Source organism: Pomacea canaliculata, linkage group LG11, assembly GCF_003073045.1.
Source record: "Pomacea canaliculata isolate SZHN2017 linkage group LG11, ASM307304v1, whole genome shotgun sequence".
NCBI classification, from domain to species: Eukaryota; Metazoa; Mollusca; class Gastropoda; order Architaenioglossa; family Ampullariidae; genus Pomacea; species Pomacea canaliculata.
The window spans coordinates 11298397-11415357 of NC_037600.1; the positions used below are offsets into that span (position 1 = coordinate 11298397).

The 116961-nt window shown below is 38.0% G+C and overlaps 11 protein-coding genes across 30 annotated transcripts; 9 read left to right on the plus strand and 2 right to left on the minus strand.

Moving 5' to 3' along the window:
• Window positions 1-3350: 3350 nt before the first annotated feature.
• On the plus strand, window positions 3351-6015 carry LOC112576302 (neuralized-like protein 4). Of its 2 annotated transcripts, none has more exons than XR_003101795.1 (4): window positions 3351-3477; window positions 3745-3922; window positions 4627-4806; window positions 5164-6015. XR_003101795.1 is itself a non-coding variant. In XM_025258658.1 (4 exons), exons 1-4 carry the CDS (start codon window positions 3454-3456, stop codon window positions 5194-5196), a joined length of 390 nt encoding a protein of 129 aa, XP_025114443.1. In that variant the 5' UTR covers window positions 3357-3453; the 3' UTR covers window positions 5197-6015. The 2 variants fall into 2 exon arrangements, 1 of the variants encoding a protein (XP_025114443.1); XM_025258658.1 differs by having other exon boundaries at window positions 3357-3477; window positions 3745-3897.
• Window positions 6016-7085: 1070 nt separating this feature from the next.
• On the plus strand, window positions 7086-21090 carry LOC112576291 (protein PML-like). 3 transcript variants are annotated; one of them, XM_025258642.1, is made up of 6 exons: window positions 7086-7134; window positions 17715-18803; window positions 19149-19301; window positions 19737-19823; window positions 20348-20524; window positions 20867-21090. In XM_025258642.1, the coding sequence occupies exons 2-6, from the start codon at window positions 17715-17717 to the stop codon at window positions 20897-20899; spliced, it is 1539 nt and encodes a 512-aa protein (XP_025114427.1). In that variant the 5' UTR covers window positions 7086-7134; the 3' UTR covers window positions 20900-21090. The 3 variants fall into 3 exon arrangements, with proteins under 3 accessions (XP_025114427.1, XP_025114426.1, XP_025114428.1); XM_025258641.1 differs by lacking the exon at window positions 7086-7134 and having other exon boundaries at window positions 17700-18803; XM_025258643.1 differs by lacking the exons at window positions 7086-7134; window positions 19737-19823 and having other exon boundaries at window positions 17700-18803.
• On the minus strand, window positions 9214-15289 carry LOC112576263. Its single transcript, XM_025258583.1, has 2 exons — window positions 14650-15289; window positions 9214-11343 (listed from the first exon to the last, which is right to left on the minus strand). Exons 1-2 carry the CDS (start codon window positions 15244-15246, stop codon window positions 9538-9540), a joined length of 2403 nt encoding a protein of 800 aa, XP_025114368.1. The 5' UTR covers window positions 15247-15289; the 3' UTR covers window positions 9214-9537.
• A 134-nt stretch (window positions 21091-21224) lies between the features above and the next one.
• On the plus strand, window positions 21225-26846 carry LOC112576284 (E3 ubiquitin-protein ligase TRIM33-like). Of its 2 annotated transcripts, none has more exons than XM_025258634.1 (6): window positions 21225-21948; window positions 23126-24212; window positions 25008-25166; window positions 25484-25636; window positions 26323-26502; window positions 26760-26846. In XM_025258634.1, exons 2-6 carry the CDS (start codon window positions 23145-23147, stop codon window positions 26790-26792), a joined length of 1593 nt encoding a protein of 530 aa, XP_025114419.1. In that variant the 5' UTR covers window positions 21225-21948; window positions 23126-23144; the 3' UTR covers window positions 26793-26846. The 2 variants fall into 2 exon arrangements, with proteins under 2 accessions (XP_025114419.1, XP_025114418.1); XM_025258633.1 differs by having other exon boundaries at window positions 23129-24212.
• Window positions 26847-28196: 1350 nt separating this feature from the next.
• On the plus strand, window positions 28197-36367 carry LOC112576274 (E3 ubiquitin-protein ligase TRIM33-like). The gene is made up of 7 exons (XM_025258615.1): window positions 28197-28666; window positions 29280-30369; window positions 31365-31418; window positions 33355-33513; window positions 33868-34020; window positions 34671-34850; window positions 36094-36367. The coding sequence occupies exons 2-7, from the start codon at window positions 29296-29298 to the stop codon at window positions 36124-36126; spliced, it is 1653 nt and encodes a 550-aa protein (XP_025114400.1). The 5' UTR covers window positions 28197-28666; window positions 29280-29295; the 3' UTR covers window positions 36127-36367.
• A 2907-nt stretch (window positions 36368-39274) lies between these two features.
• On the plus strand, window positions 39275-47631 carry LOC112576277 (E3 ubiquitin-protein ligase TRIM33-like). Of its 6 annotated transcripts, none has more exons than XM_025258621.1 (7): window positions 39275-39457; window positions 40234-40302; window positions 41451-42528; window positions 43133-43291; window positions 43645-43797; window positions 44805-44984; window positions 46163-47631. In XM_025258621.1, the coding sequence occupies exons 3-7, from the start codon at window positions 41461-41463 to the stop codon at window positions 46193-46195; spliced, it is 1593 nt and encodes a 530-aa protein (XP_025114406.1). In that variant the 5' UTR covers window positions 39275-39457; window positions 40234-40302; window positions 41451-41460; the 3' UTR covers window positions 46196-47631. The 6 variants fall into 6 exon arrangements, with proteins under 6 accessions (XP_025114406.1, XP_025114407.1, XP_025114405.1 ...); XM_025258620.1 differs by having other exon boundaries at window positions 39276-39457; window positions 40234-40661; XM_025258623.1 differs by having other exon boundaries at window positions 39320-39391.
• Window positions 47632-48789: 1158 nt separating this feature from the next.
• On the plus strand, window positions 48790-58540 carry LOC112576270 (E3 ubiquitin-protein ligase TRIM33-like). Of its 2 annotated transcripts, XM_025258610.1 has the most exons (8): window positions 48790-49389; window positions 51076-51284; window positions 53262-54385; window positions 54903-54968; window positions 55883-56041; window positions 56363-56515; window positions 57447-57623; window positions 57877-58540. In XM_025258610.1, the coding sequence occupies exons 3-8, from the start codon at window positions 53276-53278 to the stop codon at window positions 57910-57912; spliced, it is 1701 nt and encodes a 566-aa protein (XP_025114395.1). In that variant the 5' UTR covers window positions 48790-49389; window positions 51076-51284; window positions 53262-53275; the 3' UTR covers window positions 57913-58540. The 2 variants fall into 2 exon arrangements, with proteins under 2 accessions (XP_025114395.1, XP_025114394.1); XM_025258609.1 differs by lacking the exons at window positions 48790-49389; window positions 51076-51284 and adding an exon at window positions 51919-52360.
• Window positions 58541-60018: 1478 nt separating this feature from the next.
• LOC112576267 (E3 ubiquitin-protein ligase TRIM33-like) lies at window positions 60019-78567 on the plus strand. Of its 10 annotated transcripts, none has more exons than XM_025258590.1 (8): window positions 60019-60152; window positions 62725-63878; window positions 64412-64480; window positions 65598-65756; window positions 66162-66320; window positions 67064-67243; window positions 67507-67585; window positions 72377-72507. In XM_025258590.1, exons 2-7 carry the CDS (start codon window positions 62739-62741, stop codon window positions 67537-67539), a joined length of 1740 nt encoding a protein of 579 aa, XP_025114375.1. In that variant the 5' UTR covers window positions 60019-60152; window positions 62725-62738; the 3' UTR covers window positions 67540-67585; window positions 72377-72507. The 10 variants fall into 10 exon arrangements, with proteins under 10 accessions (XP_025114375.1, XP_025114376.1, XP_025114378.1 ...); XM_025258592.1 differs by lacking the exon at window positions 60019-60152 and adding an exon at window positions 60196-61839; XM_025258591.1 differs by lacking the exons at window positions 67507-67585; window positions 72377-72507 and adding an exon at window positions 77207-78567.
• A 3337-nt stretch (window positions 78568-81904) lies between these two features.
• On the plus strand, window positions 81905-87135 carry LOC112576293 (tripartite motif-containing protein 45-like). The gene is made up of 7 exons (XM_025258645.1): window positions 81905-82039; window positions 82699-83783; window positions 84440-84493; window positions 85413-85571; window positions 85878-86030; window positions 86497-86676; window positions 86930-87135. Exons 2-7 carry the CDS (start codon window positions 82884-82886, stop codon window positions 86960-86962), a joined length of 1479 nt encoding a protein of 492 aa, XP_025114430.1. The 5' UTR covers window positions 81905-82039; window positions 82699-82883; the 3' UTR covers window positions 86963-87135.
• Window positions 87136-87283: 148 nt separating this feature from the next.
• On the plus strand, window positions 87284-102356 carry LOC112576266. Its single transcript, XM_025258589.1, has 10 exons — window positions 87284-88454; window positions 90122-91205; window positions 91749-91823; window positions 92270-92323; window positions 92869-92910; window positions 93682-93852; window positions 99434-99442; window positions 99785-99934; window positions 100274-100453; window positions 100714-102356. The coding sequence occupies exons 2-10, from the start codon at window positions 90138-90140 to the stop codon at window positions 100744-100746; spliced, it is 1782 nt and encodes a 593-aa protein (XP_025114374.1). The 5' UTR covers window positions 87284-88454; window positions 90122-90137; the 3' UTR covers window positions 100747-102356.
• A 3503-nt stretch (window positions 102357-105859) lies between these two features.
• Window positions 105860-110819, minus strand: LOC112575741. Its single transcript, XM_025257748.1, has 6 exons — window positions 110744-110819; window positions 108942-109644; window positions 108543-108807; window positions 108264-108411; window positions 106893-107046; window positions 105860-106184 (listed from the first exon to the last, which is right to left on the minus strand). The coding sequence occupies exons 1-6, from the start codon at window positions 110817-110819 to the stop codon at window positions 105860-105862; spliced, it is 1671 nt and encodes a 556-aa protein (XP_025113533.1).
• Window positions 110820-116961: the final 6142 nt, after the last annotated feature.

The window sequence follows — 116961 nt, forward strand, 5'->3', positions numbered from 1 at the left end:
ATACTAGTTGAGATACTAATAATTTTTGAACCCTAAATTCATGATGATATTATTTGCAAAGCTAATATTAATGAATTCAAACAGTTTCTTTCATTCCATGCTTTTTGGTGGTGAAGAAAACCATTAAAGTTAACTGCATTGGTTTTAAATAAAATTGAAGAATTAATCGTTATCCTCTCTTCTTGAAGTATTACCATACCAGAGTGTAGAATTCCACGAATAGCTCTCTGGAATAAATAGTGTGTTATCTAAACTTAATTTAGAAGATTATTATTTGATATGATTTGAACTTAAAATATGTTATAAAGTCCTTGTAAGGTCATAAAGTAATGTATTTTTCACAGAAGAAAAAAGATTAATGCATTCTATAATTCCATTGTAAATCCTTCACATAATTGAGAGAAACATTATTGTATATGTCTATCATATAGACATCCTTAAACCATTATTTAAGCAGCTAGGGAAGATTTTAACATTCTCTTACTGCTCCCAAACCATTGAAAGACTGAAGCTATTCAATAAATCTTTAACTGCAATTATAAATCTCAATGGATTCTATTAGCTTCATGAATTTTGTAGATAAATCAATAAGCAACTCTGGAATACTTATGCGCAGTACACAATTTTACCAAAAACATTTCTCAGAAATGGTTAAGTTTGTTTGAAGAAAAACCCAACCCAAGTCCAGGTCTACATCCCTTGTCAATTAAAAGCTGTAAGTTTTTCATAACACGGCCTGTCGTAGCGATCTAACAATAACTCTTGACACGTAAGTACAGTGATACCTCGACATACGAGTGCCCTGACATACGAGTGATTTGAGATACGAGCCGCTGAGCGAGCAATATTTTGCTTCGAGATAAGAGCAAGATTTGAGATACGAGGAATCGCACACTACACCGCTGCACACGACACAAACATGCGGGGCGGATGTTGGGGTCGTGTGCAGCGTCTAACAGTTTCTCCCACCTCAGACTAGACCTCAGTCTGTGTGCTTGTTTCCCTCGTTTTCGAAACATTTTTGATAAGTTGGGTTCGCGTTTTTTGCTTTTTGTACATTTACAAAACATTATTCCATTTATTTTTGTAACCATGGGTCCGAAGAAGAAGATGATGTCTATTGCATTAAAGCGCGAAATCGTAGAAAAACATGAGCAAGGTGTGCGAGTAATTGACTTGGCGAGGATGTACGGGTGTAGCACATCAATGATATGTTCTGAGCTTAAACAGGAGTTGATAAAGGGTACAACGCCAGCTAGGGGTGTTACAATAATTTCTAAGCTCCGGACTTCTCTCCATGAAAAGATGGAGAAACTATTGACTGTGTGGGTGACAGAGAAGCAGCTTCAAGGAGGAACCTTAACACAAAGCATCATGTGTGAGAAGGCACGAGCGATTTACGGTGATTTGCTGAAGCAGATCCCACACACTTCCACAAACAAAGAATTTAATGTTTTTATAGAATATGTATTTGTTATTCATAAATAAATGTTTCTTCTTGTAAATACACTTTTTCTTATTCAAAAACACTTAACAAAAACAACTGAGGTGGTGTTTTGGGAGCTGGAACGGATTAATGGCATTTCAATTAATTTCAATGGGGAAAATTGCTTTGAGATACGAGCAATTTGACATACGAGCAAGGTTACGGAACGAATTAAACTCGTATGTCGAGGTACCACTGTAATAAGATATACTGTCAGGTCAGATTGAAGCCTCACTTAACTTGTTCACGTGAACACGTAACCCTGTGTAATAAAATGTCACTTGTAACCAAAGCAAACCGTCTTATCTTTGTAAGCTAAAGCATTACTCGGTAGGTCAGTAGATATACAATAACATTCATTGCTGTAGGTAGTCAGTTAAGTTCACAGTTTCTTTCAACGGTTGGAAACTTCTGCGACTTATTGGTAGTTTGTATTCCAAGATGGCTGAGCCACACGAAAGAGAGTGTGCCGTGTGCACCAATGACTTCACGACACCAAAAATTTTACCCTGTGGTCATCTCCTGTGTCGAGAATGTCTCATTACCTGGATGGACTCCAAACCTGATGCCGGGTGTCCGCTGTGTAGATGTCCTATAGTAGAGCAGTCAGATGGAAGTTCGTCTGACACTGTTGACGCCCTGCCGACAGACTTTGTGATGGAAGCGCTGGTGGAGAGCGCTCGTGTGCTGAGTAAAGATCACCTTTGTTGTGTGTGTGAGGACGTCAGGGCGGACTTCATCTGTATGCAGTGTCAGGACATGTTGTGTTCAGCGTGTACAAAGGCTCATAAAAAACTCTCGGTAAGCAGCAGTCACGATGTGGAGAGTGTCAGCACTGTGACACCTGAACGTCTGGCTGCCAGCCGCCCTGCACTGTGTGCTGACCACGGCGACAAACACGCGGAGTTCTTCTGCTTCAAGCACCAACTCGCTGTCTGCTCAGCCTGTAAGTCTGAGAAGCACAGAGAATGTCTAAATGTAAGTGACCTTCAGGATGAAATTGACAACAACTCAAAATTCACTTACCGATCTAACGAAGATTCTGGTAGAAGCGGAGCAGAAGCTAGAGCAGGCTATAGGTCAGCTGACGTCACGTCTACAGGACGTTGATGTCAGCGAACAAGAAGACATGGCGCAGGTGGACAAGACATGTGACCGTCTTCACAAGCTGTTGGAAGATGTTCGTAACAAGTGGAAGGAAAAAACACGTACGTCACATCTCCAAATCAGGAATTCATTACATGACGTCAAGACGGACCTTAGCAACCGTCTAGGTAAGGTGACGTCACACAAACACATTGTGACGCGAGCGGTGGCAGTGTCACCACGTCCTGCACTGATACAATTGACACAGGCTCTGACAGACAGGGTCAACAGCCTTGACCTCAGCGCCGACGTGAACGTAGAGCTGTTAATGAAGCCCTTGTCAAGTGAAAATAATATTGAAGAAGTTGTGGGACGTGTAGAAAGAGAGCTACTTATGTTGGAGCAGCAGAAAACAGAGTCAAAGGTAAACTATTTTCAAGCGAGAATGTAAGTGTGAGTAAAAATTACCTTCTCTATTGTTATGTGTAGATTCTCACAAATTGTTGTGTGAGTGAGTGTGTTTCTGTAACCCTAAGTCCGTGTTTATCGCTCTTTCTCTCTCAATGGGTGTGTGAATGAGATAGAGAAATAGCGACAGAAAAAGGTGTGTGCGTGTGTGAGAGAATGCTAAAGGAGTTTTGCCATCCAAAGGAATTCAGTATGTCATGCAATGAATTGTTGTTATTGTTACAATGAAACACTTGTTCATATATTTTATCCTCAAGACAATTGACATTTTTTCACAGTTGACGACACCGCCATCTGTCCTTGTGTTCCATGAAAATTGCGGGACTAACATTCGACTAACAAACTATAACACGACCGCGAAGAAGATAGAGCCAGAGCACATCGGTGATGGAGTGGTTGTGTCACGTGACGTTATGGTGGCAAACGTCTTGTATGAAGTAATGATGACACTTTATTTTTATTATTATTTACAATAAAATAAATATTTCAAAGGAAATGTTATGTTGCTGCTATGTACTTTTATTTTATGGCCTAGAGACGAAGAGATAACAAATCTAACATCTGTTTCATATTTTTATTTTAAATCAGTAACAAAAGATTTAGTATTAACCCATCTTAGCATACATTGTGTCTTATCGCGCTTTTCGCGGTGTAGGTCCCGTAGTCGCTGTTTGTCATGTCATGACACTGTAATGTTGATGCAGGTGGCAGTTGACGAAGTGTTAGCAGAAGACGGCTCGTTAAGCCTGGGTGTGATAACAAACCCTCATCCAGGCCTCGTTGTGACGATGTTTATCACAGGCCTTAAAGACTCCGTCATCATCGAGCCCGACTGCGTCTTTCACCAAAAATCACGTGTAGGTTTCCATGGCAACACGTAGGGTAAAATAGGAAAAGGGCTTGTTTGGTCTATGTGTGACAGATAAAGTTAAATGTTTTAATATTTTTTCTTCATCAGCATTCTTAACTGTTTCATTTTATGTCACTGTTTTAGTGAGTAGGTAAAACTCAGCGCCATTACCCAAATTTAATATTTCATTATCTTTTGAAAATTATTGCAGAAAGAGGTCAATAGTACTAACATTAGAGTTGTATGTGAATGTGAAGCTAATAAGTGAGCTGGGATATCTTAATAGGTCAAGATTGTGACAGTTTCCTAGTAACGCTTATAGAGGTGTGCCTCAGGAATAGAGTGGGATACTACCCCAGATGTGTGGAAATAATATCTTAAGCTGAGGAATATCCAATAAGTAAACCGAAATGCATCACATTAAAGCTTTAATTTTGCTGAGAAAATCAGATTTCAACTAAGTTCACTTTCCTTTGTGAATCACGAAAAAAAAAAACCCACCAAATCACCCTTGCCCTAAACCAAGATTTTGCCAATATTTGCCCAATAGATGATTTGCCTCATAGCTCGCAGAGGGGATCATATTTGTCTGTCATTGTTCACAGTAACAAAAACACTAACAGGTCACAATAGAATTCGAATTGGGAGTCAACTTGGGGGACTGATGGAATCAAATAATTTCACTTCTAAACCTATAATTTATTAAAAGCATTAGTCATCAGTCATTTGTCTTCAGGTGATGAGCACAATTGGCGAAGGTCTCAAGAGACTTCAAGTCGGGAGTCGAGTTGGGGTCCTGGTGGACACATCCAACGATCTTCACCTCTTCGTCGACGGACAGGACCGGGGTGTTGCAGCAAAAGATGTTAAACAACCCTGTTTTGCTGTCTTTGATATTTACGGTACAGTTAATAAGGTAATATCATAGGTAAAAGTAACATTATAGAGATGTTTGTGGTTGCCTAGGGAAACTTTAAGGGTCTTTTACATGTTAACATCGAAAATGAACCTTGACATCTGTAAGTCATGAATGATGAAAACAAAGCCACTTTTATTTCATTTTTGATTATAGCAACTTACAAGTGTACTTTTTTTAATACTTCTTTTTAAATTCTGTTTAGACATTTTGTTGTGGTTCGTAGTAGAAGAAATAGTAGCAGAAGTAGTAGTAATAGATCCCAGAGCTTTTCTTTAACTTTTTTTTTTTTTGTATGTATGTATCGTATTAAACCATGTTTACCTGATCCATGCTACTTTTGTCTTCGTTGAGTAGGTCACAGCACTTCCTCCATCTAGAAGGATATGAAAAAATGTGAAGAACAAAAAGGCTGTGATAGGAACAAGTGAATATGTTCTTGATTTACGACATCAGCCTGGGTATTGATATTGCCATTGTCAGCCCTAATGTATTTATTTAATTCACCTGTTTACTATCCAAAACAAAAAATGTTGAACTGTTTCGCGTTTTATTTTTTTTTTTGTTGAAGCCCATGAAAAAACTATTAACATGAGACTTTTATTGCAGTTATATCAGCTGCCCTTTACCCCCTCCAGACACACAGTTATGTACAGACAAAGATTTTCAAACTGCAACATCGCTCCTGCCCAGTTCCCCTTACAGATTCTTTTCCTACATATATACTTTCTCCCAGGGCAAAATTAAAGTTGGCTCTCACTTGGCCTTCATCCGTTTTGCTTTGTTTTTGCTACTCATTATCTGAAATTATTTTTCGGCAACCGTAAAAGTGACTAGGTGGTACTGTGAGCTTCTCTTTGATTCTACTCACTCTTTATCTTTATCAATGAAGGTGAAGGTGTGTAGCTCGATCTGCTTAAACTACCAAGAATGTACTGCCCATGCGCTGAATGATTCTTTTTGTATTGTTCCTGGCTTCTCTATTGCGCTTTTATTGGTATTTCAATATGTTTCGACTGAAAGATTAAGATTTTTGAGTTTTCATTGACAAATTGTCCTTCATTTACTCAGTACGAGATTTACTTTTAGCATTATTGATAGATAAAAGGTTTCTTGTATCAGTTAACATACTTAAAAATTTGATGTGTATTGTTGAAGCAATAAAGACTTTAAATCTTTCAGCAATCTACAGGGTTTACAATAAGTTGCCTTCTATTACCTGACGTTCAATTTTTGTAAAACTAATTGTTTTTACTGTATTGCTCATTCTTTACTTTTAAAAACTTTTCACCTCTTGTATTAAATTGTTCTTTATAGTTGTCACTTAATTTTATATCGTTCATAGGTTATATAAAAGTTGATAATTTTTTTCAAGAAAAAGTACTAATTTTGAATCACTGCATACAGTCTTCAGAGAGTAATACTTAAAAGTATAAGTCTTCACATACAAGCATATATCTGTACCTATATACAAAATATTTTTAGTCACCAGGTTATTTATATAAATTTTTAGACATAACTTTTACTGCTCCTACACACAGTCTACCTGCTACCCTTTTACTACTCATGTTGCTAATTCTACTACTCTTCCACTGCTGAATGAAATGTATTAATTCAAAATTAAAGTGTTTGTTTTTCTATTTAACTAAAGTAAACATTTGGTTTAATCGCAGAAGCAGAGCCTTACTTTAACACAATAAAAGGCTAGATGCCATCTCTAACAAACAGCAAGCAGTCAGTGACAGCAGGGATAGAAGGTGGTCTGTTCTATGTACATTGTACACTGTATAAGTAATTTATATATAATGTTTGCACAAGAATATATTCAATTTATGGATTATAATAATACTATCTGTTTCATTTTACCACCAAAAATATATCTATGCAGGGAACTATATACATGTATCTGTTTATATATTTTTATACAAATGTCTGGTTTGTGGTATTAAAAGATTGAGAAGTAATTACTAATAAGGACATGTAGCCACTGTCCTTAAAGCAGCAAAAGATGTCATATAACAAATTCTTTTCTTCTTTATCTTTATGGTAAATTAGTAGAAGTAGTCAGAGATCTGGCCTTTGGGAATATTTCAACTGCCGCTATCAACTGAAAAAAAAAAATTCCTTCAATGTATACATTTATTTACACCTGATACACTCACTGCACACACATCCTGTGGCTTGTGATACTCTACAGTGCGAACAGAGAGTTAGTTATTCACAGTGTAGAGTGTCTTCTATTTAAAGTTATCAACACAGAACATACACCTGTCTACTCACACGGAAATTCCCTGTTGAGAAGAACGGTTTGCTTCCGGGAAGAGTCAGGTAAGTAACCTTGCTTAAACTGATCAAAGGCGGATAAACTGTTATTTTTAAGAGTTGTTAAGAATCTTATCGATCAATTTGTACTATTAAACCTGTAACTATGCATTTTTGTAAAACCTAGATATAATTTCTGTTAATAATGATATTCGTACACCTCTTTAATGTATCGACGTTTCTTTCCGACAATATGATGAGAAATATGCAACAAGTATTAATCGTAGCCTCACAGCATGCTCAAAATAAGAGAATTATTTTTATGAATACTAAAAAAATTAAAAGAATTTCCGTTACATAAGCTATAATAAATTAACATTTGTTTACTTTTTAGTCATTTTACGACACTCAGACATATTAATGATAGACACGTCAGATTTACGGTAGCACTGACAAGGGAAGCTACTGTAGCAGGGTAAGAATTGGTCTCTTCCCACAATCCTTCCACACCAACACAAAAGACAACGCTCTCGTGGGTTCTTAGTTTGTATTACTGATGCCAGTCGATGCTGCTGGCGCTGTCGAGCTTTGATCTCACATACTTTCTCCCTCACACTAACTGCCCTGTCTCCTTATATACCCCTCGGGTGGGTCACTTTTCGCGGTCTTCTGCATCAGCACTTTTTCCGCAAGCATCAGCAAAACTTTTTTCGCCCTCTTATGCATCAGCACTTTTTCCCGCAAGCATCAGCACTTTTTCCGCAAGCATCAGCACTTTTCCTGCATGCATCAGCAAAACTATTTTCGCCCTCTTCTGCATCAGCACTTTTTCCGCAAGCATCAGCAAAACTTGCACTAAATGATTACAGGCCCGTGGCATTGACCTCTATTGTTATGAAATGCTTCGAACGCATCATCCTTCGCACACTTCTCTCACAGACACAACAACACCTCGATCCCTTTCAATTTGCATACAAACAGCACAGATCCACTGACGATGCCACACTCACTCTTCTGCACAATGCATACTCTCACTTAGACAGGTCTGGCTCCTATGTACACATTCTTTTTATTGATTTTTCTTCTGCATTTTAATACTATAACAGCCTCATCTGTTAGCTCTGAAACTTCTTCAACTTGATGTCAGCCCCAAACTCATCCTATGGATTGTTAACTTTCTGGTAAACGTTCCCAGACAGTCTGTTTCCAGCATGCACTCTCCTCTTCCAGAAATACATCTGTTGGGAGCCCTCAGGTACATGTCTCTCGCCTGTCATCTTCACCCTCTATACCAATGACTGTCGTGGCACTGATTCATCTCTCTTGATTAAATACTCTGATGATACTGCTCTCCTAGACCTTCTCCAACTCACACTCTGCCTATGTTGATGCAGTAGATAAATTTCATAACTGGTGCAAAGAAAACTATCTTGATCTAAATGTAAAGAAAACAAAAGAGCTGGTGATTGATTTCAGACGCAAGAGCACTGTTATCCCTGACCTCTATATTGATGGTGCCAAGGTTGAACGTGTTGAAGTACAAATATTTAGGAACTGTGATTGACGACAAACTCACTTTTAACACCAATACTGAGGTTATTCATAAGAAATGTCAATCTCGATTGTACTGTTTTACAAAAAACTCCGTTCCTGGATGTCAACAAAAAAGGTTTTAAGTGCTTTTTTATAGATGTTTTCTTTGAGTCTGTGTTGACATTTGGATTTTTATGTTGGTATGGAGGATTGAGAGCTAGTAATAGGAATGTGTTAGATAGAGTTGTGCGTGTGAGTGGGAAGGTGATTGGGGAGAAGCAGGAGTGTCTGAGTGAGTTGTATGCGAGGCGAGTAGTACGGAAAGCGAGAGTGATTGTGAAAGATAGTACACATGTTTTAGCTCAATACTATAACCTTCTTCCGTCCAAGAGACGTTTTATTGTACCCAGAGCTTCCACTGCCCCGTTCTCGAATAGTTTTATACACCAGTCTGTTGTATTACTGAATAAGTGTTGGAAGGATTTGTGAGTGTGAGGGTGTGGGTGTGTGGTTTTGGGAATATAGTTTTAGTGTTGTTTCTTATTTAGTCGGGTATTTACATGGACTGTAGGTGTTTGTGTGAGATGATAGTTTGAGTGGAATTAAGTTGTTATTAAGTTTTTATTATAAGTTTTATTATCAGCCAGTTGTTTTACCACGTCTTTTAATTTCTCCTAGTGAGATAATAAAGTTAAATTGAATTGAATTGAATTGAATTGAATTGAACTATTTTCGGCCTCTTCCGGCGACCACCCACCATCGCCGCCCCCTTGTCTACACACTACCATATACACCCCCTCGAGGAGAAATGTTGTCCTCGACATTTAAAACTAGAACCCATATTTTTTTCCAAATGTAACGTGCTATAAAAATATATACATCTTAGGCAAACTTATAAACATAAATGTACAAATTGTTGCTGTAGCCATGTTGCGTTTATAACAGTGGCCAGACAGCCTTAATGAGCGTGGTCACCACAGTCTCAGGCAGTTTTTCTAAAGATAGCTTGCTCAGCAGCATTTTCAGTTTGTCACATTTAAAGCTATAATTACCTAGTGTTTGCTGCTGGCGAAGTATGTAGTCTTCGCTCCTCATCCACGTCGGTTGCTGACGTGGCCTTGTGGACGCTCGCGGGGCGTGGCGTGGTGACAGAGGCGGGGTAACCACTGCACGTGGCTTAGCCCCCTCCTCATCTCTCCCTCCTTCCTGAACATCCGGCACTTGACTGTCGTTGTCATTGGGCAGTGGAGGAAGGGTGGTGCTCTCTGAATCAGGATCAGGGAGTGGCCTGGGTGGTTCTGCCTCATTGTCCGCTCTTGCTTGCTGTTCTTGGTCACTGTCATCACTCGCCGGCGGCTGTCCTCTTGATCTGGTAGTTGGCGGCCGGGTATGTACGACCACAGAGCTAGACGTGTCACTGTCTCTCTCATTTTCACCGGCGGATGACTCTGCACTAGATGTGTCGTCCTTTCTGAACTGGCGGCGTGGCTTTCGTTTCCTCCGATAAAGCGAGTAATCCCTCGCATCTTCTGGTTGATGCGCATCCTGTATTAATCCGCTCACTGGTAGCAACATGTTGCGGCGAAGAGTCCGTTTTTTCTTTGATCCATTTGTATGCTCAGTTGCGTCCTTTACACGTGTGAGTTTGCCACTATTATTAGTTCCACTGGTTCCAGAATTGTCGGTCTGGACGCTAATCGTGTCTCTGCCCGCCTGCTGTTTCACTGTCAAATCAGGCGAGATAACCACTGAGTTTACAGAGTCTGGTGCCGCTTCCGTCATACCCATGGCACTTTCACACGAAACATTGTTGACTGATCTGATGGTCGTTGTCTGTAAACCGCGCGCGTACGGCTTGTTGCGATTCATGCGCGGCGCTCTGTTCCGCATCGCTAGGCAGCGAAAGGAACGATGCAGTACTGGTTGTAGCTGTGCGTCCTGCAGGAATTGGGATCCTTGCTTGTCTTGTGCCTGGTGCATAAGCTGTTCCAGGACATTGGTACCTAGCTGCACTGGAACACTGTCACTATATCTGGTTGCTGGAATGACCAGCAGTAGGCAGGGGAGACTATCAGTCCCGCCCCCTGCCCCCTCCACTCGTATATCCGCTTGGATGTATCCTACGTACGGGAGCATTCGGCCATCCGCACACTCAATACGTAACACTTCTTGAAGCGGACAGACGGCCAGGTGTGCCAGCTTCTGGCGATGGAATGTCTCCGTCACCGTTGATACAGTGGCACCTGTATCCAGCAGCGCTGCCGTGGCCACACCTTCGATGCAGACATCTACACATGTGCTGGGTCCTATCAATGTTTTCTCGCCAGCGGGGCCGTGTGCCGGTGAACGTTGGTCAACCCGTTGCTCCTTTCTGCAGGTCAGCCTGTAGTTTAGGGGCTTGCGCAGATGGTCAATGCGCATGCGACACCCCACTTTGATGTGGCCCTTGCCGCCACACCTGAAGCATGTAGGCCCGTCGTCCTCGTAGCTGGAGCGTGGTGGCCGCTGGTTTAACGCCTTGCCAGCCGCAGGCTCGTTGCGTGGTCCTTGTTGCAGTTGGTGCCGCAACGACTGCACCTCAGCCGACAGCTTCCTGACCTCTGCATTCCAGTCTTCGGCCGGGATGGTTTGTGCAGCGTTGACCGCCGCTTGCTTTCCAGCACCTGTCTTTGGTGCTGGTCCCTCGGCCTCCTGCTCGGCCTGCCTTAAGCTGCGAAATAGAGCGTCCACGTCTGTCTCCATTTCGAACTTGTCATCATCATCATCATCATTCCTTGCTACTCCTCAAGGAGCATAGGGCCGCAACAACACCTCGCCAGCGAACCCGGTTTTGGGCAGCCCCCCTCAGTTGGGCCCATGTGGTTCCGGCAGCCTTTGCCTCGCTCTCTACTGATCTTCTCCAAGTCTGTTTTGGTCTCCCAACTTTCCTCTTCCCCTGCGGGTTCCAGTCAAGTGCCTGCCTGGCAATGGTGTCAGCTGGTTTGCGCAGGGTGTGTCCTATCCAGCCCCACTTGCGCTTTTTGATGTCTTGACTAGTGGCATTCTTGTTAGTTCTTTCCCACAGGCTGCTGTTGGAGATCCTCTCAGGCCATCTTATTCTCAAAATATGGCGAAGGCATCGGTTGGTAAAGGTCTGGAGCTTGTTGTTGATGGTGTTTGTCACTCTCCAAGTTTCAGAGCCATACAGTAGGACTGCCTTCACATTGGTGTTAAATATGCGGGTCTTGCTGCGAAGGGATAGTGCTCGGGAGTTCTAGATGGGGCGCAGACTGTTGAAAGCATGCCTGGCCTTGTTTATGCGGCTTCTGATGTCGTCGTCCGCTCCACCATCCTTGCTGACGATGCTCCCCAGATATGTGAAGCGGTCTGTTTCTAGGATGTTCTCTCCTTGAAGTTGAATTGGGAGTTCCTGCTTGTTGTTGAATTTCATCACTTCGGTCTTCTTTTTGTTGATCTTTAAGCCGGTCTTTTCTGCTTCCTCTGCCAGCTTGCTCAGTTTGGTTTGTGCATGCTGCTGCCGATGAGATAGGAGACTAATGTCATCTGCAAAGTCCAGGTCTTCTAGCTGTTTAGTGAAGGTCCACTCGATACCGGTGTTGTTGTCTTGGGTCGTCTTACGCATAACCCAGTCTATGACCATCAGGAAGATTGTCGGTGATAATATGCAACCCTGTCTTACACCAGTCTTCATTAAAAAAGGTTTAGTGAGTTTGCCATTATGGATAACTTGGCAGGATGAGTCTTCGTACAATCCCTGGACGATGTTTATGAATTTAGGTGGAATACCATAGTCGTTCATCAGTCTCCAGATGACGTCCCTGTCTACACTGTCGAAGGCCTTCTCATAGTCCACAAAGGTTATATAAAGGGAGGATTGCCATTCGATGGACTGTTCTATGATGATACGAAGGGTTGCAATGTGGTCAGTGCATGATTTGTCCTGGCGAAACCCTGCTTGTTCTGGTCTCATTCTCATGTCTAGTGCCTTCTTCAGTCTCTCTAGTATTATCCTTGTCAGGACTTTGCTGGGGATGGACAGCAGCATGATTCCCCGCCAGTTGTTGCACTGGGACAGGTCTCCTTTCTTTGGTAGTTTGACCAGGTGGCCTAATTTCCAGACTGCTGGGACTAGCTCTTGTTCCCAGATCTTGTGTAGGAGGGGCTGTAAAATTGTTGCTGTTGTTTCTGGGTCTGCCTTTAATGCTTCTGGAGGTATGCCGTCCGGGCCTGCTGCTTTGCCATTTTTCATGCTTTTGATAGCTTTGATGATTTCTGTCTTAGTGGGAGGGCTGGTGTTGACGTGAAGTTGTTCAGTTGCTGGTGGTATGTCAGGTAAGGATGGTGGATGAGGTCTATTCAGCATCTCTTCGATGTACTCCATCCAGCGGTCTCTTTGCTCTGCATCATTTGTTATGGTCTTGCCGTTTTTGTCTTTCACCGGCTTGTTTGAGTTTACGCTCTTGCCTGACAGAGTTCGTGTTATTTCATATAATCTCTTCATGTTTCCCTGTGTGGCTGCTGTCTCTGCTTCCTCTGTTAGTTCATGGGTGAAGCGTCTCTTGTCCTCCCTTGCCGACCTCTTCACTTGGCGGTTGGCTTCCCAGTATTTCGCTCTGAGACCTTCTTTCTCTTGCTGGTCTTGGCACTGGTTGAGCTTCTGTTTCAGTCCCTTTCTTGATTCAATCTTTGCCCAGGTCTCTTGGGTCATCCATTCCTTATGTTTTCTTTCCCTCTTTCCTAGAACATCTGTACAGGTTGACTTCCAAATTCTTTTGAGTGTTGACCAGTGTTCTTCCACAGATTCTTCCGCCAATCCTGAAAGGGCCTCATACTTATTCTTAATTTCACAGTTATAAATTTCCCGTGTCTCCTTGTTCTTGAAGTACTGGGTATTGAACTTGTGATGTGGTCTGCCTGCTGTATCAATGAAGGACTTCAGCTTGATCTTGAAGACTGCTATTAGAAGCTGGTGGTCTGAAGCAGCATCTGCTCCTCTTCTCACTCTGACATCTTGGAGACTCCTTCTCCACCTTCGACCAACTGTTATATGGTCGATCTGGTTTTCCGTCTGGCCATATATGGGGAAGTCCACGTTGTTTTGTGTATATTCTTGTGTGGGAATACAGTGCCACCAATGACATGGTCGTTGAAAGCGCAGAAGTCTATGAAGAGCTCCCCGTTTTCATTGCAGGTGCCGACGCCATGTCTTCCCATGATGAGCTCTCTGTTGGTGTTGTCATCTCCACTTTGGCATTTAGGTCTCCCATAATAATCTTCAGATCTCTTCTTGGTGTACGGTCAAGAAGAGACTGCAGGGAGTTATAGAATTCTTCTTTTTCCTCTTCATCTGCGGCATTTGTTGGTGCATAGCACTGGATGATGGTAGTCTTCCTTCCTTTAGCATTGAATCTTGCAGACATGAGCCGTGGTGAGACTGGTTCCCAGGCCCTCAGCGCCTTTGTTGCCTCTGTTGACATCAGCAATGCTACTCCCTGGGAATGGTTGTGGTCCAGGTCTTTGTGGCCAGAGTAAATGATGGTTTCCCCTGATGTTAGTCTGGCCTGCCCACTTCCATTCCATCTGGTTTCACATAACCCGAGGACCGTGATATTGTATCTTCTCATTTCCCTCGCCACTTGAGCTGATTTTCCACTTTCATAGAGGGTTCTGATATTCCAGGTCCCTATCCTAGTTCTTGCCTTGGTCGTCAGAAGATGAGTCGGCGAGCTGGCTTCCCTAGGGCTTTCACCAGCCTGCGTCATGAGCTCTTCTGGAGAGGAATCTTCCTGACCAGGCCCTTGTTGTGATATTGTTGCAGTTTCTGTAACAGTTTACGTTTTACTTGAATGGGTTGTTAACCCATAGCAAAACCCCCAACCTGGAGGGCCAGGGTGCAACATTTTAGTCTGGCCTCTACCCTGACAGACCTGTTCGGCTTGGTTGGACCTGCCAGGAGCACAAGGCTCCCGCCGACATAGCTCTGTGGGTCGTCGAGGCACACAAGCCACCACACCACTACAAGGTAAGTTGCACCAGTTGGTGGTGGATTTCGAACTTGTAGGCAGTTCGATCCTTTAGGGGTTGCCGTAGGCCTCCCCACAGTCTGCAGTGCAGCGTCTCGCTGTATGCGCGTCTTTCTATCAGGCGCGCACTCAGGGCTTGTGTCAGGATGTCTTCTATGCGACACCGCCACTGCGTGACATTCTCCCCAGCCTCCTGGCGCGGAGTGTAGAAGGACCCGAGTAGATCTTGGTCACACACCACGAGACCAAAAATACTGTCAAATTTCTGCAGCACCTCGCTCAATGTCGCGTGCGGGCACAGACGCATGGCCACTCTGGCCGCCTCTCCTTTCAAAGAACGGCGGACAGCTTCCAACACAACAGCGTCTGTATACCTCCCCCGCAAACACATCAGTTCATACTTCCACAGGTCCAGCGCTGTGTCGTTCTTGCCCCCGGAAAATGGCGACAGTCGCGGTGTCTGTGGTCCGCTGGCATTCAGCGGCGCAGTCTCCACTCCATCCCTTGTCGCAGCGTACCCTGCCACCCATTGGCGCAGGTCGGCAGCGGTGTCTGCTGTTGGCTTCACTTCCAAATTCCTGAAGGCCTCCAACACTCGCTTCTCCTCTTCTGTTAGTTCCATTGTCTCTGGCGGCACTAAGCTGACTTGAGATGTTCAGTTTCGCCCAGTGCCCCACATTGGGCGCCAAAAATGTAGCAGGGTAAGAATTGGGCTCTTCCCACAGTCCTTCCACACCAACACAAAAGACAACGCTCTCGTGGGTTCTTAGTTTGTATTACTGTTGCCAGTCGATGCTGCTGGCTCTGGCGAACCTCGCTCTCACATACTTTTTTCCCCCATACTAACTGCCCTGTCTCCTTATACACCCCTCGGGTGGGTCACTTTTCGCGGTCTTCTGCATCAGCACTATTTCCCGCAAGCATCAGCAAAACTATTTTCGGCCTCTTCCGGCGACCACCCACCATCGCCGGCCCCTCGTCTACACACTACCATATATTGTCTGCTGAGAATAATCTTCAGTCTTACCTCTGAGCAAGGGGTCATCAATGGAAGAAAAACTGCTATCGTTTCTTAAATTTACGCCCAAAAAGCTTTTCTCTGAGAATGTTTTCAACTGACTTGTGCTCAGATAGACAGACGGACAACAATTATTCTGCTTACATTCTACATATGTTCCCCACTAACAATAAAAATCGCTACAATTTTTTACCCTTGATGTCTATGTCGTACAAAATGAGCCAGAGCTCCCCTATCTGCTTATCTATAACCGGTGCAGCTCAATTCCAGCGACACTCGTCCTTCCAAAAGGGTCAAGCAACACAGGAAAGTTGGACTTTAACCCACCAACGCCGAAAAGTAGCCGCTGCCGCATTTTATCCACAAAACAGGCAGCACGCGAGTGCACCGAAAGAGTTAATACCCGAGCTGGTTGTTGGCAAACAGTGAAGCCAAGCGACCCCTTTATCGCAACAAGAAGTGACAAAAAAACAAACTATGAAACCTTGGTATGACGCCGAACTGAGAGAGAGAGAAGCGGTTAATGAAAATTACAACTCTTTATTAACCAGGATGAAAGGATAAATAAAGTGTTTCTATCTAACACTATATACTCTGTCCGTCTGTGTGTGTGAGTGAGAGAGGGAGAGAGAATACGGAATACGAATATGAATGGTTTATGGCTATTTCCTTTGCCTGTCAAGTCTCGAACCTGCTTGCAAGCATTTGCGGGACCTTCGTTAATTAAAACTTGACCTTACCCAATATATAGGAATTATGTCCAAGAGACATGTGTTGTGGACAATAAAAGGTAGGACTGTTATACAGTTATCTCCCCTTGGCCTACGTTAATTGCGGCCCCTTATGTAGATGTTGCTAGTCCCGACTGGGCCACCGGTTGCTGAATGGGACAGCCAGACGGTTGTGCTGCCAGCTTGCCCACTTCACGATTGTCTTTATTCTAATTGCTCTAATCAAAACTTTGCCCTCACAAGTAACTAAACACACTAAAAGTAGAAAATAGATTTTCTACAATAATTTTCTTCAAACATCATTGACGTTATCAAATAATACAAGTTTTTTGTTATCTTATTCGAAAGGTCAGGGGTCGTGCAAGTACACATGCACCGGGTGGCTATTCGATCAGGTTACTCACCTTTGTTCACTCATGACACATGAAATGGAAGAAAGGGATGAGTACATTACAGGATAGGGGTGAGATAGTTGGGAGGGCAGCGTGGGGAAATGGGCCACCTTGTTGTGTTGCCAGGCGACCATGTAATATGAAGATGACGCTAAGACACTCCTTGTAACAAACCAAACAAATGCATCATCACGTGACAAAGACCCTGAAATAGATGATTAATAGATCATTTTTACAAAAACATTTTTGCTTTGAATTTATTAACAGTATAAAAAGTAAATAAAAGCAAGTTGATAAAGGCACTTGGGTTCGCTGGTTGTAATTATTTTCTCTTTTTAATATTTTTGTTTTTTCTTTCTTTCCTTTTCTTTTATTCTTTTATAACTTCTGATGTAAGAAAAGGTTGGGTTGTACTAGAAATGTGCTCGGATCTGATCCATTTTTCTTTATCTTCCACTGCTAACCCGGAATCTTGTGTAAGGTTTAGTTGACAGCTTGGATTAGGTCATGGTGATACTAAGGTCATATGATAAGAGGTGGTATGTGACAATCTCGATCTCTCCAATGAAGGGTCGTTTATTTGCACCGGTTGTAGTAGAGCTCACCTTCGATTTCTTTAAAGAAAAAGTATTCGAAAGGTTTCAGAAACTCCTTGAACAAAATTTGTGTTAGTCTCTGGCCGTTTTCGAAAGGATATTCCTGGATGTGTCGAAGCTTTTACACACAGAGGAGGCTTTCATGATGGACGACACGATTTCTATTGCTTTCAGGTTAACGTTGTGCCATCAAGAATTTCAAGCAACAAGTATTAAAACCATAGCTTGTGATACATGCTACAAGTCACTTTAAGTCCTTTGACAGTGCAAAAGGTCCAATCTAAAGTTATTGAAGTGTAGTTTCTATTCGATTTTCTAATTTGGATACTGCTGTTGACTATATCTTTTCCAAGATGGCGTCATCATCCGATCAGAGGACGGAGTTAGAATGTGCAATCTGCATGAATGGCTTCACCACACCAAAGATTTTACAATGTGGACATCTTCTCTGCCTTGGATGTGTAATTTCCTGGATGGATTCAAAACCTAACGCCGAGTGTCCTCTGTGCAGATCTCCTATAGTCGAGAAACATGGTCGACCAGGTCAAAGTTCATCTGACATTGCCGATGCCCTGCCAACAGATTTCGTGATGGAAGCGCTGGTGGATAGCGCTCGTGTGCTGAATAAAGATCCTGTTTGTTGTGTATGTGATGGTGTCAGTGCGGAGTTTATCTGTATACAGTGTCAGGACATGTTGTGTTCAGGGTGTGCTAGGGCTCATAAAAAGTTTTCTTCGACTCGCAGTCACGATGTGGAAGGTCTCAGCACTGTGACACCTGAACGTCTGGCTGCCAGCCGCCCTGCACTGTGTGCTGACCACGGCGACAAACACGCGAAATACTTTTGTGGCGACCACCGCCTCGCTGTCTGTTTACCTTGCAGCTTCATGAAACACAAAAACTGTTCCTTAATGAGGGAAATTGACGAAGAAATGAAGTCAGCTGAGACTTCAACGACTGATTTGACGAACAGACTCTCTCGGGCGGAGGAGCTTGTGGAACAGGCGATGGCTGAGGTGGACAATTGTTTGGAGGATGTGGATATCAGTGAAGCAAACGACGTGTCACAGGTAGACGCTGTATGTGACCGTCTTCGCAATCTGGTGGAAGGTTTTCGAAACAAATTAAAGGAAATCAGCCGTTTATCCCATTCGCAAGTCAGGACATCACTCAAAGAGTTTAAATCCTCATTTGGAGGGCGACTAGGTACCGTGATGTCACACAAAAATATTGTGGCTCGAGTCCGATCGGTGGCACCGTGTCCTGCACTCATACACGCGACCAAAACACTAACAGACAGGGTCAACAGCCTTGACATCGACGCTGACCTAGAAGCTGATGTCTGGGCCAATCCTTCCCTAGATACAAGTTGCTATAAAGACATTGTCAGACACATTGAGAAAGACCTACAAATGCTGGGAAGGATGAAAAGCGATCTTCAGGTAAAATAAAAATGACTTTTTTTTAATTATTTCTCCTCAAAGAAAACTGTAGAAACGGTCTGTGCCTCTGTTGTGTATGTAACTAGGTTTTTTCTTGTTAATTAAAGCAAAATCTGTTACCTTATCATATTATCTTTTAACTTTTCTTAAAGTCAGATTAAAAGAAGGGTTTCCTTAAAGTCTTTTCTTAAAACTACAACTCAGATACAATGTCTTATCGGTCTAATGAGACCCGATTAAGCAAATATATATATATTTTTTTATTTTCATACTTATTACATATATTACTACGGGTAAGTTCAAGATCCTATCCTAAATGAGGAAAATTGTTTTCATTGTGTGCAGAGGCAACACCTGGCTTTTCATGCAAATTCTGGCATCTTCAGTACACTGATCTTAGACAAGAAAATTGCAGGACAGAAAAATGATGGACTTTATTTTGCAAGACCTGGAGTAGTGGCATCTTGTCGGCCGGTAGAGCCAAACGTTTTATATCAGGTAATTATGATGATGATGATGATGATGATGATGATGATGATGATGATGATGATGATGATGATGATGCAATAGCAAGAAAATTAATCACCATAATGTTCTAAAATAAAAATATAACAATATTATATAATTTTGCAACTTTAACGAATAATAGACGTGTAGTAAAATAATTAATCACTGAAATAAAACACGTTAGTAGACATTCACATTATCAAAGATGTAACAGGTTCTTGGGTCAACGTCCAAAAGGGATCAATGGTTCACAAATTTCATTGCAGTTCTCATAACTGAAAAATAGAAATAGCCATCGTTTCTAGAACTATTTCCAGCTCTAAAAACAAACATTTAAGAAAAGAAGTACCTGTATCTGATTAATTAATTTAAAGGTAATTCCAAGTCAGTAGTAAAACAGAGAACTATTTGCCTTTGTGTGTGCAGGTCAGAGTAGACAAAACTATGTCCAAAGGTTTCGTGTACTATGGAATAACAGAAACTAAACCCTCCAAACTTGACTCACTTCAAAAAGTAATTCAAACCTTGTATTTTAAGAATGTAAAATTACATTGAGCTTGATTTTTGACCTTGTCTTTTGTTTACAAACTTCTTACCTCATTTATTCAATGACCTATAATAAAAGACATCATTAGGTCAAAAGTCAAAAACATTTTAAATACTATTAAGTTCATGAAGTGGTATAGAGTATTATATAAACCAAAATATGCTAAAAACATTGACAGTCCCAGCTCGTTATCTCACTACCATCTGTCCAACATATCTGTTTCGTGAGGGGCGAGTGTGGCGACATAAAGAAGGAGCACGATACACCCTGTCACAAAATGTAGCGAGATACGGGGATGACGAGACGACGAGCGGAGAGATAACTAATTTAGACGACGATTCTAAATGAAATCCTGTATTTTCTCATTTCCTGAAACCTTTCTTTTTATGTTGAAAATTGTCTCCTCCGTCCTCGCTTTTGAAAAGTTTTGAATATTTCTACAAAACAAATTAGTTCGAAGTTTATTATTGCTACCTTTCTGTTTTGACAGAACTACGGTCTTTCAAGATGGAGACACTTGACAATGGAAAAAGGGCTGATAGGAGTGATGAAAGATTCATCTAATCATCTTCACTTTTACTTGGACGATCAAAAAATAGACACCGACACAGGTGATATTCCTCGACACTGCTATGCCGTGTTCGTACTCTTACCTGGCGTCCTGAAGGTAAACATGTTTCTAATTGTTTAAATTGCAAACTTCAAACTATTTTATTCTAAGCAATTCACGAATAAATAACGTATACTGTCTATAATTTTTTCTAGTTTTAAACTGATTATGTTTGCTGTACAACGCAGCTCACACCATCTAGAAGTGACATGAAAGTTGAGTTTATAAATTTAAAGAAGCAGCAAACTGCATTGAAAGAGAAATACAGCAGTGACTTTGGTAGTTTTACATCAAATGTAAGTCTTTACACACACCCCAAATCATATTATTTTTACTGATTATTTGACTTAGACTATGTCATTTACGAACACAGGGGATGTTTTTATTTTTATTGTGCAGGTGACGCTACTTCCTGTTGTCAAGATTGTCTAAACGAGGCCTTCATCGAAGGAAAGCGGTTAAAACAGTGTTACTAGAGGCGTTAAAGCTCATTGTTTCCAGATTTCAGTTCCTGTCCCGAGTACATTACACTGAAGCTGTTAATGATGATGTATAGAGATCTGTTTATATGGATATTTGTTTATACTGATCTTTGACCTGTGATATTACAATCATGTGACACATCTCTCGCTTTTGCTGTGGCTTGTGATAGACTGCACTGCCACTAGAGAGTTAGTCATTCAAGCAGCATTTTAACTTCTTATTAAAGCGAGCAGCAAAGAGCAATCAACAATCTACTCAGGCACATGAAACGAAAATTCCCTGTTGAAAAAACGGTTGACAATATTGAGACCTGGGAACAGTTAAGTGATCTTGCTCAATTAATAGAAGGCTAATAAATGATTGGTAAGTGTTATTAGAATCATATCATAAAAATAAAACAATAAAACAATAAAATAGAAATATACTTCGGCTCTAAACTTTTCTACAGAGTACATATAAAATCAATACTGATCAATCATGAAGTTTAAAACACAGACGTACACAAACAATCTCTTATGAAGATAAGATTCTAATGGAGGGAAAATGTGTGTTTACTCCCGTCAGAAATGTTGACTTAAGTGACACAAGTGGTGGATGGAAGATGACAACATTAGGATGCTGAGATAAGATCGTTTGTAACAAACTGCATTGCTTTACTAAGAGCTTTCTAAAATCACACAATCGCTACAAATAATCAAAACTCGAGCTTGTAAAGTGAGTATAGTCATGTCACACAGAAATACAGAAAGTATTGAAAGTACATTCATTGCAAGTACACGTAGATATCAAAGGACAGCAAACAGCCAAACATCCTAGTTGTTGCCCCAGTGTTGACAGCTACTTTTATCATCACTATCTCTGTAGTATTTATCGCAGTCTGCTGTATCACAAACAAAGGTGAAGCAATCTTTCTAGGGGATGGACCTCTTCAGTTTGTGTCTCTATCTTCATTTCCAACGCAGAACACTTTGAGACTTTCTTTTGGGAGTAACCTAAAGGTAAACATTGTAATGTGTTATTTTGTTACGTGTTACATGAATTTAAGATCATAGCAATAATTATTAATATATTTTGCTGGTCAAAGCAAGATGGTATTTAGACAAGTTATTGGTCTCTGACCACTCTGACAATTTTCTGAATTAGTGGAGATAATTAGTGTTACACTTCACAAACACGCGCGTACACGTTGTGCCTGGACATTTGCGCGGTCTTTCCTTCACAAAACAACTCTGTCTAGTTTACAGGTGTGTTTACCTGAGAGTCTAAAAGGGGCCTTCACTGAGATGTACTTCTATTTCTTAAGCGGAGACATTTAGTAATATTACTAATTAACTTATCAACTGATAAAGGTTTTGTTCATTACAACTATTCCATGATGTCTGTTGTGGGGTCGTCACATGATGTTTACACTCCCTTTATCTACGTGACATGCATCAACTTACCTGTGACTAGTCTCGTCGCGCTAACATTGTATGAGAATTACGACTTTATCATCTGTAGACGATTTTATCAGTAGAAGTACGGATCCATTTATCAATACACTTTCTTGTGTGGATTATTAAAGGAGCTTTCTAATTCTTTATAATCAGGAGTGTAGAAACTTAAGTATTATAGAACACAATCATGGCTCACAGATTTCCAGTCCGAAAGACAAACATACAAACCTCAACGAACCTTTGCTGCGAAGTAATAACTAGCGAACACAGTAGTCAATGGGAGAGAACTAGGAAAATGAATCACTATATCTCCTGCTGACTTCCCTCCCTTATCAGCGGTCTTGACAAAGGAAGCTCCCGCTCAGACGACTGTTTAAAAGTAGCTGCTTCACTTAATTAACAATACTGTTTAAATGTTTATAGAGAGAAGGAAAAGTAATATTACATCATTAATAAGAAATAATAAAGAAGCCGTTTTGTTCTTTTTTTAAATTAATTTTCTTTTCTCTTTTCTTTTACCTCTATTGTATTTTCCTTTTACTTATCAAAAAATAAGAAAATAATTCTGAGAAAAGCGATTTTCACTAATCAGATTGTCTTTTAGGAAATGTGTTTTCCTTTTCGCCCTTCCTCACTTTTCAATGCAATAAATCTTACTTTTTTGAAATCTGCATATAAATACACTTTTTTCAACAGATGAGAACCACATAAAATTTTGTTATCTTTGTGTTTGTATAAGCAGAAGCTTTGATTCCAAAATGGATGAACCACAAGAACGAAAATGTGTTGTGTGCACGAATTACTACACCACTCCAAAGATTCTACCCTGTGGTCATCTCATGTGTCAACAATGTGTCATTTCTTGGATGTACTCAAAACCTAGAGCCGGGTGTCCGCTGTGTAGATGTCCTATAGTAGAGCAGTCAGATGGAAGTTCGTCTGACACTGTTGACGCCCTGCCGACAGACTTTGTGATGGAAGCGCTGGTGGAGAGCGCTCGTGTGCTGAGTAAAGATCACCTTTGTTGTGTGTGTGATACCAAAAAGGCTGAAAATATCTGTATTCAGTGTCAAGACAAAATGTGTTCATCATGTGCACAACTACACAAGAAGATGTCGGCGACTCGCAGTCACGATGTGGAGAGTGTCAGCACTGTGACACCTGAACGTCTGGCTGCCAGCCGCCCTGCACTGTGTGCTGACCACGGCGACAAACAGGCGGAGTACTTCTGCCGCGAGCACCGCCTCGCTGTCTGCAGAGCCTGTAGGTCACACGAACACAAAGTATGCCTGAAAGTAAGCTTTCTTGACGATGAAACAGAATCAGTACAAAAATCGCTGAACGACTTGACAAAGATTCTGGTAGAAGCGGAGCAGAAGCTAGAGCAGGCTATAGGTCAGCTGACGTCACGTCTACAGGAAGTTGATGTCAGCGAACAAGAAGACATGGCGCAGGTGGACAAGACATGTGACAGACTTCACAAGCTGGTAGAAGATTTTCGAAACAAGTTGAAGGACAAGACTCGCACGTCACATCTCCAAATCAAGAATTCCTTACGTGACGTCAAGACTGCCCTGAGCAACCGTCTAGGGAATGTGACGTCACACAAACACATTGTGACGCGAGTGACGTCAGTGTCCCCACGTCCTGCACTGATACACATGACAGAGGCTCTTGCAGACAGGGTCAACAGCCTTGACCTCAGCGCCGACTTGCAAGGAGAGGTGTGGGTGAAGCTCTCATCAAGTGTAGAGTGCTGTCAAGAAGTTGTAGGACGGATAGAACAAGAGCTACTGACATTCGAACAGCAGAAAACAAAGACAAAGGTAAAGTGTTTTGTGTCACCTCTTTTTTTATTTTCTCTCTTATTGTAGCACTAATACCAATTTTCTCTTTTTCTGATCATCTTTTCAGACTGTGCTCTAGCTAATAAACATAAGTCTTTTACGTGAAAATAGAAAATGTCGACAACATAATGATGAGTTTGGTCTCCGCACCAAGTTTTTGTATCGTTGACAACATGACCACAACTTTCATTTTTCGAGCTTTATTCTTGTCAGGACTTATGTTACACGCGCTTAGTCAATGTTGGATTTTAGGAAGCATTGTAATATTATTCAAAACATTCTCTGCGTGTATGCGCGCGCGTATCATGGAAATAGATACAGCTATTATGTCAAACATATTACTAAACATCAGGACACACACACACACTTTTAGTTCGTTAAAATTATTTCAGAATGCATGTTTTCATGAAGTGCCAAAATTTGTAGTAAGTCATCTGTCAACAGTAAAATGTATTTTCTAAGATCACATCACCAGCAAATTCTTCAAACAAATGTAAAGGTTTGTGCATGGTATATTGTGATTTAATGTATGGAAAGTTGATTCTTACAGACACAAGACTTTCCTAAGAGTATCATTGCAGATCTTAATAGAGGAAAAAAGCCCTCATTATAAAACACATCTAATGACACTAATACCAAAACATGACAATAATATTAGGGATTTATATTTCTTTTTTTTTCTTAACTATTTATTATCAAACATTATAAGTGTCGAGTTATTTAATAAATTAATAAATATCACTTTCCTCACCAAAAAATGGACCTTATTTACAGATGGACCCACAACCACCAGTCCTTGTGTTCCACGACAACTGCGGAACCAACATTCGTCTGACAAACGGTAACAGCACCGCGGAGAAGATAAAGTCGCGTGCCATCTACCACGGGGTGGTCGTGTCACGTGATGCAATGGTGGCGGATGTCTTGTATGAAGTAAGATATTGTGCTAGACCGATGATGATGATGATGATAAAACTCGCTTTAGCACAGAAATTACCGTGATGCAATTTTTTTTTTTTTTGGTACACAGACGCATATAAAATCCTTTTGAATTATTTTGGTTTTATTTTGTTTTAATTGTTGAAAAAGTTTGAGAAAAGCTTAATGAGAACGGATTAAGTTGTCTTAATAGATAGTGTCTGTCTTTAGTCCTGCCTTTCACTTTAGTCAGAGATAGACATCGTTTAGGTCAAGTAAACACCCTAATCAGCTGTCACAGGCTGACATGTCATGACGTGATGGTGACACAGGTCAGAGTGGACACAGTATCAGGTGAGAACAGCGAGCTATTATTAGGAGTGACAAAGATATCTCCTGAACATCTCCTTGTGATAAAGTTTTCTACAGACTGGAAAGACTCCGTTATCATCTCGCCCAGTCTGGTCGCACACCAGGCAAAACTTGTGAGTTTTCATAAAAAGTCCGTACATATGCTTTTGTGGTTTGGTCTACAATAAAAGTTAAAGCTGATTATCATTCACTTTATTTCATCTTTATATTAAACAAAACATTCTAAAAGGTTTAGTGAAATATTCTTTCCTTTTCTAATCACAAGGTAAAATTAGGTATTGTATTATTTCCCAAAATTGTATAAAAATGTTTTTGCTTAGAACAAAGTCACTAAGATAGACCTCAGTAACAGATGTGAATATGTTGACGTATTTATTGAGCAGTTACAGGTTATTTAGGAGGTTATAAGATTGGTATTTTTCACAGTAAATTTTATAAAAGTATATCTTAAGAATGTAAGTGAAGTATTTTCTTAGATTTGTGGAAATGTTACCTGAAGCTGCTGAATATTACGTTTGGAGAAATTTAACTGATTTTTTAATTGAACTAAGTAAATCAGCCCCTAGTCGAAAATCAAGAGTTCTTTTCTTTGTACATCAAGTCACGATAAAATTAAATAATCCTTGCTCCTACCTAATATTTTTTCGGAAGGTATCAACCATTTCTGTTTTATCGTACGCAGTTACAAAAATAATTGTGAAATAAGGCATGCTTGAATTAAAGACAGCGGTAAAACTGAAGTACTTACTGTTTTTCCTGTATTTTATTGAAGGTAACGATATCAGGTATTTGTCTGTAGGTGTCGACACCGATAGGAAAAGGTCTCCAAAGGCTTCAGGTCGGGAGTCGAGTCGGGGTCCTGGTGGACTCATCAAACGATCTTCACCTCTACATCGATGGACAGGACCAGGGTGTGGCAGCAAAAAGTGTCGCCCTGCCCTGTTTCGCTGTCTTTGATCTCTGGAGTACAGTGACTAAGGTGAGAGATACAGGTACATGTTACATTACACAGAGGAGTCTGGGATTGTCTGTGGAGACTACGAATGTCTCTTGAACTGTGATAACGTAAAAATGTTCAGAAGTCTGCAGTTAATAAATGATAAAATGGAAAACATTTTATTATCCGCTTCCTGGTGCTGACCTACAGGCGTAACTTTTGTAGAGTGGAGATTTATTAAATTCTTTATTACTAAATCATTTGGTGTTGTATCTAATGCCTTATTCTTTTTGCAACAGGTGACAGCCCTTCCTGTATCTAGGAGGACATGAAGATATCAGAGAACAAGAAGTCTGAAAAAGTCTGAAAACAAAGAAAAACAAAAAAGAATATGTTCGTGACTAACCTGAGCTTGAATATCCCCAATGAGAGCCCCAATGAATTTGTTTCGTCAACCTGTTTTCTATGCAAAACAAAAAGAGTATTAATTTGTGTATTATTTTTTCCCTTTAATTTCTTGGTTATTAAAAACTCTATGCCCTGCTCTACTCACACTGTGAAAGAGAGAGAAGAAGAAGAATGAGGAGGAAATACTTCTTTTAGCATTGAGGAGTTTGACGGAATATTATTTAAGCAAATAAAATATTTTGTGTAAGCACTAAAAAAAGAAGTATACACATAAGTACTGCAGAATTAAACCGTTTTTTATATTCCTTGAAATAGGCATTAGCTTCAGGCTATATTAATTAATTAAAATTACTGTTCATAAGTAAATTAATCTACTTAAAACTCAAAAGTGAGTTTTGTAAGACTATGCAATTCTCTTTAATTCTATTAGCTCTTTGTCTTTATTGTATGTTAACCTGTATATAGCGTAGTCGATATTACTAAAATATTTACAATTCTTTGTGTGTATTTGTTCAATATTGTACAAAAGAAAATTTAAAATATATCCCCAAAAAAGCCTTCTATAGAATATGCGTCTAAAATCAATAGTGATGAATAATGAAATATAAAGCACAAACGTAAACAAACACACCAACATACTGATGAAGTCCCACAGTCATGAGGGATCGCCACTTACTCCAGTCCAGACCAAGCTAATGAACTACTTCCGACATTTCTCTAAGCAAGTCTCCGCCAGTGATTGTTCCATTGATGCTTTTCATTTCCTCTTTTCATTTTTTTTTTCATTTCCTTCTTCAGTAATTTCAAATGCAGTACTTATACCACAAATGAACATTAATAATTAACCAGTGTCACTTACGTTTTGTAAACTCCTCTGACACTCGAAAATATTTCAAACTTTAGCTGCAACATAAGATCGTTTCCCAAATCTTCTACTAGTCTTGTGATTGTCATTCGTGACACCTGACGACTTCAACTGACTTTTTTTACCGAGCATATTTTATATACTACAGCCAGAATGTACTTTCCCCGACATTCACCTTCAGAAAATGGTTGGCTTCCTAACTCAATATTTGAGCCACCCGGAGACTAGCTCGAACGACCGCTGTGTTGACTTTTGTAATCTCATTCTATTCTTTTTTTTTTCTTTTCTGGAACCTTTCTACAAAGAAAGAATCTTTCTCAGGTGATGAGTACGCTACTGAATACAGCTTTTATTCAATGCAACACATTGAGCCCTGGATCACACCATCCACAGTCTAATCAGGTCTTCCATCCCACTTTACACACTCCACGCTTCTTACTTTGTGGCAGAATAACCGATCATGATATATAATGTTTTTGAACGAGGTTCAACAGAAATAGATAGAGGTCACTGTATATGTACAAAAGAATTTTTAAAAAGTAATCGCTGTAATCTAAGCCAATTTCTCTAAAATAAAATAAAAAAAGGAACGAAACGAAAAGTGGATTGAACTACTGTAACGGGAATTCCCAGATTAGTAGATGTAATTCTTATAAACGTCACGTGACTTGATTCTTATTTTCACTGCTCCGCCTGTCGTGATAGCGAGAATTCGTTGTGAAAGAAAACGTTTTGGACATTTCAGTCTGGAATATTGAGGTATACTGTCCGGCCAGGCAGTCAACCCTCACCTAACTCGTTCATTAGAAGGAGAGGCAGTAAGTAAACAGTATCATAACATTGCAATACACCGCATATCGTCAACACATTCACAGGTGTCCGGGTCAGTGGATACAGCAAACCGCCATCTTTGTGAGCTACAGTGTGACTCAGGTAGGTCAGCCGTCGTGTAATAAAGGTCAATAGGTATTTAGTTAATTTACAGTACGCTTTAGTGGTTGGTAACTTCTAGAGAATAAATATAATCAAAAGAGAAGCTACTGACCTAAGCATTACTTTACATTTCATCAAGGGGGGTGCTGGTCTTTGTTAAAATAAGAAAGTTAATACGATTGTAAATGTCCGCGAAAAAATAGGTTGTCACTGAAACAACCTGCCAAGGCTGATGACATTAAAATATTTGTGAATAATCGTGGGAAAATTTTACATCATCAATGAGAAATAATAAAAGCAGTATCATTATTGAATAACTTTCTGATATTCTCTTTATGAGACTTTCTTATGTTTTGTTTTAGAAAGAGAAAAATATTTTATCTTTTCACTATTCTGCTGCTCCTTCGCTTTTCTTTTCTAGTCTCTCCTTCCTTTGCTCTTTTTCTTCTAATCACAACACACATACATGTCACGGAGCACGGTTAAAAAAACCAGCAGCGATAGAAATGTCTGCAAAAAATCCTGAAGCAATACTTCACAATTTACATTAATTTTCTTGCATTAAATTTGTGTTATTGTCCCTCTAACGTGTCTGTATGTTTCCTATAATCAGTAACTTAGAATCCAGGATGGCTGAGCCACACGAAAGAGAGTGTGCTGTGTGCACGAATGACTTCACAACACCAAAGATTCTACCCTGTGGTCATCTCCTGTGTCGAGAATGTGTCATTTCCTGGATGGATTCCAAACCTGATGCCGGGTGTCCGCTGTGTAGATGTCCTATAGTAGAGCAGTCAGATGGAAGTTCGTCCGCCACTGTTGACGCCCTGCCGACAGACTTTGTGATGGAAGCGCTGGTGGAGAGCGCTCGTGTGCTGAGTAAAGATCACCTTTGTTGTGTGTGTGAGGACGTCAGGGCGGACTTCATCTGTATGCAGTGTCAGGATATGTTGTGTTCAGCGTGTACGAAAGTACACAAGAAGATGTCGGCGACTCGCAGTCACGATGTGGAGAGTCTCAGCACTGTGACACCTGAACGTCTGGCTGCCAGCCGCCATGCACTGTGTGCTGACCACGGCGACAAACAGGTGGACAGCTTTTGCTTGTATCACCGACTTGCCGTCTGCAAATCCTGTAAGGTTCAGAAACACAGTAGATGTTTAAAAGTAAGCGATTTTGATTTTGAAATACATTCAGCTGAAAACTCACTTACCCACCTAACAAAGATTTTGGTAGAAGCGGAGCAGAAGCTAGAGCAGGTTATAGGTCAGGTGACGTCACGCCTACAGGAGGTTGATGTCAGCGAACAAGAAGACATGGCGCAAGTAGACAAGACATGTGACCGTCTTCAGAAGCTGGTGGAAGATTTCCGTATGAGGTTGATGGAAAAGACACGTACGTCACATCTGCAAATCAGGAATACATTACGTGACGTCAAGACTGCCCTGAGCAACCGTGTAGGGAAGGTGACGTCACACAAACACATTGTGATGCGAACCACGGCAGTGTCACCACGTCCTGCACTGATACACATGACACAGGCTCTGACAGACAGGGTCAACAGCCTTGACCTCAGCTTTGACTTGAAACAAGTGGTGTGGGAGAAGCCCTTTTCAAGTGCAGAATGGAGTCAAGAAGTTGTGGGTCGGATAAAAGACGAGCTCCTGAAATTGGAGGAGCTGAAGACTAAGTTTAAAAAAAAGGTTAACTGCCTTTTGTTGTATTATTAATTTGTTTTTTGTTAAAAAAAACAGGTTTCCTCGTCTTTCATTCATCCTTCTTTCAAGATCCTTTCCTCTCTGGTAGAAGTATCCAGCTGGAGTGTGTCCAAGTTACAATGCGATAGAGAAAGGTGTGAGTGTACATAAAATCCCATTCTGTGCTGTTATATGTAGTCTGTAAACACTTTTGAGAGAAAGAGAAAAAAATGTCACTCTGCGTGTTTGTGATAACGGTTGATATTTATATTAACTTGGTCGTATAAGTAACAGTCACTTAGGGTAACTTGTCAGGAAAATTCTTAGACCCGTTATTTATTAGTAAATTATATTCCAATTTTTTATTTGGGATAACATTGTAATGAGTAATTGTTATGTATGTTAAGATACTATATTGATGTTTGTAATAGGTTTATACATTACACATTTAATTTGTATTATTTGTATTAATTTATATTATAAAAGTGTATAGATATTTATGGACAAACCATTCATTTTTAAATGTCTATTTTTACCTTTATATTAATTACGACATGAAATGCATTCAGTAATAGACAAATAAAGTCTCCATACTAATGGTATGTGAAACTAGTATGCAATCTTAATAAATAACTGATTTTGGTGATATACATATAAAAGATTTTTAAATTTTAATGTGTATATGTATATTATTTAACTGCGCTAAGTACAAGATAAAACATATATAAGAGCCATTAGTTGTGGTCAGTGAAACAAGTGAACGACTTAATTAAGTCAACGATTTACAACCTTTTCTATCTCTGTCCCACTAAATGCCTTTTAGAGTAACTGAAAAGAATAAACATTAAAATAAAGAGAAGAAGTAAATGATATAAATCTTTTTTTTTAAATATGCAAACTAGCTCAAAGAAAAATTCTTAAAAAAGTCTTGTTTTCAGACTGTTAATCAAGTTGGGGATCATCAAATGACATGTTTCTCAATGCTCTCTGTCTGTTAATAGAGTTCCTTCGCAAGCTGCTCGTTCAAAGTGGAAACGACTGTTAAGCAAATCAAGGTAAATAATCTTTTTACACATTTTATTTTTACTCTTGATATATGTATTAATGTAGCTATATGCAAGTATGTATGTAAATTGTGTAAAATATTTTTCACCTATTTTCTATCACATTACACGCCTAGAAATTTCACGAGTAACTCATTTAAAATGACAATGCAATATTACATTTAGCAGTCCAAGATCGCATATTTCTCAATCTTCTCTCTCTGTTACTACCTGCCAAATGATTCTTCCAAACAGAAAAAGTTTGTAAAGAAAAGCCAGGTAACAATTTTTCAATATTTTTAGCATCGTCTATATATATATATGTCATAAAACATATAAAGAAACAGTTTTGAACATTTGCTTAAAGCTCTAACAGCTGGAAGATGGTATGTATATAATTTTCCATTTAAAGTTTTTTAAAGAAAGTCCTCAACAAGCTTAAAGCATCTAACATTCCATTATAATATTTGTCCTCATTTTCGTCAGGCTTACTGTTACAAACGTTTAGTAAATGTTGCATTTTAGTGAGCATATAACATTTAAACTTTTGCACACACACACACACAAACTAAACACAGTCCAGTGTTGCAGAAAACAATATATAATAATGATAAGTAAAGATTTATATAGCGCATATCCTACACACGCATATCGTCGACACCTTTGTGAACAAGTGATGACAACTGGACATTGTGTGTGTATGTGCAAGAAGGAAGCGGTCCTATCATTCAAGTGTAACATAATTAAATACTGAAATTGTAACAAACGGCTTCACTATTTCAAATGTTTCTTCACCCACAATTTAAATGTGAATTTAAACAAATACAATCGTATGCACACACGCACATATACTTGTGTTCGATAAAAGTCTTTGACTGCAGGTCTGTAATAGGTAAGGTATTGAATCACATCAGTGACTTTGTTGATTAAATGAAGAGTATTGTATGGTTAAGACCTGTCAAATTAATTCTCTCTTCCTTCGGGGTTTTTGTAACATTTAAACAATATTTTTGTTTGCTAGTCTTTCTTGTTTTCTTAAGAAACCTTTTCTTCCCTCTCTTGTATCAGCAGCTAGTGACAAAGCGAAAATGGAGTAATATGTAGTGTGTATATGTGTTTCAAAACAGAGAGAGAAAGCATGTTCGCCATATATCTGTGTTATCTGTGCCCGCTGAATTTGAACCACATCGGGGTGCATAAGTTTTAACAAGCAGGTCGTCAGAATCTTTAAGCCGTCCGTTCATGTGACATGTGTTCAGGAAATGTATTATTCTAGGAAGCATTGTAATAGATTCAAAGCATACTTTCTTTTTGTATTTGTGTGTGTGATACCTAACACCGATACACCCACACAGTACATTTCATCTTAAATGTATACAAACAAAATGCGCGCGCTGACACACACGATCCAAACAGAAGCAAGTTCTATGAGAAGGCTCTTGTAAAAAGGTTTAAGAGGAAGCAAAGTATCTACACACAATAAATAATTGTTGATTACCTGTTTCTACAGCTCTCAAAGTAAACAGAGACTGTTATACATCTTTATCAGGATCCTGTTCTGACTGTTGTTTAAAGATAAAAAAAATGTCAGGACTAACATTGTAACCAGCAGAACCCTGATCACAAAAGTTCATATCCCATTTCCTGACATAAACTTAAAGATACACACAGTCTGTTGTAGTTTCATTAAATTTATTTAAGAAAGCATGTTTTCACCTGTAAATTCTTCAAACGAATGTAAAGGTTAATGTGTGATATGATTTAATGTATGGGAAGTGGACTCTTACAGATAAAAGGCATTCGGAAGGGTATGATTGTAGATCTTAGCAGAAAAAAATAATTATTAAATACAACTCATAACACTAATAACAGAACATTTCTAGTAAATAAATACAGTATACTATAGATCTGTTAATAATTTTCATGGATAAAAGGACTTTATTTACAGTTGAATGCACCTCCACCAGTCTTTGTGTTCCACGACAACTGCGGAAACAACATTCGTCTGACGAACGGTAACAGGACAGCGGAGAAAAAAATGCAGCAGGCCTTCTGTAACGCGGTGGTCGTGTCACGTGACCCTATGTTAGCGAACGTCTTGTATGAAGTAAGACATTTGACTAAAACTATGATGATGACAAAGATTATCATTATAATGATGAGTAGTACTGTTATTAATAAATCGGACTTCAGAATAAAAATTACTTTTATTTAATTTTCTTTGCTTTACAGGGTACAGACGCAAATGAAAAAATCATTTTGATTTATTTTGTTTCCATTTTCTTAAAATCGTTAATACAAGTTGATAACAGCTTACCGAGGACGGATTGAGTAGTGTCAATACATTCTTTCTCTTTTCACGCTTGTGGCTTTACTGAGAGATTGACATCCTTTAGTGCAAATAGTCATCTAAATAAGCTGTTACAGCTTGACATGTCATGACACTGGGATGTTGACGCAGGTCAGAGTGGACTCAGTAACAGATAAGGAAAACTATCTAGAACTGGGTGTGACACGAAATTCTCCTGCACACGTCAGTGTGACACATTCGTCTGCATACGTGAAAGACTCCGTTATAATCGCGCCTGGTAAGGTCTGCTACCAGCAAGAACGTGTAAGTCTTTATGTCTCAGAGTGCAGATTGCTTAGGGTTTGGTCTTAGTGTAAGAGATGAATCTGAGTATTTTTGTTTTTTTTATTACACAAAGCATGCTTGAAGGTTTTGATAATTTTTGTTTTCTTTTCGAATGAGCTGGTAAAACTTAGGGACAAATGTTATTCCCAAATTAAAATCAAAATCTTTACCTGCTGTAAATAAAAACCTACAGACACCTAAATATGTAGAATGAGGCCAATATGAGAGACCTTAGACGGATCCGTATATGTTGACTTAGGTGAGATAGGATAAGTTATTTAGGCGGTTTGATTTTTTTGGACAGTAACTTTAATAAATTGTGGATAAAACAATGAAAGTGTGTTATAACACTTGATTTGTAAAAATGTTTTCTGAAGCCGAGGAAAACCCGTTTGGAGAAATTGAACTAAAGCGTTTACTGACCTAAATAAAGCAGACCTTAGTGTGTAAACAAAATCTGTTTTGTACATCAAGTAAATGAAATCACCCTGCTCATACCTAACATTTTTATGAAAGTTTCAAGCATTTTTCTCGTGTGTGTCAGAGTTAAAGACGGAGGTCAAGGTGGGGGCTCACTCCACGCCCAATATTTTATTAATAAGATAAAAATATCAGGTATTTATATGTAGGTGCCGATACCGCTCGCAAATGAACTTAAGGGACTTAAAGTCGGGAGTCGAGTCGGGGTACTGGTGACCTCATCCAACGACCTTCACCTCTACATCAACGGACAGGACCTGGGCGTTGCAGCAAACAATGTCACACAACCCTGGTTTGCTGTCTTTGATATTGGCAGTTTAGTTAATCAGGTAAGAGACACAGGTTATCACAAACACCACAGTTAGTCACACAGGCAGACACTGACACTGACAGAAGAAAACAAACGTAGATCAGTGGGTGTGTCAGTGCCCAGTGGAACTTTTTTAACTTGATTAGCTTCATTTGTTGTTGTCATAGTTATTTTCTTTTAATTTTTTGTTTCTCTTTTTTAAGCACGATTGTTAATGTATATATGTTTACAACCAAACACTGTATCTTAAAGATCAATTTTACTAAAGAACGTCATGCAGGGTTGAAAACACAAAAAATAAATACATAAACACATGAACTCCTCTATTTCCATTTATATATTCTACACTATCGCACAGTTCCCTTAATTAACTATGACCTCTCTGGTCACAGTCTCTAAAGCTTGTTTATTTTCAAAACCAAGAAATTCCAATGTCCGATATTGGATATGAATCCGCTAATTGGCTTTCACAAACTATAAATTACTTTCACTCAAGATGTCCGCCACGCAGCCTTTCGAAAAGCAAAGGTAGCATCTCTGGGTCACTAGGTTGTTAGACTAATCACAACACAGGAAGAAAATTATCCGTCAGTGGATCCTCTCCGTTAGTCTGGGAGTAGCGACGGTTATCCCGCCTCCGAGTAAAAGCTCAATATTCTTTGAAACAAATGAACATCTACCCAAGTAGTTCCACCTGTTACAACTATGAGGGAGGTAGAACCTTTGTAATATTTGTAATATCTCACTGTGGTTCTTCTGTCAACTTTGACACTTGTCCAGGCATGTCGTTCCTTTATTTTCCCCCATTGGCTGGACAAGGAACTACATTCTTCCCGACTCTTTCCTTCACAAACTTCACACACTCTTTCTGCCCCACAGGCCTATTAGGGAATGCCTGAAATGAGTTTACAGTGAATACTAGTCTCCATACTAAACAATGGTTAGTTATCCACAGTCACAACAACACACTACACAATCGTAACCAGTCGAGTTCCTGACACAAACACACTTTATATCACACAGAGGAGTTTGGGATTGCCTGGGGAGACTGTAACGATCTCTTGAGCGGTGATAACATGAAGGTGTCTAGAAAACTGCAGTTAATGAGCAATAAAGAGAAGACACTTGTCTTACCTATTGCATGTGGTTGGCGTACAGACTGTTTTTTTATTTTAGTAAAGTTAACATTTGTACAAAGGTTTGTTTGTTTGATAAGTAAAGCACTAAGCTTTGTACCTGCTGCTCTGTTGTCTGTTTTACAGGTGACAGCCCTACCTACATCTTGGAGAACATAAAGAATATCAGAAAACAAGAAGGCTGAGAGAATAAAACTAGAATATTTTTGTGATCGAGGATGACACCAACCTGTGCGTTGATATTACCAATGAGAGTTCCAGTGAATTTGTTTCGTCAACCTGATTGAAGAGACGTGGGATGATATATTATTTTAATCAGTATAATATATTGTGTAAACACTACGAAAGTATACACATACGTGCTCCTGTAAATTTTTTAAATACATTGAATCGAACTTTGGCTTCTGGTTGTGTTCATTAGTTCTAAAAAGGCTGTTCATAAGTTACTGTTCATCGATAATGTAAATAATCATCCGTTCTGTAATTTGCTTCTGCTACCCAATAAGTAAAATTATTACTTACAGTGTCTGTGCCTCTCCCTGAAGAAAATGTCTCTATTCTTTAAAAAAAAACCTTCCATACTGAGTAGGTATATTGAACACTTTCACGAGGCACTGAGTCATAGCTCGCATCTTAATGTTTTGCTTTAGCTTTAACTCAGTTTTGTGAAAATGAGTGAAATGGACAGCAGACAGTACAGTAGTTGTAAATGCACTGTACGTGACTTGTAAACACTTCTGTGGAAAGTTGCTGAACTGTGCCGTATAGTGGCGGTGGTACGACTGTGTTTATTGTCTGTTTTCTTCTGGTTCAAGAAAAGATAAAATGGCCTCTAAAAAAGACGATCAAAGGAAAGCAAAAGAGAAAACCGGGAACTGGTAATAACGATAGTATGTTGAGGAGTTCTACTCATACACTACAAAGTTCAAAGGATGAAACCAAATGTAACTGCCTGTTAGTCTCAGAATAAACCTGTTAATAGGAAATATACTTTAGAAATTCCTTCAAGATAATAATATGCATCCATCTGTGCTCAGGTTTGTTTTCTTAAGTCCGGCTTTAAAAATTGTGTGTCAGACACTTATGTTATTGATATACTCAGGTGTGATTCTAACAAGACAATAAAGCGACTCACATTTCAGTTATCTGACACATCGATGAGCTAAGATGTTGAACTGATTTCTTGGCGATTTTCTCAGTTCATTCTTTTCAGTTTGCACTTACTAAAGATGTGTTTTCCTGTTTATATGGTTTTAATATATCGGCTGAAAGCTATGGTTAATGTGTGAAGCCTCTTCTTTGTCTTGGAAACACAGTCCGATTATACCACGTACGTGTAGACTGCTGTCTGTCTGCCGAGACCAACGGCCTCTTGTAAAGTTCTTCGCTGTTAGTCTCGGCTAGCCTTAACAATGAATATTACTTAAGCGGAAGCTTTGTATACACCAGCCTCGTTCTAGTAGTTAACTGTAAACAATCGTCACATGACTAAAGTATCAACAATCCTTTCCTCATACAGTTTCAAATGTACGTAAGCCACCATCATTGTCAGCAGATGTCAATCCTTTTCCTTCTGTAGCCAAAGTCACATGGTAGTTGTCAGGTATCCACACGATTCTGAAATAAGATAAACACAGTGAGTAAACTGAATTCTTTGTTCTGTGGTGGCACTGATCATCTACAATAACAGAGAAAATGTGATCATTCCTTGCAATTAACAAACATTAAACAGATTTACTTCAATTCATTTCACTTTTTTTGTCATTTTGTATACGCCCCAAAAAATTTTTTTCTAAAGTGTGTATTACTTAAAAGATCCATGCAAACAAGTCGATAGGATGTCAAGGGGATAGAACCCAGGTGTGATTAGACTACGGTGGACTTCTACCGATGTGACTGCGCTACTACAACTCCACTAAGAGATGGTGAGACGACCTCCGAGGTCTGTACTGTGCCAACCTCTGTGTTACTGATGTCATCACGTGACTTTCATAATAGACACTAGGACTCCATGTGTGATGGAATGAAGATAGCGACTCCACATTCTGAGACAGCATGAAGCAGCTGATTTTTTACTTACTTTGTAAAATTATCGCTGTTTGTGATTGTGTATGCGACAGATGTGTCTTCCTGCTTTGTTTTAATATGTAGGCTGAACATAGGTTATATATTATATGTTAACGCTATCTGTCGGCCTTTGACCCTATAATCTACTTTATCCTATAATAATAAGTAAAACTTCGTGAGATTAGCTTGTATGTTAAAGAAACTGGTTAGTAATAAAATGTAATGATGTGAAAATTTCTATATCGTGCATACTTGTTGTATTTTCTCCATACGCTTGGATTTTTTGTACATATTTTATATATTTTATATTTTATGTTTTTTACCGTTTGTATTTTCAAATTTGTATATGTCTATTGTCTGGCATAGAGAGATAAGCAATGAGCCTTTTTAAGTTTCTTATACCTTACATGGTTTAATTTTTAGAATTCTCTGTGCTTCTTAAATTGTAAGCATAAATTAAATAAAAATTATATAAAAGAACTCAAATGAAATCACCTATGCGTTTGATTTTGATTACCAGACAATAGAGTCTAATCTTTCATGAAGTTGCTACTGTCCATAAGTTTCTGTCTGGTGTATAGCCGACAACAACTCAAGTATTAAACATTAGTAAAAGAGGTTAATATTGAAAGTAGGTCAGATACCATTCCTCGGAAAGTTTGTAGCTGGAAAACTTAAAAAAAAACAACAGAAGTTAATATTTTTGAAGAAGTTTACTCCCGTGAGAAAGATGATGACATCAGTGAAAGAGAAATCAACGCACAAGTAGTGGATCGTACAGGAGGGCACTTGAATACATAGAAAAGAATTTTCGCGACACACTAAAGACAATTAAATGTTTTGCTTTCACATACCAAAGTCTCTACAGTTAATCAAGACCACAAAGTGTGTGGCTCCCTAATTCACAGTCTGGGAGGCTTCATAAACACTGAGCTGTCTACTGTCTACACACCGACCTTCGTAGCTTCTTCAAGTAACGTGGTGACCACGTGTTTCTAGTTCCTTCCATTCTTATTAGCCTGGTTACATGGCAACTTACCCACACTTATACTCATTATGTAGAATAAAATTACAAATCACAATAGATAATGCTTTTGAACAAACTTCGACTTTAATGAATATCGGTCACTGTACTTGAAGACAGTTATTTCTAATATATTATTGTTAAGTTTAAGCTGTCTAGAACAGTTTCCTTCCAATACACAAAAAAGCAAAATCTATTTGTGTACTAATTTATTTTAAAAGGGAATTTCCGAATTAGTTGTTGTTTCTATCAATGTCACGTGACGTGCACAGACAGGACCGGTCGTCGTAGCGAGAAACACTGAGTGAAAAAGTTGTCACTCTTAGTACTCAGGTAAACTGTCAAGTCAGGCAAATTAAAGCCTATCCAAATTAAGCAATTGTTTATCTCAAGGAGCAGGTGAGTACACTAACTACTTACACTACTTATCGTCGACACATTGAGTAAGTTCCTGGTCTGTGTGTCCCCTAACCGCCATATCTTGGTGAGTAGACGGTGACTCAGGTAGGTCAGCCATTGTGTAGTGACATTTATTGCTTCAGGTGTTCAGTTAAGTTCACAGTTTGCTTTAGCAGGTTGTGACTTTTACACAATAATAAATACAAGTATTAGAGCTCAGTTGCTGGATCATAAGTATTTCAGTTTGGTAACTGGTCTTGTATCTAAACCTCACTGCTGCCGCTAGTCATTTTCTTGAAGTTACCTCATTAAAGAAAAAAGTCTAATAAAAGAATTCCTGTAATCAATTAAAATTCTGTATTGTCTTTAATGTCAAGAGAAGTTGTTTTATTTCTTCTTCTATTTCATGCTTCATTTCTTTTTCTTCTTCTTTTCTTTTCTTTCTACATTCAGAACATTTAACCTGCAAGGTGCATGACTAAGAGAAAAGCAATCAGCAAAAAAAAAAAAAAAAAAAAAAAAAATGCAGGAACACTCAACGATGTCTACTAAACTCACATTGCTTTCATTCTTCCTTCCCTCCATTTCATACGTTAATAATCTTCTTCGATTGTACTCCTCTTTTTCTTGTTTTTGTTTCACTCGAAAATACCTCTTCAAAAACACAAAAAATGCGATTTACTTAAATGTCTTCACATTAAATTCTATTATACAGGGACAATTACTAACCTAGCACTACAAACTGTGCATTATGTTTGAATGTTTTGTATCTTCAGATTCTTCCAAGATGGATGAGCCACACGACTTACCCAAAATTATTCTCATTATGTGCAACAAAATTACAGGTCATGATAGATAATGCTTTGAACAAAGTCTGACATGAATAAATATATATCAATATACTTGAAAACAGTTATTTCTTCCATATCATTGGATGGTTTAACCTGTCTAGAGTGGTTTCTTACAATGCACAAATATCCCAATTAAGCAAAATCTAATTGTGTACTAAATTATTGTAACGGGAATTTCCAAATTAGTTGCTGTTTCTATAAATATCACGTGACGTACACAGACGCGACCGGTCGTCGTAGCGAGAAACACTCTGAGCTAAACAGACTATTTGGTCTGAAATACTTACGTAGACTTACAAGTCAGGCAGAGTAAAGCCTCTACAAATTTAGCAATTGTTTATCTAAAGGAGCAGGTGAGTACACTAACGACTTACACTACTTAGTGTCGACACATTGAGTAAGTTCCTGGTCTGTGTGTCACCTACCCGCCATGTACTGTGAGTAGAGGGTGAGTGAAGTAGGTCAGCCGTTGTGTAGTGACATTTATTGCTTCAGGTGTTGAGTTATGTTCACAGTTTGCTGTAGCAGCCTAAAACTCCTACAGAATTATAATAACAAGTATTAGAGGTCAGGTGCTGGATCATAAGTTCTTCACGACAGTTTCATGTCCTCAGTTCGCTAACTGGTTGTGTATCTGTACCTCACTGCTGCCACTGATCACTCTGTTCAAATTACATCATTAAAAATTAAACAGAATTCATGTTTCTTTTTCGTAACATCAGTTACATAGACTCAAAGATGGCTCAGCAGTAAGAAAGACACCGTCCAGTGATTAACACTAAATCATTACTCTGATAATTATACTATTTTGTTATCTACTGTGTCAACAATGTGTCATTTCTCCGACGGATTCCAAACATAAAACCGGTTGTCCGCTGTGTAGGTGTCCTATCGTAGAGCAGTTAGATCGAGGTTCGTCCTATACTCTTGACAACCTGCCGACAGATTTTCTTTTTCATTAAACCTTTACCTAACTCAAATGTACTTCTCTTTTTCTTGATTGTGTTCCACTCCAAAATAACTCCAAAAACACAGCAGTACTATTTGCCTAAATGTCCTTTCACTAAATTTTGTTCTACCGAAATAATCACTAACCTAAGACTACAATCTGAGCATTATGTTTAAATGTTTTGTATCTTCAGATTATATAATATGGCTGAGCCACTTGAACGAGAGTGTGCTGTGTGTACGAATGACTTCACCACACCAAAGATTCTACCCTGTGGTCATCTCCTGTGTCGAGAATGTGTCATTTCCTGGATAGATTCGAAATGTGCAGCTGGTTGTCCTCTGTGTAGATGTCCTATAGTACAGCAGTCAGATGGAAGTTCGTCCGACACTGTTGACGCCCTGCCGACAGACTTTGTGATGGAAGCGCTGGTGGAGAGCGCTCGTGTGCTGAGTAAAGATCACCTTTGTTGTGTGTGTGAGGACGTCAGGGCGGACTTCATCTGTATGCAGTGTCAGGTCATGTTGTGTACAACGTGTAAAAAAGCTCATAAAAAGCTCCCAGTGAGTCGCAGTCACGATGTGGAGAGTGTCAGCACTGTGACACCTGAACGTCTGGCTGCCAGCCGCCCTGCACTGTGTGCTGACCACGGCGACAAACACGCGGAGTTCTTCTGCAGCGAACACCGCCTCGCTGTCTGCTCAGCCTGTAAGTCTACCAAACACAAAGTATGTTTAGAAACAAACTATCTTGACGATGAAATAAAGTCAGTTCAAAACTCACTTACCGACATAACAAAAAATCTGGTAGAAGCGGAGCAGAAGCTAGAGCAGGCTATAGGTCAGCTGACGTCACGTCTACAGGAAGTTGATGTCAGTGAACAAGAAGACATGGCGCAGGTGGACAAGGTGTGTAACTGTCTTTACAAGCTGGTGGAAGATGTTTGTAACAAGCTAAAGGACAAGTGTCGCAAGCAACATCTCAAAATCAGGAAGTCGCTATGTGACGTCAAGACTGGCTTTAGCAACCGTCTAGGGAAGGTGACGTCACACAGACACATTGTGACGCGAGCGGTGGCAGTATCACCACGTCCTGCACTGATACACATGACACAGGCTCTGACAGACAGGGTCAACAGCCTTGACCTCAGCACTGACCTGCTGGGAGACAAATGGGAGAAGCCCTTGTCAAGTGTAGAGTGCTGTAAAGAAGTTGTGAGACGAATAGAAGACGAGCTTCTCATGTTGAAGCAAGAGAAGACAGAGGCAAAGGTAAAATTTTATCCTTTTTAATCATTTATAAATTTTTAGGTTTTGTTTGTAACATTTAAACAATATTTCTGTTTGCTAGTTTTTTTTCCCTTTTCTTGAGAAACCTTTTTTTCCCTCCCTGGTATCAGCAGCTAGTGACAAAGCGAAAAATGGAGTTATATGTAGTGTGTGTATGTGTGTTTCAAAACACGTTTGCCATATATCTGTGTTATCTGTGCCCGCTGAAAACTTACCACGTTTGAGTGTATAAGTTTTAACAAGCAGGTCGTCAGAATCTTTAAACCATCTCAAGGACACACACACACACACAGTCTGTTGTAGTTTCATTAAATTTATTTCAGAATGCATGTTTTATTCATTCATCGCCTGTAAAGTCATCAAATGAATGTAAAGGTTAATGTGTGATATGATTTAATGTATGGGAAGTGAACTCTTACAGACACAAGACATTCCTAACGGTTTGATTCTAGATCTCTACAGAAAAAATAATTATAAAATACAACTCTATAATACATATAATAATACCAAAACATTTTCAGTTAATACTTACAGTATACTATAGATCTGTTAATAATTTTCATATACAAGAGAATATTATTTACAGTTGGTCTCACAGCCACCAGTCCTTGTGTTCCACGACAACTGCGGAACCAACATTCGTTTGACGAACGGTAACAGGACCGCGGAGAAGACAGAACTGAATATGATCGGTGACGGGGTGGTTGTGTCACGTGACCCTATGTTAGCGAACGTCTTGTATGAAGTAAGACATTTGACTAAAACTATGATGATGACAACGATTCTCATTATAATGAAGATTAGTACTGTTATTAATTAATCTGGCTATATAATAAAAATTACTTTTATTTACTTTTCTTTCTTTTACAGGATACAGACGCAAACAAAAAATTATTTTGAATTATTTTGTTTCCATTTTCTAAAGATCTTTAATATAAGTTGATGACAGCTTACTGAGGACGGATTGAGTAGACTCAATACATTTTTTCTCTTTTCACGCTTGTGGCTTTACTGAGAGATTGACATCCTTTAGTGCAAATAGTCATCTAAATAAGCTGTCACAGCTTGACATGTCATGACACTGGGATGTTGACGCAGGTCAGAGTGGACGCAGGAAAAAATAGGTACAAGAAGCTATCACTGGGTGTGACAAGAATTTCTCCTGCTCACCTTACTGTCAAAGAGTGGTCTGAAGACCTGAAAGACTCCGTTATCATCATGCCCGGTCATATCTTCCATCAGCGAAAACGTGTGAGTCTTCATGTCTTTGAGTGCAGATGACTTGTGGTTTGGTCTTCGTGTAAGAGATGAATCTTAGTATCATTCACTTATTCTCACTTTTTTAATACACAAAGCATGGTTGAATGTTTTGATGGATTTTCTTTTCTTTTCCCATGAGCTGGTAAAACTTAGGGACAAATGTCGTGTGCGGACGTTTTGCCGACCGGCGTTTCTCCGCATTATGTCAGAGAGAGAGAGAGCTTACTTACTTCTCAAAGAATGAAAGTAACTACTAGATTACACAATAATTCTTTATTTCAAACAAATTTTACACACAGACTTCACACACAGTTCACTTTGATTGTCACAGATTATGCGCAACAGCTTTGAGAAAAAACATTGATACAATGGCGAGAGAAATGTGTGAGCTAAGGGGCGTCACACACTTGACTTCGGCTAAAGGTCCGCGTGAAATGCCGAAATGAAGTGCCCCGCGCCGAAACGTCCGTGTACCACAAATGTAATTCCCAAATTAAAATCAAAATCTTTACCTGCTGTAAATAAAAACCTACAGACATCTAAACATGTAGAATGAGGCCAATAAGAGAGACTTAGACGGATGTGCATATGTTGACTTAGGTGAGATAGGATAAGTTATTTAGGCGGTTTGATTTTTTTTTTGGACAGTAACTTTTATAAAATTGTGGATAAAACAATGGAAGTGTGTTATAACACTTGATTTGTAAAAATGTTTTCTGAAGCCGAGGAAAACCCGTATGGAGAAATTGAACTAAAGCTTTTACTGACCCAAATAAAGCAGACCCTAGTCGTTAAACAAAATCTTTTTTTTGTACATCAAGTAACGGTAAAATGAAATCACCCTGCTCATACCTAACATTTCTTCTCGTACTCAGTTACAAAAAGATAATTGTCGAAAAGTGCGGGTTAGAGTTAAAGACGGAGGTCAAGGTGGGGGGCTCACTCCACGCCCAATATTTTATTAATAAGATTTAAAAAAGTCAGGTATTTATATGTAGGTGCCTACACCGCTCACAAAAGAACTCGGGAGACTTAAAGTCGGGAGTCGAGTCGGGGTACTGGTGACCTCATCCAACGAACTTCACCTCTACATCAACGGACAGGACCTGGGCGTTGCAGCAAACAATGTTACACAACCCTGGTTTGCTGTCTTTGATATTGGCAGTTTAGTTAGTAAGGTAAGAGACACAGGTTATCACAAACACCACAATCAGTCATACAGGCAGACACTGACACTGACAGAAGAAAACAAGGAAAGATCAGTGGGTGTGTCAGTGTCCAGTGACATTTTTTTTCCTTGATTAGCTTCTTTTGTTGTTGTCATAGTTATTTTCTTTTATATTCTTTTTCTCTTTTCTAAGCATGATCCTTAATTTATATATGTTTACAACCAAACACTGTATCTTAAAGATTAATTTTACTATGGAACGTCATGCAGGGTCGAAATAAACACATGAATTCCCCTATATCTATTTATATATTCTACACTATCGCACAGTTTTCTTAATTAACTAGGACCTCTTGGGTCACAGTCTATAAAGCTTTTTTTTCTTTCCAAAACCAAGAAATTCCATAGATAATAGAAATGGATCCACTAATTGGCTTTCACAAACTATAAACTACTTTCAAAAAGCAAAGGTAGCATCTCTGGGTCACTAGGTTGTTAGACTTATCACAACACAGGAAGAAAATTATCCGTCAGTGGATCCTCTCCGTTAGTCTGGGAGTAGCGACGGTTATCCCCGCCTCCGAGTAAAATCTCAATATTCTTTGAAACAAATGAGCCTCGGTTGGCAGTACCAGTAGTTCCACCTGTTACAACTATGAGGGAGGTAGAACCTTTGTAATATTTGTAATATTTCGGTGAGGTTCTTCTGTCAACTTTGGGACTTGTCCTACATGTTTCTTTATTTTGCCTCATTGGCTGGACAAGGAACTACATTCCTCCTGACTCTTTCGTTTACAAACTTCACACACTCTTTGTGCCCCACAGGCCTATTAGGGAATGCCTCAAATGAGTTTACAGTGAATACTAGTCTCCATACTAAACAATGGTTAGTTACCTGCAGTCACAACAACACACTACACTATCGTAACCAGTCGATTTCCTGACACAAACACACTTTATATCACACAGAGGAGTTTGGGATTGCCTGGTGAGACTATAACGGTCTCTTTAACGGTGATAACATGAAGGTGTCTAGAAAACTGACGTTAATGAGTAATAAAGAGAAGACTCTTGTCTTACCTATTTCCTGGAGTTTATTTTAGTAAAGTTGACATTTGTACAAGTGTTTTTTGTTTGATAAGTACAGCACTAAGCTTTGTACCTGCTGCTCTGTTGTCTGTTTTACAGGTGACAGCGCTTCCTACGTCTTTGAGAACATAAAGAATATCAGAGAACAAGAAGGCTGAGAGAATAAAACTAGAATATTTTTGTGATAGAGGATGACACCAACCTGGGCGTTGATATTACCAATGAGAGCTCCAGTGAATTTGTTTCGTTAACCTGATTGCTATCCAAAACAAGACGAGTACACATTGCATCTGTATAGGATTTTTTTCAGTTGAAAGACATTAACAAATAAAAAAACTAGATGAGCTACCTTCTCCCCGCCCACACACACACACATAAAAAAAAAGGGAAACAACTTCTTAGCATGAAGAGAAGTTTGATGATATATTATTTCAACAAATAAATATATTGTGTAAACACTACAAAACTATACACATACGTGCTGCTGTAAATTAGTTACTTGTTAAATACATTGAATCAATCATTGGCTTCTGGCTGTGTTCATTAAATTTAAAAAGACTGTTCATAAATTACTGTTCATCGACAATTAAAAGAAGTGTAAGCTAAGGTATTTTTTGAAACTGCTCCACTCGTCTTTTCCCATTCCCCTCATTCGGGAAGAAAGGTGTTAAAGATAGTAGCAACTGACCGATGTACTCAAGAATAGAAGATGAAAGAAGCTGGACTCTTTCAGGCGTGAAGTCTCTTTTAGTTTTGATTTGTTTTTATTTGCTTCTGCTACCCAATAGGGAAAATTATTACTTAAGGTTTCTATGCCTCTGAGTGAAGAAAATGTTTTTATTAATTTTATTTTATTATTTTATTAATTTTAAAATAACTGTCAGGACTGTGTGGGTGAATGAAACACTTTCATGAGACACTGTTTCATAGATCGCATCAAACACTTTTTGCTTTAGTTGGATTTTGACTCAATTTTGTGAAAAATAAGTAAAATGTTTAACAGGACATAACAGTAGTTGAGAAATGCACTGTACAGAGACCTGCAATTTTTTCTGTGGAAAGCGGCTGAACTGTGTCTTGCGGTGGCGGTGGTACATTTGTGTTAGTATCTGTTTTCTTCTGATTCAAAAAAGATAAGATAACCACTAAAATACGATCAAAGAAAATCAAAAAGAGGAAACAGGGAACTAGCTTCAACCATAGTATGCTGAGCACTTCCACTCAAAACACTACAGAGCCTCAAAGAACAAATCCAATGTAACTGCCTGTTAGTCCAAGAATGAACGTGTTAATAGGAAATGGACTTTTGTTAATTTTTTTAAAGCGTGGAAGCACTAAAATCCTGTCACAGGCACTTTAATGTGTACTGAGCTCTGTCAAGTGTAAGAGCAGTGATGTACATGTGTGATGTACTTATGTTATTGATATACTCAGGTGTGATTCTAACAAGAGAATGAAGCGACTTAAACTTTCAGTTATCTGACATATCGATGTTTAACTGATTTCTTGGTGATTTTGTGCAGTTCATAGTTTTAAGTTTGAACTCATTAAAGGTGTGTTTTCCTGTTTGTATGGTTTCGATATCTCGGTTGAAAATTATGGTTGATGTGTGAACCCTGTTCTTTGTCTTGGAAACACAGTCCAATAATACCACGGACTTGTGTAGGTGGACTGATGTCTGTCAGCCGAGACCAACGCTAAGATTCTTGCAAAGTTCTCTGCTGTTAGTCTCGGCGAGTCATGTCTGAACCGGAAGCTTTGTATACACCAGCTCCATTCTAGCAGTTAATTGAAAACAATCGTCTTCAAGCAGTACAGTAAATACAAGTTCGTGATAATACGTACGAAATGTTATGTCATTGCCTTCACGTGCAAATGTGAACTGTAGTCTATCATCTTGAAATGGGAAAAGAAAACTACTCAAATCTCTTGTGTGTGAGGATGTCAAGGATGACTTCATTTGCATGCAGTGCTTTGGCATGTTGTGTTCAGTGCGTACAAAGGCTGATAAAAAAATTCTCAATGAATTGCTGTGGAGAGACTCAGCACTGTGACACCTGAACGTCTGGCTGCCAGCCGCCCTGCACTGTGTGCTGACCACGGCGACAAACAGGCGGAGGCATTTTGCAGCGGTTAGCTTTTTTTTCTGCTGCTATATATATAAAACACACACACAGAACAAAACGTAGTAGTTCTTGTTATGGATGCAAGTCATCATATCCCTACACAGTATCACATAGATTGTCAGACTGCAAACCTTTAAATCTCATGGGTCCAAAGCATGACACAAGCTACTTTTTTAAATTCATCAAGCCTGCAGCAGAGAAATATAAGGTTAAAATGTTATTTACATCCATATGTGCACTTTTTCATATATATATATATAAATTGTCACCCAAAGATCCAAACTTTGTCATGCTATGATCAGCAAAGGTAGAGATACAGGTAAAAGAATACTTTAGGCAATACTAAGCAATATCTCAAAATTGCTGTCATAGCAAAAGAAGTAAGAGGTCCAGATTCAAGCATGTATACTAAAACAATTCTGTAAAGGATCTCTTTGAAATAAACAACAAAATCCTATATCTCTATCGATAAGTACAACTAATAGTATGACCCACTACAATATCACACTAGACAACCCCATGCAATGCCACATGCGCTGGGTGCAGGGGTAGGGGATGAAGCAAACACTAGTTTCGGTTAGAAAGTCCCTTAAAAATGTGAGTAAGGAACGAGGAACTACCAGGGTAGGGGACAAATAGTTCGGAGCTTAGCAAGAGATAAGGTGCCGTGTTGTCAGGTGTTGCTACTGTTTTGTACATTGCCGAGATAACCCCACAGTGAGCACACCCAGCCACTCACAAGCCATCCACAGAAGATATCATCTACAGGTTCTCTAAACACTCTGTCACACTCACGACAGTCACCGGTTACCTCGGCACACATATGCCGCAAGATTATTAATATGGTCATTCTAATTTCAAACCATAATGAGATATAAAACCGAGCTGATTCATGTTCTAAGGTCTAGCTATTTTTCTTTAATTTGATACCTTTTTTTTTGGGGGGGGTTGTTTGTTTCTTCCTGTCGTTCTTTCGTCTTTTCTTGTTTTGTTCTTTTATTTTTTGGAATTGATGTAATGTTTAGACTTATTTACATGCTTACAAAGATAGATAAGTTAACCAGCTATCAGTGTGCTATTTATAGCAGTCTACTATTCAAGTAGCAAAGGTCAAGTGTTCTCTACGAGGTTCTAATCTATTCCTCACTGTGTCGCTGTTGCCACCTTCAAAACACACTTGCCTTCTGGTGTTACCTAAAGGTAATCCATTTACGTGTTTTATTAATTGTTACATTACATAAGTATTGTAAACTCAGGTTTTCATGGTTAAAACAAAAGGAGTCGTCAGCAAGTGTTTAATGTCTGATGTAATTTATTTGATGAAACTATTTTGAGGAGAGGCAGTGGATAGAAAAAACCAAACAACATAAAATATGCCGTGTTTCTGACATCTATTAGTACAATTATTTACTTCCTTAAAACGTGAGTTATTTTTATGTTATTTTTACCCGTCATTTATCATTTTGATGTTGATACTACAAATGGTTAAGATATTAATAACGTTTGCACCGCATTACCCATAATTCATCATAACATTACTTACAGTGCAATCACAAATAATAATATTGAATTCAATCAGTTTTATTCAGTCCATGCATTTTTGCTGGCGAAGAAGACTATTAAATTTCAGTGCATGGGATTTATTTTTGAAAATAAGAACTTATCTTTTCCTTCCTTTTTGAAGTATTAACATACTAGAATGTAGCATTCCGCTAATAGCTCCCTGGAATAAATTTAGTATTTTCTAATCTTAATTTGGTCTCTGGGAGATTATTAGTTAATGCTTTAAACTTAAAAGTTACACGGTCCTTGTAAGGTAATAAATTAATGTATTTTTCACAGAATAAAAAAAGCTTGAAATATTCTGTAATTCCATTATATGTCCTTCACACAATTGAGAGAAACATTATTGTATATGCCTGTTAAGAGAGTGTAGATATAGGCTGCGTGTATAGAGGGGCTGTACTCCTTCTTTGTCCTTACTTGTTAAGAAAAGTTGCGTCCCTTTGCTCCAGGTGTTAGGTTCAGTTCACAGTTCGCGTTAGCAGCCTGTGACTTCTAAAGATTCATAATAAGTATTAGAGCTCAGCTCAATTACATCATTAAATAGAAATAATAAAAGAATTCCTGTAATCAGCTGAAATTCTCATATTGTCTTAAATGTCAAGAGACAGTCATTTTATTTCTTATTCTATCTTCTACTTCATTTCTTTTCCTTCTTCTTTTCTTTCTACTACCATAACATTTAAGCTACAAGGCGACGGATAAAAAAAAATTGGAAATAGCAAAACTGAAGCAATACTCAACGATGTCTACTAATCTCACGTTTTTTCATTCTTCATTTCCTATATTTTACATTTCATAAACCTTCATATTCACATTTCTATTATCAACGAAGAGGTTTTCCGATCCTGTAAAAAAAGAAAAAAGTTGTATAACGTTTCTGTTTCGTAACATCAGTGACATAGACTTGAAGATGGCTCAACCATACGATAGACAACCTCCAGTGATCAATAATAAATAATTTATTTTAAGATTTTACCATATTCTTATCTCCTGCGTCGACAATGTGTCATTTCCAAAACGGATTCCAAACCTGAAGACGGTTGTCCGATTTGTAGATGTCCTATCATAGAGGAGTCAGATGGAAACTCGTCCTATTCTCTACACGACCTGCCAACAGATTTTCTTCTTCACATAAGCTTCATGTTTTCTTCGATTGTTCTCCTCTTTCTTTTCTTTTTCTTTGACTTAAAAATACCTCTGCAAAACCAAATGACAATACGATTTACCTAAATGTCTTTAAATTAAGTTTTATTCTACAGATATAATCACTAACCTAACACTACAAACTGTGCATTATTTTTGAATGTTTTGTATCTTCAGATTATTCAATATGGCTGAGCCACACGAAAGAGAGTGTGCTGTGTGTACGAATGACTTCACCACACCAAAGATTTTACCCTGTGGTCGTAGCGAGAAACACTCTGAGTGAAAAAAGTTCTCACTCTTTAGTGTGAAATACTCAGGTAGACCGTCAAGTCAGGCAGATTAAAGCCTCTCCACACCTAGCAATTGTTTATCTAAAGGAGCAGGTGAGTACACTACCTGCTTACACTGCTTAACGCCAGAACATTGAGAAACATATCAGTATGTGTATCACCTAACCGCCATACCTTGGTAAGTAGACGGTGACTCAGGTAGGTCAGCCGTTGTGCAGTGACATTGATTGCTCCAGGTGTTCAGTTAAAATCACAGTTTGCTGTAGCAGCTTGTGACGTCTAGAGAACAAGAATAACAAGTATTAGAGCTCAGATGGTGGATCATAAGTTTTTCAGGTTGCTTTCCATTTCCTCAGTTCGGTAACTGATCTTGTATCCACAACTCGCTGCTACCACTACTCATTGTGTTCAAGTTACCTTATTAAATAAATATAATAAAAGAATTCCTGTAATCAGCTAAAATTCTGCAATTGTCTTTGATATCAAGAGACATTTGTTTTATTCCTTCTTCTATTCATGCTTTATTTCTTTTTCTTCTTTTTTTCCTTTTTTGTCTACATCCAGAACACTCAACAAGCTATGTGCATGACTAAGAGAAAAACAATCAGCAATAGATAAAACTGCAGCAACACTCAACGATGTCTACTAAACTCACATTTTTTTCTTCTTCCTTTTCTCCATTTCACATCTCATTAATCTTACTATACGAAATTTGCATTTTAAATATAGAGTTTATCTTGTCGAGTAAGAAAAGAAAAAAAAAGGTCTCGTTTTTGTTTTGTAACATCAGTAACTAAGACTCAAAGATGGCTCAGCAATACGAAAGACAACCTCCACTGATCAAGAATAAATCATTGCTCTAAATCAGTGATGCCCCCCAACCTTTTTCGGCCTGCGGGCCATATACATTTCCGACATGCGTGTCACTGGCCCCTTCGCCGCACAAATACAAAAAAAAAGAAAAAAATAGAGCAGATATCATTTTTATTAGAAACAAGTTGTCTTGTCAAGGAGATGAACAGATGGGGTAAGAGAAAAAAAAAATCAATGCTAGTCTACTCACCAATAAACGGAAATCCCCAATTAAGAAGAACAATCAATACACGAGAGTCACGTGACCTTTCGACGCAGACCATCATTGAGGCGTTCGTCTGTTCTATTTCTTAAAGGTGAGACTTTCTTGTTGTAATATTAGTAATTAACTTAGTAAATTATAAAAATAATTGCTGTAAATTCATTAGAAACGTTTTATGATATCTGTTCTCCGTTCGTCAAATGATGTTGACACACCAGTAATCCACCTGACACATCAATTTTCTGACTCATCTCACTGCACTAGTGTTGTGTTTATTATGACTTTACTAGGTTTTATCAGTTCTAGTGTATATTGACTTATTTTTGAATGACTAGACTCCATGGCTAATTAAAGACACTTATTTTTATTTATTTTTTTACATCAGGAGTGCATACTTTTTGAACTATTATAGAAAGTAATCATGAATGACAGAAGCCATTTTCTTCCGGAAGTACAGTATACAATCCCACTTTTTGCAATATTGCCATCATTTGTTGTTAGGATGAGATTGTCATTGTGTGTTGTGTGTCTTATTTCATGTTATGGCTACAAATTGTTCTCTTGACTTACAGCCAATAAAATACAACAGAATCCCCGCCGATCTTTTGGGTGATAACACGTGAAAACTCGTTAAAACAGCAGAATATGGGAGGCTATTCTGGAAATATGTCACTGTAGTGGCTGATGACTTCCCTCCCTTTTCAGCGCTTTTAAAACAGTGTTCCAGGGTACAAAGGGAGGACTATGTTAGAGTACAGAGAAAGGAGTGTATTAAACAGCTAGCTAGGGTACAGAGGAAAGATTGAGTTTAAAGATAAAGCTTTAGGAAGATGGGGAATGTTTGCCTCGGTACACTAAACACGTTTATTTTACTTTATCGCTATACTAATAATAAAATAAAAGTGTAAAAAAAAATGCTTTATCTATTTTGACGATCCGCTTTCTTGTGAATTAAAAATGCAACATATACATTTCTTTCATTTTTTTTATTTCAGACTGGCATTTTATCATGGAGGTAGCTCAACCACACGAGCGAGAGTGTGCCGTGTGCACTAATGACTTCACCACACCAAAGATTCTACCCTGTGGTCATCTCCTGTGTCGACAATGTGTCATTACCTGGATGGACTCTAAATCTGACGCTGGTTGTCCTCTGTGTACCTGTCATATAGTAGAGCATCAAGGTAATTCAGGTCAAAGTTCAGCTGATGTTGTCGACGCCCTGCCTACAGACTCTGTGATGGAAGCGATAGTAGAAAGTTCTCGCGTGTTGATGAACGATGACATGTGCACTGTATGTGATGACGTCAGAGCTGAATACATCTGTATGCAGTGTCTGGAAAAGATGTGTCCATCGTGTATGAAGATACACAAGAAGATGGTAGTGAGCCGCAGTCACGATGTGGAGAGTGTCAGCACTGTGACACCTGAACGTCTGGCTGCCAGCCGCCCTGCACTGTGTGCTGACCACGGCGACAAACACGCGGAGGCATTTTGCGCTGATCATCACCTTAGTGTCTGTGCATCGTGTTCCTCCATCAAACACAGAACATGTTTAGTTGTGAGAGATATCAACGACGAAATGAAAGCGGCTGAAAATGCACTTTGTTGTTTGACTGACCAGCTGGTTCAGGCCGAGTACAGTCTGAAGCAAGGTACAGAGCAGCTCACCATACGTCTTCAGAAGGTGGAGGACATGGAACAAGAAGACATGACACAGGTAGACAACACATGCGACAAACTTCAGAGCATGGTGGAAAATTGTCGAAAAGAACTAAAGAAACAGATACATGATTCAAGTTTACAAGTCAAGAATTCGTTATTGGAAGTTAAGCAAGAACTCGACAAACGTCTGGTGAAAGTGACGTCACACAGGAATATAGTGACGCGAGCTAGAGCAGTGGCGCCACGTGCGGGGCTAATACACGTGACCCAGGCTCTGACAGACAGGGTCAACAGCCTTGACCTCAGCGCCGATGTAGATGAAGGGTCTTGGAGGACTCCACCTGGCATAAGTGTGAAATGCTACAATAGATTGGAAAGAGCCATACGGAGTAAACTACATCAATTCCAACAACAACAACAACAACAACAACAACAACAACAGACCAAGCCTAAAGTATACAGTTCTTTTATTTTGTAGTAATACCTATATTTTTAAAATATATTTTAAAGATGTTATGCTATTCTTTTGATTTTAATTACTAGTTTTTCGCTGACTTGTCAGTCTTTTATTTTTAAGAGGCTTAGTATTATTTATACACTTATATGCAAATTAAACTCCATTTGGTGATTTTTTAGGCGTGTACCGTTAAGCTACATCTATATTTTAACTGTTTGTTGTTTATCCTATGACAGGCTGCTTACTTTCTAATGCGGAGCCAAAAAAGATGATCAAATTATGTTGATGTTTTATGTTAAAACATTCGGTCCACTAATGGACTACAAATTAGTTTAGTGATTGTTTCAAGTCCTTCTTTGAGGTAGGCGGAAATAACCTACTGACCAGTGACATAACTCCTAAGGCGATGAAAGTTAAAAATTACAAATAGGGACTGAGTTAACATAAGCTCTGGACTTTAAAAAATGAAAGATTGTTTTTTTTTTTTTAAGGGAGAAAACTTTTTTTCGTTCAGTTGCAGCTAAAACAGAAGGTTAACATATCATTGACAGCAAACACCCGTGTCGACCTAAGTGAGACGGTAATATCAATATTGATGTTTGTGTGTGTATTAATATTATTCTGACAAAACTCTTGAACAAACGATTTTTTATTGTGTATTTTCGGGTTTGTTTCAATTAATCTGCACTAAGATGTAAACACACATAAACCACTATCCTTCAACTTTCTAAAGACAATTTTCACAGCAATAATTACTTTTCCTTTAAAGAGGGTGCTGGTATAGAGATGGCTGCATTCTAAGGTCGTGCTTTAACACTAAAACGCCTGTAATATTCTACTGAAGATCTTTATTGTTCCTACTGAAAGCAAAACGGTACAATCTATTTGCTTGGTTCAAAACTAGTTTCTGGCAAAAAAAAAAGAAAAAAAAAAAACACTTTCTGGGCTCAAACACAATAATGTGCGCAAGTCTGCGTTTGTGTATGTATTAGAAAAATAGACAGCTGATGTGTCAAACATGTCAATGAATCTCAGGACTGACATTGTAAGTAGCAAGGTGCTTATCTCAATACCTTACATGTAAAACGAAAGAAAACAACACACACACACAGACTCTCTCACTTCAAGCTTGTTAAAATTATTTCAGAATGCATGTTTTAATAAAATGCCATAATTTGCCAACCGTAAAATGTATTTATCAAAATCACATCGTCATTAACTTCTTCAAACAAATGTAAAGTTTTGTGTGAGGTATGTTGTGATGTAATGTATGGGAAGAGGATTCGTACCGACACAAAACTGTATAATTATTGTATGATTGCAGATCTTAACAAGAAAAATAACCGTATTATAAATATTTGAGGTATTAAATATTAAAGTATTATTAGTGTTTTATATTTCGATTTTCTTAACCATGTATTACTAAACATTATAATTGTCGAGTAAATATCTATTAATAAATTTTATTGACACGAAAATGGATATTATTTACAGTTGGATGCACAGCCACCAGTCCTTGTGTTCCACGACAACTGTGGAAGCAACATTCGTCTGACGAACGGTAACAGGACCGCGGAGAAGATAAATCAATGTGTCTCTGGTAACGGGGTGGTCGTGTCACGTGACACTATGGTGCCGAACGTCTTGTATGAAGTAAGATATTAGGGGATGATGATGATGATGATGATGATGATGATAATGAGTAATGTTACTAATAAAAACAGAAAAGAAATACTCTTATGCACATTTTTATAGTGCACAGACGCAAAGAAAATAATCTGTATTTTTTTGTTTTAGTTTTTTTAATAGCTGACGCTACTTTAAAGAAAGTTTACTTAGGACAGGAGTCTCTATTCATAGTGTCCCTGTTTGGTCACATTTTTACTTTACTGAGACATATTTCAGTCCACGTATATAATTATCCTAACAAGCTGTCACAGTTTGGCATGTCATGACACTTTCATATTGACACAGGTCAGAGTGGACGCAGCATCAGTTAATCACAAAAAGTTATCACTGGGAGTGACAAGAACCTCTCCTGCATATCTCCTTGGGACAGAGTTGTCTGAAGCCCTTAATGATTCTGTTATCGTCTCCAGCAGTGGATTGTGCTACCAGGGAGGACGTGTACGTTTAATTGTTTCAGGTCCCTACAAATGGCTTTTTGTGATTTGGGCTATGCATTCAAGCTGAAGCTAATTATCATTCTCTTCTTTTTAAATTTGTATACAACAAATCATTCTTAAAGGTTTAGTTCTATATTCTTTCCATTTCTAGTGGCAGGTAAGATTCGGTGACAATTACTATTTCCTAAAATTGAATTTAAAAGATTATCCCCCTGCAAATAAAATCCTACGAACACCCCATTATACAGAACAAGAAAAACCTCAGTAACGGATGTTTAAATGTTGACGTAGACATGGTGACAGCCATGAGGTGGGATGGTATATGATATCAAGGCGGCTATGAGTTTAATATTATGCACAGTAAATTTTATAAAAGTGTACCTCCAAAATAGAATATTTGCCTAGATATCTGGGAATGTTTTCTCAAGCTAAAGAGTAAACCGTGAGGAGAAAGAAATTAACTAAGGCTATAACTCCGCAGTTCTCAAACGGTGGGGTGCCCCCCCCCCACCCACCCAGGGGCGATGTTCTTACAAGGGGGTGGGGGGCGAAGGTGGTCATTTTTTAAAAGTTTCTTATACCGGTATTAATGAAATTAGCTTACATTGCTGGCTAAAGGGGGCGTGCGGACGTACCTTTGTTCGTCAACAAGTTAAAGGTTGAGAACCGCTGCTTTAACTGATCTCAATAAATCAGTATTATTCGTAAATAAAGAGCTCTTTCCTTTCTACATCTAGACACGATACAATGAAATCAATCCTGTCCCTACTTTATATTTTTCTAAAAAAATCAAGCATCTTTTTTATCGTACACAGTAACATAAATAACTGTGGAACAGCTCACGCTAGAATGAAAGATGGGGACTAAGCTAGGTGCTCACTTCTTGCTCAATATTTTATTTAAAGGCAAAAGTATCAGGTATTTGTCTTCAGATGTTTACCACTCGTGAAGATCTCAAGAGACTTGAAGTTGGGAGTCGAGTTGGGGTCCTGGTGGACTCATCAAACGACGTTCACCTCTACGTCAACGGACAGGACCAGGGCGTTATAGCGAAATATGTCACACCGCCCTGCTTTGCTGTATTTAATATCTGGAGTTCAGTAACAAAGGTGAGCGACAGAAGTACACTTTACATTACACATAGAAGTTTAGGACTGCTTGGGGAGACTATTCCGGTCTCTTGAACTAACATAACGTGAAAAATGTTCGGAAAATTTCAGTTAATAAATTCTATTTTATTACCTACTTTCTAGAGCTGAGCTACAGAAGCTTACTTCGTAAAGTGCACACTTATGCAAATTTTCTTGTTGTATATAGAAATCATTAGGTTTTGTACATTGAGCTTTGTTGTCTGTTGAACAGGTCACAGCCCTTCCTACATCTAGAATTATAAAATAAATATCAGAGAAGAAAAAGTCTGAGACAGTTAATGATGTTCATGTGTAAGTTACTGTTCATCTACAGTGAAAATACAGATAACCGCTCCACCCCCTTTGTCCAGTTCTCTCACTCAGTAACAAAGTTGTTGACGATAGTAGCAGCCGACAGATGTTTTGTACAACAGCGGAAAAGGTGGAAGAGCTACACACAGACAGACTGTGATGGACTTTCTCAGGAATAAAGTCTCGATTTCTGCTGTCCACTAACTAAAATTATTACTCACTTGAAAGGGATATAGTTAGACTATGAAACTCTTCTTTATTTTATACCAGGTGAAAGAGTGTAGTTTATAGAAAATGATTCGCTGTAATCACGAACAATGATGTACTGTTTATGTACTGAATGATTGATTTTGTAGGGTGACGGGATTTCTCTTGGACTTATTAGTTTTTCAATATCGTGTGTTAACATGTAAATAGCCTAGTCAATATTATTAAAATATGCACAATTCTTTTTTGTATTCGTTCAATATTTAACTGTGTGTATCCTCCTCCTGAAAGCATGCTTACAAATGTACACTTATAATGAAAAAGAACAATACTGATCAATGATGAAGTATAAAAGACATACATACACAAACACCAACATACATTCATAAAAAAAAAGAGAGGTTAATCATTTAAGATATTGTTATTGTTCTTAACTGTCTGTCTGCCGCCTAATTCAGTCAGCTTACTTTCTAACAAACGGTTTTAACGGGTCAAATCTCTAATAAGATAAGCTTCTAATGGAATAAACACTTTACTCCAGTCAGAAAATGTGGACGTTAGTGACAAAGACAACATTACACATGTGGTGGGTGGCAGGCATTTGATACTTAGATAAGATTGTTAGCAGCAAACTAAATAAACATTTTTGTTTGTCTAGCTCTCTCGTCATAAATCACTTCCACTATTAAAGACCCGGTCTGTACAAGTGAATAGAGAGAGTGAGGTGGCACATTGAAAGTACACGTAGACATTTAATGTCAGCAAACAACGAAACACCATAGTTGTTGCTTCCTTCATTATCACTATCTCTTTATTATTTATCTCAGTCTGCTGTATCATTAACAAAGGTGGAGTACTCTTTCTAGATGTCTCCAATTTGTATCGCTTTTATTTTTTCAACGTGTAATCAATTTGAGACTTTCTTTTCGGAGGAAACTAAAGATAATCATTTGTAAACCCGCACGTCGATGTGAGTCTTCAGTCGGAGACTGTACATGTTGGATATTTTTTAGTGTAGGTGCTTTAGTGTTTCCTTTGATATTAAAACTATTCTTTTACTTCTAAAACTGAGTGTAATATTAAAGTTTTAAGTGTGGAAGTACGGTGGTAGCTATTATCAGTAAATCGGGTGGAAAGATTTTCAGCGATTTCACTATCACTAGGACTTTCGTTAGCAACGGATACTGCTAATTGTTCACATTGTGCTAAATTTTGCAAAAAATTATAAAATACATATCGCTACATCATTTCGAGTAACAAAAAGTATATATATATCAATGAATATTTACGTCGTTTTGGTGCCTTTGCCTAATAACATAAAAAACGGGAATTTAGGAAACCAATGTTATTGCAATCTAATCAGTGTGTACACTCACACTTCCATGAAGATTTAAAGAACGAGCATGCCACATAAAAATATAAATGTCTAGAAGCACAACTTTCATGTCAAATAGTCTTTGTTTATACACGTATAGCTCCCTGATCGACAGAAAGTGGAAGGGTTCAGAATCCCTGAGGTTTTTACTGTTCACACCTCATCCATCTTCAAGTCACGTGGTCACGCAGGTGTCTCTAGTACCTTGAATTCTTACTGTCCTGGGTACATGACAACGTGCCGACAATTATTCTCATTCAGTGTAACAAAATTACAGATTATGGTACATGTTTTTAAACAAAGTTCTACCTACAAAATATACATCAGTGTCAAAATTATCCTTTTTATATTATTAATTGGTTAACGCTGTTTAATCCGTTTTCTTTACCACACCAAAAAGCTAATTATGTACTAAACTGTTTTAACGGTAATTCCCAAATGAGTTGTAAGTCTATGAATGTCACGTGACCTACACAGACTCGACTTGTCATGGTAACAAGCAACAGTCGATGAGAAAAACTTCTCGACTCTGTAGTGTGAAATATTCAGCTAAACTGTCAGGCAGGTAGATTCATGCTTCACCCAACTTAACAATTGTTCATTTGAAGGATCCGGTGAGTAAACTCTAGAAGTAAACTCTACATACTTACACCTCTTTACGTTAGCACCTTCGCTAAAATCCGGGTCAGTGTGCAGGTAACCGCCATTTTGTGACTCAGGTAAGTGAGCCGTTGTGTACAGAGAGGAACCTTTAGCCATTAGCATTTGTTTGTAACTTACAGAGCATGGTGGAAAGATTTTCTGTTTAAAGTCGCACAAAATTATTACTTTGATATTAATCTCGATGGTTGTCTAAACTCTTTTCTCTACAATACAAAGAAAGAAAAACTAAAAGAAAAATCCTACTAAATTTTTAAACGGGAATTCCCAATTTAGTAGCCGTAATAAATGTCACGTGAGCAGCGCGGCCTGTGGGAGGAGCGAGGACACACTCTAGTCTAAAGAAAACATTTCTCGACTCTTAAGCGTTAAGTAATGAGGTCAACTTTAAGGTCAGGTAGATTGAAGCCTCACCTAACGTTCATTTAAAGAAGACGGTAAGTAAAGGATACTGGCTTTAACATCCGGGTCAGTGTGTCCAGCAAACCGCCAAAACTTTGTGAACTACAGTGTGACTCAAGTAGGTCAGCGATTAAGTAACGAGAGTGATTGGTAAAGATATTCAGTTAAGTTCACTTAAAAAGAAATAATTAAAAGAAGAAAAGAAAGCTTTTCTACGTTTTTTATCAGTTCGGTGCTAGTCTTGTACAAAAGGAGCGCTGCAGCCTTTAGCATAATTAAGTTATCTAGAAATAAAATTCAAGATTTTGTACTTAAAACTCGCTGATGCCGTTAAACTATTACTTTATTAGTTTTACATTTCTATTCATTAGTTTGAAGAATTTGGTAATTAATGGAGAATCCAAACAGTCCTTCAGATTCGTGTGAACGGAAGACGTTGATGGGAAAAATGATAGAGTTTGTGTTTGATTAATATCAAAGTGTGGACAGGCCACTTGAAACGAAAACCTACTGAAAAGAGGCAACACATCTCCTTCCCTCCCTTCTCCAACGACTGGTCGCAGTTAAGGGACAAAGAAAGTCGGTGGAAAAAATAAGTAAGGAAAACAGTTGCTTTGATAAATTTAACGTTTCATATCGTTAAAGCCGTTGGCCTTTTTTTACTGCTGACGTCAGCTGTACTTGGGCGGGAACGGAGGAATGATAGATGGGCATACAAAGACATATTCCTTCTAGACTAGACCAATCGGTAGGAATGGAAGAAAGATGTGGTCTGGCTGACACACACGAGAAGACCGTATAGTCGTATAAGTTATTCACTGATTTATATACAGTTTACACAGACAATAACCGGTATCCCTACATGAATCGTGAGCGGACACCTGGGAGTGTCTAAATAATTTAAATCATTAAAATCGACTACAACCTGATGTCAATACTGCATTAGGAAACGAAGGTGACATCTAGGCGATGGCAGTCACACACACAAAGTGTTTATAAAGAGGAGAGGATGCAGTCATATGCCTGTGTAACGCCCGTCTCCTGTGCTGAACACATCAAACACAAGTAGTGAAACATTACTAGGGAGATGAAGAGTTGGGGTAAGAAAAAAAAATTAATGATAGTCTACTCACCAAGAAACGGAAATCCCCAATTTAGAAGAATAATCACTACACGAAAGTCACGTGATCTTTTGAAGGGGACCATCATTGAGACGTTCGTCTGTTCTATTTCTCGAAGGTTTTCCTGTTGTAATATTAGTAAACAGCTTACTAACTTATTAAGTTTAACCCTGTATATTCATTAGAATTGTTTTATAATGTATGTTATCTGTTCGACAAAAGATGTCGACACACCTTTAATCCACCTGACATTCAACACCTTTCTCTGACTCATCTCGCTGCTAGTGCTGTGTTTATTGTGACTTTACTACTGAGCCAGGATTTTATAAGTCCACGTGAATACTGACTTTTTTAATAGACTAGACAGCATGGCTGATTAGAGACACTTTTTAATATTTTTACACCATAAGTGCATACGCTTTTAAATATTTTAGAAAACAATCATGGCTGACAAATGCCATTTTCTTCCGGAAGTACAATATACAATCCCCCTTCTTGCCCTATTGTCATAATTTCTTGTTAGTATGAGACTGTTATCGTGTGTTGTGTGTCTTATGTTATGGCTGTATGCCCTCTGGACATATACCCAATAAAAATAAAACGAAATCCCACCGGATCCTTTCGGCGATAACGCGAGATAACTCGCCAACACGACAGAATATGGGAGATAATTCTGGAAATGTCACTGTATTGCCTGATGACTTCCCTCCCTTATCAGAGGTCTAGAATGAAAGGTTGCTCCAGGGTACAAAGGGAGAACTTTGTTAAAAAAACTAACTAGAGTACAGAGAAAGGAGTGTGTTAAACAGCTAGGGTACAGAGGAAAGATCGTGTTAAAAGATTAAACTTACGGAAGATGGGCAGAGCTTGCCTCGGTACACTAAACATTATTTTATTTTACTTTATCGCTATACTAATAATATTATAAATGTGTTAACAAAATTATGATTTTATCTATTTTGACGATTCCTTTGTCGTAAACATCTTTGTTTTTTTATTTCAGCCTGGCATTTTAACATGGAGGTAGTAGTTCGATCACACGAACGAGAGTGTGCCGTGTGCACGAATGACTTCACCACACCAAAGATTCTACCCTGTGGTCATCTCTTGTGTCGAGAATGTGTCATTAGCTGGATGAAATCTAAACATCATGCGGGATGTCCTCTGTGTACATGTCCTATAGCAGAGCATCAAGGTTATTCATCTCAAAGTGCAGCGGATGTTGTTGACGCCCTGCCTACAGACTCTGTGATGGAAGCCATAGTACAAAGTGCTGGCGTGCTGGGCAAGGATAACATGTGCACCGTATGTGATGACGTCAGAGCTGAGTACATCTGTATGCAGTGTGTGGAAAAAATGTGTTCATCGTGTATGAAGATGCACAAGAAGATGTCCATGAGCCGCAGTCACGATGTGGAGAGTGTCAGCACTGTGACACCTGAACGTCTGGCTGCCAGCCGCCCTGCACTGTGTGCTGACCACGGCGACAAACACGCGGAGGCATTTTGCGCTGATCATCACCTTAGTATCTGTTCATCGTGTACCTCAATCAAACACAGAACATGTTTAGTTGTGAGAGATATCAACGACGAAATGAAAGATTCTGAAAAAACACTTTGTGGTTTGACTGACCAACTGGTTCAGGCCGAGTACAGTCTGAAGCAAGGTACAGAGCATCTCGCCATACGTCTTCAGAAGGTGGAGGACATGGAACAAGAAGACATGACACAGGTAGACAAGACATGCGACAAACTTCAGAGGATGGTGGAAAATTGTCGAAAAGGACTAAAAAAACAAATACATGATTCACGTTTACAAGTCACGAATTCGTTAATAAAAGCTAAACGAGAACTAGACAAACGTCTGGGGAAAGTGACGTCACACAGGAATATAGTGACGCGAGCTAGAGCAGTGGCGCCACGTGCGGGGCTAATACACGTGACCCAGGCTCTGACAGACAGGGTCAACAGCCTTGACCTCAATGCCGATCTAGATGAATTGTCTTGGATGATTTCACCTGAGAGAAGTGTGGAATGCTACAACCAATTGGAAAAAGCCATAGAGAATGAGCTCCATCAATTTCAACAACAACAGCAGCAGCAGCAGCAGCAGCAGCAGCAGCAGCAACAACAACAACAACAACAGAAAAAGGCTAAAGTATACAGTTCTTTCATCCTGTAATATGTTTAACCTATATTTATAGAAATAATTTGAATTCTTTATGCTATTTTTTTTATCTAAGTTACTCTCTATTCACTGACTTGTCAGTCTTTCATTTGGAAGAGGCTTAGCATTATTATACATACGCTTACATGCAAATTAAACTCCGTTTGGTGATTTGTTCGCGTGTACTGGTAAACTACATCCATATTTTAGCTGTTTGTTGTGTATTCCATGACAGAGTGCTTACTTTCTAATCCGGAACCCAAACTTTCAGAGATGATTCAATTATCGTGATGTTTTATGTTATAAGTGATCTGATAACTAATTTACTAGAAATTAGCTTAAAGAGTGTTTCAAGTCCATCTTTGAGGTAGGCGGAAAGTCCTATCAATCAGTGAGAAAGCAACTCCCATGGCAATGAAAGTTAAACATAACAAACAGGGACTGAATTAAAATAAGCTCTAGACCCTGAAAAAGGAGAGTTTGGTTGTTTTCAGCAAAGAAAACTTTTTTTTATCTATGAGCAGAAAAGACAGGAGGTTAACACATTACTGAGAAAAAAGATCGCAAACACCCTTGTCGACCTAAGTGAGACGGTAATATCATGTATTGATGTTTGTGTATTGATATTATTCTGACAAAATACTTGAACAAACGATTTTTTTCTTGCTGATTTTAGGGTTTGTTTCAATGAATCTGCACTAAGATGTAAAAACATAGTGTATATAAAAGGTATTCAGTTATTATATCTTCGATGTCAATTACTTGGTCTATTAATTTATTTTATGTAATATGTATAAAATTATATATCTCTACCAAATGAAACTAAAATTTCATATTCCTTTTAAGAACTTTACTTTTAATGCATAAACTGTTAAGCCAATAAGTCTAATACTGTACTTCACTTGATCGCTATTTGTGAAGCAAACTTCGTTATTGTTTAGTCAACGATTTAAAAAAGAAAAACAGTAAACAGGAAGAGAGTTTTCTGAAAGTAAATATATGCATTCTAAGGTTGTGCTTTAACATTAAAACGCCTGTACTATTCTATTTAAGATGTCCTTTATTGTTTCTTTCTGAAAGCAAAAGGGGACAATCCATTTACTTAGTTCAGAACTAGATTTTAGCTTTAAGCAAACACGTTCTGGGCTCAGAGCACAATAATGTGTTCACGTCTGTGTGTGTGTTAGAACAATAGGCAACTGATATGTAAACTATGTCCTTTTAAATGTCAGCACTGACATATTAACTGGCAAAGCATTAAGTGCTTCTCTCAATCCCTAACATCTAAAATACAAGAAAAAGAAACCACACACAGAAACAAACACAGTTCTAGCTCATTAAAATTATTTCAGAATGTATGTATCTGCCAACCGTAAAATGTATTTATAAAAATCACATCGTCAGTAACTTCTTCAAACAAATTTGTAGGGTTGTGTGTGGTATGTCGTGATGTAATGTATGGGAAGTTATATTTTTCCACACAAAAATATTTATAATTAGGGTATGATTGCAGATCTTAACCGAAAAACAACCCGTCTTAGAAAGTAAGTCTAATAGCACTAATACCAAAACATTAGAGTTAGTAAATATTAAAATAATATTAGTGTTTTATTTTGCGATTTTCTTAACTTTTTATAACTAAACATTATAATTGTCGAGTAAATACCTGTTAATAATTTTTTTTGACACGAGAATGGACGTTATTTACAGCTGAACACACAGCCACCAGTCTTTGTGTTCCACGACAACTGTGGAAGCAACATTCGTCTGACGAACGGTAACAGGACCGCGGAGACGATAAATCAATTTGCCTTCAGTAACGGGGAGGTCGTGTCACGTGACCATATGGTGCCGAACGTCTTGTATGAAGTAAGATACTAGGCTAGAATGATGATGACTACGATGATGATGATGATGATGATGATGATGATGATGATGATGATGATGATGATGATGATGATGATTACGAAGATGATAAGGATGAGGATGAGTAATGTTACTAATAAAAACAGAATAAAAGAAATTCTTATGTACATTTTTATAGTTCACAGACGCCAACAAACAAATTGATCTGTATTATTTTGTTTTATTTGCTTTTTTAAATAGCTGACGCTATTTTATAGAAAGCTTACCGAAAACAGTAGTCCTTATTCATAGTGTCCGTGTTTGGTCACTATTTTTACTTTACTGAGAGACAGACATATTTTAGTCCACTTAGTTACCCTAATCAGCTGTCACAGTTTTGCATGTCATGACACTTTAATATTGACACAGGTCAGAGTGGAAGCAGAATCACTTCAACACCAGAACAAGTTATCACTGGGAGTGCTAAGAATTTCTACTGCACATCTCCGTGTGATGACAGACTTCTATGCAGCCTTTCGTGATTATGTTTTTGTCTCGTCCAGTGGGGTCTACTTCCAGGGATATCCTGTAAGTTTAATGGTTTCAAGGCCCCACAAAGGGCTTTGTACTTTATGCTATGCATACAAGTTGAAGCTAATTATCATTTCCTTTTTTTTCACCTTTCTATAGAACAAAGCAATCTTAAGGATTTTGTTCGAAATTTTTTTTCCGTTTCTAATAAGCAAGTAACAATCATGGACAAAAACTATTTCCTAAATTAAATTTAAAAGATTTTCTCACTGCAAATAAAAACTAACCCTAACCCATTTCATAGAATAAGGACAACTAGAAAAACTTCAGTAACGGATATGTATATGCTGACGTAGGGAGGGGGACAGTCAATAGGTGAGCTGAAATATGTTATTTAGGCGGCTATGAGTTTGATATTATACACAGTAAATTTTATAAAGTGGACCTCATCAATGGAAATTGGTGATTTGCCTAGATTTCTGGGAATGTTATCTCAAGCTGAGGAGTATCCCGTGAGGAGAAAGAAATTCAATTAAGGCTTTAACTGATCTCAATAAATCCATCCTTAATTGAAAATTAAATCTCTTTTCTATGTACATTAAGTCACGATACAATCAGTCCAATCCCTATCTTACATTTTTCTGAAGAAATCAAGCATTTCTTTTTTATCTTTCTCAGTTACATAAAGTTACATATTTATGGAACAGCGCACGCTAGAATTAAAGACAGGGACTAAGCTAGGTGCTCACTTCCTGTCCAATATTTTATTGAAATTAAAAGGATCGGGTATTTGTCTTTAGCTGTCGGCAACGCTTGGAAAAGATCTCGACAGACTTGAAGTCGGGAGTCGAGTTGGAGTATTGGTGGACTCGTCAAACTACCTTCACCTCTACATCAACGGAAAAGACAAGGGTGTTGTAGCGAAACCTATAACACAACCCTGTTTTGCTTTCTTTTATATCGGCAATTCAGTAACAAAGGTGAGAGATACAAGTGCACCTTACATTACACAGAGAAGTTCGGGATTTCTTGGGGAGACTATAACGGTCTCTTCAACTAAAATATGTGAAAATGTTCGGAAATTTTCAGTTATGGAATACTAAACAGGGAACCATTTTATTACCTACTTTCTAGTGCAGATGTACAGGAGCTTGTTTTGTAAAGTGGACACTTGTACAAAATATCCTTGTTCTTTATAGAAATCATTAGGTTTTGTACCTGCTGTTTGTTGTCTGTTAAACAGGTGACAGCCCTTCCTACATCTACGATGCCATAAAAATACTAGAGAAGAAGAAGGCTGAGACAGTAAATGATGTTCATGTGTAAGTTTTTGTTCGTCTACAGTTAAAATGTAGTTAAACTGCTCCACCCCTTCTGTCCAGTTCCTCTCACTCGGTAACAAAATTGTTGACGATAGTAGCAGCCGACAGATGGTTTGTACAACAGTAGATAAGGTTGAAGAGTTACACACAGACAGACTGTGATGGACACTTTCAGGAATAAAGTCTCGATTTTATCAATTTTGCTCTGTTTCTGCTGTAGACTAACTAAAATTATTACTCGCTTTAGAGTGATTTTGTCAGAGTGTGGAATTCTATTTGATTCTATATCAGTTAAGTTGAAAGCGTGTAGCATGGAAGATGATTCGTTGTAGTCACCATAATTGTACTGCGCATGTACTGAATAATTGATTTTGTAGATTATGGGATTTCTATAGGACTTTTTAGTTTTTCAATATACATCGTGTGTTAACCTGTAAATAGTGTAGTCAATACTACTAAAATATTTACAATTTTTTGTGTATTTGTTCAATATTAAACAAAGTTAAATGTGTGTATCCTTCTTCGGAAAAACCTAAGCAAATCAACCGAATGTACACTTCAGATCAATACTGATCAATAATGAAGTATAAAACACATACATATACAAATACCAACAATTATTCTCAAAATAAAGAGAGTCTAATCATTTAAGATATTGTTATTGTTCTTAACTGTCTGTCTGTGGCCTAATTCAGTCAGATTACTTTCTAACAAACGGTTTTAACGGGTAAAATCTCTAATAAGCTTCTAATGGAATAAACACTTTACTCCCGTCAGAAAATGTGGACATTAGTGACAAAGACAACATTACACAAGTGGTGGATGGCAGGCATGAGAATACTTAGATAAGATTGTTAGTAACAAACTAAAATAAACAGCTTTGTTTCTCCAGCTCTCTAGTCATAAAATCACTTCTGTTAATTAAAGACCCGGTCTGTACAAGTGAGTAGAGATAGTGACGTGGCACACAGAAAGCAGAGATTTTTTTCCCGTCCATTGAAAGCACGTGTATATATTAAATTAAATGACAGCGAACAACTTATTTAGTGCAGTCTGCTATAGCATCAACAAAGTTGGAGTACTTTTTCTAGGGGTTTGATCTCTCCCGTTTGTATCGCTTTTATTTTTTTCAACCCGAAATCATTTTGAGACTTTCTGTTTGGAGTAAACTAAAGGTGACCATTTGTAACCTTTCACTTTGTAACTCAAGTCTTTGCCACCAAGTGTGTCAGCTGTTCCAGTCAGAAGCTAAGTGGCGTGTGTATGTGTATTGTACGGAATGAGTGATTGTGCAGTGTTGTGAGTGTGGTAGTTAAGAAACCATTGACTCACTAGACATCTCGATAAGGGTTAAGGAGCTTAATTAGTGTTAAAAATATAAAAGTTTTAAGTGTGGTAGCTATTATCAGAAAATCGGGTGGAAAGATTTTCGGCGATTTCACTAGGTTTTTCGTTAGCAACGGATACTGCTAATTGTTCACACTGTGCTAAATTTTACAAAAAAATTATAAAATACATATCGCTACATCATTTCGAGTAACAAAAAGTATATATATCAATGAATATTTACGTCATTTTGGTGCCTTTGCCTAATAACATAAAAAAACTGGAATTTGGGAAAAAAATGTTATTGCAATCTAATCAGTATGTACACTCACACTTACATGAAGATTTAAAGAACGAGCATGCCACATAAAAATATAAATGTCTAGAAGGACAACTTTCATGTCAAATTGTCTTTGTTTATGCACGTATAGCTCTCTGATCGACAGAAAGTGGAAGGGTTCATAATCCCTGAGCTTTTTACTGTTCACACCTCATCCATCTTCAAGTCACGTGGTCACGCAGGTGTTTCTAGTACCTTGAATTCTTACTGTCCTGCGTACATGACAACGTGCCTACAATTATTCTCATTCAGTGTAACAAAATTACAGATTGTGGTGCATGTTTTTAAACAAAGTTCTACCTACAAAATATACATCAGTGTCAAAAATATCGTTTTTATATTATTTATTGGTTTAAGCTGTTTAAATCGTTTTCTTTACCACACCAAAAAGCTAATTATGTACTAAAGTGTTTTAACGGGAATTCCCAAATTAGTTGTAATTCTATGAATGTCACGTGACCTACACAGCCTTGACCTGTCTCGGTAACAAGCAACAGACGAAGAGAAAGACATCTCAACTGTGTGGTGTGAAGTATTCAGCTAAACTGTCAGGCAGGTAGATTCAAGCTTCACTCAACTTAACAATTGTTCATTTGAAGGAGCCGGTGAGTAAACTCTACATGTAAACTCTACATACTTACACCACTTAACGTTAGCACATTCGCTAACATCCGGATCTGTGTGCAGCTAACCGCCATATTGAGACGGAAGTAAGTGAACCGTTGTGTACAGAGAGGACCATTTAGCCATTAGTACTTGTTTGTAATGACCAGAGCATGATGAACAGATTTTTCTGTTTAAAGTCACAGAAAATTATTATGTTTATATTAATCGCGACGGTTGTCTAAACTCTTTTCTCTGCATACAAAGAAAGAAAGACAATATAAAAAAAATCCTACTAATTTTTTTTTTTTTTTTTACGGGGATTCCCAATTTAGTAGCTGTAATAAATGTCACGTGTTCAGCACGGCCTGTGGGAGGAGCGAGGACACACTCTAGTCTACAGGTAACATTTCTCGACTCTTAAGCGTTAATTAATGAGGTCAACTGTCAGGTCAGGTAGATTGAAGCCTCACCTAACGTTCATTTGAAGAAGACGGTAAGTAAAGGATACTGGCTTTAACATCCGGGTTAGTGTGTCCAGCAAACCGCCATAACTTGACTCAAGTAGGTCAGCGATTAAGTAACGAGAGTGATTGGTAAAGATATTCAGTTAAGTTCACTTAGAAATAAATAATAAAAAGAAGTAAAGAAAGGTGCTGTTTAATGAAGCTTTACCTTTGACCTAAACGCTACGTTTTTTATCAGTTCGGTGCTAGTCTTGTACAAAAGGAGCGCTGCAGCCTTTAGCATAATTAAGTTATCAGAAATAAAATACAAGTTTGTACTTAAAACTCGCTGATGCCGTTAAACTTTATTAGTTTTACATTTCTTTTCATTAGTTTGAAGAAATATGCAATTAGTGGAGAAATGTCATTCAGATTGGTGTGAACGGAGGACGTTGATGGGAAAAATAAGAGCTTGTGTTTGATTAATATCAAAGTGTGGACAGACCGCTTGAAAGGAAAACCTACTGAAAAAAGGAACATATCCTTCCCTCCCTTCTCCAACGAATGGTCACAGTTAAGGGACAAAAAAACTCGGTGGAAAAAATAAGTAAGGAAAACAGTTGCATTGATAAATTTAACGTTTCATATCGTTAAAATCGTTGGCCTTTTTTTACTGCTGACGTCAGTTGTACTTGGGCGGGAACGGAGGAATGATAGATGGACATATTCCTTCTAGACTAGACCAATGGGTAGGAATGGCAGAAAGATGTGGTCTGGCTGACCCATACGAGAAGACCGTATAGTCGTATAAATCATTCACTGATTTTACATACAGTTTACACAGACAATAACCGTTATCCCTACATGAATCGTGAGCGGACACCTTGGAGTGTCTAAATAATTTAAACCATTAAAATCGACTACAACCTGATGTCAATATTGCATTAGCAAACGAATGTGACATCTAGGCGATGGCAGTCCCACACACAAAGTGATTAATAAAGAGGAGAGGATGCAGTCATGTGAATGGGTAACGCCTGTCTCCTGTGCTGAACACATCAAACACAAGTAGTGAAACATTACTAGGGAGATGAACAGTGGTGATAAGAAAAAAATCTATGCTAGTCTACACACTAAGAAACGGAAATTTGGGACTACGAAAAATACCCAAGTACACGAGAATCACGTAATCTTCTGAAGCAAACCTTCATTGAGGCGTTCGTCTGTACTATCTTTGAACAGTGAGACATTCCCGATGTAATATTAGTAATTAACTTACTAATTAATAAGAAATTTTTTCATGATATCTGTTACCTGTTCGTCGAATGATGTTGACACACCTTTAATCCACCTGACATTCAACAACTTCCTCTGACTCATCTCGCTGCACTAGTGTTGTGTGAGCGTTATCACTTTACTTGGTTGGGTCAGGAATTTATCAGTGCGAGTGTATACTGAACTTTTTGTAATAGATTAGATTGAATGGCTGATTAAAGACACCTTCTAATACTTTTACATCAGCAGTGCAAACTTTTTGAAAGCAATCATGGCTGACAGATGCCATTTTCTTCCGGAAATACAATATACAATCTCCGTTTTCGCCATATTGACATGATTTGTTGTTAGTATGAGTTATTGTGTGTTGTTTGTCTTATCTCACGTTATGGCTAAAAATGCTCTCCAAACTTATAGCAAATAAAATATATTGAAATTACTCCGGATCTTCTCGGCGATAACGCGAGTCAACTCGCTAACACAACAGAATATGGGAGAGAAATCTGGGAATATGTCACTTTATTTGCTGATGACTTTCCTCCCTTATCAGCGGTCTAGAATGAAAGGGTGTTCCAGGGTACAAAAGAAGAACTTTGTTCAACAACTAAATGGGTACAGACAAAAAATTGCGTTACAAGATTAAAATTACGGAAGATGGGCATTGTTTGTATCGGTAGACTAGACACGATCTTATTTTACTTTGTCGCTATACTAATAATATTATAAATGTGTAAACAAAATTATGATTTTATTTATTTTAACGACACCCTTTCTTGTTTACTTCTTTCATTTTTATTTCAGCCTGGCATTTTTAACATGGAGGTAGCAGTTCAATCACACGAACGAGAGTGTGCTGTGTGCACGAATGACTTCACCACACCAAAGATTCTACCCTGTGGTCATCTCCTGTGTCGACAATGTGTCATTTCCTGGATGGACTCAAAATCAGACGCTGGCTGTCCTCTGTGTACCTGTCCTATAGTAGAGCATCAAGGTAATTCATCTCAAAGTACAGCTGATGTTATTGACGCCCTGCCTACAGACTCTGTGATGGAAGCGATAGTAGAAAGTTCTCGTGTGCTGGGAAAGGATGACATGTGCACTGTATGTGATGACGTCACAGCTGAGTACATCTGTATGCAGTGTCTGGAAAAGATGTGTCCATCGTGTACTAAGATACACAAGAAGATGGTAGTGAGTCGCAGTCACGATGTGGAGAGTGTCAGCACTGTGACACCTGAACGTCTGGCTGCCAGCCGCCCTGCACTGTGTGCTGACCACGGCGACAAACACGCGGAGGCATTTTGCGCTGATCATCACCTTAGTATCTGTGCATCGTGTTCCTCCATCAAACACAGAACGTGTTTAGCTGTGAAAGATATCAACGATGAAATGAAAGATTCTGAAAATGCACTTTGTGGTTTGACTGACCAACTGGTTCAGGCCGAGTACAGTCTGAAGCAAGGTACAGAGCAGCTGGCACTACGTCTTCAGAAGGTGGAGGACAGCGAACAAGAAGACTTGACACAGGTAGACAAGACATGCGACAAACTTCAGAGCATGGTGGAAAATTGTCGAAAAGGACTGAAAAAAATGATACAGGATTCACGTTTACCAGTCAAGAATTCGTTATTGGAAGTTAAACAAGAACTCGACAAACGTCTGGGGAAAGTGACGTCACACAGGAATATAGTGACGCGAGCTAGAGCAGTGGCGCCACGTGCGGGGCTAATACACGTCACCCAGGCTCTGACAGACAGGGTCAACAGCCTTGACCTTAACGCCGATCTAGATGAACTGTCTTTGATGACTCCACCTAGGATAAGTGTGGAATGCTACAATGAATTGGAAAAAGCCATAGAGAATAAACTACATCAATTTCAACAACAACAACAACAACAACAACAACAACAACAACAACAACACGCCAAACAAAAAGTATCCTTTTCTTTCATCTTGTCACATGTTTAAGCTATTTTTTAAAAATAATTTAGTGCCGTTATGCTATTACTTGTATTTTAGTTACTAGCTTTTCACTGACTTGTCAATCGTTCCTTTGGAAGAGGCTTAATATTATTATACATATGTTTACATGCAAATTAAACTCCATTTGGTGATTTCTTTACGTGTAGCGTTAAACTACATCCATAATTTAGCTTCTTGTTTTTCAGTCTATGACATTGTTATTTCTTTCTAGTGCGGAACCAAAACTGTTAGTGATGATTCAATTATGTTGATGTTTTATAAGTGATCTGAGAGCTACAGGAATAGAAATTAGTTTAAGGAGTGTTCGAAGGCCATTCTTTCAAGTAGACAGAGAGTCCTATTGACCAGTGACATAACAACTCCTAACGCGATGAAAAAAACATAACAAATGGGGTCTGAATTAATATAAGCTCTGGACTTTGAAAGAGTTACGATTGCTTTTTTTAAAGTGAGAAAACTTTTCTTGGTTCAGGATCAGCAAAGACAGGAAGTTAGCATATCATTCAGAGCAAACACCCATGTCGACCTAAGTGAGAAGGGAATATCATGTGTTCATGTGTGTGGGTTAATATTATTCTGACAAAATACTTGAAAAATAATTTTTTCTGGCTCCTTTTCGGGTATAACAAAAGTATTGAATTATTATATCTTCGGTGTAAATTACTTGCTGTGTTACTGACTTACTTAATGTTATATATACAAAATTACATATCGCTACCAAAAAAATTATAATTTCATATTCGCTGTAAAAATTATACTTTCGAGGCATAAACTGTGTAGCCGATAAATCTCAATATTGAATACTTCATTCAATCGCTCTTTGTGAAGCAATGTTCGTTCTTGTTTCGTGCGCTGAATAAATGATTTTGTAGAGTTACGGTATTTCTATTGTACTTACTAGTTTTTTAATATACATCGTGTGTTAACTTATAAATAGCCTAGTCAAACGCCTGTAATGTTCTACTTAATCCTTTTTTTTATTCCGTCTGAAATAAAAGCGGGACAATCTATTTACTTAGTTCAAAATAACTTTTAGCTCTAAGCAAACACATTCTAGGCTCAGAGCAATATAATGTGTCCACGTGTGTGTGTGTGTTTGATAGAACAATAGGCAGCTGAAGTGTAAAATATGTCATTGAATGTCAGCTCTGACATTGTACCAGGCAAGACATAATCAAAGTGCTTCTCTTAATCTTCTTCGAACAAATGTATAGGTTTGTGTATGGTATGTTGTGATGTAATGTAAGGGAAGTGTATTCTTCTACACACAAATATTTAAAATTAGAGTATGATTGCAGATCTTAAAAGAAAAATAACCGTCATATAAAGTACAACTAAGAGCACCAATACCAAATCATTTGAGTTTTTAAATATTAAAATAATATCAATGTTTTATATTTCGTTTTTCTTAACTATTTATTACTAAACATTATAAATGTCGAGTAAATATCTGTGAATAAATTTTATTGACACGAAAATGGACTTTATTTACAGCCACCAGTCCTTGTGTTCCACGACAACTGCGGATCCAACATTCGTCTGACGAACGGTAACAGGACCGCGGAGATGATAAATCAAGATGAAATCTACAACGGGGTGGTTGTGTCACGTGACGCTATGGTGCCGAACGTCTTGTATGAAGTAAGATATTAGGCTAGAATGATGATGATGACGACGACGACGACGATGACGATGACGACGATGATGATAATGTTACTAATAAAAACAGAACAAAAATATTCTTATGAACTTTTTCATAATGCACAGACGCAAACTAAATGATTAATCTGTAATACTTTGTTTTAGTTTTTTTTAATAGCTTACTCTACTTTAAAGAAAGGTTACTTAGAACAGTAGTCTCAATTCACAGTGTCTGTGTTTGGTCACTGTTTCACTTTACTGAGAGAAAGAAATATTTTAGTCTACGAAGTTACCCTAATCAGCTGTCACATTTTTGCATGTTATGACAATTTAATATTGACACAGGTCAGAGTGGACGCAGCATCATATAAGCACAACGAGTTATCATTGGGAGTGACAAGAACTTCTCCTGCACATCTCTCTGTGACAGAGTTGTTTGTAGACCTTAATGATACTGTTGTCGTCTGGTGGAGTGGGGTCCGCTACCAGGAAGAACGTGTAAGTTTTATGGTTTCCAGTTCCTACAAAAGATTTTGTGCTTTGGGCTTTGCATAAAAGTTAAAGCTTTATTATCATTCCCTTTTTTACCCTTGTATACAACAAAGCATTCTTAAAGTTTTCGTTCTATATTCTTTCTAATGAGCAGTTAAAATTCAGTGACAAATACTATTGCTTAAAATTAAATTTAAAAGATTTTTCCCTACTGCAAATAAAAACCTACGAACATCTCATTATATAGAATAATGATAACATGAAAACCTTGAATAACAGATGTGTAAATGTTGACGTAGACAGGGTGACAGCTTTTCTTTGTAAATCAAGTCACGATACAATCAAATCAATCTTGTCTCTACCTTATCGTACAGAGTTAAATGAAAAATTGTGGAACAGGGCACGCTAGAATTAAAGACGAGGACTAAGCTAGAGTGTTCACCTATCGCTCAATATTTTATTAAAAGGTAAAAGTATCAGGTATTTGTCTTTAGGTGTTGACCACGCTCGGAAAAGGTCTCGAGACACTTCAAGTCGGGAGTCGAGTTGGGTTACTGGTGGACTCGTCAAACTACCTTCACCTCTACATCAACGGACTGGACCAAGGTGTTGTTGAGCGTTTCACACCGCCCTGTTTTGCTTTCTTTAATATCTGCAGTTCAGTAACAAAGGTGAGAGACAAGTACTCATTATATTACACAGAAGAGTTTGTGATTGCTTTAAGAGACTTTAACGACTATTGAACTAAGATAACGTGAAAATGTTTATAAATTTTCAGTTAACGAATAATAAAGAGTGAACCATTTTATTACTGAACACATTGTCAAACGTGGCCAGCAAAGAATGTACCTTTTGCGGAAGTTAAATAGTTTCTCCGTTAGCAGAGCAATTGTAGGTCGTTTTTACCAATCTTTCATTGAGAGTCTTTTATCCTTTTCATTTGTATGCCTGTTTCATAATCTATCTGTCAATGACAGGAACAGTTTGAATAGCATTGTTCACATCTGTTCCAAGATAATTGGTATTAAACAGAGGGACTTGACTTCCTTCTGTAATCAACAACTAATTAGGAAAGCTTCCCGCATTCTGTCCATACCTGAGCATGTGCTAGCGGGAGAATTTGTTTTATTAAGCTCCGGTAAACACTATGCCATGCCAGTGTGCAAAAGCAATAGGAATCTGAAATCTTTTGTGCCATCCGCAGTTCAGCTACTCAATCACAGATGAACTGTCAGCGGTGTGTGTGTGTGATGGGTAGGTGTGCATGTGTGTGGTTGTGTGTGTGTGTGTGGTTTTTTTTCTCCATATACATATATTTTGGAAACAGGGAGCATCTTCCATCTAAATTGCCCGTTGGGATTAATAAAGTCGGTTGTTATTGTTATTGTTACCTACTTTCTAGTTCTTCCGTACAGGAGTTTGTTTTGTAAAGTGGACACTTGTACAAAAAATCCTTGTTCTATATAGAAATCATTAAGTTTTGTGCGTGATTCTTTATCGTCTGTTGAACAGGTGACAGCCCTTCCTACATCTACGATGACATAAGAAATATCAGAGAAGAAGGCTGAGACAGTAAATGATGTTCATGTGTAAGTTACTGTTCACCTACAGTTAAAATGTAGTTAAACCACTCCACACATTCTGTCCAGTTCCTCTCACTCGGTAACAAAGTTGTTGACGATAGTAGCAGCCGACAGATGTTTTGTACAACAGCGGTAAAGGTGGAAGAGCTACACACAGACAAACTGTGCTGGACTCTTTCAGGAATAAAGTCTCGATTTAATTAATTTCCTCGGTTTCTGCTGTCCACTAACTAAAGTTATTACTCACATTTAAATGATTTTGTCAGACTTTGGAATTCTGTTTGATTCTATAAAAGGTTTAAAGCGTGTTGCTCATACAAGATGATTCGCTGTAATCATCAACAAGTATGTACTGCGCATGCGCTGAATAATTCATTTTTTTAGGGTTACTGGATTTCTATTGTACTTATTAGTTTTTCAATATACATTGTGTTTTAACCTGTTAATAGCCTTGTCAATACTACTAAAATATGTACAATTCAGTTGTGTATTTGTTCAATATAATACAAAGCAAACGTTTTGCTGCGGTTGTGTAGAAAGAAGCTGGCAAGTCCCCGATACTTTGTCACTGTATTACTCTTTTACTAACAGTCCTGTTCTCTGTTCTTCATACAACTGACCAAGCCAAACAATGAGAGATGACATAAGATTGTTGCACATCTGTGTCCAGCCATTTCTCTTTGGTGCCTAATTATCCTGTGAGGCCACACTCATGGTGATGTGTAAGAATGCTTTTCAAAGTTCAACTGTTTCTTTAAATGAATCAAACACAAAAATAGACTAGAAACATGGACGGAGCGAGATGGAGGATAACACGAAACGCATCTTATCACCAGAACATGGCAGGTGGTGTGAGCTTCTTCATAACTAACACATACAGCACGGAATGTACCGGTGTGTTCACACACTTGTATACTGACCTTGTAACGATAAGTATCCGCTGAAAAATTATTCTACTTCTCCAAGGAATTCAGCCCCATTATACCAGTGGGCTCATATTTATATACAGTATAGACCTGAAGGGCACACACCAACCTGTTTGATGTATGTGTGGAACACCGAACATCCATAAGCTTACTCAGGTGTGAAATGGGTACCTGACTCCTTAGGGGCTGTGGACTTAAGGCGATGATGTAAACGGGGTGGGCGCCGCCTCATAAAAACCAGAGATAAGAGCTGTAACACCTTACTTCACTACAACTGTTAACATTATGTAATTACCTTTGTTTTTTACTACACATTGGTCATCAAGTCTTGAATTGTTGCGTGTAAATAAAGATTTGATTGAAATGTGTTTGTGTCGAGTTTAATTAATTTGCTAAGAAATGCTGAAAGTCTGCGAGCCTGGCACACACCATTCACATTATATTGGAATCTTTTTAATAGCTTCAAGTCATTAGCTCCCTAATTATTGTGATAAGACAAGACAAGACCTTAGACTCACCGAGCTTCTTACTTTCTTCACTCTATCATAGCCTTTACCAGTCACGTGCTCACCCACGTGTTTTTAGCATCTACTATTCTAACACGCCTGGCTACATGGCAACTTGTCTACAATAATTCTTATACCATGTAACAAAGATACAGATAATAATCAGTAATGATTTTTAAACAAAAACCTATTTAAATAAATTCCTTTATAAATACCTAATATATATATAGAGAGAAAAACTTATCAAAAATAAATTCAGGTCAGTGTTATTAAAATTATCTTTATCTATTAATCTCGCTTAAAAGGGTAAAAATCTGTTTCCTACAACACACAAAAAATATATAAAATTGAAAATTGAACTACACGATTTTAACAGGAATTTCCAAGTAGTCTTATGACTGTCAGGTGAGGTCCACAAAGATAACCTCTAGTGCAGCGGTTCTCAACCTTTTACATGTGGCGACCCCCCTGACGAACACCGGTACGTCCGCGACCCCCCTTAGCCGGCTAGGTCGGTGGAAGAGCGGGTGGGGGGGGGGAGCTTTAGCTAACCTCGAACGCCGCGTCGAGGAAATCAATGCAATTCAACAACGGAAGAACAAAGTTCGTATCTGCAAGAAGTATAACTGGTTAATGAAATTTTTACTAAAGCTAATAAATATTATTTTATTGGACACTCACTTTGATTAATGAGAAGGTTGAGCTGCTTGCTGTTGCATAAAGAAGCGAACCTGTGTGCGATGTTCGTACCCACTGCTATTCGCAGCTCAGCCTCTGCGTCCACACGATTTCTGTATTTCGACTTCAGTGCTGCCAATGCTGAAATCCTTGCTCACACATATATGAAGTTGAAAAATGGCAGCAGAACTTTCATTGCTTTCTCAGAAAGGAGAGGATATTTCACCGTTGACGCTAATCCAGATGTTGGCACTGGTGTTGTTTGGAAGACCATTTTCAGGGATTGGTCACTCGAAAGGTCGATGAGCTGCTCTTCTTCTTGCGTGGACAACCCGCTTGTGCTAGATCAGCCAGAAATGGATTACCAATCCAATCGTATTTAGTCACATCAATTTCAGCGAAATAAATGCTGAAACCTTTCTTGCAGTCCGTTTAGATGGGCAATAATTACATTCTTCACCTGATCAAGATTCAAGTTGTCAGCCTTGCACTTACACAAGCACGGAAACATAATCAAAAATATTTTCTTGGCGTATCTTTTGCGTCCACAACGAAATTTTTCGGACGAAAGCATTCATCTTGTCAGTTGTTTGTAACATGGTGGTGTCCTTCCCTTGCATAGAAGTATTCACAACGTTCAGCTTCTCAAATATGTCCGATAATAATGCCATTAGCAGCAGCCATCGGTCGTTCTTAAGCAGGTCAGCCTTGTTGAAAGAGTTCTCCTTCAGAAACACCCACAATTCTTCCCGCAATTCAAGACTCTTGCGAGAGCTTTTCACGCGACAACCACCTTGATTCGCAGTAATAGAGCAAGGTGTCATAGTCGCTCCATGTCTTGACATATAAGAGAAAAACATTCGAGATCTGGCAGAACTGTTCTTTACAAAGTTCACCATTTTATGACATCTGTTAGCACTGTGTTCAACTCAACACTCAAATCTTTGGAAGCTAGAACTTCACGGTGGATCATGCAGTGAGTCCAAACTACATCTGGAGCAACCTTTTTAATAAGAGATTGCAACCCTTGTTTCTTTCCAGCCATTGCAGGGCGCCATCTGTGCACAAGCCGACGCAGGAACTCCAGGAAATGCCTTGGTCCTTAAGGAAGTCATCGACAATCCCAAAAAAATCTTGGGCTGTGCTCTGCGTTCAAATTTTCTTGCAAATAAAAAGTCTTCCAGAAGAGTATTTTCCCACACGTAACGAATGTAAGCAATCAAATGTGAGTCACCTGCAGTGTCAGTAGCTTCATCTAACTGCAAAGCAAAATTTTTTTTTTTATACGACTGATCAACTGATCAGACACGTCTTCAGATATCTCAGTTATTCTTCGGCGAACTGTGTCATTTGACAAAGGAATGGCTTGCAGTTGCGTAGCAGCATCTTCTCCTATCATGGTCCGTACAATGTCCATTGCTGCAGGCAATATTAATGACTCTCCGATCGTATGTGCTTTTTTGTTTTGAGCAATGCGATAGGAAACTTGATACGAAGCCATCAAGCTTTCTTAGGAATTGATGTATGTGAGACAAATGTTTTTTTGGCTCTTTTGTATTCTTGCAATTTTCTTTTTCAAAAAAATCGAGAGTTTGCAAGCTAATTCCGCATGCTGAGTTTCCAAATGGCGCCGTAGTTTGTTTGGCTTCATACTCTCTGGAGCTAATATTGCGAGGCAAACAACACACTGTGGCCGTTCTTTACCATCAACAATAATGTTTGTAAAACCAGTTTTCAAGTATTCATTGTCATACCTTCTTACTTTCGTAGCAGGCCTTTCTGGTTTTTCATCGGCTCCAGCACCCAAAACTTGCACATCGCTCGTTTCTTCACTTTTTCTTTTCAAAAAACCACCGCAATCAGTTCCTTTTCGCAGCACAAATTTATCCATGGCTATCTTCTTCAGGACAAACACGTGTACTTGCATCCAAAATTTTGATTAAAACTGCTGTCCTTATCCAGTCGCAGCGCATTGTCTGGTCATGGCCTTCTGTCAGGGACCTAGAGTACTAGGACTGAGCACGTGCGAATGAAAGGGTGTGAATGATGGACGTTTCCTGAATGCGTGCCTTTTAGATGTTTAAAAACAAAGAGAGAGGTGTGACTGGAGAGGGAGAGGGTAGTCAGCGATGAGAAATTGGGGAAGAGAGAGGGCAAAAGGTGAGAGGAGGGAGATTGGAGACTTAATTGTTTAGAGGGGGATTGTGTTTTGAGTTTTGGAAGTGAGAAGTCACTGCATTGCCGAGACAGTGTACTTGAATAGGAAGAAGAGATTTGGAGTTTGAGCCCCCGCACCACTCGGTTACACAATGTAAACTAATTTCACTAATACCAGTATAAGAAACTTTTTTTAAAAAATGACCACCTTCGCGACCCCCTTGTAGGCACGTCGCGACCCCCCAGGGGGTCGCGACCCACAGGTTGAGAACCGCTGCTCTAGTGATAGCGAGGACTTAATCTAAACGAAAAGTTCTCTAATCTTTAGTCTAAAGTACGAAGATAAACTGTCAGGCCAGATTCAGTCTTACCTCAGTTGTTTGTTTTGAAGGACACGGTGAGTAAACTGTACATGGTTACACTGCACATTCACTAACATTCAGGTCAGCGTGTAACAAACCGCCATCTTCATGATCTACAGTGTGACTTTAGCAGGTAAGTCCTTGTATAGTGACATTCATTGCGGCAGATAGGTTGACAGATTCCTTTAACGGTCAAAAGTGCATAAAAACTGAAAGTAAGGTATTAGAGGAAAAGAGCTTAAATATTATGTCTTGTTTATGACATAAACGTTTCTACCCAGTTCATCAGTTCGTCAGTCTTGTACAATAAGATCGTTTTATACATTACTAAAATAGCGTTTGTAATGTCAAAACTATAATGGACTAATATTTTAAACTAGCTGCTGCCGCTTGTGATGTTTCTAATTTTATTTAGAGTAAAAACCAAATACTACTTTACTAATTTAAAAAATAATAAAAGTAGTTATGTGAACACCAGGATTTCTAAAATTTTTTCTTTAAGGCAACAAAAAGTTGTTATACTTCTTATTTATTTGTTACTTTTTGGGGTTACTTTTGCGAATTGAAGAACAAGTGAAAAGGCGCATGAATAAAAAAATGTAAATATTCAGCAAAGAAAAAGATGCTCTAAAACTTTAATTGATCTGACTGTCTTTATGTTTTCTTTTTTTCTTTTTTCTCTCCTTTGCTTTTCAAACTCACAAATAAATTCATCTGCAAAAGATGTACTTGAAATTTTTTTAGAATAAGATTTTTTTTAATTCCATTAATTTTTATGCTTTGTATCATCAGTGCCTTAGAATCCAAGATGTCTCTATCACATGAAAGAGAGTGTGCTGTTTGCACGAATGACTTCACCACACCAAAGATTCTACCCTGTGGTCATCTCCTGTGTCGACAATGTGTCATTACCTGGATGGATTCCAAACGTGATGCCGGGTGTCCGCTGTGTAGATGTCCTATAGTAGAGCAGTCAGATGGAAGTTCGTCCGACACTGTTGACGCCCTGCCGGACAGACTTTGTGATGGAAGCGCTGGTGGAGAGCGCTCGTGTGCTGAGTAAAGATCACCTTTGTTGTGTGTGTGAGGACGTCAGGGCGGACTTCATCTGTATGCAGTGTCAGGTCATGTTGTGTTCAGCCTGTACAAAGGCTCATAAAAAGCTCCCAGTGAGCCGCAGTCACGATGTGGAGAGTGTCAGCACTGTGACACCTGAACGTCTGGCTGCCAGCCGCCCTGCACTGTGTGCTGACCACGGCGACAAACACGCGAAGTACTTCTGCCGCGAGCACCGCCTCGCTGTCTGCTCAGCCTGTAAGGCTAACAAACACAAAGTATGCCAGGAAGTAAACATTCTTGACGATGAAATAAAGGCAGTTCAAAACTCAATGAAGCACTTGACAAAGATTCTGGTAAAAGCGGAGCAGAAACTAGAGCAGGCTATAGGTCAGCTGACGTCACGTCTACAGGAAGTTGATGTCAGCGAACACGAAGACATGGCGCAGGTGGACAAGTCATGTGACCGTCTTCACAAGCTGGTGGAAGATTTTCGTAACAAGCTGAAGGAAAAGACCCGCACGTCACATCTTAAAATCAGGAATTCATTACGTGACGTCAAGACTGACTTAAGCAACCGTCTCGGGAAGGTGACGTCACACAAACACATTGTGGCGATAGTCACGGCAGTGTCACCACGTCCTGCACTGATACACATGACACAGGCTCTGACAGACAGGGTCAACAGCCTTGACCTTAGCGCTCACTTGCAACAAGAGGTGTGGGTGAAGCCCTTTTCAAGTGTAAAGTGCTGTCAAGAAGTTGCGGGACGGGTAGAAGAAGAGCTCCTGATGTGGGACCAGCAGAAAACGGATACAAAGGTAAAAGTTAATGATAGATGTTTGAGTAGGCTGTCACACCCTTACTGTAGCCAATGTGCATAAAGCAACAAAAGACATGTGTTTATATATACATATATCTGAAGACTTATTACACAAATATGCAACGAATCATGTGAACAATTACTTTATACATTTTTGTTTTTTGTCATGATTCGTTTCTGTAACAAGGAAGTATTGATTATGACAGTTATTAATGTATAACTTATAACAGTTCTGATCTTTACATTTTAAAGATTCCCTTTTTCTGACTTTTACTTTGGAATAAATGCCTGAGGCTACAACACGCATCTTACACGCGACTTTTTTTCCGAACCTCACAAAGAAGTTCGAGTTGACACCAAAAAGCATCAACAAGGGATACCACTTACGCGAGAAAATAAAAGGTCACTGACCCGGATGTGACTCAAGTCAATGATTTACGATGTTTACTATTTCTGAATAACCTACCTTTTGGTGTAACAGAATGAAAGGAGAAGAGACAGAAATAAAGGAAAAAGCAGGAAACTATTTTTTTTTCCAAATTAAAACTGAGCAAACGACAAATATCAGAAAATGGCTTTTATTTTATAGAATGTGAATTAAGTTTGTAATATCAATAGTGAAAGGATTTTTCAATGCTCTCTGTTGGTTACTAGGCTTCCTTACCAAACCGCTCGCAAAAATTGAAGGAGGCTTTAAAAGCAATGCAGGTAAATAATCTTCTTTTAACGTGTTTGAAATTCTGTATGTTTATAATGTCCATAAACAGCTTTAAAATATGTTGATATTCTTTAACTTTAAACTACAAGCTCTGGTCGTTCTACCAGAAAGAATGTTGACAAAATGTTTCTAAAGTACATGGTCTTTTTTTAATTCTAAAGAAGCCATTTCTGAATTCAGATTCCATCGGCATGCAAAACTTTTCCAAAGCAGGTCATTAGAAAAGTTTAAGCATCCAAAACTACATGATGATAATTGTTTTTCTAGTACGAGCTTATTTTACACGGATTTAGTAAATTTGGATTTTAGGAAGCAGTGTAGTATATTCTAAGAATACTTTGTGTTTATCCTATAAATAGAGTCAACAATTTATAATATAAATTTATAATATAATATGAAATATAATAATATAATATAATAATATGAAATATCAGGACTGTCTTTGTACCTTGTAAAATCGTGATCATAAAATGTTTATCTCCACTCCTTACACAAAAACGTAAACACACACACACACACACGGAAACTTGTAGTTGATTAAAACTGTTTATGTTTTCGAGAAGTGTCAAAATTTACAGTAAAGTCATCTGCCAACCGTAAAATGTATTTCCTATGATTACATGGACAGTAAATTCTTCACACGAATGTAAAGGTTTGTGTATGGCATGATGTGATTTAATGTATGGGAAGTTGATTCTTACAGACACAAGAGTATGAGTGCGGATCTTAACAGAGAAAATAACCTTATAAAATACAACTAATAACACTAATACCAAAACATAAGCGTTATTAAATATTATTAATGTTTTGTAATTCTAATTACTTAAATATTTATTATTAAATATTATAGATGCCAAGTAAATATCTGTTAATAAATTTCATCGACAAGAGAATGATTATCATTTACAGTTGAACCCACAGCCACCAGTCCTTGTGTTCCACGAAAACTGTGGAACCAACATTCGTCTGATGAACGGTAACAGGACCGCGGAGAAGATAAATTCGCAGGCCTTCAGTCACGGGGTGGTGGTGTCACGTGACGCCATGGTGGCCAACGTTTTGTATGAAGTAAGTATTGCGCAAGAACTAAATGTCGACGACGAGGACGACGATGATGATGATGAGTAATGTTATGTGCTAAACAGGCTTTACAACAGAAGTTACACAGATGCAAACACAATTATTAAGAACTATTTTTGTGTTTTTTTTTTAAATCGTTGACACAAGTTTGAGTAGTCTCAATACAGAGCGTCTGTCTCTCGTCACGCTTGTTGCTTTACTGAGAAAGAGATAGGGAGACATCCTTTAGGTCAAATAGTCACCCTAGTCAGCTGTCACAACTTCACAAGTCATGACATTGTTATGGTGTCGTAGGTCAGGGTGGACGCGATATCAGTTGAGTACAAAGAGATTTTACTGGGAGTGACAAGAATTTCTCCTGCACGTCTCATTGTGACAGAGTTTTCTAACGACCTTGAAGACTCTGTTATTGTCGGACCCAAACTGGTCGACTACGAGGGAGAATGTGTGAGTTTTACTGGCTTAAGTCCTACAAGTGGCTTGTTGTCTGATCTCTATAAATTTTAAAAAGCTGATTATCATTCACTTGTATTTACTTTTTTATTTAACAAATCATTCTTAAAGGTTTCTGGTTATTCGCTCCTTTTCTGATGAGCAGGTAAAAGTAAGCAACAAATATTATTTAGCAAAATTCAATTTTAAAATATTTTTCCTTTTTCTACGGTAAAGCAGAGGAATACTCCCGTTTAAAAATATTGGCTTTAATTGATCTAAAGAAAATCAGTTTTTTCTTTGTACATGAAATTACCCTCCCCCTAATATTTTTCGGAAGTCATTAAGCACTTTTTTAAATCGTACACAGTAATAAAAATGTTTGTGGAAGAGTGACAGAATAATAGACCGTCAGGCTAGAAAGCTCACTTCCCGCAAAATATTTTATAAAAAGTAAGGAGTATTAGGTATTTGTCTGTAGGTGTTGTCTCGACTCGGAACAAATCTCAGGGAGCTTCAAGTCGGGAGTCGAGTTGGGGTCCTGGTGGACTCATCAAACTTCCTTCACCTCTACGTCGACGGACGAGACCAGGGCGTTGTCCCAACACGTGTCATACCGCCATGTTTTGCTGTTTTCGATATGTGGAGTTCAGTCGCAAAGGTGAGAGATACAGGTACACGTTAGGTACACAGATAAGTCTGAGATCGCCTTGGCAGACCATAGCGGTCTCTTAGACTAAGATAACGGGAGAATGTCCTAAAATCTGCAGCTAATGAATAATAATCAAAGGAATTAATTACCTTTTGTTGACGTGCAGGGAGGCTTTGTTTGTAAACTAGAGATTTTTACCAAGTTTGCTATGTTTTATAAGGCATTCAGTTTTGTACCTGCTGCCTTGTTGTCTGTTGAACAGGTTACAGCCCTTCCCACATCTAGGAGGACATAAAGAATATCAGAGAATGCTGAAACAGTAAAACGATAATTTTTTTTAAGACTGATGACGACATCAACCTTAGCGTTGATATCACCAACGAATGCTCCAGTGAATGTGTTTTGTCAACCTGTTTACTGTACAAACTCTTTCGCGTATATTTTTTTTTCGGTGATAGACATTAACAACCAAGAATAAACCTAGGAGCTGCCTCTACCCACCCCTGACAGAAAGAGAAAGAAAAAGTCTTCCTAGCAGTAAAAGGAGTCTGACAGAATATTATTTAAACAAATAAATATATTGTGTAAGCAATGCGAAAGAAGTATACACAACAGTTCTGCTGGAAGTTATCTTTTTAAATACCTTTAAATGATCATTGAGTCGACTTCTGTTTGTTTTCAAACCGTTCACTCCTCCTGTCCAGTTTTTCTCACTCAATAACAAACGTGTTGACCATAGTAGTGTCCGGCAAAAATTCTGTACAACAGCGGAAAAAGTGGAAGAGCCGCACACAGGCAGACTGTGCTGAACTCTTTCAGGCCTAAAGTCTTTCTTTGCTTTCAGCCATTTCGCTCTGTTTCTGCTGTCCACTAACTAACATTACTACTTACTGAAAATTATAGCTAAGTTAATAGTGATTTTATACGACAACAAAATCTTCTTTGATTCTAGTGCCTCCTTAACTTTTTGGTGTGTAAACAGCCTGGTCACTCTGACTATTTTTTTACAATTATATTTACAATTGTTTTTGCGTATTCCTTGTTTATATCCTTCTCCTGAGATTCTACTACAGAATCTACACATAAACAAATACTGATCAATCCTGAAATATAAAACACATACGTACACAAACACATACTAATATAATTTTTCATAAAAAACAAAGCTTAATCAATCATGATATTTATATTGTTATTGTTCTTAAGTGTGTGTGAGGTGTAAACTAGTCAGCTGACTTTCTGACAAACGGTTAGCGGGTAACATCACTAATGCAGATAAGATTGAAATGGAGGCAAAACTGAAGTTTACTTCCGTCAAAAAATGTGGACCATTAGTGACAAAAACAACATTACACAAGTGGTGAATAGCAGGCATTAGGATACGATTGATGGCAACAAACGGAATAGAAAAACTTTTTTTCTTTAGCTTTCTAATTACAAAATCACTTCCATCAATAAAGACCCGGTCTGTACCAATGAATAGAGATAGTAACGTGACCTATTTTTTTTTCCTTATTAAAAGTACACGTAGATGTTAAACGACAGCAAAAAAAACAAAACAACAAAAAACAAAAAAAAACAAAAACAAAAAAACAAGCATCCTAGTTGTTGTCCCTGTGTTAAGATCTACTTTCATTATCACTATCTTTGTATTATTTCTCGCAGTCTGCTGTATCATTCACAAATGTGAAGTAATCATTCTAGGAGGTGGATCTCTCCTGTTTGTGTCCCTATTTTTATTTCAACCAGAAAACACTTCGAGACATTATTTTTGGAGTAAACTAAAGGTAATCATTTGTAACCCGGCACGTCTAATTGGATATAACGTAGGAGATTCTACATGTTGGATATTTTTTTATGTGCATGTTCTGGTGTTTACTTTGTTACCAAAGTTATTCTTCTAGTTCTAAAGTTAAGGAAGATATAAGTTTTAAAAGTGGAAGTAAGGTAGTGGCGCACTAGGCTTTTTGTTAGCAAAACGGATACTTCTAATTGTTCACACTGTGGACGATTTTGCAAAAAGTACAAAATACATATGGTTACATCATTTCAAGTAACAAAAAGTACAAAGAAATGAACATTTACATCCTTTTAAGGCCTTTGCTTCTTAACAAAATAACGAGAAATAAAAAAAATGTTCTTGCATTCTAATTAGCATGTACAAAAACAGCAAAGTACTAAAAAAATTAACAAATGTTACAAAAGTGACTATAGAAATAAAATCACATCCAGGAAGATTTGGAGAATGGGCATGCTACATAAAATATGAATTTCTAGAAGCACAACCTTCCTACAGTTGTTCTCATTCTGTGTAACAAAATTACAGATTATAATACATGTTTAAACAAAGTTTTACATACAAAATATACGTCAGTGTGTTTAAAGACGAAATCATAGACGAAAAACTATCACAATAAATTTAGGTTATGGTAACAAAAATTATCTTTGTTATACTAACCTCGGTTAAAAGTGTCAAAATAGGTTTCTCTACAACACACACAAACTGAAAATTGAGATAAACGATTTTAACGGGAATTTCCAATAATTATTAGTAGTCTTATGACTGTCATGTGAGGTCCACAAAGATGACCTGCAGTGATAACGAGGACTTAATCGAAACGAAAAAGTTCTCTAGTCTTTAGTCCAAAGTACGAAGGTAAACTGTCAGGCCAGATTCAGTCTTACCTAAGTTGTTTGTTTCGAAGGAGACGATGAGTAAACTTTACATGGTTGCACTGCTTAACATCAGCTTATTCACTAACGTTAAACACTAAAATACAGTCATCTTGGTGAGCTGCAGTGTGACTTTAGTAGGTCTGCAGTTGTATAATGACATTCATTGCGGCAGGTAAGTTCTTAAAGATGCTTAAAGAATACAACAAGGTATTCGAGGAAAAGCGCTGAATAATGATGTCTTTTTTATGACATAAACGTTTCTACTCATTTCATCAGTTCATGGTCTTGCACAATAAGCTCGCTTTATCCGTTAGTAAAATGACGTTTCCAATGTTAAAACTATAATAAAAGGGATTTATATTTTTGAACTAGCAGCTATCGATGGTTATGTTTCTATTTTTATTGAAAGTAAAGACACATACTAAGTCACTAATTAGAAAGAATAAAAGCAGTCATGTGATCAGAATCATTTCTAATATTTTTTATTTAAGGCAAAAGAAAGTTCTTATTCATTTGCTGCTTTAGGAAGTTATTTTTTTTCTAATTCAGGACACAGGGGAAATGACGCATGAAAAAAAATTTAACTTGCCAAAAAAAGAAAAGATGCTTCTAAAACATTCATTAATCTTATTGTTTTGTTTTGTTTTGTTTTGTTTTTTTTGTCTCTATTCCTTTACAATCTTACAAATCTTCATCTCCCAAACCGGTAAATAATTTTTTAAAGCTAAGATTAGATTAGAAAGAAATTACATCATGTTTCTACGATTTGTATCATCAGTAACTTAGAATCCAAGATGGCTGAGCAAAACGAAAGAGAGTGTGCTGTGTGCACGAATGACTTCACCACACCAAAGATTCTACCCTGTGGTCATCTCCTGTGTCGAGAATGTGTTATTTCCTGGATGGATTCCAAAGCTGATGCCGGGTGTCCGCTGTGTAGATGTCCTATAGTAGAGCAGTCAGATGGAAGTTCGTCCGACACTGTTGACGCCCTGCCGACAGACTTTGTGATGGAAGCGCTGGTGGAGAGCGCTCGTGTGCTGAGTAAAGATCACCTTTGTTGTGTGTGTGAGGACGTCAGGGCGGACTTCATCTGTATGCAGTGTCAGGACATGTTGTGTTCAGCCTGTACAAAGGCTCATAGAAAACTTTCAATGAGCCGCAGTCACGATGTGGAGAGTGTCAGCACTGTGACACCTGAACGTCTGGCTGCCAGCCGCCCTGCACTGTGTGCTGACCACGGCGACAAACACGCGGAGTTATTTTGCCGCTCCCACGGGCTCCCTGTCTGCTTAGCTTGTAAGTCTAACATACACAAAGTATGTCCGGAAGTAAACTTTCTTGACGATGAAATACAGTCAGCTCAAAATTTACTAAAAGACTTGACAAAGAGTCTTGTAGAAGCGGAGCAGAAGCTAGAGCAGGCTATAGGTCAAGTGACGTCACGTCTACAGGAAGTTGATGTCAGTGAACAAGAAGACATGGCGCAGGTGGACAAGACATGTGACCGTCTTCAGAAACTGGTGGAAGATTTCCGTAAGAATTTGAAGGAAAAGACTCGCACGTCACATCTCAAAATCAGGAATTCATTACGTGACGTCAAGACTGACCTTAGCAACCGTCTAGGGAAGGTGACGTCACACAAACACATTGTGACTCGAGCGGTGGCAGTGTCACCACGTCCTGCACTGATACACATGACACAGGCTCTGACAGACAGGGTCAACAGCCTTGACCTCAACGCTAACTTGGAAGGAGAGGTGTGGGAAAAGCCCTTGTCAAGTGCAGAATATTGTCAAGAAGTTGCTGGGCGGATAGAAAAAGACTTAATGATGTTGGCACCGCAAACAACAAAGACACAGGTATTCTTTCCTTATTATACCATTATTGAGTTTTTAATTGTTACACTTGATGAGAAATTTATATGTAATGAAACTATACAAAAACACCAAGTTGTGGAAAATAATTTTATTTATTTTCAATTTGTTTAAAATATCTTTCCGAAATATGGTGGATTGTAGTGGTTGGAGGGAGGTAAAAGGTGTGGAAGTGGGTGTGCACGCTTATAATATTTTCTGCGCTGTCTTTGCAGTCTGAATAAAAATGTATATGACTTTGTGAGAATATAGGTGAGTGAGGAAGGATAACTGTATATATTTGGATTTATAGCCATAGTTTAGAAGGTTGTAGAAAACTTCCATAGCCAATGTGCTTAAAACAATAAGTAATATCAATATCGCTGTGTGTATGTGTTTGTATATTACTGGAAACTTCAGTCTCTACGGTTCGTTCCTGTAACAAAGCAGTAATAAATTCTTGCACCTTTATTCATATTTTAGTAGGTTATAACTCGCAACATTGCTAAGCTTCCCTCTCATAAGATTGTTATCCAATTGTTATTTCAGAATGTAACTCCGACCATGCAACACACATCTTTTCCACAACGTTTTTCCAGGCCTGACCAAGTTCAACCTCGCACAGTAAGAAGCTGTTTTGGTCATCCATTCGATACCTCTATGTTGATACTTTTGTGATGTACTAAGATGTAATATTTGGATTTAGCTGATAAGTTCATATATACATTTTTATTTTAATACATATATATTATATTATTATTTTTAATGCCTTAGCTATCCAAATGTAAGATCCTTTACTTGTCGTCAGGGAAGCAAGTTATTTATTTAGCGAAGTCGACGATTATAAATGTTGCATGCCTTTCTCCTACTAATCTGCTCTTTAGATTAACTGAGTGAAGAGTAACTGTTAAAAAAAAAATTAAGAGACTCCGTCAAAGAAAAGCAACATTTTGTTTTCATTCAGACTCAATAAATGACAAATATCACAAAACAGATATATTTATAGATTGAGAACTAAGTTCAAGACCTGAATAATGAAAAGATTATCAATGCTTTTTGTCTTCTACTAGACTTCATTGTCAGACAGCTCGTTCAAAAAATGGTATGCTGCAAACAAGATGCCGGTCAGTAATCTTTTTATATATCTTCAGCATTATATGTTAGAAAGAAAATGTTTACAACTGTTACATATATGTGTGTGTCTACACAGTTTTAAACATTTTATATATTTTATATATATTTTATATATTTTTTAAACATTTATAATCATGCAGATACACAACACATAAAATATAATATTTACAATAAAAAACGAAAACATGCCTAGAAAGTGACAGTCATTTTAGAATACATCCATCTGCCAAACAAGCTAACAATGTAGAATCTTGCACAACAAAGTATGTGCTCTTTTCACATCTCACACAGACATTATAACAGACGCCTTGGGTCGTATGTGCTTTCGACTAACGACAACACAATATCAATATATGTAATATCAATGCATAGATATTTTAAGTAATCATACAATTATATATATATAAAGTTAGTATTTATGTCTAGTTAACATGTTTTTAGATGATAGACAGTGTTTAACTAACTTTTCTTCCTTCATTTCTAAACATGCATTAATTTTTTTAAATTATTTATCTGTTTAAATATTCGAATAAAGGTTTCTAGATGGGGGATGATGCTTAATGATTCTAGGAAAAAAGTAAGTAATATTTTAATTGTAATGTATATTCTAATAACATATATGCTTGTTCAGTACTTTCTGTGTCTATATACTGGATAAATTCTGTTTTTTTTTTTATTTTCTAACTTTTGACGTACTTCCAGATTTGGGATTTCTCGGTCCTGTACAGTTACAGTTTTTCAATTTCTTTTACTGCAAGAAAACAAAATCTATAATTGTTAAAATTTACACCACGTAATATTTTGAAAAGGGCATTAAAACAGAGTATCACAGATAGTTGTCTTTATTGTAGGTTGATACATATAAAATGATAAAAACACCGGTCCAAATTTCATTGGCCATTACGTGTGGAACGGCTAGCAATCGCGTGGACTCTCTTAGAGTAAACATAAACATAAAAAACGCACACAAAGAAACAAAGAACGACTTGTTAACTGGTTAAAATTATTTTAGAATGCATGCTGATAAGTGACTGTTGTCTTGCAGTAATAAAATCTGTAGTAAAGTCATCTGCCAGCCGTAAAATATTTAATTTGTAGTAAAATCTTCAAACGACCCCATGTAAGGTTTTTGTGTGTTTTATGATGTGATACAATAATATGTAATATGTTGTGATACAGTATATAGTGAGTTGAGATATAGTAAATAGTGACGACTAATACAGTATAACACTTGAGTCATTAAATATTACTTCAATACTAGTGATTAATAAATAAAATTACTTCTAATATTATACATATTATGTAGAAGTCAATTAAATATCTTTTTTAAAAATTTCCCCCACAATAGCGTGGACGTCGCTTTCAGTTTGGTGCAAAGCGACCATTCCTTGTCTTCCACGAAAACTGCTGTTCAAACATTCGTCTGACAAACTGTAACACGGGGGCAGAGAAGATAAATCCTACTAATACGTTCAACGACGGTATGGTTGTGTCACGTGAAGCTATGGAGACAAACTACTTCCCAGATAGCATGCAAACGTTTTAAAAACGTTTTAAAAACGTTTTAAAATGTTTACATAAAACATTTTAAAAAGGTTTGCAGAAAACGTTTTAAAAATGTTTATCATGCCCATCAAAGTAATGTTTTAAAAACGTTTTCTGCAAACATTTGTAAAACATTTTAAAAATATTTTTAAAACGTTTTATAAACATTTTTCTGTAAAACATTTTAAAAACATTTAATAAATATTCGTATGTAAATGTTTTAAAAACGTTTTTAAAATGTTTTTTAAACCTAATTTAAATGTTTCGAAGGACACGTTTTTTAAACGTTTTAAAAATGTTTTTGAAACCTAATGTAAATGTTTCACAGTTCACACATACTTTTCACAGTTTCACTTCAAACATGGCATAAATGACGTACAGAGAAGATTTTCATTTGTTGTAATTAAAACATATTTCGTGTCGGGAATAAACCCAGGAGACATTTACATTATACAATAGCAAGTACAAAATGGTGACCATTTGTGATAAAAATGAATAAATGATACTCAAAAAAGAGAAAAAAGAATATAAATTAATTAAACACCGACAAATCAATGAATAGGATTTTTTCTTAAATTAATACTTTTAAATATTTCAATTTCAAATACTTAAAGGTGAGGTGGTGCGGCACTGTGCTCTGTGCAGAGTGCCAAGGAATAATTAAACTAAAACTAAACTTATAGACCTTTAGATTTACAAAAAACAGTGAATTGTAAATACAATTGGATGATGTACAAAATACACCAAAAAGTACAGTTACCCTGTTGTAGATAACAACATGCACATTATCATCTCTACCCTTCTACAAGGGACATATCATTCCAATTAATTAATAATATGAGAATTTCCATACCGTAAAATAAGGCTGAACAATTAAAAGTTCATGTATGTCTGGTAAAGTGGCTTTACGAAAAATGCACTTAGAACACTATCAGATCCACATGCCTTCATTTTAACATACTAAAACCTTCTTATATGTAATTATTAGATATCTCAAATATGAGACATTGTTGCTAAATATCAGCAAGCGTCCCAATTAGGGTCAAGAGTGGCTTGGTGATAAGCCTGATGTTCCTTATGCAGCAAAGTTAGGCATACATGCCAGTGTAGAGGAGTAAAAGGAGGCAAAAGCACAGAAGTGTTATATGTGGGAGACAGCTCTTGAGCGTGGAGGAGAGCCAGGGACAAAGGACTGTCAGGACTGCCTGCTGTTGCCGTTGGAAGCGAATGGCTATGTGACCAGTACTGGCATTCGGCGGCTGTAGGTGGCATTGCAGTCATCGTAGACATTACGTGTATATCTCTAGACTTCTCTGTCGCTGGGAGAGGAGTCGTCGCTCTCTGATACGGATGGCAGCTCGGGCGGGAAGGACGACGGACAGGTAGAACAGCACTGTCTGCTGAAGCATTGGTCTCCACTCTGTGATGGCTCCTGCACTAACTTTATCGGAAGCCTCCATACACCCACGGTTCTTCCGTACAGCTTCTGCAGATAGCAAAAATGGGATTTGTAGATTAAAGAAGCGCTACAGGTTTATAGATTAAAGATGGACTAAAGAAGTCTCACACTATACATATTGTTTCAGTTTTATGGTTATGCTTGTTCCCCATGTCTTTCCGTTTTTACGCTAGTTTCACCCATAGAAGCACAATTAATACTGACAAGAGCTACAGATAATTTTCAACTGTAGAGCTAGCAATGAAAAATGTCAATTCATGTTATACAAAAATAAGCACTTAGATCTGCACTTCTCTTTTTTGTCAAAGTATGTGTAGACAATATATCATATATCTATACCTTTAATAATAATATACACTAACATTTATACATCATCACTTACTGTAGATCATGTAGATCATTTCAGTCCCTTGAAAGCACACATCTCTTCCTTTTGTCCTTTCCAGTTATAGTTCCGAGCAACCTTGTCGGTCAGGAGTCGCCGCATGATTCTTTTCGCACAATCCTTTGCATTCGTTCTACCCACACAGGAGAGGCTTTTGACTTGCAAATCATTAGAAGACAAGAAACATATCTGTCAAAAGTAGGCCACACATCATAAACAAGAAAGGGTGTAGTGAAAATATACATGGCTTTAATTATTTACAATTCAAGGGCCATACAAAAATTATAAACTGAAAACTTTCACAAAAGCTGACATTTAATGTTTCCTTCCCAATAACCATAAAGTTTATGAGGCTGAAACCCTTTGAAACTGGATTTAAAATTTGACTTATTGTGTTCCACACTATATATGTATGATAGATTGACAAGAACTGATCATTCTCAAATGAATTCCCTATAAAAACATAAGTTTTTCAAAAATGTCAAGCTATGCTTTAAAATTCCCCTAAATTATTACAGATTATCATTTCAATCATGGCTTTAACAATGACATCTGCTTTACGTACGAGTAATTCATGAACGGAATCATCATCAAGGCGTCCATCCAGTTCCAACAGCTCTTGCTGTGTTCTAATCAGAAGGATCAAATCTTCTGGCAACATTCAGGCATCCTTTGCTGGAGCAGGCTGGTCTTTGCTTATCAGTGAATGAATCACCATATCTTTTACTTCCTGTAGCATCAATTTCAATTCTCTGTCTTGTTTCAGAATGAGCCAGGCAAATGCTGCAACAGTATGAACATAGCACTGTGAGCAAAAGTGGACAATTAACTTTTATAGGTGAATGAAGCCAATCAACGGTGATTTGGGAGGCAGTAAGAAACTTGTATAACCAACACTATGTTCAACTTGAGATTGTGAAGGGAATTCACAACAAAATTAAATAGGCAAAACAAAAAGCAAGAAAAGTAACCCATAATATAAAATTGTCTGAATTACCTTCATTAGACACTCTCTGGGTACCGCCTTTTACTGCTGCAGTTGTGAGGTCTGTCCCCTCTTGTACTCCTTGCTGAGAGTCACTACGTTGGTCACTGGGGTGCTCACGTCGTGGTGCCAATATTCTGGTGGTTAGTGCATTTACCTGTGGGCATAAACGCTTGTTTTCCACTTGTGGTTGCAATGAGTCTGGCAATGGTCCTGCTGGCACTGCTGGATGCACTGATTTCCATCTAAAGTCGTCTTCTTCCTCCTCGTCTGGGCTCTCTAGCCCTAACCTAATTAACAAGCATACCTATTAATAAGTGTGCAGTGAAATGACAATTATGAAAATTTAAGAATTTCTGGAGTAAAAGATTTAAGAAATAAAAATAATAAATAATTCCTAGGCTATACCTATCATAATATCAATATTACCCTCATGAAAAATTGAAATGAACTGCAATACTGAAATCTGTACTGATCTTGTAAGTTGTTCTCCAAACCTAGGGATTCCCTAATCCCTGTCATTCTATAACTCAAACAAGACACAATGTGACTACTTGTTTCTCTTCCTCTTCCGATCTTTTCAACCTTTAGTGCTGTCAGCATCTGTTGTATCCAAGTTTGATGTATACTGGCTGTTATCCACTTTTCGTCTGGCAACCAAATACTCATCTGAAAGGGTTATTAATTTGTGAAGTTATAATAAACATCGAGAATAATGGCATGCAATGCTTTACCACACAATATGCATTTCACATGACAAAATCAGTTAACTGTCTGTTCGCTGAGATGTTAATGGTCATGCGGCTGTATGTTCCAGTCTGTAACCACAATAAACCCTAAGCAAGGTCTGCGTGGACTAAAGACACTAACACTACCTTAAAACCTTTTACAAAATAAATATGAACAATACTTGTAAACTTTATCAAGAGACTGACCACAAAAATATTAACCAGGCTGACGAAGTCATCAAACATCTAATCTCTATAATATACATATATATGACAATGAGTAAAAAAGTATAAAAGTACCCTTTGAACCCAAAATGCAAACAGCTTGAAGAGTCCAGGTATGTCTATCTGGCAGAGCTCCCTCCTTAAGGTGTTTTGTCAGCTCACTTGGTGGCCAGTATGCTAACCGTTTCGCGTGCTGAAAAATAAACAATCCTCTATGAACTCTTACCAGGGAGGCTAACTGTGTGTCTTTATGGGAGTGTTGGACGTTTGACTTCATCTGTCATATTTCCGTCAGAGATTATGACTGCATAAATTTTTATACACTGTTATACTCAAGGAACTATGGTAAATACAGGGAGGATAGCATGAATCTTGTTCAGCTGAGATATGATTGTATTGACTGCAGTTTGCTTCTGTGGCATGCAATGTTATAATGTCACGTTATTTAATGTTATTAAAAACTCTATCATCCTTAAGTAAATTTTAAGAACATGTAACACAAATTTACACCATAATGAGAAATGATTACACAATACCAGGGGTACCATTTCAGCCATAGATAACGGTTTAGCAATGAATTCAAGCAAGCAGTTATTACAGGATGCTTTTGTCCAACAAGGCAAGAAGTACTGAAAGTGAACTGTTGGAAATGTTAAATGTTGCGACCCAATATGCCAACTGTGTGGCCAAATCTGTATCTGTTTCACTGTCGCTGTCTGAAGATATCGCTGAATCAAACTGATCATCAATATAATCTTCAAATTCACTAAAATTAGATTTCACAACATCATCATCATTATTTTCATCCAAATTGTATTTAGTCGGTAAATATTGCTGGCGTGATGTTATCGCTGAGAGTTCTGGTGTCTGCTGGTTCGAACTGTTATTAATTTGACTCTGTAGATCTAAAACTGTGAGCACCTTCTCTACGACACTGGATCGTGAATGTTTGTATCAGTGTGTATTGAATACATCTTTCTTCTTTCAGTTCTGCCAACTCTGCTTCTACAAGTTTTATTAACTTTTCTCCGCTTCGTCCAGTAGGACGACATGATGTGAACTATCAGCTGCCTTAACGTATTAGATTATGTACGAGCGCTCAATTCAGAAAGTAAACTTTGACACATCACACCCAATAAGCATACATTAAATGTGTGTTGTACTAGAACACGGTATATAGCGTTTTATAATTAAGAACCTGAAGTACGTGTATGGTAAACAAAGAGAAAAGATTACAACCTTGGTTTTCAAACATACAGTACATCAGCAGAGAAAATGTCGCGCCGCGTGGAATCATGGGAGTACGTGCATCCACAAGAAGAATAGCAAATATTTAGTTACGTAGCATTGATGTTTTAAAAACTGCAATGATTTTAAACTATCAAACCTAGTCATAAGACAAATATAACAAAGTCTTTAAAAATGCTTTTTGGTGAGGATTTTCAGTATCTACACCGTGGACTGGCTCTAAAATTCCATAGGAGAAGTGAATGCCGGCAAATCAAATAGTGACGTCTTATAAAAAATTACGTCATGACGCGCAGCCATAAAGGTTAACATTGTAAACGTTTATAAAACATTTATTTAACATTTTTGTTTTAAATGTTTTATTTTCAAACATTTTAAAAATGTTTTTAAAATGTTTTACTTAAAAATGTTTTTTTGGTAAATGTTTTTAAAATGTTTTTAAAACGTTTTATCTAAAACGTAAACCTTATTACAACCATGTAAACGTTTTTAAAACGTTTTTAAAATGTTTTCATGCTATCTGGGTTGTATGAAGTAAGATATGAGGCTAGAATGATGATGATTCATGATGATTGATTGATGATTGATGATGATTGCTGACGATTGATGATGATCATTAAACTTGCTGCAGAGCAAAGTTGCTGTTATGAACTGTTCTTTTGTTTGTAAGCGTATAGACGAAAGTATAAAAAAAATCCGTATAATTTCTATTTACTTGTTTGACACAAATTTAAGTAAACCTTATTTAAAAGGGGTTGATTATAATCAGTCTGTAGTATTTCTCTGGTGACGCTTTCTGTGAAAACTCTACTAAAAGATTGGCAACAAAACAGCTGTCACATATTCGCCTGTCATGACACTGTAATGTTCACACAGGTCATAGTGGACGCAGTATCATCTAAAGACAACAGAGTATTCGTAGGTGTGACAAGTATCCCTCCTGCATGGCTTAATATGACGAAGTATTCCGGACACCTGTACGATGTCATGATCTACCCCAGAGTGGTCTACCAAGAGGGAGAATATGTGAGTTTCCATGGCTTTAAATGCGTGAAACTTCATTTGTTATTTGGACTAGGTGTAAAAGTTGAGGTTAATTACATGATACATTTTTTTTAAATTCTTGAAATCAGGTGTTCCCCTCGCACTTCCAGGATGCACAACTAAAAAGTATTAACCACTGCCTCTACTTAATATTTTTCAAAAGGAATAAAAGATTAATGTTTTATTTCAGAGTTAAAAGAAAATTATGGAAAAGGTTATACAAGTAGGTTATTTGAAACTTAGATTGGGGTACTCGTAACATCAAAGAAACTCACTGCAAGCATTTATTAAAAGGTAAAGGTATCAGGTATTTGTTTTCAGGTGTCTAACACGTTAGGACAATGTCTCAAGAAACTTCAAGTCGGGAGTCGAGTTGGGGTCATGGTGGACTCATCAAACGGCCTTCACCTCTACGTCAACGGACAGGACAAGGGCATTGTATCAAATTTTGTCAAACAGCCCTGTTTTGCTTTATTTGGAATCTGGTATAAAGTAACTCAGGTGAGAGACCTACGTACAGGCTACATTATACAAAGAAGTTTGTGATTACTTTATAAAACTCTTTTTCATAATTTTGTACGTTTGTGTCGCCCAGGAGTTTGCGGTTCATAAATAATAAAGTAACTCTTTTGTTTCATATTTCACAGCGCTGAAATAAAGGCTCTCTTTGTCTAAAGTGTAGATTTTCTAAAATTTCTGTTTATGTTTTGTAAGTAAATCGTTTGGCATTGCACCTGCTTCATTTTGTCTTTGTTGACCAGGTGACAGCCTGTTGTAGATTAATGAGGAGATAAATAATATCAGAGGAGAAATCGTCCGAGACAGCAAGAAGTGACCAAAGACGGCGCCAATGTATCTGGTTTGTTAAGCTTTTTACTGTGCAAAACAAAAAAGTATAAATGATTCACTTTTGTGTTGATGTACATGAAACAACCACGAAAAGCAATACTTTTATTACAGTGGTATAAGCTGTCCTCCATCCCTTTACACACATACAAAGAGAGAAATGAAGAAGAAACATATTTTTAGCGGAGACTGACCGATACTAATTAAGCATACAAAATATAATGTGTAAACACAACAAAATGAGTAAACAAATTAGTATCGCTAAAACTGTTTATTTCATAAAATCTTTCGCAGTTATCATTGGTTTATGGTCGTGCTGATTAATGATATGCTCATTATGAGTATGTTGCTGTACAACTACAATTGTAATAAGAGTAAATGGCTTTATTTTCAAATTGCTTTTTATGTATTCATTATTGTGCAAAAGCAAATAAGTAGTTTTGTTTACGGTAGTTCTTTCTAAAGCTATAATATTTATATGTACAGAGAATTTACTGACTAGGCAAGCTACAGTATGTCTTTAAACTGTCGTCTGATCCGAGAGTGTTATTATACGCTTTCTTTTCGTTAATATAAATCTGTTAAGAGATATTTTTTAGTGTTTCCTATTTACGTGTAACAATATGGGATACAAATTCGGTGGGATAGACAATGAGCACAGACAATGTGAGTTTAAAGCGAGTATAGCTACATACCTACTGAGTGCTAGTTATTGGGAGTTGTTTTGATTTTAAGCAGAAAGTCAGTCCTTGTTTATGTCATGTGACATTGTACATCTGGACACACAAGTCAGGTGACACATGCAGCGGACTCAGACCGGGTTGTGATGGTCCACTGTTTGTCAAAAAGTGTTTTTTTGCTGCCCATTGGCGTGGAGTCCACGGTCCACACTTCATGCTAATTTAGTTAATCCTGCGCACGCATTAATAAGTCAAAAGTATGATGTTTTGAAGTCGATCTGTTTCGGTCCAAGAGGAAATACATATATGCTTCTATTATAATAAATTTAATGTATTACATACAAATACTGTCTCACATTTCTCACATTTTTAAATCGTCAGGACAAACATTACTTCTTTATTTTGTTTCCTAACGCACGTTGTTCATGTTCACCTTTGCTTTATCGTTGTGTGCGAGGTTTTCGAAAAGAGAAATCAAATATTTTGTCGGTGATTATAACCTTGTAAGTTTTGATACATCAACTGTAAATGTAAATACATTGTAAACAACACAGCGAAACAGCACACAAACCACATTTTCCAGTAAGGGACACGATTTATCTGTAGTGATGTTGATGTTCTCTTGTGAGGCAGTTTTAAATTCAAAGCTACCATGAAACATCGGAGACTTTGTACATTTACGTATGTCTCAGTCTGTATACAGTGTTTAAAACAAGAATAAAGTATGAAAACAAGACTCATGCGCACATCGTTGCTCTAGTCTTGTTAACCACAGTCTAATCAGGTTTGTTTGAAAGACTTCAGCAATAGTTCCTACAGCCAGCACTTTGCTGAAGCCACACATCCCAAACCCCGCATCACATCAAACGCTCAGGTATGTTTACCAGTTTCCTGTAAATATCAGAACATATTGTAAGCATTTCTAAAAATAATCTTGTCATTTAGATGAATAAAAACAAATCCCTACAAAGCATATAAAAATGTAATTTTAGTAAAACTAATCAGGCTAGTCATTATGAAAAAAGCGAGAGATATTTGCGGTGCTGCTAGCCTGGTGTTGGAAGTGGTGTGTACAAACATTAACTGTGTGTTATAATTCTAACTGCAATTACAAGTAATTACCAAATGATGATCCAAGGACACGGTAAAATGAGTTGATTTTCTTATATTTTTAATGGCTGATGTTGTAGTGACTGTTGATCACTATATCATCGTTCTTTCTTTGTCCTCTTTTTAATTCTGATCTTCAAAGTCTTCTCTCTCATTGTTGCTAGTAACAGCTTGGCTGGTTCATCTGTCATTACTAGTCCAAAGCAGTGGAGAGCATTTATATAATAGTTCTCTTCTTGGTGTAGTTTCATAGCGAAGATTAAGTTTTCTTTCATACAGATTAAACACAAGGATAAGATCTTTATGCTTTAACCGCCATAAAGAATTGTAAATGTTGAATCCCATAATTTGGACAGACAACCACAAGTTTACATTTTAGTCTTTCTGTTATGCTGTGTGACTAAACGATTTCATATGCTTTTTGAAACAACGAAAACAAAACTTAGAAATTTAAGACAAGTATGAAGAAAAATTTGTGTCAATGTTAATTATTATAGTGTCAGAACATTTCTTTCAAACACAGTTTGCTTTTTGTATACATTCTCCGCTCTTTAAATTATATACAGTACGGTGAGAAAAGGGAAACAACTTACAGATGTTTTTACTTAACGAAAAAGTTTTTTTTTATTCTAATAAATACTCTCTAAAGGGATCATATTGAGAAGAAAACCATGAACAGCTTCGCAAGTTTACCTCAGAAAATAGAAGAATAACAGTTATTTACAAAGTGTTCCAAGTTTTGTTCTATTGTGTTTACATGTGTCTAATTACAGAGAGAAAAAAATTACAAGCAGCTAAATGTCTGCACCTGTGTGGGTTGGAGTATCTCTGGCTTATAACTACTTGGGTGTATACGTATACAGTTTCGGCCTTTTAAAATAACTTTCCCGTAGGAGTTTTTGCTCTAAAGCCATGAATTAATAGCTTTTCAATAACGAACAGAATTCAAAATAATTCTCATGATAAACACAGAAAAGACAGGCTACACATACTAACCCAACACCCTGCATACACTTTACATAACACTTTTATAACAAATTACATCCAAAGAATGTTTCGCTAAATTACTTTAAAATAATCTTAATTTTTGTTCTTTATTTCTGGTCTCCATGGAGATGAGATACCATGCGATCGGCCTTCGTCTGGTAACAAATGTTTTTATTTGCACATTTCAGTAATTCAAAATGAAAGAAACCTTGTAAATTTGTGTGTATTTTTTTATTTGTTTTGTTTTTTGTTAACACATCGGTGACTCTCTTGTTCATGTGCTTTGATTTCTTTTTTACATAAAATTCGAGCACGAGAAACAAATCATCAGAAAACGACAAAATTTCACATTGACAAAATGCTTGAGTTTCCTATAATATAAAAATATAATATAAAAAGTGTTTGGCTGGTCTTGGTGAAAGTCAAAATCATAAGAGGTTACTAATATATTTAAAAAACTGTCGAGCTTCATTATTATGTTCATGATCGCGTTGAATTTTGTTTGCAGACTACATCGTCCTTAATATACACTTATTGTTGATACAAGATAACTTCCGTCTGGCTTAAAAAGATTTTAGTATCCAGCAGTATGCACGAGATAAAATAACAGGGACATTTACACCTTCAGGCTTCCCAGTTAAACTAAATGAAAAGACTGTATAATATATTTTCAGTTCTTACCAACATCCACTGTTCTATTAATAGTTCAAGCAGTTGTCAAAAGTGTTTTGGTTTCATAATAAAAACTTCATTGTTAATAAGGGACAACGGAAAAAATATTTTAGAGCCAATAATATTAAACTGTTTATTTTAAGGAATTTCTGCAAAGTGGTACTTGTCACGCGCTGCCTGCTTACTCGAGGTCTAGGTAAGGGGAGGGAAGCATGTGGTCCCCGCAGCTGTTCTCCCGTAGTTATGTCCCCTACCTGGGGTGAACCGGCCGATTTCGATGTTGAAGCGAGGCATTCGAATAGAAAATACCGAACCTTACAAGAAAAAATAAATACAACAAAGTTAAATTTAACACTTGAGAAACAAATGAAACTTTTAGGTTCAAGTTATTATAGCCTGCAAGTGATGTGGAGAGTGGACTATTTTCCTTTGATATCCCTGCGCGAGTGGGTGTTTGATCGTCTGCTAAAGAGTAAATACACGTCAAATTTAAATAAAAATACCACGAAAAAGCTAAGCGCACACAACTAACGGTTTATTATTAGTTTTGATTTAGAAAAATACCACGAAAATGTCTGCTAATGCATTCAGCAACACTGGAAGATCCATAGTTTCTACGCATAAGCACACCTCGTTTCGACATCGAGACTTGCTCAATGGTCTATCTTGCTACAGAGTGCAGAGGAGTGGATCGGGTGAAAGAACGTGGCTGCAGGAGGATCTAGATGTTAGCCCTGTTAGTTACGATTGTATATGTACATCTATTTGTTTGCCGTTACAAAGAGTGTTTTGTAAGAGTTCATGTGGCGCACGGAAAGGGAGGGGGATGTCGCCTGTGACGTCACAAACACAGGTCGTGTGCAAATAGCAAGAGGCATCAAGTAGATTTTCAACAAGATATTACCGCCGACTTTGATTATCTCAGTGGATAGGCGAGCTGAGTGTGATTAGTTCAGAACTCTTCGTTGTGTGCCGTGTGCAAAGAAATGATTAGCGTTGAATAACATTACATATACTAACCTCTATTACTGGCTAAGGTAATTAATCGTACACATGACCAGGTTTGTTTTTTCTTCTCACTTCACCGAGATGTTAGATATTAGACTCTGGCTACGTCTTCTAATTCCTACCCATACGTCTTTCGTTAGACAATTTCGCAGTTGTACTACAGGCTAACTCGGAAGTATGACAAGCCCTCCAGACACTTGTATTACATGACCGCAAAAACCGTGTTTATGAAGGTTTTACCAGGTGATACGATTATACGCATAAAAAAATGCTAGTAAGTGTACCAGTATAACTATTAACAGACAACTCCAAAGTAAGCTTATTAGAAGTAACGTTAGAGGCTTTGTCTTTAGTCTCTGTTGCATTAAACTCATTTCAGGCACATGCAAATGCACACACCTTTATTTTCAATATACCTTTGTAAAAAATAGCATTTTTCTCTAATGAACTAAATCAATCCTGATTTTTGACATATTTGACCAACAGAAAACACAGTTATTGGAAGTAGATTTTTGCTTTTCGTTTGATCAAGTCACGTTTTCCGACTTGTTATAAATAGTACTCAGAAGGTAGCTACTAGTTCAAAAGGATATGACTCTTTCGTTTACATCTCCACCTTTTGTACGATTCTTGATACATTAATTAGGTACAAAAGGCGTTTTTGTCTTTCTTCTTCTCGTGCACGGCGACGACGCTCCAAATAAATGTTAAGTGTGTAAAGAAAAGGGTTGAGAGCAGAGTTGACGGGTAAAATAAAAATAGCCATCGCCACGTTGACCTCTCCTGCCACGGCAACATCGTACGACGCCAGAATTCCCGTCAAACCCACAGGAAACCAGCAAAGAAAGTCCGACATCACTACGGTGACTAGACGGCGGGCTATGGTGATGTCGTTAACAGCTTTGGATGTGTTGGACACAGACATGGAGCTGGAGCGAATAGACCAGTAAATTAGCACCTGACCCACAAAAATGAGAAGAAAGCAAATGAAGTTAAAGATAACTAGAACGATAAAAGAATACTTTCGGCCAGGAAATTCAACCCTCGATGTAGGAAGTGGAATACAAATGCTAGTCTGGCTGTAGAACTGCCAGTGTGACGTCATAGGAAGACAAGGGGTTACCGCTAGGACAAGACCTGCCACCCACACTACCCCGCATGTAAGCTGTGCTGAACGTTTTCTGAAATGGAAGGAACTAAAAGGAAAGTGAAGAACCAAAAAGCGGTCAACAGTGATCAAGAAGATCATCAGAACAGACACCTCCATGGACAACAAACACACAAAACCTGTGACCTTGCACAAGTGGCTGTTCCTCCAGCTCACGTCCTCCCACACGTAAGCCCCTCGGTACCTGTGGTCAGCTATTCCGATGATCAACAGATACACACCCATCAGAAAGTCCGCCACGCACAAGTTGGACACGAAGACGTCATAGCCCACGTTGCCTTTTGTTTTGTGGAAGATAAAGCGGTAAAGCAACGTGCCGACATTTCCCAGTAACGATAACGAGGCGAAGGTAGCGAGGGCGACGCGGTACACGTTGGAGCGCAGCAGATCGTCACAGGAAGACACTTCGTCCGAAGGAGCGTGACAGTTGAGCACGTTGAAGCCCTTGGGTAGTGTCGCCGGACAGCACAGCTTGTAGTTGTCAGCAAACACACTCTGCAGTCGGTCTAGAGCCTGAAATATTGCTTTTGGAAAATTGGTGAGAGGGCATTGACGCAGATCCAGCACGTGCAAGTTCATCATTTTAGGGAATCCTTGTCCTGTCACAGATTTTACTGGACTACCTGAAAGATTAAGGGTTAATAAATTTGGAAAAAAGCTCATTATTGCAAAGTCTATTTCAGAACTTCGGGTATGAGACACATCAAAAATTTTGAGAGGACTCGTATGAGTAAAATTGTGGAGGTAGAAGCTTGTTAAAGGGTTGTTGTTTATTTTCAGAAACACTATATTGTTGAGACCAGCAAAGAACCGGCCACTTATTTCAGTTAACTCATTGTAGCTCACATCCAGAGTGCGGAGATTAGGCAAAACCACTTCATGCAGTTTAGTCAGATGACAATGGACCAGACTGAGGTGAACGAGAAAAGTGTTGTTCCACAGGTCAGCGAGGGTCATCAAGGTGCCGCTGCCATCCAGATATCGAAGGTTAGAATAGTCAGCGGCACGGAAAGTATCCGAGCAAATGAAGGCCAGACCGTAGCAGACACAACTGTGTGGACAGGTGTCGTTACACAGTAGTTCGTCATCGCGTTGAGGACAATGGTACACCCCGTCACACACGTGACTCTCGTCAACACACACCTGAGACTGACGGCAGCGGTAAAAGCCGGGACACGTGTACCTGTCGCATTCCGCCTCGTCTTCGTGATCAGGACAGTCGTACAGCCCGTTACAACGAAGGAAGACAGGAAGACAGACCTGGTGAAGACTGACGCACATGAAGTGGGAAACAGGACAAGTAAACGTCGACATGTCAGACATGTTGTAATGAGTCAACAGCAGCCGTCCATCTCGATAATCAAGTTTAGTAGATGTTGAATTGAGGTCCTCAAAAAAAATTATTTGGAAAGAATTTGTGTGACACAGGTATTCATCTGCATCGTCATCACAGTCCGCTTGATTATTACAGACCATCGTGTGATCAACACACTGCAAACAATAAAAAAAAATTTTATTTATTTTTAATATAGAATATTGTAAGCGCAGTATTAAATAATGTATTTCCATACAGCTCGTTTTAAAAGTAAGCTAATTTTTTAATACTTGTAAGCCAAAAGATATAAATATGTTCTATTGTAAATCAGTGACAATAAATTTCGTAACAGTTAACTAGCAAAAGCTGTCGAAACCTAGTTTGAACAAACACTAACCTTGTTTTCGCTGCAAGGAAAAGCCAAGGGTATGTTGCATTGCGCAAACCTACAGAAATCTTCGTCACTTCCGTCTCTACAATCGTGCCGATGGTCACACACGAGTGTGTAAGGGACACTATCCTCACCGCCACACTTAAAAGACGGCGGAAGTGGCGTCAGTTGAGCGGAACAGGAAGGCGTGGCGCCAGACTTATTGGACCAACAGGAAGAGACGTCATCACAAGCCAGGAAGACGTGAGTGAAGTGATTGGCCGGACACCGTATGTACGCAGCCTGTTGAATAGTGGGATGTGTGAATTGTAGACACAGAAACTGTCCATTTGCCTACCAGCTCAGATAAAAACATTCAGTTCACAATCATGTAGCTCACGTAGACTTACATATAGCTTAACACTAATACTTACATTGGAGAGTTTGTACGCAGATTGATGTGTGGAAATCACTGGCAACTGGATGTGATGATGTTGTCTAGTAGCGTCCGAAAGCTGGCATAGTCGATAGGTAATGGAGTAAATCATATCACAATCGTTCTTCAAAAGGAAAAACGAAAAGTGTCCATATCCGAAGGAAATCGCTACGAAAAAAACACAATATTGTCTACCCGTGCTAAAATGTGTATTGCGGGTATGTGCGATAGTCTCATCAAGCCACTGTAAGTTGTGTTTATACCTGTTGAAAAAAAAAGAATTTGATAGGATTGTAATGTCACTCAAATTATAATTCGTTAGTGATACACAATATGGACGCAATGAAACGACAGATTATCTGAAAACGTGTAGAGTGGACAGTACAAGTGTACTTACATTGGTAATGTTACATGAGACATTGTCATCAGACCAATTGCGCTGATGGTCCTTAAGTTAAACCTTCGCAACAATGCCGGCAGACGGTCTTTCATCTTTGTTGTACTCAGACTGACCAGTTGTCCTCCTCGTTGTTGACACCATTGGCTCTCATGGTACCAAGACGATTGTGTCACATCTGCTTGCGAAATACCAATGCATCTACCGTCAACCTGAACTATCCCTTGCCTGAATGTGCCATCGCCTTGCCAACATCCAACTTCTGCTTCCCTGTCGTAACAGTCAAAGACGAAGATACAGGGAACACCTTGCCACATTTCCGGCCAGTCGCTAACCGAGCAGTTCCACCTGTCTCCTGACAGCGCAGCGGGTGGTTGTGAGATGTGATGAAACTCAAATGTTATTGTAAGGACTTCAGCTGAAAACATTTCATAACTGAAAAATTCTATAAGTACCCATCCGGAATGAAAAACTAGGGCGCTGCACACATTAGTTGGTGATTGGCATAACTCGTTTGTTACGGTGTTGTTCTCTGTACGGAAGGTCACGTGATCACGGGTTTTATCGTAGCCCCAGCAAATATAGCGATGAAGGATGAAATGAACTACAACAATGTGATCGTCTGGAGCCTGTAGAAGTACAGATGTTTTTACAAAGGGTGGACTAGGTTCGTAGGTTCTCCAGTTTTTCATTTCGATTTTTCCTGCAAAAAATTTGGAAATAAAATTCCTATTTTTATAGAAAAGTTTCATTTTGTTAATTTGAAAATAATCTTATATATAAAAGAAACAAAATGAGGGAAAAAAACCCCAGATACAACACATGCAGACATAAAACACGAGTAAATAAAGACACACATGGACCCAAGAAGTAAAAGAGAAAAAAAAAATGCTACCAGCTAGTGAAACTGTTTCTGGAAAGGAAAGTGTGTAGAACGTCTACACTAGTGCACACTGTCAAGAAACTATACCACGTGATCTCCATCACTACCCACATCAACATCATCCTGCAGCCAAACGCTCACACGTCAGTAGCTATGAACCTCGCCACATTCCTCACGAGCGAAGGACATGGCGGCGTACCTCAAAGTGCAACAAGAGAAGATTAATTCACAAATAAAGCGAACACACCAACAGTAGAATGGCTCATCTTAAAAAGGCCCCAGTACTATTCATGCGAACCCCATGGAGGTTAATACAGCTAAAGTCAAACCCCCAGAATCACTAAAGGCAGATTCAGAAACAACAGGAACAATTTTACAGCCCCCTACTATACAAGATCTGGGAACAAGAGTTAGTACCAAGAGAATGGAAGCTACGCCACCTGGTAAAGTTTCCCAAGAAAGGAGACCTCTCTCAGTGCAACAATTGGCGGGGGATCATGCTGCTGTCCATCCCAAGTAAATTCCTATCAAGGGTAATTCTAGAGAGATTGAAGAAGGTACTAGACAAGAGACTGAGAACAAGTAGGGTTTCGCCAGGATAGGTCATGCACTGACCACATTACCACCCTCTATATCATAATTGAGCAGTCTGTTGAGGGTAGTCCTCCCTCTATATAACTTTGTGGGCTTTGAGAAGGCGATTTGCAGCGCAGACAAGGACGATATCTATAGCTTCTTCTTCTTGTTCTTCTTCCTGTTTTTGTTCTTCTTCTTTTTCTTGTTCTTGATTTTAGTTCTTCTTCTTCTTATTATTGTTATTAATATAAATTTGTACTTGACTTAATTAGTTAATTCTTTTCAAAGTTTTGTGCAATTTTGTCAACGCTTATATGGATGTATTGAATACAAAGTAACATACCTGATGTTGAAGAATTAAAGATGATTTCAAACTGTGGACGACTGGTTTCTGGAAGTGTAGTAATGTTCATGACCATGGTGAAGCCAGATTTTCTCATAAATTGTGTCTTAGCGACGGTTAAATGAAAGGTCACTAGATGGGAATAGGTAATAAATGACAATGGTAATTTACCTGGACACCCACTTAATAAAGTCACATTGTTGTCGTCCAGCAGGGTCATGGTTTCAAACAGTCGCAATAGCTATTTATTTTTAACACGATCCACGACAGCCACCATCCTCGTGGAACGCTAAAGCTCCAGGTCACAAAAACCAAACTTCAGATAACAAATTATTAGGAATACCCGTTGGAATAAATGACCATGAACGTAGCCTTACTATCGGTCACGTGATACCTCACACGACGGTTAGTGCAGTTCTGAATTCTAAATAAAATAAGACCATCCATCAATTGTCCGTGTGTTGTGAGACGTGTTGTGTACTGTTACCGTACCTAACATCTCCCTGGTAACAGACTTGTTACTTACAGCAGCAAACATCCGTGTGACCGTGTCACCATGGTTACTAACGCCGGTGAGTGTGGACTCGTACTGTACGTGTGATTACCACGAGTAGAACCTAAGGAATGTTGGCTCCGGGGCTGTGTGGCCCTGTGTGCAGTCATGTCTGCCTCCCCTGACCAGACTGAACTAGTCGTGATGCTCAGAGTGTCATCAGACAAGCTGGATGAAAGGTAAAAGAAAAGTAGTCTAATGATCGATGTCACGACTCTACCCATTACACTCTGACGTTTTCTCTGTTTGGAAATAAATAAGATCGTAGAAAGAAAGTGTTTCAATCTCAGTTTCTACTCCAGAACCTTTGTGAAGAACTGGCAGAAAGCACGAGATGACAATATAAATACTTTTATTTAGTCATCATACCTTATAAAAATATTTATAAGACGATATTTTAAAATTATTTTAACTATTTCCAGAAAACAACAATTAAAATTTATTTTCCTTACTTTATGTTAAGGGAACCAACATTTTTGCATACAACAATATCAAAAGCATCATTCAAAGAATGAAACCTAGGAAGCCTACAATGAATTTTCCATTTTGCATTAAAACTTTTTGTCGCTTTTCCATTCTTGAAAAGTAACTCTTATTTCCCGTAATACAGTAAAAAAATCTTTTCTTCTATTGCCTTCAATGCCAACAAAAAAGTAACTAAAATATACTATTTTAAACTTACTGGGTGTAGATTTTTAAAAAAATCTTTGCAATGTATAGAATTTGAGCAAGAAAATAAATATTGAAGAAGGTGGTTTTACATGTCTTCTATTTAATTCTTGGTAGAGCTTGGTACAAAAGTACACATTCAAAACGTTTAAAAAAAGAAAGTAATACTTTATTTCAGCAGGAAAGTGTCTAAAAAACAAGGAAACGATATGCTTAAATGATTTTACTTTTTTTAAAATTTAATTTGATTAAAATATAGGCACGTTGTTTCCAGACAATCATCCATTCCCAACATTTTTGCTGCTACAAAAAGTGAGTAAGAAAGGTAGATATACTTAGCTCGGCTTTTATGGCTCTTTGTCAACGGGAGGTGGTGCATTTAGTGAATGAGGAGTTGTCTGATAAAGAGAAGGGGTGGGTGGGTGAAAAAGAAAGATGAGGCGATACCCTGTTTACTGCGGAAGACACGACGTGAAATTTGTGGATAAATACCCGGCATCTGACTGTCGTCTTACAGAATAGGATCAGAAGCAGCTCAGGGGGATTTCTGTAAGAAAAAAAACAAAACTCGATTCAAGATGAAAATGATTTTGCAAAGCCATTGCTGTGTTTGTGAGACTGTCGAGAAAGACAAGTAAGCGAGTGAGAGGTGAGAGAGAAATGAGCAAAAGAGAGGAGGAGAGATGATATTAGATTAGGGTTCAGGCGTGTTTAGCTGTTGTTGGTTAATTAATTAAAATCGATTGTATTAAATGATGGCAATTCTTGCACCCAGCCATTGCGAAAACATTGTATTTAAAGTATAGTTATTGTGTATCACTGATTTCCGCTACATCCTAGGCACAGGTGATAGTATAATACAAAAAAACCAACAAAACTGGAGAAAAGCCTCGAACACTGACAATGCATTCTGGGTGCAGAGAGGAAAGAGGATTCATCGCCACCTACATTGTACAGACTTTATACAATGAATGGACGTTGTAGCTTCGTGCTTTACAGAAAGACATTCATCGTTCAAGAAATAAAAAAACAAAAAGACAAAAGTCAAGCTCTAAAAACGGAAGGAAATATCTCACATCACTGTACATTATATGCGCCAGGTGCTGGAATTGTATTAAAGTTTAACCAAGAGATGATGAGAAATGTCAAAATCTTTATTTACGAGTGGAAACAGTAATTTGCAAAGGGAATTTTTTTCCCGTACATTTAGTCCTCGATCCATGGAGAAGAAACTAAAATATTACTTTACTACAAAATAAAGGTGTTGAAATAAGAAGAAATTAGAATGTTCCAATATTTTGTAGTTAAGGACTAATTAACAATGATTTTTTACTTGAGAAATAATATAATATATCTTACATGCTCAGTTTTAAGTTGATTGAGATGTGGCTGTAGATTAAAGGGCCCTTTTGATGGTAGATGTTTGTAAGAAGTTTGCTTTAATTTGGTGTTCAGTAGATTTCTGTACGACATTTACAAAAGTAGTCGACGAAGTACACATTACTTACCCATTATAGTAAACATTCAAACATTGTACCTGCAGGAGTATTAATTGACATTTTGTAAATAAAATTATTTTGTTAAGCGATAAAGCAGAGAGTATGTACTAATTACTGTCTATACCTTTGACAGAGCTGACGAGTATGTAAATATCTTGTAGGTATCTGCTACTGGGGAGCTACAAACACCAACACACTTTGATAGTCTGAACCGTCGGTTAATCCGTATCTCACAAGTGTGTCACAGGCTATTGCACCCAACAACGAGTTGAACAGAAATTGCTAGCTGCGTGGGACATCAACACTATTAATAACTGTAGTCCCTTTTTGTAGGAAGATCACTGTCCACCAGTATCACGCACTCTTATCCGTGCTCACTGTGGCGGTGGCGCTGTGACTAACACAGGTGAGTGTGTACAGGTGAGGTGTTCATTGATAAAAGCAGGAAAAACATTTTGTCGCTCGAGTTCGTGTTTCTCTCTCAGATAAATGACTATACTGCCTCGATATACTGGTCTTTGAACAGGGAGGTAAGTAAGAAATACTCTTATGATCCTGCCTGCTAGAACAAATATATATGATTCAAGTGAGTTGATAAACAGCCTTTCATTCAGGCGTGTAGAATAAAAACTGATTTTCGTGAAACAAGAGCTATTCGCCTGTACAACTGTACATATTCAGAGACAACTATCGAATCAACTAACATATATCTTTTTTTCATCTTTATTAGTTAACTAATGCTTCTATATTTTGGCTCAGCCCTCTTAATGAAAAGATGTTGAGCTACAGTATACGCTCCCAACCTTTTATAAATAAAACCTTAAGCGGTCGTCTTTATTGTCACTATTTTTTTATGCATCAATCATGTCCGGTCATGTAGACAAACTGTGATTATATATGTATGCATGATCTTGTCAAGCTGCATAATCAGCCTGTGTTGAACATGTCATTCTAACACAAACACATGGAAGAATCTGTCAGTTCAAAAGGTGAAGGTAATATAGCATCCCTTTACTATGGTTTGTCATTCGTGCTTCCTACGCTACTCCCATAATACCTAAGTCCTTCAAAAGGATATGAACTCGGGAATGCTGTTTTTGGAACAATTATCGTTGATATGTACATGTATATAACATCTACCATAAAAATAGTTGCATATGGCTATCTAGTTAGGTTGGTTGAGTCAACAGTAGGCGCCTTTATAAGCTACCCTCTTTTGAGCACTGCACTAACACACAATCAGCCAGAATAGCATATGCAATTAATAAGTTTCACACACTAACAAAATAAAAAAGCCGAACAATAATTATCTACTCCAAAATCTTACATCTCCAAAAGCTCTTTGTTTACATGCAGTTTTAGTTAACAATGCTATGTTTCTTATTTATTCTTATGCAACAGATTCACACAAACACATCATTAGCGCATAGCTTTATTAATCGCCACGATAAGAGAGAATGTAATTGCATATGCATGAATGACTTCAAAACACCAACAAAGATTTACCCTTGTATCTCTTGGTCGAGAATGCGAGTTTCCTGGATTTCTCAAAACTGACGCTGGTTGTCCGTTTGTGTAGATGTCCTATAGTAGAGTCCCGAGTCCTGCAAAACAAAAGATAAATTTGTTGACGCCCTGCGAAGATTTTGTTGAATGAAGTCTAGTGGACAGCGCCGTTGCTGTCTAAGCATCCTGTTTTTGTCACTATGTGTGATGCAGTGCTGAATATTCATTGTATGCTAGTCCTGACTATTTATTGTTCATTCGAGAGCCATAATACATCAAATTTAGTATGTCCATCAAGCCGCAGTCACGGATGTTGAGTTAGTGTCAGCACTTGCTGACAACGCTGAAACGTCTAGGCTGCAGAACCGCCCTGCACTGTGTTGCTGACACTCGGACAAAACACGCGAGTATTTCTCTGTGCTAATCACAGCCTCGCTGTATGCCGCATCCTGCAGACTCCAGATGAACACAAACATGCTTCCAGAGTCTGTCTTCGGACGACAATGAAAAATTGTCAACAAAACAACGTCTAGACGACCTGTATCTGCCGGTCCTCGTTGAGCGGAGAATCAGACAGAAAATGCTCTAATACATCTGATGCTTGTTTCAAGGAGGTAGACGATAGCGAAAGAAGTACATCAGAAAAGTGTGACGAAGTATGCGATCAGCTCATGAACTGGTGGAAATGCCTTAAGATGTTAAAGGAACAGACTTGCGATTTACATTTCCAGGTCAGAGTCACTCAAGTGACGTGAAGCAGCTTTTGGCAAGCGGCTGCAAGGTTACTCACCACAAACATATCATTGTCGCGAGCCAAAGGCAGCAGCTCCATGTCTGCAATGATCCGGCAACTAGCTTCTCTCAGACAGGTCACAGCCTTGACCTTAAGTTGTATACTAGGCAGAAAATACTTGCAATGCCATTAAGGACCAGTGAGAAAGCACGTAGTGATCATGTGGGTTCTAATAGAAGGAGAGAAGAGAACACTCCGATCGTAGAAAACTCAAGTCTGTAGCTCTGAGCCTGAGGTAATAGTGTTTGTAAGCGTGCGAATACATTAGTCACAGGTGACGTATTCAGCAATCAATTCATGATGTCGCATTATCAGTAAACTGACTGAATTTTTTAGCTAAGATGATGTTGTTATTGCAAGAAGCAGTGCCTTAAGTTTAGCAGCAGCTTATGGAAGATGACTCCCCGAAACTTATCAAATGCCAGCAGAAACAAGGAGTATGTGGCTGTCTTCAGAAAGTGAAAATGTTTCACAGAGACCGCTGAAGGCCAAATATCCATATACAGTGGTAATTTACCCTTTTGTTCATACGATACTACTGCTAGCACAGAGATACAGTAAAGTATCGATGTGTACATCCTATCATACTCTAATTTTCTATCTCTCCTTTGAAATAACACATTGCAGAAGGTAAACGTTCTCAGAAACCCGTTTATTTGCTTGGCTGATCTTTTTCTAGCGAGTGCGTTGCATTCCAATCTTTAGAAGTCTTGCCGTCGTACCCAAGATGTCCATTGCTTGAAGAACTGAGATAAATATGTCTTTGGCTGTTCTTTTTCCAAGCGTTGACCAATGTTTAAAAGCAAGAGAAGCTAAAAGTAAGAAAGAGAAACGTTACATAGCACAAATATTATAACTTAGTGATCCCATCATAAACCGTCCAGATTTGCTTTGCAGTGCCTTACGTCCCCATGTAGCATGTATATACTTCAATAGCACTCTCCCAAAAAATGTTTGTAGCAAATGGAAACAAGTTCAAAGTAATTAAAAAAAATAAGCATTAAGGATTATTACACCATCGATATGCAATGTCAGAATGAGTGTGTTGTTATTGTGGATTTTGTTTATCTATGATATATCGAGATTAACAGCAAGTGTTATTAATCCACACTTTTTTACCGCCAAAGTCTTGTCAAAGTAATTAAATGTATTCTTTTCCTTCTTCTTTGCATTCAGATTTGTCACCAGAATAGAAGAG

What these genes read in the sequence shown, in the direction of transcription:
- LOC112576302 (XM_025258658.1), top strand. Translation starts at nt 3,454, where the DNA reads ATGGTGGCAAACGTCTTGTATGAA. An exon ending in TGGCAAACGTCTTGTATGAA is followed by an intron (nt 3,478 to 3,744) that starts GTAATGATGACA and finishes ATGTTGATGCAG; the next exon opens with GTGGCAGTTGACGAAGTGTT. An exon ending in TCTTTCACCAAAAATCACGT is followed by an intron (nt 3,898 to 4,626) that starts GTAGGTTTCCAT and finishes ATTTGTCTTCAG; the next exon opens with GTGATGAGCACAATTGGCGA.
- LOC112576263 (XM_025258583.1), bottom strand. Translation starts at nt 15,246, where the DNA reads ATGGAACTAACAGAAGAGGAGAAGCGAGTGTTGGAGGCCTTCAGGAAT. An exon ending in GAACTGCCTACAAGTTCGAA is followed by an intron (nt 11,344 to 14,649) that starts ATCCACCACCAA and finishes GACAAGTTCGAA; the next exon opens with ATGGAGACAGACGTGGACGC.
- LOC112576291 (XM_025258642.1), top strand. Translation starts at nt 17,715, where the DNA reads ATGGCGTCATCATCCGATCAGAGGACGGAGTTAGAATGTGCAATCTGC. An exon ending in GGATGAAAAGCGATCTTCAG is followed by an intron (nt 18,804 to 19,148) that starts GTAAAATAAAAA and finishes CATTGTGTGCAG; the next exon opens with AGGCAACACCTGGCTTTTCA. An exon ending in AGCCAAACGTTTTATATCAG is followed by an intron (nt 19,302 to 19,736) that starts GTAATTATGATG and finishes TTGTGTGTGCAG; the next exon opens with GTCAGAGTAGACAAAACTAT.
- LOC112576284 (XM_025258634.1), top strand. Translation starts at nt 23,145, where the DNA reads ATGGATGAACCACAAGAACGAAAATGTGTTGTGTGCACGAATTACTAC. An exon ending in TCGCACACCAGGCAAAACTT is followed by an intron (nt 25,637 to 26,322) that starts GTGAGTTTTCAT and finishes ATTTGTCTGTAG; the next exon opens with GTGTCGACACCGATAGGAAA. An exon ending in TCTGGAGTACAGTGACTAAG is followed by an intron (nt 26,503 to 26,759) that starts GTGAGAGATACA and finishes TTTTTGCAACAG; the next exon opens with GTGACAGCCCTTCCTGTATC.
- LOC112576274 (XM_025258615.1), top strand. Translation starts at nt 29,296, where the DNA reads ATGGCTGAGCCACACGAAAGAGAGTGTGCTGTGTGCACGAATGACTTC. An exon ending in AGACTAAGTTTAAAAAAAAG is followed by an intron (nt 30,370 to 31,364) that starts GTTAACTGCCTT and finishes GTCTGTTAATAG; the next exon opens with AGTTCCTTCGCAAGCTGCTC. An exon ending in TCTGCTACCAGCAAGAACGT is followed by an intron (nt 34,021 to 34,670) that starts GTAAGTCTTTAT and finishes ATTTATATGTAG; the next exon opens with GTGCCGATACCGCTCGCAAA.
- LOC112576277 (XM_025258619.1), top strand. Translation starts at nt 41,434, where the DNA reads ATGTTTTGTATCTTCAGATTATATAATATGGCTGAGCCACTTGAACGA. An exon ending in TAGCGAACGTCTTGTATGAA is followed by an intron (nt 43,292 to 43,644) that starts GTAAGACATTTG and finishes ATGTTGACGCAG; the next exon opens with GTCAGAGTGGACGCAGGAAA. An exon ending in TCTTCCATCAGCGAAAACGT is followed by an intron (nt 43,798 to 44,804) that starts GTGAGTCTTCAT and finishes ATTTATATGTAG; the next exon opens with GTGCCTACACCGCTCACAAA.
- LOC112576270 (XM_025258610.1), top strand. Translation starts at nt 53,276, where the DNA reads ATGGAGGTAGCTCAACCACACGAGCGAGAGTGTGCCGTGTGCACTAAT. An exon ending in GTGTCGACCTAAGTGAGACG is followed by an intron (nt 54,969 to 55,882) that starts GTAATATCAATA and finishes TATTATTTACAG; the next exon opens with TTGGATGCACAGCCACCAGT. An exon ending in TGCCGAACGTCTTGTATGAA is followed by an intron (nt 56,042 to 56,362) that starts GTAAGATATTAG and finishes ATATTGACACAG; the next exon opens with GTCAGAGTGGACGCAGCATC.
- LOC112576267 (XM_025258591.1), top strand. Translation starts at nt 62,739, where the DNA reads ATGGAGGTAGTAGTTCGATCACACGAACGAGAGTGTGCCGTGTGCACG. An exon ending in AACAACAGAAAAAGGCTAAA is followed by an intron (nt 63,879 to 64,411) that starts GTATACAGTTCT and finishes ATCTATGAGCAG; the next exon opens with AAAAGACAGGAGGTTAACAC. An exon ending in TCGGCAATTCAGTAACAAAG is followed by an intron (nt 67,244 to 77,206) that starts GTGAGAGATACA and finishes TCTGTTGAACAG; the next exon opens with GTGACAGCCCTTCCTACATC.
- LOC112576293 (XM_025258645.1), top strand. Translation starts at nt 82,884, where the DNA reads ATGGAAGTTCGTCCGACACTGTTGACGCCCTGCCGGACAGACTTTGTG. An exon ending in TGGCCAACGTTTTGTATGAA is followed by an intron (nt 85,572 to 85,877) that starts GTAAGTATTGCG and finishes ATGGTGTCGTAG; the next exon opens with GTCAGGGTGGACGCGATATC. An exon ending in TCGACTACGAGGGAGAATGT is followed by an intron (nt 86,031 to 86,496) that starts GTGAGTTTTACT and finishes ATTTGTCTGTAG; the next exon opens with GTGTTGTCTCGACTCGGAAC.
- LOC112576266 (XM_025258589.1), top strand. Translation starts at nt 90,138, where the DNA reads ATGGCTGAGCAAAACGAAAGAGAGTGTGCTGTGTGCACGAATGACTTC. An exon ending in ACCAAGTTCAACCTCGCACA is followed by an intron (nt 91,824 to 92,269) that starts GTAAGAAGCTGT and finishes GTCTTCTACTAG; the next exon opens with ACTTCATTGTCAGACAGCTC. An exon ending in TCTGGTATAAAGTAACTCAG is followed by an intron (nt 100,454 to 100,713) that starts GTGAGAGACCTA and finishes TTTGTTGACCAG; the next exon opens with GTGACAGCCTGTTGTAGATT.
- LOC112575741 (XM_025257748.1), bottom strand. Translation starts at nt 110,819, where the DNA reads ATGGTCATGAACATTACTACACTTCCAGAAACCAGTCGTCCACAGTTT. An exon ending in CTTTAATTCTTCAACATCAG is followed by an intron (nt 109,645 to 110,743) that starts GTATGTTACTTT and finishes AATTTTTTGCAG; the next exon opens with GAAAAATCGAAATGAAAAAC. An exon ending in TCTCATGTAACATTACCAAT is followed by an intron (nt 108,808 to 108,941) that starts GTAAGTACACTT and finishes TTTTTTCAACAG; the next exon opens with GTATAAACACAACTTACAGT.